We start from the raw sequence: 144,179 nt of genomic DNA on the forward strand, positions 1-144,179 counted from the left end.
ACATATTCTTATCTGGAGAGCAAGCCCAATAAATAACATCGGCGTAGACTGGAATAACCAGACGCTAGAGATTGAAATTGGATTGAGAATACTGGCGTATTTCGCCGAACCTAACTGATTAGAAATTACAGTAAAAACAGAAACGATTAAATGTAAATCAATTTATATATATTCATATTACATTATTGTATACGTTGCGACCCGTTTGTGTCAATTTCTAGGTCCCAAATATTAGCGACTTAGCTCCTTTAAAGTAGCTAAGTCTCTAACTCAATATCATTCAGAGTCAAGTACCGACTCATGCAAACAGGACTTAATTGTCATCGACTCATGAAAACAGGACTTATTTGTCCATTTAAATCAACATTGATGTTGTGGTCTTACCGGTAAAAGATGGACTACTGATATCTAATATTTAAGACAAAATAAACATTTTACCACTGGTACACGAATCGTGTACCATAATGCGTTTCAGCTCCATTTGTAACAAGGGACTCGAAGACCGAGGCTAGACATATTCCACAACAGTCGGCCAACCTCGGTAAATTCCGGTACTCTCCATCCAGATGAGTAGATTCTGTCGAGGTTTGCCGAATGATTCCACAAGTCACGTCAAACTGTTAAACTGGATAACCTGCTCTAATACGTCAGACTCGCCCCTACGTCTCTCCGTTTCTGATTTGCATATTGAATTCAGAATCAAAGCCGTATATACAGGGCTTTGGTCAGAATAGCGCATGCAGTGACCTAGGAACAAACCGGACGTCATTTAGAGCAGGTTGTCCAGTCTAGTCAAACTGTGACCTCATATTCTTTTCTGGAGAGCATACGCAATAAATACTATCGATGTAGACTGGAATAACCAGGCGCCGAACATAGCTGATTTGAAATTAGAGTAAAACGGAAACGATTGAATGTAAATCAGTTTATATACATTTATGTTACATTATTTTATGCGTTGCCATCCATTTGTGTCAACTTCTAGGTCCCAAACATTAGCGATTTAGCTCCTTTATTCTGACACTGAGCGCGCCGAAGGCGCACGTGCGTCCGAGGGGGGTCGGGGGAGGGGTCCCCCTGGAAAATTTTGAAAATTGACAACCGCAAACCCATTTTCCAAGCATTTCAGATAGAATTAGATAACAGAATGGCATAAGAGCACTATCATTAGATGAATTTGAGAATTCTCTTTAGTGTCAAAAACAAAAGATGAATTACACGGTTCTCGGTATAATGAGGTAACAGAATGGCATAAGAGCACTATCATTAGATGAATTTGAGAATTCTCTTTAGTGTCAAAAACAAAAGATGAATTACACGGTTCTCAGTATAATGAGGTCAAATTCTTCCTTTGTAGTACACTTCTTTTTTTGCGTTGTTTGTCAATCATTTTTTCCTATCTTTTCTTTCTCCTGTCCTGTGTCCTGTCCTCCCTTTCCTTCTTTCTTTTCTTTCCTCCCCCTCTCCTTTCTTTCTCTTTTTTCTTTATAAGCTTAGGCCCACCTGTCCACGGACAGGTGGGCCCAGTCCGGCACTGCCCCTCGTCAGTGATGCAGGGCGAAGGGCCTGGCAAGGACAACTGTCTAATCGTTCGGATGGTACGAAAAACGAGGTCCCGTATACACATTATCATGCATGTAAAAGAGTAGACCGTATAATAGCGCCGTTGTCATGGCAAATCTTCCCTCATAGCACACAGCATGGCGTATGCCCGTTTTCATTAGCCCAGTTGGAGCAGAACAGTATACGTTAAATCCCATTTCATTTCATTTTATTTCATTTGTTTTCCAATGTCTGTAGGGGGATGTGGGATGGCCGAATGGTTAGCATGTGCGCGCTGTATCATAAGGTCTGTCACTGAGTCAACTGGAGGGGTTTCGGTTCCCCGGTTGTACGTGACAAGGAGTATGGTCGCCTGTCCAACCTCGTGGGGTTTCTCCGGGTCTTCCCACTGCTAAGACCCCTACGCGCAAGCGAATTATTGAAAAAAAATTAAACCATGTGTTAGTCTCGAAATGACCTAGTTTGTGTCCAGTGGACGTTAAACCCCATTTCTCTCTCTCTCTATCTCTCTCTTGAATATTAATAATTTTCGTCTTAGTCCTAGAATGGAGAAGTGTAATGTGCAAAATAACTATTGTACTGTATTTTGTATTATTGAAAAGTGTATTCTGTATTTTAACCCTGTCATTGAGTCAACTGGAGGGGTTTCGGTTCCCCGGTTGTACGTGACAAGGAGTATGGTCGCCTGTCCAACCTCGTGGGGTTTCTCCGGGTCCTCCCACTGCTAAGACCCCTACGCGCAAGCGAATTATTGAAAAAAAAAATTAAACCATGTGTTAGTCTCGAAATGACCTAGTTTGTGTCGAGTGTACGTTAAACCCCATTTCTCTCTCTCTCTCTCTTGAATATTAATAATTTTCGTCTTAGTCCTAGAATGGAGAAGTGTAATGTGCAAAATAACTATTGTACTGTATTTTGTATTTTTGAAAAGTGTATTCTGTATTTTAACACTGTGACATTGGTATTGTGGAGCAATGAAAATTGCAATATTGTAAAACTAAAATACGTATTTTGAACTCCTGACATATGCAGTTTGCACCGTGAACATTGAAATAATATTGGAAACGTTATCCTTCCATATATATCAGCTTTATATTGAAATCACGCGGTGGTATATCTTTAAAACACCTTGACAAGTCCTAAGTGAACTGGCTCCTACGGATCTATATAAATATTATGTCTGTGCTGATGAGATGATGTACGTCTACATAGGCCTACTATAAAATCCATGCTCAAAAACGCCCGACTCCTCCTCACAGACAAAAGTTCATACACTACAGCTTATTATTGTAAATTTGTGTCAAATAAAGAATCACGGTGAAAAATAGAAGGTTAGGGTTCTAAAACAGCCTGAAAACAGAGGTGGGGAAGAGCGGTATTTTACCGTATATTTATGGCAGTTATATAGGGCCCGATAGGAATTGTCAGTGTACATCGTCCGCTTAGAGACAGTTCCTAAAAAAAAACTAGGTCTTTAGACGAGATTTGAATTGCCTTTAAGTCGAAATGGATCAAAGTTCATCTATTAAAGAAAGTACACGTAGTTTTAAAATATGCTCATCAATTTTATACTATGGTAGCAGATTGTATACTTGATCACCGAACATCATAGATCATTAACAATCCTATATCTGCCTGGAATTCACAAAAGAGGTTAGACGTTTCAAGATGATTAAACATACATTATGCAAGAGCTAAATCTGCCTATTGCAGGTCTTTCTTTAGGCCTGAAATTTTATGTAGGCCTTAACTATTAATTAGACATTTATTAACATGAAAAGATCTATTATTATTATAAATCAACTCTCGATGCTATCTTATGTGTCGGATGTTCACTAGATTTGAATCCGATCTGCTGCTCAACGCTCGTTGGTGATCAAATCCAAAAATGGATAATCGAGACTATGTTTTGCATCGTACCGACTTTAGTAATGATGATAATCGAGGCTAGGCCTAAAATTCAATCGCTAATATCTCGGTTCAGAGTAGAACAAATTGACTGAAATTTTCAGCATATTCCCTTTACATTATCTAGTTTGTAACTATTATAGTGAGAATTGTCAGCTCTTTGTATAATCTTCCATAATGCCGCTTTAAATAGTCCTATCTTAACAGCTTTCTCAAACATTTTTTGACAGGAACTAAGGAAGGGCAAGTTCGATACACAGGACGGTTATTTCTTAAGAAGTTTTTTTTATCAAGACTTGTCTTTTTAAGTCACACGTTACAAATATCCCTTTATTTCGACTTTTCAAAGATTTTGAAAATGTCACCCCATGTCCAGAAGGGCAGGACCCCCACAGGAACAATTTTTGTGGAGTAGGCTACCAATCCCATAAATCGTTAATTGCTAAGGAAGTTGTTAAAGGGAAGTAACTCTCATCGGGTAAAGTAAGCAAAACGTAAAGGTTTCCCTCCAAGTTAGTTAAAGAGACAGGTTAGGAATAAGCCAGAAGGTAGCCTAAATGCGAGAAGTCCAAATTATACTAAATGCGTATTTATTAACAAATTACAATTATTATATAATATATTAATAAAGACCGGACAGGTGTTTTTATAATAATATATGTAGGTTCGGGAGTTTTATTGAGAATCAAATTGTCAAGTATAAGTTCAGTAATAATAAACACTAGCAGAATGCCCGGCTTCGCTCGGGGGTCATAACCCCGAAACCGGAAGTGGTAGACTAACGCCACCTGGCCTATGTTACTCCCCGGTCCGAACTACCCCTATACCCCAAATTTCAGACTCGGGGCAGACCTAGTGTAGCCGCCAACCCCGAACAGATAGACAAACAGACAGACAGACAAACGACAGTCACAAATATTAGTATAGAATGAAACATTTCAGACAAAGAACGAATAGTAATAATAATAAGAAAAGTCAAACATAAGTTATATATATTTGAAATCAGCAAAACATACTACAGATTTTGATAATACAAATAAATATAAATGAATTAGATATATAATATACATTATTTACATAAATCATTCAGTAAATGGACATGAAATTTCATGAATATGGTTATCTACCCTTATAAAAACGACTGGTGTGTAAACTCTAGCTACGATCAAGGCCAGGGCCCTGTTTCTTGAAATCTTAACTAAAGATAAAATCCAAATTTTAGTAGATACTTCAGTTTTGATTGGCTAAGCACTAAAATCAATCTAATATTATCCAATCAAATTACTAAAATTAGGATTTTATCTTAGTTATTAAAATTTTGTGAAACAGGCCCCTGGGCAGATAATTTGAAATCGTGGAAATCCTATGGATTAACCCAGGGTATAGTGGAGTAGAACGTAATGAGAACACTGGGGATACCGAGGATTACTGTTTTGGCGTACGCCCGCCTTCATTAGCCCCGTCGAAGCAGAACAGTAGGACGTTAAACCCCATTTCATTTCATTTTTCCCACCAAGGGGTAACTTGAAAGTCACTCTTTATATGATTTAGATTGAAAATAAAGTGTTGAATTGAATTGATCTGGTGCGTTATTCCGATGGCAAGGCAGAAACTAGCAATACAATCGCCATGAACTCGGCGTGTGAGTATTCCTTAGTGGTCGCATGTTTGGTGCATGCTGACGTCAACATTCCCTACACTGTAAAACTTTTTCCGTAAAATTTACGGACAAATGGCTGGCAGCTAGGTTGCCAACCAATGTACGTAAAAATTACGACACACCGTAAATATATTTTTACGAACATGTCGTAAAAATTACGTCCAAAGATTGGCAACCTAGCTGCCAGCCATTTGTTCGTAAATTTTACGGAAAATGTTTTACAGCTGTAAAAAACTTATGGTATGATAAGCATCAAAAAGACATTTACTTAAGATTTAAAACAGAATTTAATTATTCAAAACAATATAAGATACAATTAATTCCTCAAAAATGCTTTTACATGATAGTTTAAGATATAATAAAAGACCTGAAAATACTGGAAATTGGAGATTACTGTCAGTAAGTAAAGCTAACAACTGCCTTAAAAAAAAAAAAACCTGTCAACCACAAATTCATATTTTTAACACATTTGATCAAGAGCAGATTTGATATTACAATATGGAGAATGTTTAGAGATCTAACATATTCTTTGGCTGTCAAGCAGTTTGGTGGTATATTTCAACAAAAACAAAGCTCCTTTCATAATTCTTCATTAATAATAATGAACATTTGTACATGGAATAGTGACGACTTTAAAAAAAAAAAGAGAATTTGTTGCCCTATTAACAAGGGAAATAACTCTCCAAAATATTTATCAAGTTCTCACAAGACAAGCAAACAAAAATTCCCAGCAATTAAAAAATGTATGTGAAAATTTCCATGGATGTATCAAATAATGGGTAGCAACAAAATATAAATTTAACAATAATGAAATTATCCATTCAAATTCTTGTACATGTAACATTTACATTATAATATTAATATTCAAATGAATTTTTTTTATAGTAGAACAACAACATTCTGAATCTATTCTACAAATATATAATCAGTGTGTTACAATAGAATAATCTTTTTCTAAAATCTTAACCAAGGTGTTGTAATATTTACCTCAAATCTATTATTTAAAACATCAACAACATGATAGTAAATTATAACAGTAAAACATGATCTAATGAAATAATGAAATCATTCAAATTTTTGGAATTAACAAGCCAACAGTGAGGCTGATGTCCCCCGCCGAAATAGGAAAATAATTAGAGGACACATATAAATTTATCACAAATTATCTTTTACAAAGTATTGAACAATCAAACAGTTCAACCAATCAAATTGCTTATCTCTGCTTACCCTAAGCGGAAAATGCTCATCTTCGAACTCCATCAAGGCATTGACCTAATCAACACATACACCAAGTTTGAACATTCTAGCTCAATTAGGAAGAGAGTTATCGTGCCCCAAAGTATCAACCAATCAAATTGCTTATCTCTGCTTACCCTAAGCGGAAAATGCTCATCTTCGAACTCCATCAAGGCATTGACCTAATAAACACATACACCAAGTTTGAACATTCTAGCTCAATTAAAAGTTATCGTGTCCCAAAGCATCAACCAATCAAATTGCTTATCTCTGCTTACCCTAAGCGGAAAATGCTCATCTTCGAACTCCATCAAGGCATTGACCTAATCAACACATACACCAAGTTTGAACATTCTAGCCCAATTAGGAAGAGAGTTATCGTGTCCCAAAGCATCAACCAATCAAATTGCTTATCTCTGCTTACCCTAAGCGGAAAATGCTCATCTTCGAACTCCATCAAGGCATTGACCTAATAAACACATACACCAAGTTTGAACATTCTAGCTCAATTAGGAAGAGAGTTATTGTGTCCCAAAAAGTGTGACGGACAGACAGACGGACGGACAGACGGACAGACAGACGGACAGACAGACAGACGGACGAACCCATTTTAATAGTCCCCTGCTTTCTTCGAAAGGCGGGGGACAATGAATTTGCATTCTAAATGTTTAAATGAACAATTTAAAATCTAACAATTATTGAACCCCAAAAGTATCATGACTTTAAAACAAGAACAGCATCAATGCAGAATTCCTATTATTCCACCTTAAATGTACAGCTTGTTTCAATGATTAGCTTAATCTCTGTTTGAAAATGTATATCATTAAATTTTCCACAATAACTCTGCCTAAGCATGTACATTCCTTAGTGAGAATGGCATAAATTGATTCAGTCTCGTAGATAAAAATTTAGATGGAACTCAACTACTGACAAAGTTAATGAACCAGTCCCAAAATGAAATGTGTAGATGAGAGTTACACAATTTTAATGTTTATGCAACACGGCCGCATATTTAGAGACAAAATGAACGGAGGATAATTTTACAAATGTACCAAATTGTTGATGGACAAATTAAATGACCAAAAGATTTTTCCATTAAAGTAAACGGACATCTTATCAAAAGTACAATAAGAAGATCAAGTTTAATTAAGAAGATTCATTAAAAAGATTTCTTGCAGTGCGTTTAAAGTCTCATTTACGAAGTATCACTCATAAAAGGGTTGTGGCTCGGTCCCTTATCACCTATTTTATACACACTATGTGCTGGTGTATAAAAACTAACCATAAACTCAATAGGCCTATCCCTAAAGTTTGCATGCATGAACATTATTGCATCATAGGTTGCAACGATACATATCACAGTATTTCTTCTTGGACGTGTTTCCAGCTCCCTAGCCACTGCTTTTCCATCTGACGTTTTTGATTCAAAATGTTCCTATATCCGTGATTTGTGGTTCGCCGGAGGGGAATGTACTTTCAGCGGGACACATGTTTCATTGCCGAAAGCCATCTTTTCTCCTTCTTGTCACATGAACTACAGGGGAGTATTCTGCATCGGATGAAAATGGACAGTTAAAATATCTGTACCATGTTAACCAAACCGTGGTCCAGAATTAAAAGCACCTTGAACCAAAATGTGGCATCTATACCGTCGTATACCTTCTCACAGTACCGGTATATTGTTGCTATTGTTGTAACTGTACTTCATCCATTTAAAGTTTGACAGTTTAGTGATTAGTTATACCACTTTTTGGCACACTCGAGTCTTCCTCTTTTTCATGTTTTCTGTGCGTTATCTGGGTTAATTTCAAAAATGCACCTGCAAAACAAATATTCTCAATCAGGTTGTTTCTTAGGACATCCATTTCAAAAGAACACATTTTAATTAAGGAAAAGGGAGCTAAATGTGCGAGAAAATGAAGTTTCATGTCCACAAACAGGAGACTAAAGAGAGAGAGAGAGAAATGGGGTTTAACGTCCACTCGACACAAACTAGGTCATTTCAGGACTAACATATGGTTTTAATTTTATTTCAATAATTCGCTTGCGCGTAGGGGTCTTTAGCAGTGGGAGGAAACCGGAGGACCCGGAGAAAAACCCACGAGGTTGGACAGGCGACCCTACTCCTTGCCACGTACAACCGGGGATTCGAAACCACGCCAGTTGACTCAATGACAGACATTATGGTACCGCGCGCACGTGCTAACCATTCAGCCATCCAACCCCCCCAGGAGACTAAACATATCACAAATACTATCAGTGTATACTGGAATAACCAGACTGCCATTCAATTTGGACATATTTCGCCGAGCATAACTGATTACAAATTACACTAAAAACAGAAACGACTGAATGTAAATCAGTTTATAGACATTCATAATAGATTATTATCGTTGCGACCCATTGTGTTCATTTCTCGGGGCCAAAGAATACAGATTTAGCTCCTTTAAGTTAGGCTGAACTTTTCTGATCATGATTCATATTGGTAGTAGCTGTAACTAACGTAACACCCATTGCTTTCCGGGTTAAAACCCATGCTTTCTTCTATCGTTACCGCATCTTGGGTTTCTGATCAGATTTTTGGACTAACCAGTGGCGACTCTGCACCTATGACAGGTAAATCTAAAAGCAGACTAAAATAGGATTCACCTATTGCTAATAAGACCTACCCCAAGGTTCAAGCTGGGAGAGAGAAATGGGATTTAACATCCACACACAACACGAACTAGGTCATTTTTGGATTAATAGACATAGAATTTTATTTCAATAATCGCTTTAACCGTAGGTCTTTTATAAACAGTGGGAGGAAAACGAACGACCCAGAAAAAATGAACACGGTTAGTCAGGCAATCTTACTCCTTTCAACGCCACTTGACTCAAAGACATAGGCTTCATTCTGACCTAACTAAGGCCCATGTTAGACCATGGATCTTATATAAGCTCCATGGTTAGACCATTCGTCCAACCACCCCTCAAATTTCAAGGTCCAAGCAGAGGGCAGGAAGTGTTGGTTTTCATTAACAATGCGCTCAACTCCCAAAATTATTATCTTCAGTAAGTTCAATCTTATAATTTTTCTTTACCGGTAGGGCCTACGTTTGAAAAAATTTTACTAACCCAGAGAAAGGCTGGGTAGCCCACTCTATAGATGACAGGAATGGCACTCAAGGATGCAATAAGCTGTGCCTAAAAAAATTAGTAAAATAAAAAATTAAAGATCATTATCCAGACAATGCTTTGACAATTCAATAAATTCTTAATAATGGTTTTCAGTGGTAGGCCTAGCCTACAGACCTGAGACTATGAACTTAATGAAGCCCAGAAATGTTAGCCCTTCATAGTTCATATATTTTTTTTCTATATCAATGTTATTATTATGTCATCCGAGTAGCCTCAACTAGAACTGAAGCCTCCAAAAACAATGCGAAAAAATATTAGGCCTAGCACTAACACCAGAGTGTATTTTTACTCTGTGCTAACACTAACACTGTGACAGTGTATGTGAGTATCATGTATGTCCATTTGTCTAGAAGTAGAAGAGTCTATTCCTACTATTTCATAAATCAGTTACCGTACATTTTTACGAATGCTAAGAATCAATCTATGTCAAACAAAGATGTGTCCCTACTGTATACTTACCTAAAACTGCAATGTTTGGTATTGACTGTAGTGTTCAACTATTGTGCTCGATGTTGAGGGATTCCTCTTTGCCGCTAACTAACGGTCTTCGCAGTAATGGCGCCCAGGAAGACCGATGACGTCACTTTAATTTAAACACCCGTATGTCATATTTACGGACGAAATTCTGTATTTCTTAAATATTAACAGACTCGTGTCTGTAATCAGGATAACAGACCTGCGCTGTAGGCGTTTTACAGAAACAAGTCTGTAAAAATTACAGAAAAGGCTTACAGTGTAGAGTATACTGTTCTCAGAATTTAATTATAACGAATCACCTGCGTTACACTGTGGGCCAACAGCGCTCGACTTTCAGTGTATAGATTATTGTTTTTGGACGGCATTGATCCCAAGGCAGTCATCAACATCTTTGGTAGTCAGAAAGCTCGAAATAAACATATGTAAAATATCTTTCACAAGTTCATATCCCATAATGCGGTAATTTTTTTGGCGACTTTGTTTCCAAGTAGTGGGTGATTAAAATTCACTCTCTCTATTGAAGAACAACTGTCAAATTAGAATCCTCGCTTTCTATTGAAACGACCCTTTTCACGCAAAAATCCGTAATACCCGGAAACCATGATGAGTTCAGGAAAGCCTTGGCAGAAGGAATTGTAACGTTTGAATAACCTTCCCGCAGACATTTTATCATGCGAGTTCCATCGCTATATACACTTTTCATGTCGACCTGAGCAACAAAATCATCGGTCCCTCCAAATTTGACGAGAGCCCCCCCCCCCAGTCGACAGGACCTTATCTCTTAATCCACCCCTTTAAAAGGGTGTCAATTCTATAAACTGAAGGTTGGATAATGCCAAGGTCAGAAGCTAACATTTTGAGAACATACGACAAAATGGATTTATAACTAATTCAGATAGTTAAAAACGACTAACATTACAATAAGCGTATATTTTTTTATTAATTTGATATAATATTGTATAGAAGCCTTATGAAATGGGGGTTAACGCCCTAGTTTGCCGCAACAACTGGGCAAACACGGGGATATGAGTTTCTGCCAAAAGTAATTGGATTTATAAAAAACTGTTTATGTTATATTGAAGGCATATTGAACGATTAGTATTTTATTAAAAAAAAATACAATCTACATAAACAATCACAATTAAGCATAAAAACAATATCGGAGTAGTGGAGTAGTAAACAGTGCGTGAGGCATAATATGGATAAATAATTCGTAAAATAACAATAGCATCATTTTCAAATAAATGATTGTTATAACAGGTAAGTAAGTAAGTAAGTAAATAAGTAAGTAAATTTTAATGCATAAAAACGCCACGGGCAGCAGCATACAATTACAGAAATTACATTAATCCAGTACAACAAATATAGATGTAACAGGAGAACAGAATAATGTAGCAATAGATATTAAAGTGAAAGTAAGAGTTAAGTGCCTAGTGTTTTTTATTCGTGGTTCAAAATATAGAAAATAACTTCACTAACCAATAATTAGTGATGGATGATTGACCTATCCACGATGTATATATTTTTTAGTGTGAAAGAATAGCGATCTTTTGTTAGTCTGTGTTTAATGTAAACAAAACCGGATCTTCTGTGAGTATTTCTCGCAAGCCCCTTAGCGGACACGTACCGTACGATGTCTAGAATACAACAAACTAAAAGGTAAGATCTCGTTTTTACACCCCCCTCCTCTTACGGATTTGATTTCTTAGTTATGCAAGAAAATAGTAGCCATCTGCCCCCTCTCTCAATCTTTCACTGCAAAATGCCTTGTTCAGATATTGTTGAATGAAGTCCGGAGGTTTGGCCTGGTATATTTTTTGTACACTGACTTGAGATGATATAGAAACACTCATACCCCGGTAGAACAAAAGATAAAACGAATTTCTGTAGCATTATTCCCCGGAAAATGTTCAAGACAGTGGGAATAAAGCAACGGCTTAAAATTAGAAAAGGGGTGGGGTGGGGCACAGGCACTTGAAGGGATTAAAATAAAACTTCTTACTACTGCTTGACTATATATCTCGAAATTTGGTCGGTAAATGATCGAGTCTACGAAGCGAGGCCGCAGGTGCAGTCTGGATCACCCAGTTCCTAGGAAAATTTCGAGTAACGGATAGGTTTATGAGGGACTGGGTGATACAGACTGCTACAAACACAACTTATTTCCGGGCTGTTCGAGTTACATTTCGGAAAGTGATAGCGCTTCAAGTTTGATTTGTAATTAATAACGCCGTGAAATGACCAATTTAATTACATCAGAAGCTGAATAATGATCAAATAGGGTCTCGTTGGCAATAAAAACGACGGGTAGTGTTAGAACTATAGTGAGTATTGTGAGGTGATAGCAGAAGAAATGTCTTGAAGACGTGTAAACAAAGATGGCGTCTGAAATACCTTTTATATACTATAACATATAGTCAAGCAGTAGTAAAAAGTTTTATTTTAATCCCTTCAATTGCCTGTGGGGTGGGGGTATGTAAGTCATACAAAACCAACGAATGCCAAAATTTTGATTGGGGGGGGGGGGCTACTTTCTTCGGACTTTAGACGAGGGTCCAGGGTCCGCCTAGAACCCTGAAGCTCCTGGGGGTCTAGATCTTCAGAGATGTTAGTGAGCGCTCCTGGGGGTTTAGATCGTCGATGCTTTCTGAGCGATTTCTGGCTAATGAAATTATTCAGCAGGGAAGTTTTAATTATTTTCTAAATCCCTTACCCCAAAAATGCTGTCGATGGTGGTTTAGTGTGATGTTGAACTGAACAAATATAAGCATAACGGTTGTGGACCACTAAAGGTCACAATTTTTTATCCGATTTTGATGTATATTTATAACACAAAGATCTCGGTTCCTGTCGATATTCCTGGATTATGGCCCCTGATTGTACAAAAATTAAATTTTGAGCTTCTGGACTCTCTAGAGGTCACAATGTTCATTTGATTGTAAAAACCGTTCAAATATCACCGTTACATCATAATTACGGCTGAGTTTAAATTTCGTGATATTCCTGGATTATGGCCCCTGATTGTACGAAAAGTCACATTTTGAGCTTCTCGACTCCCTAGAGGCCACACGTTTCAATTGATTGTAAAAAACCGTTCAAATATCACCGTTATATAATAATTACAGTTGAGATTAAATTTCGTGAAAATCGGACCGAAACTGCCCGACAAAAGGGCCGCTCCCCTTTACGCAAATAGTGTAAAAGCATGTAATACCAAGGTTGTGGACCATCTACAGGTCAGATTTTCATCCGATTTTACAGATCTGGGTTCCTTTCGATATTGGAGCGTATTGGATCGTAACTTTCTGATTATGGCCCCTGATTGTACCCTCTAGATGTCACATTATTTTTTTTTGTTCAAATATATCACCGTTACACCATAATGAGTCCAAATTTCCTAGCCTCCCCCACCCGGCCCCTACTCCACCGGGCCTGTTATGGCCTACTGAGTATAAATGAGATGAAATGAAATGGTGTTTAACGTCCTACTGAGTATACAAAGTCAAGATTATTATTTTCAATCATAGTTCATTATTCAATAATACACACACTTCCCTTTAGTGTCCAGAAAGTTAATTACTGAGATATTTATGTAAACGGTAAACTACGGTATCGTATATGCCTTTCATTGCGAAAAGATTCATTCGATAAAATGAGTGCCCAAGGGAATTTGTGAAAAGAAGAAGGGAAATGCCAGCTGTAATTAGATTTCATTCAAAAAATCCCAATCGATCAAACTTAATCAGCTAACTTTCACTAAAATTTCTTTATGCAGATTTATAAAGGAACTCATTTTAATATTGATTTCAATTCCATAACACAGTAGGCTAGCTGGCTTTCTCGATTCTGATACCCGAACTTAACCTTCTTCATTTTGATCTTTAGTGGATATATCTCTGTCATCTGGAGTTGATTTCTATAGATCCTTTCAAATAATGATGGACAAGATATATTGGAACTGTGTATACCAGACGCACACGAATTTTGATCGGTTAAATTTTGACAGTATACCAATAACAGACCAATAGCACAGTATGCGGTTGAATAATAGTTTATGCTTTATAAACCTAACTATGCAGAAACTCGATGTTCTCTGCGATACAAGTATATAAGGCAAGCAGAAAAAACATTCTCTCACAAATTAATACAGTGATAAAATAACTCTTTCGCTACAAGGTAACGTACACATAAGCTATATTCAGATTTCAAAAACAATTATATTCAATAATTTTATTGTGAGTCTGTACTTGTTTTATCAAACAAATGCGTAAAAACCAGAACAATAATTTGCAATAAGGCGGCTGTATTTAGATTATATAATAATACACTTGAGAGTAAATAACGCAAAACATTCTAAAGCAATCTTGATAGATCGACGTAAAAATCAAATGAGGTTATCTCAGTTCTATGTACGTACATTAATTGGAATCAATCATCAAATTAAGTATACATGCTACATAAATACAAAGGTTACAATAAAACTACTATATACGAATGCACAGGGTGGGTATTTTTCTAGCAGCAGATTTGAAAAAGCGTAGTGCGATATTAGCGATAAAAATATTCATTAAAAATCTATACAAATAACAATTTTTCATATTTTTCTACGCAATTTAAAGAGATAATTTCAGATATTACAGCCGTTTTAAACTAAATTTGCCATGACGGAGAAAACAATTGACGTCATGAGATGTCAATGTCCGAATAATAGCACTGCACCAAAGCATGATAGTTAAATTTGTTTCACTTTTATTCCGACTCAGTCCATTTACTGTGTGTAAGTCCTAGCATCTGGATACAAAGCTTACTTTGATGTTTAATAATGGTCTATATGACGCATGTACATGTAGCCCCAATTATTCTTGCAATGAAAATTTTCAAACTGTCAAAATTAGTGGAAATTAATTCTATAGCCGATAACCTTTTCAAAGGTAATATTTTGAAACCAATTGTACAGGACATATTATAATTATTGGTGTATTGTCATATCGTACAAAATTCGCAAAAGGGCGTAGGGTGAAATCCGTCGGCTTTCTTTGAAGAACGTCTATAAAAGGTCAATTAATAGTATTAATAAACTTTTACATAAAAAGTGTTCGCGAATAGGTAGAATGTATTTGGCTGTCGCCTACAATTTGAAATGTGTTCACCCAATAACCAATATATCATAATGAAACCAATAAAACCAATGCCACCCCTATATGGTGAAGAAATTGCCAGGTGAAGGTGAATGGTCTAATGAGAAAAAAAACTCAATTTCATCAATGCCATTATTAATTTATGTCGCAGACCAAGCATCCAGAAGAGTTGTGTTTGATGGAATAAATATGCGGGTGCCGCGTCTTAGTGTGTTTAGAAACTATTTTTTCAATTTTAACGTAAATTCGGTACGAAACACGTATTGTTTTCGTAAGAGTTATTTTTATTATTATTTTTTTTTTTTTGCAGATTTTAGTCAGAGTTTGGGTCAATTTTGACAAACAGGAAGTGTTTACGGATGGGGCAAAAAATAATCTCAGATTGCCCATATCTCGGTTATTTTTCAACGGATCTTCGTTGGATTTTGAGTTTTGGATTCTTTGGACGAATCCCATAGGGGCTCTGACTGACGGTTTTTCGAAATTCGGTAGTTCGTTCGATTAGTTTTAGCATCAAAGATTTGCGAAAGTTTTCTTCAGCATTTTTTCGACATTCTAGATGGCGTATATCTATTAGTAATTGAGGTATCAAGTTGAAACTTGGTAGGAATAAGGAACACATTGGTGCCTTTAAAATAGCATATTAAAACTTTTTGTGACATTTTCAACCGTTTGGCCGCCATATTGGATTTTACAAAAAACCTTCAAATCGATATTCAGCCCCCATTTTGATTCCGATTTGTTTTGACCTTACTCCAAATGGCAACAATTCTATAAAGGAGCCGATGTTTGAATGTGCATGTGCAATATATATTGTAAATATTCATTATGATATAAGTACAACAAATAAATATATATCCCTTTAAACTAGAGGCAAAAAATAATTGGGTATAATCGTACTGAAGTACCCGTAAGCACACATACTAATTTCGAGAGAATAAGTAAGGCGTGTTTAGATTTTAGATCGTTACGGTCACAAAAAACGATTTGATAAGAAGTAACCATATAATTAGCCCACTATTATTGTTTTCATTGTAGTATAGAGCTCATAATGAACAGTGAAATAGCTCCTTAAATCTTACAGGATAAACAGTTTGTTATCGCCATTTACAGACAATTGTGAGTTAATATTCACCAATTTCTTATTTGTATAGACACCCTTGAGTGATTTTATAGTACATAGCACATCCAATATAAAATGACGAATAAAACAAAGGCAAATGGGAAAAATAATCTAGATATTTGGTCTACTTTGGTGGCCTTCTGGCGTCCTAGAGGATCTGTCATCCATTTATCTCTAGCATTCATCACAGAGTTTTCATTCTGAAATTTTAAAAGAGAAAAAAACTCGGTAAAGAATATTATCCTTCCTATACAACGCAATTAGCGCCCCCAGTGTTCATAACAGAAACCTATTACATACTTGTATTGTTTAGCACCTTAAATTCGTTAACTAAATTGAAGTTAAAACAAAATTATTGGCTCATAAATGCAAGGTTTCAATTGATGGACTTGGATCAAACATTAACCTTGTATTTGGATGATATTATACTCGTACCTTTAGCTGATCGGTTTCCTCGCCATTGGCTGATACACTATACAAGGATGTCCGTTCTATCTGTCGACGATCCAACACGTTCACTAGAGCAAATTCTAGAAGCACAACAAACACAAAGCACAAGCAGGCTGCCATCCAAACATCTATAGCTTTTATGTAGGAGACTTTTGGCAAAGATGATACGGCCATTGATTTTTGGGTTGTCATTGTCAAAACAGTTAAAATACCCAATGATATTCTGGCCGGTACAGCGTCCACATTTAACCAGAAAGACACCCAGGATAGCAATACAATTAACATACTAGGTACATAGATTTGGATCATATAAAATCCTATATTCCGTTGAAGATAAAAGTCCACAGCTATACAGGTAAAGTTTTCTGTAAGAAAAGAAGAATAGATAATTGAATAATAATAAAATAAAAATATAATTTATAGCTCTGGCAAGGACTAATGACAAGTATTGATTTAATGGTTTGTGGGCGAAATTATATAGCTACTAAAAGAATACTCGTTGATATTCGAAATTGAAGAGGAACTTGCTACTAACATAATATATACACCAATGTGTGATTGGTACCACAAAATGTGTTCGCAAGACCTTAGTCATTACGTAAGTCCAGCGACTACAGACAATTTTCATTCATTCTTGAAAACATTACGGTTTGACATGGTGAAAGAACTATATTATTATGGTCATTATTACTTTTAATATATTTTTACTTTTATGCTACATTTTAAAGTCACATTTTATCTTTACGTTTTATTATAGCCAGCCACTTTTTTATGTTCCAGTAAGTGGCAATTCTTACACTTTATAGTGATATTACATTTAATGGCTGTACAATGTCGGAAGTAGCAGCCCAACGAATTCTAGTAATAGATTTAGTCTAGTAGAATGATTTACACAGTAACCAATCAAATGAGTTGTTGATGTTCTAAGTGTTTTAACGCCCGCTTCCACCGAAGGTGATATCGCAGACAAGTTGTCTTATTTTCATTTTTATTATCTGAGAGCACGCGCAGTGGTCTTTCCTGTGGGATGAAACCGGAGTACCCGGAGTAAACCCACCCTATTTCCAAGCCACTTACGCTCACAGCAGTGATCGAAACCACAACCGCACGCCAGAGATGACCGGCCAGCTACAGGTCGAAGCCCGACACTCTAGACCCCCCCCCCCCCGGTTCTACTTACATGTATAGTGAAGATAGATAATGACGAAAGCGATTCGGATCTACTTATGGATTGAACGAGGAAGCTAAATCTAAATTCGTTAGCTATTACAATGTACCATATGTACCACAAATGACTTATCATGTTTTCCTTTCGGATAAGCCATCTTTTTTTTTTGCGACAAACTGCTGTATGGGCGTGACTATCTTTTTGTAAATGGCAACGTTGGACTGTTAAAGGAGCTAAACCTCTAACTCAATATATTCCATAATAGTTGAAATTAAAACACGAATTAGAAATCAATATTGGTCCATTTCAATCAATACTCATGACGTTATCTTACCGTGAAAATATGGGCTTCTGATATTCAATATTTAAGATACAATGAACATTTTAAAATCAGTTCCCGACGCCCGGTTCTCTACGGTCTTGAGTGACATTTGTAATTACACACTTCTAAACAATTTGCGTACAACGAGCAACCATTTTGTCGGGCAGTTTCATTTCGATTTTCCCGAAATACGAATTCAACCTTCATTATGGTGGAGTGGTGATGTCTTTAAACGGTTTTAAAAAAAGGAAAAAAATTGTGACCTCTAAGAGAATCCGCAAGCTAAAAATGCGAGTTTTCGAACAATCAGGGGCCATAATACAGGGAGTTAAGTTCTGGTATCCGCGATTAGCAAAAGGAACCAAGATCTTGGTGTGTAATGGTGATATATTCGAACGTTTTTTTTAAAATCGAATAATAGTTGTGACCTCTAGAGGGACCACAAGCTGAAAACGCGATTTTTCGTACAATCAGGGGCCTTAATTCAGGAAGTTAATATGATTCGATATATACAAAAATAGAAAGGAACCAAGACATTTGGGTTATAAACATGGATTTCAAGTGTCATCAAAATCAGATGAAAATTGTGATCTCTACAGTGTTCACAAGCTAAAAACGTGATTTTTCGTACAATCAAGGGCCACAATCCATGAAGTTTCATTGAAATCGGATAAAAATTATGACCTGTAGAGTGTTCACAAACAATTGTGGACGGACGGGGGCGTATAAAAGGAACAGGCGGAAACGACTGCCATTCAATTTGGGCTGTTAACCTATTTCACCTAACATAACTGATTAGAAATACAATAAACGTTAAAATAAAATGACTATACATCAGTTTACATAGATTCATATTACATGTCTATGCGCTTTTGACACATTTTGCCCTTTAATTTTCTGTATTTTTTGTACACATCGAACATTGAATAATCAACTTTACAATGATGTTACGTTGTCAGAATAAAACATTTCTATGAAGAGAGGTAATATTTAAATTTAATAAATTGCACGCGTTTCTCTACTTTTCGCAAAATCCTTTGTAGAAAAACAACCTTAACCAGACAGGGAGACGAGTTTGACGGGGCTAAATTAGATGAGCTGTGACAAATCACCCATGATCTCGCCTCCGACAGAAATCGTTAACAATTTAGAGCAGACTGTAATGCACCATATATTAAACCCACATTAACCTGGTTGGTGTAGAAAAGCAGGACGTTAAAACACGTATTTCTTTTATGCTGCATATTTTAGCGGATGCTTTGCAAGCGTCAGCATCCGATCCACACAAAAATACGTAACCAAATTAATATATATATATATATATATATATATATATATATATATATATATATTACACGCAGAATCCGGCGAGAAAACGTTACATGCCCCCATCCCCCAGTGTCCGAGGAAAAGACCAATGGATTCAATGCAAGGACACTTGTGTCCAGTACTAAGACGAGCAACACCATCCCACCAGTCATCATTGCTGTTATGCACGAGCCAATTATATTCGACAAAATCCAAATGTCATGATTAGAGTTCTCATTTTTCTTCTTCTTTCTTGAGCGGACGGTATTGAATGCACGTGTCAGGTGTCGGCAATGAAATCAGATGTTCCAATTTGTTTCTGATCTTACAAGAAAAAGTCCTAAATCTCATCTACGTTGATGTAATATTCAAAATTCAGATCAAGAGAGCGATTTAGGTTTTAGTGACAGGGACAAGTTTGATCGGTGGAGCATTTATTGCAGGGTTAACGACAATATACGTTTTATAATAGTAGAGTCGAAATTAATGAAATTACAATTATAAACTAGCTGGGGACAGTAATTACCACCTAATCAGTTTGACATGGGATCCCAAATTGCTCTAACATGACTCTGTATTCCCATGATACCATATGTTGCCATATAGGTTAATAGCATATCTCAAATTCTAAGTGCCATTGGATTATTCAATCTGAAAACTTGACCAAAGCTAAAAGCAATCCAAGATTTCCTTTTGATACGCTGCTATATATCGCGGTATTTTTTCGAGACAAAGCTGCTATGTAGGCGTATACATGCTTTACGTGGCTATCGTTTTTCAAATTTGGTGTGAAGCATTAATCCGCAGCCTGCTGTTCCAAAGCCGCACCCCAACTCCCCTCGAGTAGGTCTGTGTTAAACTACATTCATTCCACAAGAGTTTTTAATAATTTTTGACGAATAGTATGATGTTATATTCTATCATGTTGTTATTGTTTGTTTCATATTTTTGTTACGAATTTTCCACCAACGGATTCTAAATTATGAAACTTGAATGACAAATCGCCTTTATTTATAAAATGCTTTTGATCCTAGAGGGAATTTTGGGATGGGGTGAATTGAAAGATAGTTGTTTGATCTTCTTGTCTTAAACAATCCTGGCCATCTTGTGGCCTATGCACCCCGATGCCACATGGTGGAGATTCCAAACTCCCATTTCCAATATCTAGAATCTACTACAGAACTAATTTTCAGGTGATATTTTTGATTTGCTGCCGATAATGTTTTAGATTCAGAATCTGAAGTTTGTGGAGCACATTCTCTCATCATTCATCAGACTTTGGGGAACCTGCTACATTTTGAGGAATACAAATAATTTAGTATTTGTGTAAAATTAACACCCAGCCTACATCGATTACAGAGACATCATTGAATAATATAAGTCTCAGTACACTATGTTAAAGGCCTAATAGAAAATTTGCTCATGTTAAAGTGTGGATCCCTAGAACTCTAAACAACTAGACTAGGTCCAGTTCAAAGTGACATAACTACACAGTGTAGCCAGATTAATCTGAACTCTAACTAGCCTAGATCCAATTCATAGTGACTTAATGTAGCCTACAGTGCTGAACAACATTCTTTCATATCAAGTTTGCTGTGTACTTTTACTGAAGCCTGATTTAAATCAATGATTTTTATCCCCAAAAGAAGTAGCGTACAGTGCTGTACAAGTGACATTCTTTGAAATCAAGTTTGTTGTGTTATTGTTAATTTTCACTAAAGCCTGATTTAAATCAAGAGACGACAAAAAAAAAAAAAAAAAAAAAATTGTAAAAGAATGCTTTAACAATCTATTATTTTTGGCCTTTAGCAGTATTCTAGCCAATTATAAACGTTATCTGATACCATATATTTTTGTGAATTATGTTATGTTGAATGGTTGTGTGTATATGTTATTGTATCATGATCTTAAATATGTAGATAATTTGTTAATATTTTGCTAATTGATGTTTTTCCATGTTTGCTAGATGCATTATTTATTTCATTGTTGTTTAAACTTGTAATCGTCCCGATTTGGTTTGCTCACAATGACTTTTATAATCAGTTGCTCATACAGTAGTAGAACGAACTAATCGGGGTCAATCATATTCAATGTTTAGACAAAATTGTAAACATTTTTAAAAACTATTTTGCAAATAGTGTATACAATTATGGTCGCTGAACGTAAGAAACCCCTGTAATTTGATAGATTTGATGGGTCTGTTTTAAATAGGGATCTGGCTAAGGCCCATTTTGTATCTTTCGAAGATAACCTTGTGTACTCCGACTAGGAGAGTAATCCTCACACAGTTCCCGCTTTTTAATCATTATTTAAAGGGAACCGCGAGATTGTAGATACTGGAGACAATATTCCGAAGTCGTGTATATTTACGTACAAAATTCATTAATAATAGATTTTCCGAAAATAAGTCTTCATTTGGTTTACACCAAGACTATTCCTCATTTACCAGTGGCGGATCTAACTGTGAATAGTGTGTGGGTGGGTGTGTGGGTGTGTGTGTGTGTGTGAGGTGGTGGGGGGCAAATCTTGGGCGCCACCCACAATCACATCCCAGAATAATTGTCAACAAAATACGTAATACTCTGCATTAAATAACACTGAGCATCCAGCTAATACATAGATCTTATTGTTTCAGTCCTCCCTACAGACTGTCAACAAGTCCTTGCCATGTCAAAGAATGACACAACTTTGATATAAATAACCCTGACAAAACTTTGCAACCATAATTCCTATCAAGAAGGTATCCTGATACACATCTGATAAAGATGATCTTTCCTCATTAAGCAAAGAAAGAACGGACGAACTAGAGTTGCATGTAGCATCAGATAATCATGCCAGAAACCGATACAAACATCCAAAGTCTAGTCAGTTATTTATTCAAGATAGCAAGATCAATGTTTGTATATTATCCTAATCCCTAAGGGGCAGATAAATTGTAAATATTATAATTATTAAATTTAATCCAAACTATAATGAAGCTTTAATATATAGAAAAGATAGTCTAACACAAACCACACGTCCCTTTCAGTGATCGGTGTATAGATAGATCTAGGATCTAGATCCCATAGCACCACGAACGGAGAAGTTTTGGAAAGATAGTCTCTTGTAGGAATTTTTACTGTTTTGTCGACATATTTGTAAGAACAGGATGTAAATACTAACATTATTTTTGCAATTACATTCTAAACTTAAGTTTTCAAATTTCTCTGATATATTATTTCGATATATCGAACTCTAAACTCATCTTCATGGGGACAAGGCATTATAACCGTTGCCAGTCATTTGATTTGTTTGTCCAACTGGGGGCATATTATAATATACTAGACATTTTAAGAGACAAATTTTTGTCCTAAATTTTAATTGTATATAATATGATGTAACATATTTGGTTTTTTTTTCTATTTAAAAGGTAGTTAGTTTTATTTCTTTTATACATTATCTTTGATAATATGTATGTCTGTGTATATATATTAAAGATTATAAAGGACAAGTTCTTTTATGTTTACGGTAGATAAACATACATGTATCAATAAATAAAAAATACGTCCAGGTAAAAAAATTAACCACCAAAACATAATCTAGCTGTCTACCCTATATAGGCGTTTTCAGATGTATAAATGTATATATATTTATATGGATGTGATATTGTTTAGTTTGCCTCACTAAGATCACCATGTGTTTGGCGTGCCATAAAAAACCCAAGGCTCCGCCAATTCAAGTATGATCGGCATGAAACAAGACATGATTGTTCCTTCGACATTTACACATTGGTGATCGGACTCGATAGAGTAATGTTCCTTCCGTATTTTATGAGAACATAGATTGTCCTTCAATTATTTTTAAATGTGATATTACTTAGACTAAGTTTACAATATCCCGGCTAACCTGATCCCTGCAAACATTAACTTAATTATTGATTTCCGAAACATATCTTTTCAGAAAAGTGCATAAAAATGACAAGTCTTAGTGGTTTTACTGGGAAGAGAGCCACGGTGGCTAAGTGAGTAAGACGTTGGCGTGCTAGCTTGGAAGTCGCGGGTTCTCTCCCGGTGTTGGCCGAGAAAGTTTCCCCTTGTCAGGGGTACAGAGCGGAGGACCTGGCAAGGACAGCTGCCTAGTAGTCCGGGTGGTACGATTAACTGAGGTTCCGTGTACACATTGGTGTGCACGTAAAAGATCCCATGGCAGTTGAAATTCGGTATAAGAGTAGGCCGTAACGCCGCTGTCCGGGCAACATTTCCCTTATCGCACACTGCATGGCGTATGCCCGTCTTCATTAGCCAAGCCGGAGCAGAACAGTGGGACGTTAAATTTCATTTCATTTCATTTTTTACTGGGAAATTCTATGACACGAAACATCACTAACTAGATTTGTTATTTGAATGGGAGAGAGAACAAATCAATTCAGAAAGCAATGGAATGGAATGAAACCGTGTAAAAGGAACACAGCTGACATTAAAATCAACTCCTATTGTGAACAAAAGTCAAGTTGCAATACTGCAGATACAATGTTCGGTATTCGCGACTCTTTTAAAATACATTTTCAGGTTTAAGATTTAAATTCAATTTAAATAGGCTTTAGAACTCCCCATATCTTTGACATTAGGTCAAATATGAATTTCTGATTGGACGTGATTTGACTACTGGTTCATTATTCGCACAATGTGAGATAAATCTACTAATTCAAATCTGAGACACAGACGTTTTACGAGTAATTATTACAGGACACAGCGGTATTCATAGAGGTAACCGGAGCTTGTAAAATATGCTTTAAGTAGGTCAACTGATTGTTGCCCACGGTTATTTCGAATATGATATTCATGTTCTTGTCGAGACACACAGTGCTTCTTGAAGTGCAGTGCGAGAATTTAGCACGATTGATCGTGTATCTAGTTCTTAAAATATCACGTAAATAAGTTTGAACGTAAAAGGGCATGCGATCGAGGTTATTTAAAAGCCCCTCTTCCAATCGTAATTAAGATCCTAAATTTGGAAGTTTCATTAGTTAAACCATAACGTCAAAATTGAATGTTCATTAATTGCGCTGACACACTTATGTTACAGATTCATTGTATCTATGTATCTTACTTATTTTTATATGGGGACAATTTTTTTTATCTCTAATAAAGGACTAGTTTCAGATTTCACAAGGTATCCCTTGTGGAAGTGACTTCAAGTATACTAATTGAACGCAACAATGTCAAGAAATAGCCCAAATAGATTGTCTTCAAGTTTTTAACTCAAAATATTGAGACTTCCTTTAATGATCGTAAGATTTCCTGAATGAGGTTAGGTAAAAAAAATGAACAAACCGTTATTTGAAGTATATTAAGTTAAAATTAGCAGCCATTGTAGCGTGTAATGAGAGAGAGAGAGAGAGAGAGAGAGAGAGAGAGAGAGAGAGAGGGAGGTGGGGTTTAACGTCCACTCGACACAAACTAGGTCATTTCGGGACTAACATATGGTTTAATTTTATTTCAATAATTCGCTTGCGCGTAGGGGTCTTTAGCAGTGGGAGGAAACCGGAGGACCCGGAGAAAACCCACGAGGATGGACAGGCGACCCTACTCCTTGTCACGTACAACCGGGGATTCGAGCGTGTAATGTGAAGCTTGAGTCAGTGAATAAGCAGATGCGGTGACAAAACAGAAACAGATAGTAGCTTAAACAAAATGTTACAATTGACTTAATTTTATATGGCAACCCCGATCTTTCGAGATGATAACATATTTGAAATAGTGCAAGGTAGTTTAACACTTTAACATTTAAAACTACATTTACAATATACAATATTTTTAAAAATTATTTTCATAATCTAAAATTAAACTGTAATATATATTTTACCATTACACTCCAAGAAAAGTATATGTTTGTAACTCACTGTCTATACAGATGTTCACCATTGTAAACATAAGATTCAACTATTTTATGTCTGGAGAGAAATTATATAGGCCTTTGCCCGTTGTTCAACTAAACATTCTTTAAGTTTGAGATAACGCGTCATCACACCCGCATTTGAATATAGCCAACGTTGGGCTCCAGTTTGTCCCACCTATACGGCATCGAAGTCGTAGCCGATGGACCAGGACATTATTGGAAATTTAAAAAAAAAACATTATCGAAAAAAAAAACCCAATTAAGATACGTGATCACCAAAATTGTAAAAGACAAGACCCCCACAAACATAGAGATTTTAAAAAGTTTGGATATTCTTACAGTAATCAACTGGATTAGTGCTTCATGAAATAACGTTTTAGAAACAACAATAACAATGTGATGGTTACAATACTAGAAAGTCATTAGGGGAATATGACGTTATTGATACTAAATGATATTAATACATATAATATTAATCACACAATAATTTATTTTTTCACATTTAGTTTGGGTTTGTGATGTGACCCTTTTTGTTCTAAAAGTTCATTATTAAAACCATTTAGTTTATACATCTGGATAACTTCGAATTTACTCCACCACATTTAACCAAATGCGTACTCAATGGTATCATCATTCTGTTATCCAAATTGGCTATTTGGGATCTGTGGAGATTCATTCGATGGTTTAATTGTTTTATAGATTTTCCGATATATTTTTCACGACACCCAGGACAAATCACGCAATATATTTGGATTTGCAGTTCATTATTAGTTATTTGAAATGGGGACCCTTTAATAATATCAATTCATGTAAAACAATCATTGCATTTTGTAACAGTGGGTGTTTGTAGATGAGAAGAGAATGTAATGGTTGACCGACTGTTTATGATTCTTGAATTTATCATAATATTTCTCATCTTGTCACTTTTTAGTAATATGGGAAGATGTTTTTGCACAATAAAAATTAAAATTTACACCCTCTTGAGTAGTGTTATGTGTGCTGTGGTGACTTAGGAATCTTGGGTTTTGGCTCTCATACAGGATGTCGTAAGACTAAGAAACACCGCAGAAAGTACAATATGTCTTGTGGACCACGAGGTTTTCAAAATTCAGACTTATTGTCGGTGGTTCAAATAGTGTCACACACAGACATGTTACTCTTTTCAATAGTAAAGCAAATATTTTCATCTAGCTCGTTAAGCGATCTATGCAATTTATCAATTACTTCCTGGGCTACTTGATCACCATTTTAAGAACCATTTAAACATTATCTACGATTATGTCTGATTATTTTAAATCTTAATTAGGGAAATAAATCCATTGGAGAATACAGCCTAATAAATGAATAATTTCTCCGAGGAAATACAAATGAGTAGTTTAATAATTCCGCTGAGGGAATACTATTTAATAAATTAAACGATAATTAGTCTGATAAGATATATGACCAAAGGAATTTACTATAGAACGATGACATAATTTGAATCAGCAATATTATTAATAATTCAAAAAAAAAAAAACAACAGAAAATGTCAACTCTTTTAATATGGATTAAAAACATTATACATATTATGACCTTCTTTTCCCAAATGCAGTGTTTGAAAACCTATCTAAAAAGTCAGAATGTCTTATTAATATATTAATTGCGGACTAAATAATAATTATAATAAACATCAACAATAAACATAATTAGGTGACATATGAATAAAAGTACTGTTTTATAACGTTCTTTTATTTACATTACTCGGTTTATCACCCCAAACATATATTAACAATCTTCCTTTTAACAGAGCTCTAAGAATATCTGGCATATCGAGCCCCGAAAAGATTTGAACAGCCTAATGTCTTTACTTAAAATAAGATTACATTACAGAGGATAACCTGAAACATATACCAAAGGTTTATCTTTTATCGACTATATTTAAAATCTAAGAATCAATAAAAAAAAAACCCACACAGAAACACAATTTCTACATAAATGCATAAATCTACGAAAGAAAAGCCGGGACCTGTAGGTACCATTAGTGCCCATCCATATATGACCACCATCTTCCGATATTATAAGAAACCTGCAGAGAAGGAAATATACTGCCCCTTCAAAGCATGAATTAGACATCCCTCAAAAAGAAAGAAATGGGGTTTTGTCCCGACTGGGCTAATGAGTAGGGGCATATGCACACCATACAGAGTGCTATAAGGGAAATTTTTCCCAGATCGCGGCGCTACGGCCTACTCTTATATCGAATTTCAACTGTCAAGGGTTCTTTTACGTGCATCAAAATAAAAATATTTTATTTATATTTTAATAATCCCAACAATAATTTTTACAGTGCATATAAATTTTAAAATCAGGTGACGTCATCGCCATTGCATAAAGGCGGCGCGGAAGTCTTTAAAATTTTAAACTTTAACTGTATTCTGCACTCATTAAGAAAAGCTTAGGACCACCGACATATATTCTGTCTTATTCTCGTTATATTGCCATAATATTCATACAAGTGCCAATGGGTGGGATACCAGAAGGTCACGCGGTCATTTTCGGTGACATAATGACAATTATGACGTCATAATATGCCAAATCATCGTCCGATCACTTTTATCAACTCGTCGAAAGCATACGAAGAGGATAGGTTTCCATTATGAAAATAGCTTGGCTTTGTTTCTAAGAAATGTTGAGTGCCTCCTCTTAGTCTCGGTCACCCGAGACCATTGGCACCATTGGCGATTGGCAATATTTGACGAAAAGTTCCATGGCCCATGCGTAACCGGGAGTTTGTTTTTTTAAGTGGTCGATTATCCAGTAAGAGTTTCGCCCCTTCCAGCAATAAATCCCACAATTCTTGCATTATTATAAACAAACATAAATCTTGACGAGGAATTTGGATTAATTAAAAAAAAAAACAACCCAATGAATATGACCCATGAAGAGAGAAATTTTACAATATTGTGTTGGATATTGAACTGGCAATGCAATCAAATGGATTTTCTGTAATGGAATTCTTAAAGGAGTTACCTCTCCTAGACTTTGTTCATGATAATGTAAAAGACCAGATAATCTAGGTAATGACCTATTATTCTCAAATGTTGACAACGCATCCAGACAAATATTCGTAGAATATTTTTCTGGATGATAGAGATTATGCCTCCTTGAGCTTTTTTTGTTGATTAAAATTATATTGACACATTTCAACGTACAAAGTACTAATCTAGACGGAAGGTTAAAAAAAAAGGACGGAATGTTCCTTATCCTCATTTTTCAGTAATTGTACCGCCGGTACGAGCCTTAATCACCGCCTCAAGTCTTCGCGGCCAGATTCTGACAGTACTGCACGGAGATTTCGTTCACACAGACACTTTTTATAGCTTTAATCAGTTTCTATCTACTGGACGTTTGCTTTTCAGCAAATTTGACTTGTACCAGAAGAACCAAAATATATTCGATGGATGACGTCACAATGGCAGATTATGGCCCCCGGATTCAATCACTTGATTTGATATTTGTTTATTTGGTATAATGTCTATTTTCTATCTTGTCCGTAGGTTTATCTTGTAGATTTTTGTTTCACGTGTAGTGCGGTCATCCTGCACTTACTAATAGGTTTAAGTGATGACGTCACCGAAAATGACGTCGTAACTGATTATCACCACTAGACCTTCCGGTATCCCACCAATTGGCACTAGTATGAATATTAGGCCAATATAACGAGAATAAAACGAGAATATCAGCAATATTGGTGTCCAGCAGCCCTACTTTAGCGGGTGGTCTTAAACTTCTGTTAATGACTGTATAGAGGGCTGTTTTATTTTTGTTGAGCGGGGACTGTTTTTTGCACTTTAGTTTTCTATCAACTTCAACTAATTTCTCGATAGTTCTTTTCATTCCCGTAACATGAATATGCATGTAGTCTGGCAGTATAATTTAAACAAATTGTTTTGGTCTGAAACATTTATCAGTGCCAACTGATCTTGCTTGTAAAAATCAAACTGGCTATGATAATAATTAAACATGTAATTAATCCCATAATTTCTGTGTAGTACAAGCTCCGCATGACTTCAAAGGAATACGCACTGGTCAGTAATCATACCATGACGTGACGTGATAAAAAGATCATTCCATATATGATCATGAGCCTTATCTATTGTAGGACGGAATAGTTGTCTTATCAAAACCAGCTGGGGCCAAAAGGTTCACAGAATCTAATAGTTCGCATTTTATAAAAAAAATAATTAAGCACTTTGTTACAGATTAGCTTGTTACTTATAATGATTAGGCTGCTACTTGTGGTATTTAGCTTTGTACTTGCAATGATTAGCTTGTTACTCACTAAAAATATTAAAAGGCTTTGTTGTAGTAATGGCATATTATGCTGCATGAATACCATGTTACTGTGTGTAAGTATGGTGATGCACTCAGTGGAAACTTGAAATGTCGGCAAATCTATTTTACCATGAGATAAACAGGTAATTTTAAAATAAAGCCGTCTCGTCCCTCAATCTTTACCAAGTGTATGTATAAGTATTCACCTTATTAAGATGATTAGTTTTATGGGAATAAAGATAACTAGCCAAAATAAAGCAATTATCTCTTATATCACCATTTACATTCTTTGTGCTACATGCTAAGTTCCGTCATAGTTATTTTTGACTAAAGTTTACATAACAACGCTTTTCTTTAAAACAGTTTTCACCTTCTCATAGTGCAATGAAATTAATCATCCATTGATGACATAAGAGTATTTTTATCCCGTTTATAGGAAATAGCACACGAAGTCTAACAAACATCAAATGCGTTTAGAGATTGTTATATATTTATCTCCCTTAAAAAATAAATGATATATTAGGCTAAATAACTGGAATTAATACTGCTTCTGATTCTAGAAAGCTCTTACATAGTCACAATAGCATTCTAAAATATCAGCCTGCAACTAACAGGATATTGGCTGCTGTGAGATGGGCCTTAACAAGAAAGCATGTTAGGAAACACACAACGATATTAACATATAGGATTGCTGTATTGAATTACATAATTTGGTAATGTGTTATTCCATACTAGTGCAATAAAAGTATAAATGGAAACTTTACAAGGGAGATTAAGACAACTGACCAAACCACGGATAGCACATAATGAAGAGTTGACGACCCCATTCGTTTCACTAACATTCATGAATTAATGAATTCTTTTTGCACAGTTTAAATCATTCTCAAGAAAGAATTGGCGTTCCAACTCAAATCCTAACCAAACGCCATGCTTAATGACTGGCTTTATTCGTCATGTTTCTTTCAATGTTATTTGTAGTCTAATCAGAGGTCCATTCATAGAGCATTAACCCATCTTCTCGTGTCTCCTTTAAAATAAGATAACATTTACAATAAAAGCCCTTTTCGATCTGATCCAATTAGGACACATCTAAACTACATAAGCAACACTTTTTTGTAACTAGCTTTCAACACAGTCATATGCGACTGACATCCTTTAATGGAACTGTTCAGTTTATTTTATGTCACCAGCATGCAGTGAAGTCTTTGGTCATACATTAATTCAAGACAAAATGTATAATTACATTAGATTTTTTCTCTCTTGTCAAAATCAGAGAATAATAGAAACTTCAATCTTATGCAAGAATCTGTTCAAGTCGGGTGTATGGGTTCCACAATTTTCTGTAGACTGGTGTTTTGGCCAACCCTTTGAATTTAAACTGCCAATGGTAATATATGCAAGTTGACACCCCTTTCTTAATATATGAAAAGCCAATACAAATTATTGCCTACTCTACTACAATTTGTTACCTTGAATTAATATAATGCGAGTTGATAACGTAATATGGATGAAACTGGTTTAGGTTTTTTTAAATATCCATTCTACTTCACTCTATTAATAATTCTCAATTGAATTTTTGTCCACAATATTCCGCTTATGGGTTGCTTTTTCTTGTTTGTCAAACCTAGAACTATAGTTCACGCAACCAGCGGTTGCACAAGCTAAAAAAAGCTATAATCCAGGAAGTTACAGTCCGATGTGTGAATATCTACAGGAACCTAGATCTTCGGGATATAAACATATTTTGAGTTTCATCAAAATCGGATAAAAATTGTAACCTCCGTAAAAAGAGCGGCCATTTTGTCAGGCAGTTTCCATCCGATTTTCATGAAATTCAAACTTAACCGTCATTAGGGTGTAAGGGTGATACATTTAAACGTTTTTTTTAATCGGATAAAAATTGTGACCATTAGAGAGAGTCCACCAGCTATATTTCAAGTTTCGACAAAACGGGATAAAAATTGTGACCTGTAGAGTATCCACAAACAAATTGTGGACGGGAGGGTCGACCGCATAATGCGTCCACATGTGGGCTTATAAATAGAAGACGTTTGAACACGACAATGGTATATTTATATAACATCATATGTATTGTTATATTTTTGATATGAAAGTAGATTGTACTCTGTGTAGTTTCATTTTGACATTTCACAAATGTTACAAATGGTAACAGATGACCCAGTTTACACTAGAGGTCTGAATTACACAGTGGCTGATAGTAGCCACTTAAAATCTCACCATTCATATCAAGACAAAACGATATCGCGACAATATCGGGGAGAAGCGAGAGAGAGAGAGAGAGAGAGAGAGAGAGAGGGATGGTTCAGTGTAGTACTATGGACTTCTTTATTTGTTGTGTTTCCTTGTGATCGTAAATAATACTACAGCAATAATAGTTTCCTAGTTTTATTGGTAAACTGGAATAACTTTGCAGGTTCCTCGTTTTCAAATATATAATGGCTTCTTGGAATAATCTGGTGAGAGTCTAGTTAAAACTCACTTTAACCCTTCAATTTATACCTGTCTCATTTCGGCAGGTCCTTGGTACTTTTCCATCGAAAATACGTAATAAACTTGTTTATTTCCCACCACTAACAGAGATCGATATTACTTTATTTGGTCTAACAACCATAGGTCAATAAACAGCCAGAATTTGATGACTATTTTGACAATGGTTATAATTTGACCAAAATATCACTGTTTTTTTACGAATAACTATACCCACGTTCATTAAGTACGTGTGATTTGACTTTATAGACAAAATTGAAGAGACAATTTTATAAAGACCCAAAATTGTCTCAAGGGCCAATTAAAGTGTTACATCAGTTTTACTTTAAAAAAAAATCGCTTGCATGCAGGGTTCTTTAGCTGTGGGAGGAAACCGGACGACCCGGAGAAACCCAATAGGGTGGACAGATGACCCGGGGAATCGAAACCACGCTACTTGTCTGAATGGTAGACCTTCTGATCCAACCCCCTATCATGGCGATGATGACAGAGTAAACTTACGATATTATCATATAATTGTTGTAGCCTGTCCAGCCTGTGGGTTTTCTCCGGGTTCTCCCACTGCTAAAGACCCCAACGCGCAAGCGAATTATTGAAATAAAATTAAAACCATATGTTAATCCCGAAATGACCCAGTTTGTGTCGAGTGGACGTTAAACCCCATTTCTCTCTCTCTCTTTATAATTGTTGTAAGGTTGTGTTATCCACTTAGTTTCTATCTACACTGTAAAAATTATCCATTTTTTATGTGGCCGAATTCCGTAGTGTGAGTAACCAAATAATATGTTATTATATGTAAAATGTCTCTGAGGTCTCTCTGCTGTAAATTCTTGTGATTGCTAATCTTATTTTGTATATTTGATTATCGAGGCGCTATTTAGGGTGTGTCCAGTAAATTAATAGTTTGCTTTGTCTAATTTAGCATAATTATAATGATGTCATTTTCATTAGTGTAGTAGTCACATTCCATTATGTTGGTCTTGATTATCTAGTATGCTGTTTGTTAGCAAAAAATGTTGAAGGGCAAGATAAAGTGACAAAAATTGTCACAACACCGGAAATGGAGGGTCCTCAAAAAAGAGCTGTATTTTGGTATCTCAATGTGTCTGAGATGATACTGAACACTAACAAATTGGATGAAAATAATGGAATTTGTAACTTTGGAACACATGAAGCAAGTGTATCATTAAGCACTGTGCATATTCAGGGTAAACAACACAACATGAGAAATTACAAAGCCTCACACAGATCTCTGAATATAAACACAACCACCATGAATACTTTAAATTTTGAAACCTTTTTTTTTCAAATACCCTGCATTTTTTTTTTCAAGAGACTACTTTCCCACTTTTTGTATGGAGTACCATTATAAATATCATTTGGATTAAATATTTCTGGTCTATATGGAAAATAGTAAATACTGCATCAAAATTGCCATGTAACAACTTTGTTTTTCGGCTATTTTTATTATGAATACACATTGTTAACATTTTTATGACTTAATTTACCTTCAAAACTTTGTGTCTGGAAGCATAACGATACACTGACAGTTAAACAGTGCACATATTTTCTAAGTTTTACAGTAAAATAATTTGGAATACATTTTATTCAATATTTATTCACACTTATCACAGTGTTTAATAATGTTAAATTGTACACTAATAGCCCACTATTGAATGTGCAAATCTCAAGCTGGATGATAGATTGGAAAATATGATGTGGTGCAAATAGTACTCCATAGAAAAGAATTTGCCCCACAAAAATTATATTGTGGTAACAAATTCTATATCAAACCCTCAGAATGCTTATTATTCTAACATAAATAATTAATAATGTATCCAAAATTTACCAACACTTTACAACGGCATCCATGATGGCTTAGATTTTGACAGTTCTGTTTTCATCAATTTATAGAACGCCCCAGATGAATAATATTGATTTTAAAAGATGTGACGGTTCTTGCAAATGAAGGCTAATAGTCTATAATATTACGTTTTACCACCTGATTTATCGATAATCGTGAAAGTATAAGTGAAAAAGTATTTACTGTATCTTTACCTTTCTGTTTCGGTTTACACTCTATCGGAAGTGTTGCTCGCATCAATGAGTTTATGCATGACTTATTTTTATTTTTTAATATTATTGAATTCCGTAAATGACACCTCATTTGTATTGTGATATGAATTTATCTTATTCCACAATTGTTTAAATTAAAAATTTGTGTTTAAAATGCAGACTTTGCTCATTGATATTAGCATAAGGTCTAGGACGTTAGACATTCGGAGACGAAAAGGTACCTTATCAGAGACAATGCTTACATTTATAAAACGGTGAAGCGTTTTATTACTAAACGGAATAGGGAATTAATTGTGTGTATGGCGGTGTAAATGAAACCTTTACATATCGATATAATGTTCCGCTTGTCTAAACATATGAGGGGTCATTTTCAAGATTGAAATAAAAAAATGGCGGAACTCAACCGTGTGGTAGCAAGGACGCGGAATTCTCACATTACACGGAAACAGGAAAGCAAGCCGAAAATCTAAGACTCGACTACTGTACTACATAGATCAGAGTATCAATAGAGAGATAATAGCTGTCCCCAACTTTTATTGTTTTGTTTGTAGGTGTAACCGCGATTGGGCAAGAAAGTGATGAAATTGAAATTTCCATTTACATAATAACACACGGGTGTACGAGTTAAAGGGGTATGGCAGTGGAATAATGTATTGTGTGTAATATAGTTTATTTTGGACTTTTTTTTATCCAAGGGCCACTATTCTGTGGTGGAAAATAATATGTTCAGCCTTGTTCGTATCAAGACTAGTTTGCAACACGATGGTGTCACTTTATATGGTCTCCAAGTAGTAAGTCACGTGACCCCAATGAGCCCCAGAAAGTATAATTGTATATTATATGCCTTTTCAGTCAATCTAAATCTCTGATGAGGAACTCAACTTCAGCTTTGTGATTAAATCTACATAGCTTCAACTTTGAATTGTTACAAATCTATGTTACAACTGTAATATTCTGACGTCATCTGCTTTAATAAATAGTTATAATAGAGTCTTGTAATTATTCGAAATTGTCCCATGTTACCCCAGAGTTGTGGAATCGGTGTGTTATCCTGCTGCTTCCACCCTGCTGTTAATCGATGGGTTTGGGGGTCACGGTGGCTAAGTGTGTATTATTTTTTTGGCACATGCGCAGTTCACTCGGAGAATCTTCCATTTTGAATTGAACTTCAGATGTTGCACACAAGTTACAATGTAAGCCTTTGATTTTGTGTTTTTGAAAATCTCATGATCTGTCCCCATCGACGAAATAGGTCCACTGACAAGTAGTGGAGACAGCTGTGGTGAACCCGATTTGAACTCTTTATTTTATTTTATTATTTTATAGCAACGATAAGTAATCGTATACATATATAATCATTCCTAATAAATGTCATGTTATAATATTCATTTCAATTTATTAACTATAATTTAAAGAAACACATTTTGTAAATTTTGGTATATTAAATTTCTATTCTATTAATACAGTTGGCTTATAGACGGTTAGTATTGTCGATTGACCAGTGTAAGCTGAACTGATTTGTCTCTAGAGTAGAGTTCCCATGCCTGCCAATTAATAGTACCGCAAGTTTACATCTGAAAGCCTGGAAACGGACTAATCACTGACGAGTAGTGTTATCTCTTTGCTTACGCCTTGCCTTCGTCTACCGATTAGGATATAATATCCCGTAATCTTATGTTAGCGGAAAGGATTTGCGGATTAAATCAATGGTAAGCCATTGGGCACGCTACAAAAGTCAATTCGATAATTTGTGGTTTATGGTTTCTGAAATATGTTTTAAAAATGTTCTGAAAACAAAAATTACCAGGATTTTTATTCTGTATCTGAAAATGGAATTTATGTTAATTGAAGGAATTTCAGTAAACTACAGGAAAATCAAATACGGATAAAATTTTCCTGGTAATTTCTTTTTCCACTACTTTTTACGTTTTTCACGGATTGTTTTTTTTTACAATGTACAAGACTCAAAAATACATAACGTTAACGGCACTAAAGTAGAAATTCATCACATTATGAAGCTAAAAAATCAATAGAAATAGAGTTGGTACAAAAGACATAGAGGAACAGTATTGATAAATTTAGCTTTTTTTTTTTTCTTTCAAAATTAAATATTTTGCGTATAAAAGTAAATTATTCTAGATATTATACCAGTAATCTAGTAACAACCCGATGGTGTAGCACAAAACAACAACGAAGGCAACAATTCGACAACACCGCGTTACAACAACAATCACGCAATAAAATCGATGGTTTACCTTGTCGCGTCACACTGTCCCGAAATGAAATGAAATAAAATGGGGTTTAACTTTCTCGGCCAATGCAGGAATCGAACATCGGACCCCCGGATTAGTGAGCCAGCGTCTTATCCACCTAGTCTCCGTGGCTCCGAAATGAAATGGGGTTTAACCCTACTGTTCTGTTCCGACTGGATTAATGAAGACGGGCATACGCCATACAGTGTGCTATATGAGGGAAATTTTGCCCGGACAGCGGCGCTACGGCCTACTCTTATATCGAATTTCAACTGCCAAGGGATCTTTAACGTACATGCCAATGTATACACTGGACCTCAGGTTTTCGTCCCATTCTGCACCACTGACAAGGGGAAATCACTCCTGAAAATCCCGATAAACTTTCTCGACCAACATCCGTGACCCCAAGACCAGCGTCTTACTGATATAACCGTGCAGGTTATAGTATAATTTAAATCTTGAATATTTAAGATAATGCATTATTAATTTTAAAAGTGAAAGCCTTCAAATTGAATTTATTTAAATTCTCGGGACAATAAATATTCTATTCCTTTAAAACATTAATTTTATTGTATGTGAGCTATTAAAAGGTAACTAGCCAATGATGAAATGTTATGTTATGCTAATGACATGTTAATTTATTATAATCCCTTATTGTTTATAAAACTGTTATAGATAGAAAGTAACTGCTTATAGCCTGTCTCGTGAACATGCCAATCGTATGATTAATCTATTAATTGTTTTATTTACCATTGTTTTATTTCTTATATTGTACATTATTACATCAATGCTTATTTATGTCAACACTTGATATAGCCAAGTGATTAGAAGTAATTCCATATAAATATGTGATTGTACTTGATACGTCAGTCATTTAGGTCTATCCGACTTAGTAGCAAAAGGTACTAGTCGGTTATCCGCGGTCCTGTAAGTGTATGAAGATAATTGTTATTATAAGTTTCCAGTATTAAAGATTTGAAGAACCATTCCAGACTCTTGAAATATCTGACGGACCTCACGGTCACAATTGGTGCAGAAGCCTTGTGTGGTAAGATTCCAGTCTCTTACAAGCCAAAGCGAGTACCCCAAAAATTAAGAAGATGGAACAAATTATACCACGAAAATAAGAAGAAATAATCAAAGCGATGGATTTGAATACAGAGGCACATCAATGGAAAATCGAAAATGGAGGTAACAACATTTCTATAATTCTGACTTGGCGAAATGTCTCTGGTCAAAATAGAGTAAAGAAATCGGCCAGCAGAAGAGCACGAGATTTCGTGCGATCCCACAAATTTAAAGAAAGATGTGCCGTTAACGAAAGCACTAAAATTCCGTATGTTGACTCTGTATCTCCTGCACTTAGGGAATTTGCCAAGACAGTTACCAAGCCATCAACATTAGACAGTGAATGTCAAACCACCAAAGTCTGCTCTCTTGACAAAAGCGTTGTAGCTTTTCCGACAGTATATACTAAAAGTTGTCAGACAGTCGAACTGTTAAATTCCTTAACGAAAAACGAATATGCGCCTTCCAAATCCAACGCGGATTCTCAACGTATCAAGAAAGTTGTGCAGAAACGACTAAACAAGGGGCAGCTAGAATACCAAGTGAAACAAAGGGAATGGATTCATGAAAGCAATTGGGATGAAACGGATATTTCGTATATAGATATCCATAAAAATAAAATTCCTGGACCCGTACCCGAAGTGGTTAGAAAGGTAGTTCGCCAAAGCTACCTATTATTACCAGAGGAACGAGATCAAATGGCATGGAACAGACTAAGTAATTTTGAAGATCATCGAGATGGAAGACGATGGAAATTGTGCGCACGCTACCATGACCCAAAAACAGATATAGAATATTATCTGTCAGAAAGACGTGTTTTTCTGGACGATTTTACCCTCCAGTATACGTACCAGCGGGAGTGGGTTGATAAAATATACAAGGAAGACTCAGAATTCTACGACGATTTTATACCATATCTGGAGGATGTACCCTACAAAAATATGTGGTAATTAACACTGTACAATTTTAGTTTAATGTTCAATGATCCAAGTTTCAGTTTATAAAATTTATTTGTTGATCAATATAATACGAGGACGTATTAGAAATTAGCGAGCGAGGAGAATATATAACCGTGCAGGTTATAGTATAATTTAAATCTTAAATATTTAAGATAATGCATTATTAATTTTAAAAGTGAAAGCCTTCAAATTGAATTTATTTAAACTCTCAGGACAATAAAAGGTCCTGTAAGTGTATGTAGATAATTGTTATTATAAGTTTCCAGTATTAAAGATTTAAAGAACCATTCCAGACTATTGTAATATCTGACGGACCTCACGTCCACACTGACCTCCGTCACCCCCCCCCCCCCGAAATTCACAATGTCCCACCACATGGTCACACGATAAAGTAACGGTTCAAATTCGTATGGAAATCTTAAGCTATCGTGTGGCCGCCTGTGGAGTTTCTCAGGCTCCGGCAGCAACTTCGTAAGCGCTGGCAAAATCTTTGGCGTGCCAAAAAATTTCTGAAAGGCCTTGCGAAGGTTCATTTTGCCCTTCATAAGGCCATCCTGAGGACATATTGTCAAGTCATAAAGTTTTATAAAGATATTTTGAATGGTTTCTGAGATGTGCTCCGTAATAATGTAATATACCAAAAACTACATCCAAATGTGTTACATGGAAAGACAAAAGTTATTTTAATATTTAAGAATTATTCAGACGTTTATACCGATTTTTTAAAACATAAGAATTGGGCACGGTTGTTATATATGACAACATAGTATACCATATTAACTGCGTGACAACATTTTGTATTCTATTTAGAATTAATCATAAATATACCAAGACCAATAGTGTCCCTTTTAACAGAATAAGTTCGAAGTTGAGTAAACCTGCAATAATAACCTTTAGATTAGAACAACAATATGGGTGTGAAATTGTCATCAATGTCGCTAAAAGGAATACCAATGAAGCCATTATGAATAATTAATTATGTTGGTTTATACAATGCGAATCTTAGTTTAAGTATTTTATGCGATAAAATGCGAATACTCCAAGTCTACGAGCGTAGTCATCATTTTAATTAGACCGTGGTGTGAACCACTATAGACCAGATGTTTATGCTAGCATATAACCAAAATGCACAGACAACTTTTATGTGCTAGTTTAATGTGCTATTGGAGGTACTTTATCATTAATACATCTAACTGTGCAGAATAATGTCCACGATGCCATTTTGACAATATGATTTATTAATAATCGCTTACGACTTGGGCTTGATAAACATCCACGTAATCCAAAGTGTAATCCCTCCTTTCCGTAACAATCTATGAAATGACTGCACATTAGGTTCCTTTTTGTGCTGCAACTTTCACAACACTCAAATTTTCAGTTACATGTTTTTAATTTATAACAATTCATGAAGCGAAAGGTCACAGAATTTCAAAACTTAGCGATTGATTGTTTACTATTAGATAGTTTTACAATCTTCGAGGCCTGTAACGGGTTAAACAAGCCAACAGGGAGGCTGATGTCCCCCGCCGAAGTCCCAAAATAAGTAGATGACACATTTTAATTAATAGCACATTTATTTGTTTCAATAGTATCAAACAATCAAACTAATAATCAAATATACACTAAGTTTCATCACTCTCTACCAGATAGAATCAAAGTTATCTTGTCCCAAAGCATCGACCAATGAAATTGCTTAGGTCTGCTTAGCTTTAGCTCAAAATTAAAAGCAGTTATGTTCCAAAGTCTTGACAATTCAAATTGCTTATCGCTCCTTAGCCTAAGCCGAAAATTCTCATCATCGAACTTAGTCAAGGTAATGATATAATGAATCTATACTCGGATTTTCATCACTCTCACTTAATTAAAACCAAAGTTATGGTATCCCAAAGCATCAACAAATCAGATTGCTTATCTCTGCTTACCGTTAGCAGACAATGTTTATTATCGAAGTCCATCAAGGCATTGCTTATCTCTGCTTACCCTAAGCAGAAAATACTCATCTTCGAACTCCATCAAGGCATTGACCCAATAAAAACCTACGACATGTGTGAACATTCTTGCTCAATTAGAATGAGGGTTATTGTGTTCCAAAGTCTCGACCAATCAAATTGCTTATCGCTCTACTTACCCTGAGCAGAAAATGCTCATTATGGAACTTCGTAAAGGTATTGATGTAATAAAACTATACACCAAGTTTCATAACTCTCACTTAATTAGAACTAAAGTTATCGTGTCCCAAAGTATCATCCAATCAAATTGCTTATCTCTGCTTACCCCGAGCAGAAAATGCTCATCTTCGAATTCCGTCAAGGCATTGACCCAATAAACACCTACACCAAGTTTGAAAATTCTAGCTCAATTAAAAGGAGAGTTATTGTGCCCCAAAAAGTGTGACGGACAGACGACGGACCAACCCATTTTAATAGTCCCCTGCTTTCTTCGAAATGCGGGGGAAAATAATGCTGATGATTTATGCGGAATCTGCGGCTTTATAATTACATAAAACGGAAGGACGTTTTTTTATTATCCTCAGACAAATTTTCCTAATAAAATTCACAGGTGGTTCACACTTCCGTCTTATTTACATTGACAATTGCTTATATAGTAGGCAATATAAACTTAACGACATTTTTTCTTTTTTTTTAAAATACTTTTTTCACCCAATAAAGATAATATTATAATCGTGTCTATTGATAACAATTTATCGAGGTTTTAGAGTAAATCGGGGTAATTCAGTTCGGTAGATTCAGATAACAAGCCGTCGCCATGCAAGATACGCCTACATTTTGCAATAGACAGACGAAGAACCGTTTCAGTGCTTTACATCGGATTAGAAATTAATCTGTTAAAAACTGTAGCCTCTTATCACGTTCAGAAGGTTTTCGGAAAAGGGGTAACATAATGTCACGGATCACTGAATATCGATAGGGTTCGTCCTCTCATGACCCTAATGCTTAACACGCTATGAAATAAATCCGTTAAAAATCAAAGCCTCTATCACGCTCATAAGGTTTTCGTTAAAGAGGGGTAACTCTGTAATAGAAGGCTGTGGAGTGCTGAATATCAATAGGGTTCGACCTCTCATGAACCCAATGCTTTACACCAAATCTGGAAAAGATTTATTAAAAACTGCGGCTTAGGGGCATAACTCTGGGACGAAAGGTTACATAACAATAGAGACGACCATTGCTTCAAATTAAATTTAAAAAAAAATCTGTTTTTGGAACAGCGGGAATAACTCTGTATCGGAAGGTCCGATGCACACCAAAAGTTATCCGAGATTAAGTTTCATCTGCATGAAACAAACATATGTGGCCTCTGGCACCAAAATCAAACCCATCCAAGATCTTTTGATCCTTAACATATATGTTAAGTTTCATCTGAACGGAAAAATGGAACCTACCTTAGCACAGAATTACTTAACATTTAGCTTAAAAAGCAGGGGCTATAACTCATCGATGATCATTTGATCCATAACACATATTCTATGTTCTGGCCGGGGTGGGGGGGGGGGGGTCTACAAACTTTGTACATATTTCACATTGTGCGTAAGATGTAGATGGCGTAAAATGAACGAATCTGCCTCGACAAAATGCCCACCGCCCTTTGCGCATATAGTGTAATTTCTATCCGATTTTGATGAAACTTAAACTATATGTTTATATCCCAAAGATCGAGCTCCTTTCGATATTGGTGCACAACTTCCGGGATTATGGCCCCTGACTGTACGATAAATCGCATTTTTAGTGTGTGGATAAAAAAAACCGTTCATATATCACCGTAATACGAAAATTACGGTTGATTTCGAATTTCGTGAAAATCGCACCAAAACTTACTTTTAAATGGCTGCTCCACACTGTAAATAATATTTGTGTATTTTTATCGTAAATTGACTGGCAGAAAGTTGTCAGTAAAATGACTGTATTTTAACACCGACTTGTAAATTTACATCTAAGTGGTAGATTTAGATTTACAAACAGCATGTAAATTTACAGAGAGTGTACACTGTGGTTGTAAATTCACCTCAAAGTTATCGTACATTCACTGTAAATTTACACTGTGTTGTAAATTTACCTCAAGTTATTTCACACTCACTGTAAATTTATGTGGTGTTTGTAAATCTAAACCTACCATTTAGGGGTACATTTACAAGTCAGTGTTAAAATACAGTGATTTTATTAGCAACTTTCTGCCAGTCATTTTACGCCAAATCTGTGTTAGGATCAAAAATTCTTTGATGAGTTCGATTATGGTACGCGTCCTTGACTTCCTGTGGCACTGCGATGGCAGTAGCACGCGTTTGAAGCGTTTTCAGACACACTGGCGAAAACTGAAGGGGTTTTCACCAAGAATAGCATAAAAGAAGGATTTGTAAAGAGTAAAATGGTGAACACATGTACTACTTCTCCGATGAATAAATAGGTTAAAATAGAAAAAAACCTAGCCTTTGCGGCGAAATGGTGAATGAAGAATTTCCCACGTGCACTGGCAGACGAAAGACGCAATCTTGGGCCGGAAGAAATACTGGCCAGCGGGACTTTGAGAGAAAAAAAACCTACCAAAAATTATTCATGCCTCCTCGTTTAAAAAAAAATCCGTGCGCGCTGTATCATAAGGTCTATCATTGAGTCAACTGGTGTGGTTTCGATTCCCCGGTTGTACGTGACAAATAATATCGCCTGTCCAACCTCGTGGGTTTTCTCTGGGTCCTCCGCCCCCCCCCCCCCCACTGCATAAGACCCCTACGCAGAAGCGAATTATTGAAATAAAATTGAACCATGTGTTAGTCCCGAAATGACCTAGTGTGTGTCGAGTGGGCGTTAATCACCATTTCTTTCCTCTCTCTTTTAAAAAAAATCAATGCAGAATCAATTAAATCGTGCATGACAAGAGACTATGCGACGAAAAAGGACATTGTTTAAAAGAGCAGACAGACAAAAGAAGACCATATGTCGGAAAATAGCGAAAGTAAAAGCGACTGTAAATCTACATATGTAACCTCAACAGAGCTGGAACAAATCACGGAAAAATTCTAAGCAAGTTAAAAAGACCTCACAGAAAAAAGTTTGTACGAAAATTGAGGAATTCAGAATGAAGTTTTATGCTCATCTTTAATGATGAAAATAAAATTAAGTGCAGCTCATAGATTGAAAAAACCTGTATATCAAAAACCCAAAACAGAAAATGCCCCAAGGGGAATCATCATTGTTTTAGTAGAACAATGTCAGAGACCGTATATTCAATCAGGAGAAAGTGAATAATCGAAGTAAAATGTCAGTTCAAAGTGACCTACCAGCCACCCTGACACAGACAAGAGCAGAGTTAGTACAGAAGGCACCTGAGATCAAATGAACATTTGAAAACCAGAATAAGAGTGGTTAAAGCGAAGGCAAATCAGATAAAGACTGGAACAGACGACATAATTAGAATTAAAATCCGACGTGACTGGCTTTATCTATTCGAAATGTGTGTTTTCAATAAACTTTGAAACCCCAAAAGAAAAGCCCTACAAAGACTTTTGAAGATGAAAAGATTATAACAGCAATTCTACTGACCCAAGAGCAGTTTCAGCCACAAAACATTCTTTTGTCACAAAAAATCAAAAAAATAACTGTTGTTGTAATGTCCATTAACGTCTACATCTCTACAATGTCACTTGATGGTATCATACCAGTTCGTGAATTTTTAGTCCCATTAAGCCTTTTTGAGAGACAAGGTTGTCTGTGAGATTCAATAGGTTTATGGTTAGTTTTTTACAAATTGATAAGAATATAGCAAATAATGGTGCTCCCGGCAGCACATTGGGTACAAAGCATTGCTTTAAACAAAATCAAACAATACTTCGCACTGCACATGTAGTCGTGTCATAGATAAATCTTTTTTCAAAAATCGTGTTCAGCTAGCAATTTTGCATCTGGAAATTGCTGGCCTGAAATGATTTGTTTAAAAAATGTCTTATTGTGACACCCCTTGTTATATGTATATCAATGAATAGGCGGCCATTTTGGAAAAGATGGCCGTAACGACCACCAGGGGGAGCTGCTGAGGTGGATCCACATCCCAAAATAATCAGTAGGGTTGATACCATCTATGTGCCAAGTTTCATGCTTTTAACCCAAAATGCACGATTCTACCAAAAATTCTTCCTTAACCGCCCCACTAATATGTATGGGCCTAACTCGGATATTCCTGGCTTTTATCAAAAACTTAATATGAATCTAAAACAGTTTGACAATGATAGATACATCCTCTTAGTCCGGGAGCCCAGTGAGATTTAATCAAAATATTGAATCCAAAAGGTTTGAGGTCTACAACACATATTTTACCCCTAGATCATTTTGGAAAGCTAAGTCTTAAGTTTTGTAACCTGTGCATATACCTGGAAGCGCTCCCCTAACCCTCCCATATTTAATGGGAGTTAAAATTCAATGTCCATCCACAATTTTCTTGCAAACGTTTCATACTTAACACTAAGAAACAGAATGCATGAGTTAAGAGCATACAATGTGGTGCTAATGCTACTTAAGAGCTTAATTAATTAGCACTAATTAGTGACCGTAATTAAAATTTAGAATCCATTACTAAAACAAAGTCTAAAAGCTAGCTAACCAAGTCATAAAACCAAAAATATCACTTAAGAGCGACAAAAGTTGAACAAAGCTTGCTTAAGACTCGCTCAAAGGTGACAAAGGTCACTAATGAATGACCGTAATCAAAATGTATAGTCCATAACTGAATCAAAGCCTAAAAGCTAGCTAACCAAGTCAGGAAACCAAAAATATCACTTAAGAGCTGGTTCAAAGGTGTCAAAGGTCAAATTAAAATTTAGAGTCAATAGCTGAAACAAAGCCTAAAAGCTAGCTAACTAAGTCAGGAAACCAAAAATATCACTTAAGAGCTACACAAGTTGAACAAACCTTGCTTAAGAGTGGTTGAAAGGTGACAATGGTCAAAGGTCAAATTTTGGGTCACATAATGACGTTTGAGTGGATTTGATTAAATTCTCCTGTCCGGGATTATCCTTCTTCCTAACACCATTTCTATGAGTTTCAACGCACAAAATGACGGGGGGGGGATGGCCGAATGGTAAGCACGTACGTGCTGTATCATAAGGCCTGTCATTGAGTCAACTGGCGTGGTTTCGATTCCCCGGTTGTACGTGACAAGGAGTAGAGTCGCCTGTCCAATCTCGTGGGTTTTCTCCGGATCCTCCGGTTTCCTCCCATTGCTAAAGACCACTACGCGCAAGCGAATTATTGAAATAAAAAATTAAACCATATGTTAGTCCCGAAATGACCTAGTTTGTGTCGAGTGGACGTTAAACCCCATTTCTCTCTCTCTCACACACACAAAATGACTGCTTAAAAGCATGAAATGAGGTACTAATGCTACTTAAGAGCTAATTAATTAGCACTAATTTGTGACCATAATTAAAATTTCGAGTCCATAGCTGAAACAAAGCCTAAAAGCTAGCTAACGAAGTCAGGAAACCAAAAATATCACGTAAGACCGACAAACGTTGAACAAACTTGGCTTAAGACTGGTGACAAAGGTCACTTTTTGGGCCCCATTATGACCAATCAACCAATCAAATTGCTTATCTCTTTTGCCCTAAAGACACGTGGAAAAACTATGCGATGAATCACGCATTCCTTATAGGAAATAAAATGCAAAAACTGTTAAGTTTTTCCAATTATTCTAAATATTAAGAAAGGAAGTATAGAACTGGATAACTCGCAGACAACGCAGACAATTAAATAATAAATTAGTCCATATATGATTCGAAACATTTACATGTATGTGTTGTCCTTTAAGACTAATGCCACGTTCGTGAAAAAAAGGTCGAAATCGGAAGGTTATTTTCAGTATAATGCTATCAAGACTGGCTTATACTTACAAGATGTTTGTGCTAGATAAGATAAGATAAGATGTTAAATGCATCAAAATGTCCATTTAGGACAACATGCATACATATATATTTAGACATAGTCGTAACCATTTAATAATATATAGAACATAGAAAAAACATAAGTACAGACATGCGATACTCTTGTTGACTAATAGTCTGGTTTCATCAATTTTCATTCTATTATGGTTTATCACTACTAAATATTTCCAATTGTAAATTAGATTTACTGTGGAGTAAGATACGGATTCGGAATGTGATGTTGTTTTGGGCGATTTCAACACCAGATATGCTTCTTAAAGGAGGCATACAATCCCTGCGGCCGACCCGTGACATAGAGCTGTCTATGTGATTAATTACAAAAGCCCAGTTATGTATTCCACCAATGCTACTTCTATAAGTATATAATATTTGAAGTGGATATTTTTGATATATCTGTATTTTCATCATTGTGTTCCATACATTTCTGTCACCTCATTAACTATATGCTATTTATCTGTTCGTAATAATATTATATTGTTAACGATTGTAAATATGGATCTGGTACTGTCAAGCTTGATGCAGGCTATAGTAACCTGTGATTGTTTCTCGTGAAAGGGTGTTCGCAAACTAATTGATAACTCCACAATAAATAAGTACTTTAATTTTAACAAGCACACACCTGAGACATTATCGACAATGCGAAAGTAATGGCTGTTTCACACACCCCACCACCGTCAAAAACAGAACAAAACAAACCGTGTATAATATACTGTCACAGGCGCAAATGGCTGCCGTTCAATTTGGATTGTTCGTGTATTTCACCAAACATAATAAACATGCATTATGCAGGAGCTAATTAAGTCTGTCAGTTGCGGGTATTTCGTTAGTTGTATGTTATATAATCTATTAAATAGACATGTATTAAAATGCCTACTGATGGGTCCGAATTTAGACAAATTTAAATCTGATCTGCTGTTCTACAATGCTTGGTGATTAAACGTAAAAAATGGAAAGCGAGACTTGTCTATTATCGTTACAGCAGTAACTGAAGCTACAGTGTTATTGAACTGAGTTTTTTCTTGGCTCAGAGTTAAGCAACTTTACTGAATTTTTAGCATTTTCTCTTTACATTATCTATTTTAACTATTATAGCAAGAAGTGTCAGCTCTTTATACAATCTTTAACAATGACGCTTAATAACTGATTAGAATATACAATAAAACAGTTCACTCATTGAACTATATCTGGAATTACTCCTTTAAATTGAATAATGCCTAAAAGGAAGGTTAGTCCTTGGGACACAATAACTCTTCTTCTAATTGAGGTAGAATTGATGGAGTTCGAAGATGAGCATTTTCTGCTTAGAGCAAGCAGAGATAAGCAATTTGATTAGTTGATTGGTCATAATGTGGCCCAAAATATGACCTTTGTCCCCTGTCTCAAGCCAAGTTTGTTCAACTTTTATGCTCTTAAGTGAAAATTTGGTTCCCTGACTTGGTTAGCTAGCATTTAGGCTTTGTTTCGCCTCTGGACTAAGTTTTAAATATGATCACAAATTAGTGCTAATTAATAAGCTCTTAATAAGCATCGGTACAACATTTTATGCTTTTAAGCAGTCATTTTGTGCACTGAAACTCATAGAAAAGGTGTGAGAAAGAAAAATAACCCCGGACAAGACAATTTAATCAAATCCACTCAAATGTCATTATGTGACCCAAAATTTGACCTTTGACACCTTTGAACCACTCTTAAGCAAGGGTTGTTCAACTTTTGTTGCTCTTAATTGATATTCTTGGTTTCCTGACATGGTTAGCTAGCTTTTAGGCTTTGTTTCAGTTATGGACTCTGAATTTTAATTACGGTCACTAATTAATGACCTTTGACCTCTGTCACCTTTGAACGAGTCTTAAGCAAGGTGTGTTCAACTTTTGTTGCCCTTAAGTGATATTTTTGGTTTCATGACTTGGTTAGTTAGCTTTTAGGCGTTGTTTCAGTTATGAACTTTAAGTTTTAATTACGGGCACTAATTAGTGCTAATTAATTAAGCTCTTAAGTAGCATTAGCACAACATTGTATGCTCTTGAGTCATGCATTCTGTTTCTTAGTGTTAAGTATGAAATGTTTGCAAGAAAATTGTGGATGGACATTGAATTTTAACTCCCATTAAATATGGTTAGGGGGAGCCCTCCCAGGTATATGCACAGGTTACAAAACTTAAGACTTGGCTTTCCAAAATGAACTAGGGGTAACATATGTGTTGTAGACTTTAAACCTTTTGGACTCAATATTTTGATTAAATCTCACTGGTCTCACGGGTTATCTGTGGGGATTGGAATTTAACCTTGAATCAATGTATGGATACATATAACTATTGTAGTAGGACAGGGTACGGATACTGGATGCAGCAGCAGCTAATGTCATGGAACAAACAATAAACAAGATATACATGTAATTTGATTTTTTATTATAAATTAAACAACAATGGATTCCGGAAATGTGACGTGTGTCCTTAATTTCTCAAATGATTGATTTGCCCGAAATACTAACCCACTGTGGTGAATGGATCCTGTACAGCACCTTAACCTACAATTAAAAACGAAATCGCCGAATTCTTTCTCACGAATCAAGTGAAAAGGACGCAATGTCTATATCTCCAGTATCTGGCAGTAGAACGCAATGTATAAACTACTAGAACACCATTAAAACGAAATCACCGAAATCTTCCCCACGCATCGAGTGAAAAAGCCGCAATGTCTATATCTCCAGTGACTGACAGTAGAAGGCAAGGGGGCTACGGTGGGTAAGACGCTGGCTCGCTATCCTGGAGGTCGGTGTTCGATCCCTGCATTGTCCGAGAAAGTTCATCCGTGGTTCCCCCTTGTCTATGACGGAGGGCCTGACAAGGACAGCTGTCTAGTCGTTCGGATGGTACGAAAAACCGAGGTCCCGTGTACACATTGGCGTGCACGTAAAAGATCCCTTGGCAGTTGGAAGTCGATGTAAGAGTAGGCCGTAGTGCCGCTGTGCGGGCAAAATTTCCCTCATAATACACTGTATGGCGTATGCCCTTCTTCATTAGCCTAGTTTGGAGCAGAACAGTAGGACGTTAAACTCCATTTCATTTCATTTCATGTAGAACGCAATGTCTAAACTGCTAGAACGCCATTAAAAACGAAAACACCGAACTCTTCCTCACGAATCATGTGAAAAAGTCGCAATGCCTATATCTCCAGTGTCTAACAGTAGAAAGCAATGTCCAAAAATTACCAGAACACTATTATAAACGAAATCACTGAATTCTTCTTCACGAATCAAGTGACCAAATTCCGATATGGTAAAATACGCGGATCGATTCAGCGCTCCCCACAGCGAAGCGACAAGTAGATATTTATTATACAAATTTCCCCATAATCCAATTCAGAACTATTATCTAAGAGTAAGAAATGCGCTTAATCAATCAAGCCCAAATATGAAAGAAAATGAAAATCAACACAATCTGGTTCATATGAGTCGATTATCGACTCTGACAACCAGCCTGTGTCTTGCACATGATAAGGTTATCTTGGCTAGGGAGTTGATAACTGCCCCCCCCCCCCCCCGCCACGATGAATAATACGCGCATAGTTTTATAGTAGAAGTATGCAAGTGCACGATAGTTGATTGGCTCGTATACACCAAGCAAGTAGACCAATTCATGAATTTGGGTGACTGGTTTGAAATTCTTTATGTACATAGGGCGACACTACCACACTATAAACATGTAAATAATTCAATGGCAAAATGGACATGACAGATATGTGTCAGAAATATGAATTAATTGACGTCTGGCTTTCGTTCCACAAACACGAAAACAAAATTACATGGAGTTGATGTAATCCAATTAAAAGAGCGAGCCTTGACTTTTTCTTGACTTCGGAAAATCTCCTGACACATATTACGAAGGCTGGTGTCCAACATTGGTATAGAACTGACCTTTCTGCCATCTCCATTGTCTTGATTATTAGTAACCATGAAAGAGCAAAAGGTTACTGGAAATTCAACAATTCCTTACTGTATGGCGAGCTGTTTGTTACAATGGTCAAAGAAAATATCAACTATATCAAAGAGTTCTATGCAGCTTCAACTTAAAATCTTGGATTTGTTGAAGCTTCCACAATTAATGACCTTGAATATACGATTGATAACCAATTGCTCTTTGAAATGTTGCTTTTACATTTAAGAGGGAAATCATATCATTTGCCTCATATAGAAAATGGAAGAATTCTGAGCTTGAACAACAATTGATAGGAGAAATACAAGAAACTGAAAACAAAACCGACTTGCATCCCAATAATATCGAACTTTATGAACAATTGCAAAAATCGAGTACAAAATTAGTAAATCACTTGAAGTTCCAATTTCTATAAGCGAATTATCTACTATCGTAAAAAATCAAAAACGAAACAAAATTCCGGGCATAGATGGCTACACCTCTCATAATGTTTCCAGTTCTTTTGGTTTGATTTATCTAAGATTATGCTGAGATCTATTTACTCTGCACTATATATGGGGGAATTATCACGGACTCAAAAACAAGGCGTGATCACATGTATTCCAAAACCAGAGAAAAATCGAACACTTCTAAAAAAAACCCCCCAAAACTGGAGGCCCATAACGTTGTTGAACTCTAAGATTTATCTAAGATTATGCTGAGATCTGACTCAAAAACAAGGCGTGATTACATGTATTCCAAAACCAGAGAAAAATCGAACACTTCTAACCCCCCCCCCAAAAAAAACTGGAGGCCCATAACGTTGTTGAACTCTAAGATTTATCTAAGATTATGCTGAGATCTGACTCAAAAACAAGGCGTGATCACATGTATTCCAAAACCAGAAAAAAATCGAACACTTCTACCGCCCCCCCCCCCCCAAACTGGAGGCCCATAACGTTGTTGAACTCTAAGATTTATCTAAGATTATGCTGAGATCTATTTACTCTGCACTATACACGGGGGAATTATCACTGACTCAAAAACAAGGCGTGATCACAGGTATTCCAAAACCAGAGAAAAATCGAACACTTCTAAAAAAAACCCACCCCAAAACTGGAGGCCCATAACGTTGTTGAACTCTTGCTACAAAGCCTTATCAGACTGCATTGCCAACTGGCAGATATATCGGAGAATGTACCAGGTTGGATTATGATATTCTGTTTGAAACTGAGACAGGATATCCCAGCCATGCTACTACTAATACACTTCGAAAAAGTGTTTGGCAGTGTGTCATGGAAATTCCTTGAAAAAGTTGTCTGCGCATTTAATTTCGGGCCTTCCATGCAAAACTGGATAAAAGATACTTTATAAAAAACCGCAGTCACGTGTAATACAAAATGGCCATCTATCTAAATTCTTTAAATGGCGGAGCTAATGAACACAGGCATACTATGTGCTATGAGGGAAATTTTGCGCGGGCAGCGGCACTATGTCCTACGCTTATATTGAATTCCAGCTGCCAAGGGATCTTTTACGTGCATGCCAATGTATACACGGGGCCACGGTTTTTCGTCTCATCCGAACGACTGACAGCTGTCCTTGTCAGGCCCTCCGTCCTGCACCACTGATAAGGGGAAACCACGCCGGAAAATCCGGATGAACTTTCTCGGCCAATGCAAGCTGATAAGGGGATACCACGCCGGAAAATCCGGATGAACTTTCTCGGCCAATGCAAGCTAGCGAGTCAGCGTCTTACTCACTTCGTCACGAAGCTTTATTGAAGTTTATTCATTTATATTACAGAATTGAAAAATACAAATCTTTAATATAAAATGAAATATGATTGCTAAGCTGTTTAATAATATGTAAAGGATACACTATTTTGAAAACTGTAGCTTGTAGAGAATGGGATATTTGTGATAAATATATAACATTTTGTATGGAATAATAATAAAAAAAAAATGAAACTTAATAAAATTAACAGATCTTGAATGTGTTCGATTTTGGTGCGCATCAAAACCCAACCTCTTGTTTAAAGGGACTATCCCGATTTCAAAAGAGTCTCAAAAATAAAAGTCGGACTACGTACGAAATTTAAGCGCCAAAATATAGAGGAATGGTGTATTTACCTTCTCTCAAAATTCCAGCTCAAAATATTGAGTCGTTTGGACATGAACGTCAAAACTGTTTATCCGGACACGTAACCCTTTTAAGATTTCGGGTCAGTTTTTTCGTTGATGACCTGATAATCGATTCCCGTTCCTTGAGAGGTCTATATAGTGAATGACCCATGTGCTCTACTTGATAAGGAAAGGCAAATTTCACATACACATTATTTTTTATAAAATAAAAGTCTAGTTTTATCCAGACACCGCATAATACAGCTTGGGACACCGGTCTCCGTTTCCAGATGAAGACTGACGGGTTTAAGTTGTTTGAAAACTTATCAAAAATATTGAGTTAGTTGCTCTGCCTTTAGCTAGAGATTTTAACACAAAATTAGGCAGTTTTATTATCCCCAAAATATCGGGATTAGCCCTTTAATACATTGAATTATTACAGAACAAACAAATTTATATTTCTGACTATAATGAACACCATTGAAACACGGTATCTTACAACATGAGAAAAAAATAATGTACATGTGTATTCACTGTTAGTTATTTTTTTAAATACACAATAGACTGGAGAATAACTCACTTCAGTTAGGAGGAATCCAATCGCAAGCACATGTTACTAGAGTAATGATATATTTAATGAATGGGACCGTCCAAATTTAATTCGTGAGACATATCACATACGCGCCCCGCCCCCACTTCACGTTACCTCAAATGTTCCACTACTTTTAAATTATGGATCATAGACAGCTTTATTACAAAATTATAGAAACACATGGAGTGACAAATTAACCTTTCTCATTATGGTTATTTCTTAGCCCTAGCTAAAATACTATAATGACATTGTAAGACAAAATATATGATAAAGATTTCTTTTAACAGAACCACGTTTAGTAGGAAGAATAATGGTCGCCATGGGCATCCAAATTGTACAGATGTTGAATGCGAGTATTTCATAAGAATAATGAACAAGACATATTTGGCTCTACTGTTTGACAAAAAGCGCTCTTAACTTTTATAATTAAATTAAAATGACACGCAGATTACACATTTCTTTACAACGCTGGTCTTACATGTTTTCTCATGCAGATGATGTTCTATCAAGATCTAATATACTAGATTTAATTAGCTCCGGAGGAAAAAGGAAAGGAACTGCCATTAAATTCACAAACGGTCGTAATTGATCACCAAGGCACGCGTTCTTAAACCCACATTAATCACACAATAAAATTTGAATATAACCCAAGTGAATTCTCGTATTCAAATGTGGCTGGAAGTTAAATTGAGAACGTATATCATTGACATTCTCCTCTTCGTTAACTTAATGCCATGGCAAATACAATTTGTCTTTTTTTTAAACTAGCTCCTAAATTACGTGTTCAGAAGTTGCTCTACACACCATTCAAGAGGTATCGTCATTAATTATTAGAAGCAGGGTGTTATTATGTACCAGTTCTAGGTGCACCGACGGCCTTTAAACCTTTTATTTCATCTATCGTATTTATCTCCTACAAAACCAAATCGGCTAGATGGCTACTAACCACTATTAGAAGCAGGGTGTTATTATGTACCAGTTCTAGGTGCACCGGCGGCCCTCGGAAACCTTTTATTTCATCTGTCGTAGTTATCTTCTACAAAACCAAATGGACTAGATGGCTACTAACCATTTTCCTTATATAAATTTAACAAAAAATAGTAAAATAAATAATTAAAACAGAAAACGCAAGTTACATGACATCTTCAGCACGAAACTAACTATCTTCCAACCAAGATCTTGCGATCTTAGAGAAAATAAAAAGACTTCGTTTTCGTTTGCTAATGTAACTGAAAAATAGATGTGTTCTTCCTTTCAATGAACCTCATCCCGGCCATTACACAATTTAAAATCTATGAGCAAAACGATTCTTTAAAATTAAATTTTCTTTCAAACATACGTAGAAATCAAACACACGCCAACAACTAGCTTTGAGATCCCATCTGTGTATAAAATTAATACAAATTTGAATCCTACTGCATACATTCTCGGGGATCACGGTGGCTAATTGGGTAAGACGCTGGCTCGCTAGCCTGGAGGTCGGGTGTTCGATCCCTGCATTGGCCGAGAAAGTTCATCTAGATTTTCCGGCGTGATTCTCCCTTGTCAGTGATGCAGGACGGAGGGCCTGACAAGGACAGTTGTCTAGTCGTTCGGATATGACGAAAAGCCGAGGTCCCGAGTACACATTGACGTGCACGTAGAAGTTCCCTTGACAGTTGGAATTCGATATACGAGTAGGCCGTAGAGCCGCTGTCCGGTGTATGCCCGTCTTCATTAGCCCAGTTCGGAGCAGAACAGTAAGACGTTAAACCTCATTTCATTTCATTTGCATACATTCTCCAATTATATTGCGCAATAAAAGTAGCCTATCCCTAATTTTTGGAGTTTGCCGTTTTGGGAGAATCACAGACACCGCGGGTGCTAGGCATAGATGGACGGAGAACTGGGAAATCAGACTCATCCTTTCATTGTTCAAATGCCTTACATAATTGCGAAGTGTTTTAGTTAGAATAAGACGACCTTGAAAGTGATTTAATGTAGATCAAATGATGATAAAAACTCTATCATTGACAACAAAATTGGACTACTGTTTGGAGGGTCGTTTACGAGCTGCTGCTGATTCATTGTACTTTCCACAGAATGGTATTATATGTGTCCCTGTATAGGCTTTTAACAATCAGAACAAAACTAAATCAAAAGATTTAAATACAGTATTAAAGTAGCTATGCTAAGTCTCTAACGCAATATCATCTGACGTCTTTCCCATTGAAAACACGAATTATTTGTCAATTTAAATCAACATTGATGTTGGGATCTTGACGGGAAAAGATGGATTTCTGATATCCAATATTAACATTTTACCATTGGTACACGAATCGTGTACCAGCGCCATTTGTAACAAGCGACAAGAAAGAACGAGGCTGGACATTCCGCCAATCATGTCAAACGGTGACGCAATATTCTTATCTTGAGAGCAGGCGCAATAGACAGGAATAACCAGACGCTAGAGATTGCCACTCAATTGGAACTTCTGGTGTATCTCGCCGAACATAACTGATTTGAAATTAGAGTAAAAACGGAAACGATTAAATGTAAATCAGTTTATATACATTCAGATTACATTATTATATATGCGTTGCGACCCATTTCTTGCCAATATGTAGGTCCCAAATATTAGCGATTTAGCTCCTTTAAATAATAAAGAACAAAATGAGCCTCTACGATTGAAACACCCCCAACATCGATATCTTTTCACATGCATTTCATATTTAAATTCTTATTTCTTTTCTGTCAATTTTACGGTGATATTATTTCCAATATATTTCACTTTACATATTGGGCACTGTCAAAATAATATGATAATTATGCATAATATGTTAACCTAGGATTTGTAAAACATTGCGGCAATATTTTATATTTTTAGTTTTTATCGTTTGATTATATTATTTAGTACTTTTATTTAAACAATATTTTATTCATTTAAATTTGCAGAATATTAGGATAACAAGTTTTATCAGCTTATATAAAATCGCTTCCTTAAAATGGAGCTTTAACAGATATGCAACTGGCAGTCATAATATGAACACAAATATACAATATAAACTATGTACAATTTAGCTGATAATTTAAGATTTCTGAAATGGACATTCTCGTGGTTGGAATACTGAAGTTTATATTTTATTTGTTAACGTCGAGGTTTTGTTTCTTAGGTGCTCTATTCCAACATGTTATATTTATGCCTTGATTGCTTTTGTTCAGTAAGATTATTTTTAGATCAGAAACGTACGAATTTCCCTTTAAAAGCACAAAAAAATAAATAAATAAATAGATAAAAGGCTAGGGGGGGGGGGGGGGGGTCGGAATGTTATTTCAGTTGGCTTTATTCTATTCTATATGTAACCGTATAGCATTCACAAAACCTGGAACAGAATGGGGTTTAATGCATTGAGAAACTTAACATTTAAATTCAATCGATGACATGCAGTGCCGGATTTAGGAGAAATTAAATGAGGCTTTCTGCTAGTTAAGTTATGAAGCTCGTTACTTGGACCCTGAAGGAGGAAGGTCGTTTGCTATGGGGTTACGAAAACGGAACAGCTTTTAAATTCGTTATATCTGAAAAGTGTAAGTAGATCAACCTGCTTTTAGGTTATTAATATGTGCAAAATCTTATCCTGAATCGACGGAAGTATATTTTTGGAAGGAGGATAAAGCCAACGAGGGACCGGTGCTTAAGAATACCTAAGTACAACGGTAAATCCGGCACTGGTTACATGTGTTATCGGCCTATTTATCATCAAGCAATGAACAAACAGTACAGGAATACAACAAGAGTAATTAAAAATGTAAAATAAGTAAAGCTGATATCTACATTTTCTGGCATTTTTTGTTCAATATCCAAGTTTGGTCATGTACGTGTTATGTAATCCGAGAAGGTGAAATAATATATAAAAACGAAGGAAATATTGATAATAAATTGAGAGGATCGAAAGGACAGTGATTTTAATGAGATAAAACAGTATATGCCTCGAGATTGTTTTGTTAAGTCATGATGAACTACATATTTCTATAAGGAATTGTATTGCATGCTTTTATCAATTATCACATTTACCATGTCTTTATTCTTTGTGATGACAAAATATTAATATTAAAAATTTTATACAAGTGACATAACGACGACCTATTACTAAAACCAAGGAACAATAACATTTCCATTTAAAATAATGTATATGTTGGCAATGCTGACAATACATATTAGTTTTGTATAATTCTGATATACCCACAAGAGAATTTGTTGTTATTTTTGCTGTTTTGTAGTCTTAGGAAATGGAAAATGACCCCATTTCTCTATTACCAAGGCCGATGAACACTGTCATATTTATAAGAAAGATATTTTGCTTTATGGGTTACTTACATAATCAATGGGAGTTTAAATTTGTTGTTTAAAAAAAAAAAAAAAATCAGGCTGATTTGTCTCCAACCCAATATTGTATCACTCAATTTGGTTTCACATAATAACGATAGAGTTACGGAGAATGCATGCGATTGTTGCATGGTTGGCGCATATGCTTCAATGTTGGGATTTAAAATTATTGTATTTATCAAGGCCAAAATTATTGTGTTCCAAGCAGTTAGACATTGAAGATTGAAATGGACCAACTAAATGGGCGATGAGAGCATTGGTGTGGTAACTAATAATATATGTTCCTCTTTTTTATGAAAATCTTTTGAACAGAAGTAAAGTTACTGTGTGTTATATAATCGATCAATAAAAAAACATTATGACGTTACTTTTACGTAAACTTTACATCAAAATAGTCGGTCGGTTTACCATTATTTTGCTCATCTTTTTAATGTAAATGTAACGTCAGAATGACTAATCTAACATGTGAGTGCACACAAAACCGGTATCATTATATTTTTTGTTGTATTTTGCTGTATAAGCCGTCAGTGGCACCAATTATTCTAATTATGTCATTTGTCACAGTGTAATTTGTATGTAATTCGTTCGTGAAGCTGGCGTGGTTATTTGTGCATAAAACCCGCTCGCCGTTAAGTAGTAAGTCACGTGACCCCAATCAGCTGTTTTGTTTACATCCTTAATAGAATGAACAGTCACTGTCAAAACTAATATGATAATTATGCATAATATGTAATCTATGTAAATCCCGTCCATCGTACAATTTTTAGAGTTTTAATCTTATGTAAAAAGTCTACCCAGTATTTTTAGTGGTATTTTAACGATTATTTTAAGGATTAGTGCTTCTTTTAGACTCAAACAATTGCATTATTGAAGCCCACCGATTTTGTGAGATTATAAACAATGGAAGACAGTGGTCAATTTGTCGACGAAGTGATGTCCCAAACGCGACCAGAGTCTAAAGATCTTAGAGATCCCTGCCGACCGTCAGCTGCTAAGAAGTCGAAAACAAGTGTTTCTGAAAACTTTGATGGTTTAATTTATCACAGTGAAGATAGGAATGATGAAATGGTAACTGAAAACAGTATTACCAACCTGGAAATTCTCACAGCTATCCATAGTTTGAAAGAATCATTTGGGTGTCAACTGAAAGAGATGGAATCTAGAGTTACCAGAAAAATAACAGAGACACTGAAAGTTGAGACAGAGGGAATCAGAAAAGATTTTAATCAACAGATATACATTATTACGGAGAAAGTAAGACATTTAGAGAACAGCCAGTCAACTACAAATGAAGAGACTGTAAGTAGATTATCAAATGTTAAAAAACACATGGACGAAATTGAAAAAAGGTTGTCTAAACCCATAAGCAGTTCAGATCATGAGCCACATTTGGAATGTACTGTTGTTGTTAAAAATGTTCTTACAACGCCTGACGAATCAGATAATCCTGAGATTACATGTGAAATAGTGAACAAAGTTATACGTGATGGTTTAAAACTAACAGATATCCATGTTGTGAAAGCCGTAAGGAAAAAATCGCGCGATGATAACAGCCCAGGTTTGATTATTGCTACATTGGGAAACAGTCTACAAAAAACAAAATTAATGTCAGTTAAAAATGAACTGCGTAATACTGCTGATTTTAAAAATGTATATTTTAACAATGCTCTGTCTCGACAAGAATTGTCATATCGTTCAAATATACAGACCCTTATACATGGCCTGGGTTCTGAACAGAAATTTCAATTCCATGGTAAACGGCTAGTTTTAAAAAAAGAATAGGATTCGGTGCGGCTAGGATTTTGGAACGTGGGTGGTTGGTCAAACCGGCAACAAAATAATAAACGATTTAGGGAAGATGTTTTAAGAAATGTCGACTGTGATATATTTGGGGTTTGCGAGACATTCCTCAGATATAATGATAATCTTGATGTGGATGGATTTAAATGGTTCATTAACAATAGACGCGTTATTGACAAAAGAGCGAAACGTGGATCTGGAGGTGTTGGCGCCTTTATTAAAAACTCGTTTTTATTACAATATAACATTGATATTTTAGATAACAAAACAGACGATATAATCTGGTTTAGGCTCACATCTATTGCAGACCCCACTTTTAAAATTATATTATGCGTGTGTTACCTCCCCCCTGCTGGTTCGAGTAGAATCATTGATGGTGAACAATTCTATGATACCCTTTTAGAAAACCTCTATATTTATCAAAACGAAGGTTTATTGTGTATTTGTGGAGACCTGAACTCGCAGATTGGATCTGAGTGTGATTTCATTCAAGGAGTTGACCACATATCAGAACGGGAGGTAAATTGATTACACGGAGAACTCGTATGGAGGGCTACTCATAAATTTCTTAGTTAACAGTAATCTCTGTATCCTTAATGGACGCCTTGGTGAACAAGACTTCACATATGTTAAAAATGGGAAGTCAGTGGTTGATTACGTCATCACTACTCACGAATCTTTGTGTAATTACGAAAACTTTAAAACGATTAAGATGTCTAATCTGGTGAATGGACAAAATATGCCTGATGTTATACCAGATCATTCGATTTTAACATGGAATATTACAGCTCCAACAAATACTTTACATGAGGATCTACTGGAACATGATAGTGACACAAACTCTGTTCTAAAACGGTATAAACGAGAAAATATAACTGGTGAATTTCTTTCAAACAGTGAAAATCTACTTAAAGTCGAGGATACAATTAGAAATATTGAACACAAACTTGAAATAGATAAAAATGTTACTTGTGCTTACGAGGATTTTGTCGTGTTTATACATCAGGAACTTGAAAAAATTGCATGTCAGAAAAAGTCCAATAACTCCAAGAATTATAAGTCAAAGTCGAGATACAAACCCTATTGGTGTGATGAGTTGCAACGTCAATGGGATATCGTCGTGTGTAGCGAAAAAGCGTGGTTAAAATGTAAACTGCCTGGCCTGAAGAAAACCCTGAAACAAACTTTTATTACAGAAAGAAAGTCATTTGATAAATTGTTAAGGCATTTAAAGAGAGCATACCAATTAAGTGAACAACAAAAATTGTTAGAAAAATGTAAAAACATTGACTCACGTGACTTCTGAAAGGTGATAGGTAAAATAGGCATATCGAATAATAGACAAGGCTCAATCCCATGGGAATGTGTTACAGATGAAGGCGTTATTCGTGATAAATTAAATGTTTTAGAGAAATGGAAAACCGACTATGAATTATTATATAACTGTAGAAATGATATGTTATTTGATGATAACCACTTAGCATTTATTCAAAATGATTTATCTGTTTCCAATAATAATAATGTGTCACAATATGATATAGACTGCAGTGATCTAAAGGCACCAATTCGACGGGATGAGATAATCTCCGCAGTCAATAAAGCAAAATGTGGTAAGGCCACAGGCATTGATAGTCTCCCTGCTGAAGCTCTTAAAAATAGTCATTGTATTGATATTTTGTTTAATCTTTTCAAGTTTTGTTTTGAAAATCATGTTGTCCCCGACTTATGGAAAAAGAGTATAATTAAACCCATCAGTAAACCAGATACTGACCCCCGCAACCCCCTTGGATATCGAGGCATATCCCTAATCTCCATCCCGTGTAAGTTATATGCCGAAATCTTAAACTCTCGTTTCTCCAAATGGCTAGAAGCAAACAACCTTCTTGCTGATGAGCAGAATGGGTTCCGCAAAGAGAGGAGCACATTAGAGCATATCTATACTCTGTACACTATTGTAAATAACAGAAAGGTATCAAAAAAGAGTACATTTATATGTTATATTGATGCCTTGAAGGCTTTTGATCGAATTCAGAGAGACTGTCCATGGTACAAATTAATGAAGCTGGGTGTGAAAGGAAAGTTCTATAAAAATATAATATCTCTGTATGAAAATAATCGATCTGTTATCAACGTAAACGGGTATCTAACTGATGAATTTGAAGTTCACAGTGGTGTAAAACAAGGCTGCGTCCTATCCCCTACTTTATTTTCTGTTTTTATTAACGATTTAGTTGAAGAGATTAATAACCTTAAATGTGGTATTGAAATTGATAACAGTATAGTTAGTCTATTATTATATGCAGATGACATAGCTCTTTTAGCCCCAGACGAGGACTCGCTGCAGTGTATGCTGGACTGTGTTGCTAATTGGTGCGGTAAATGGCGAATCCAAATCAATATCTCAAAAACGAAAATCGTTCACTACCGCCCTAATTCAACCAGCAGGTCATGTAGAAAATTTACTTGTGGTAGTAACACCATTGATTACTCACATGCCTATAAGTACTTGGGGTTATGGTTACACGAATCAGTTGACCTTATTTACACTGCAAAAGAGATAGCTAAATCTGCTAACAGAGCTCTGTGTACTATAATTAGTAAATTTAAATGTGTCGGGGGCATGTCATATGATGTTTTTAATACTCTGTATACTAATTTAGTCCAACCCATCTTATCCTACGGATCGGCAATTTGGGGCACTACAGAATTTAGATGCGTTAATAACGTCCAGAATAGAGCCTGTCGTTTTTTCTTAGGCGTGGGAAGTAAAACACCAAATTTGGCAGTCTGTGGTGATATGGGTTGGACATCAAACTTTACAAAACAGAAAGTAGAAATTATTAGATTTTTGAGAAGATTATCATGTGTAGAATCAACACGCCTTGTTAGTAAGGTTAAGGTGTGGTCTTTTAAATTCAGAAAGTCCTGGAACAACACTTTAATAAAGTTAATGGTTGAATTGCAAATCCCAATTCCTGATTTATTCAATATTCGCAAAACTGATTTTTTATCTCTAAAAGAAGCACTAAATGCGTTAGATTGTAGGCTCTGGTATCAGGGCCTATGGAATGATAAGGGGTTAATTAATGGTAACAAATTAAGAACATATAGGCTATTTAAGCACTCATTGTATGTCGAACCTTATGTAAAATGTATACTCGACAGATCGCAACGTAGTGTTTTAGCAAAATTACGTTGTGGGTCATTGCCCTTAGCAATAGAAACTGGACGTTTTGTAAGACCAGTGACATTATTAACAGACAGAAAATGTAATTATTGCCACACGTCAAATATAGAGGATGAGACTCACTTCTTGTGTACATGTGATTGCTACTTTGACCTGAGACGAAAGCTATGGAACGCCGCAGCCACCATAAACCCACATTTCCCAACACTGACACCAACTCACCAGCTATGTTCCCTAATGACCAATTCGCACCTGGTAAAAATCCTAGCTGCCACTGTTAAAAAAATGTTTTATCGCAGAAAATATTTTAACATATGATGACACTTTGATTACTTTTATTTTATATGCCTATTTGTTTTTAGTTACTTAATGTGTTCTTATTCTAATCGATTTATATTGTGATTGCTAAAATACTAAAGAACATGTAATAGGAAAATATTATTGTTAGTACGATTCAAATTTTCATTTTATTTTTATCTTTGTTACTACATGTATTTATTTTTTTTTTATCTTCGAATGTAGATGATTAAAATCATGCTTGTTGTGTCTCGTAGGCCTTAAAGGCCGGACATTGTACACTTATAATTTTTGTTTTTTCGCAAATTGTGTTTTTATTGCTATTGTACAATGTGTGACACATTAATAAAACAATTCTTCTTCTTCTTCTTCTTCTCTATGTTAACCTAGGATTTGTAGTAGTTATATGTCAAGATATTTTCTGTTTATCTGTCAGACTTGTGTCATATTCCTTTTGTTATACTGACATGATACATGGAATTTATCTGTGGCACTCTGTTATAATAGTATGATTAGCCTCAGAAAGTATATTGTATATTATATGTCTATTCAGTCAATCTGTATCTTTTGTATCACTCCGATGCTGCTACATAACGTAAAGTTTACATCATTGTCTGACGTAAATCTAAAGTAAAGGGGTCGTTCGGATTACCGTCATTATGAAAGTTACCAATACGACAGCAAGACCTTTTCGCTAAACAATAATATATCGATACAGACGTCATGGCTATACACCATACTTAATTAGATTAATCTTTAATTCGCAAAGGGTTTTAGGGTCAAAGTGTCCATTTAAGTTAAAGATTTGATTTTGGACTATCAAATCCATATATTTTTTTCTATGAATCTTTTTCCAATAGGCTTATGGAAAAAGAAAATAAATATATATAAAAGTTTTAATTTTATGTTTTCAGATGTTTAGAAATCTAAAGCAATCGATATGAAATTTAAAATCCACAAGAATTATTCTGACTTTTTAGGCATTTTCACTTAGTTTGCTCCAGCTTTCACCTCTTCCATACCATCAATATGAAAAATTAAATTCTTCCATATTAGTTATGATCCTATTCTTGTTCTTGTTTTAATTTACTGTTATAAATGTGTCTACAATGGCCGTTGAATTGTAGTGACCGCTGGCCGCGTTAGAGGAGTGACCGTTGAAACAGTAGAATTTTTACGGGGGGGGAATTAATCGTGATGCCCGTTGCACGCGTTGAACAGGTGCGTGTTTAGTAGGGGTTAAATTACTTAAAAATCGCTCGGGGGGATTTTTTGGTGCTCGTTGAAGCAAGTGTTCGCTGATTAGGAGTGCACGCCCGAGCAAGTTCTACTGTATTTTATTCAAACACCCAGAGAAACAGAGTAGAACCGCCATAATTAAATAAACTATCTTTAGAATATCACTTTCTACGATTGACGTCAGATGTTTTACGTAATTCCTATAAGGGATTTATTTCAGAAAATAACAAACACTGGCCATGGAAGATATAATCTTAGACGAAGAAGATGTTCGCAAATATCAAGTCGAATATTTTATAGTAGAGTTTAAACGATGGCTTGAATGTCACAGTGTTAAACGATCAGGCAAAGACAAGACGAGCGTAAACGACGGTAACTGTGAAAAATGCAGTTTTTCAGAATGGCTTGAATTCTTTAATTAAAATATGTGACCCCCCACAGCATACTGAGTCACAATGAGGATATTTTGAAAATTGAGTTATTGTTATTATCACATTCTCCAACTCATTACCTTCAATTTGATGTATAGTTTGTCTGAATTGGGCAAAATTTGACTGAGCTGTGTCCATTAGAAGCTACCCAACTCACAAAAGTAAGTTTTGAGAAAAAGCAAGTCAAAGATTTGGTATGTTCAAAAACAAAATCCCATAGCAACCAGGCCATTTATCTGCTGTTTTGTCGTTGAATATATCTTTCCATGGGTTTTCAGGGGTGCTGAAGACGAAAATCGTAGTAAAAATTTGATCCGACTGTTTCTACAATTTATTTGCTATATTTTGTCGTTTTATATGTTTTTTATTTAGGATTTCAAGGGTGCTGACGAGACGGCTAAGCCCTCCCCAGGAACTGCTCTGTCAACACCAGAGTCTCCTGGTTAGCGTGCAATTAAACATGCACAGATAGGGCTGATCAAAGTCCATTCACTAGAATTAAACTGATTGTGTAAGAATCTTTCAATGAGTTTGAACGGGTGTCGTCGATTTTCGAACTTTGGCAAGTGACGGCGGTATAGACGTAAAATTATAGATTTCAAAAGATCCATCAACCAGATTGAAGTCAGCTAATTAAATATGTACGGTTAGCATGTATGTTCGAACCTGTTATACTAGGTATAGTCAAAGTTTCTCAAAAGCCATTCAAAATCGAAGTTACCGCATGTCAAAAAATGGGTCAATCTGATCAATGGATCAATTATTCAAATAACAAAACTATGTTCCTGGGGGTGGGGACGTTAGCATCCAAGTGAACCACCGAAGCTCGCCTATTTGATTCAGTGTTTGATGAGCACTCGTTACAGGTTCATTAATCGGGCAACACGCTCGACCTCGTACTGTCATAGGATGACTCTAAAGTTGTTTGTAAGGTAAGAGTCGAAGACCTTCAGATGTCAGACCACTATCTGTTGGTGAAGTATGCACTGTCCAGATCCAGCCATCAAGTACATCAATATTTGTGATTTCAAGCATGCACCATCAACCACGAAAATTGTTAAAGTTAGGCGAAAAAATGCCTGGTATAGTGAAGACGTTCATATGTCAAAAATCATTCGTCGTAAAGCAGAGCGAACACGGCAGAAATCAGGCCTTGGGATTCACAGGCAGATCTATAGCGAAAAACAAACCGAAACTGTCAATGCGATATCTGATGCTTAACGCACATATTGATTCACGAAAAACGCACACTTCTTGGGAAAAACAAAAGTTCCCATTTTACCAAAAGGACAAGATGATGAATGCTTAGCGTCCCCCTTCAATGAGAAGATATTATAAAAACATTTTGGCTTGCTAACATCACAGTCTGGTAATAATAATGAGCATTCTGAGTCTTATAATCAACTGTCCGCCTCTCCAGTGAGTTTGTTATCAAAGACGTTGCACTCAGTTGGCTAAAATCATATTTACAAAATCGATCGCAGAAAGTGTTAATAGGTAAGACAGTATCACCACCAGGCACCAGTACTGTTAAAACATGATGTGTCACAAGGTTGTTTTGGGCCCAGTGATGTTTGTGCTCTATACTGAATTTGTATCTAATATTATTGACCGTCATTCACTGAATCATCACGCATATGCAGACAGCACTCAGATAACTGGGAGTTTTGAGCCATCAGCATCTTTGCAGGAATTAGAAAAAAATAATTGCATGTGCCAAGTCAATTAAATCATGGATGACTAGTAATATGCTGAAACTTAATGATGACAAAACTGAGGCGGTTTAATACGCACTAAACATCAGCGGTCTAACATACATGAACAAACCATAACGATTGGAGACTCGAGCAGATAGAGATTTCTCCTTTTCAGCCGAAAAAGCTATGAGTTTTCTTAGATAGCGATCTGTCGATGGGAAAACAAGTTAGCCATCTATGCAAATTTTGCTATCTCCATTTCGTGCTAAAGTTCGACACTTTCAGACTTGATTATTGCAATAGTTTACTGTGGAGTATTCCACAAAATTTATTAAATATAATTTATTATTTACTATATCTCACCTATTCTGAAAGGATTGCACTGACTCCCAGTCAAATTGCACACTGTATATAAGTTACTATTAAATAAGGTACTATGTGTCAACGATTCGCCCCCTTCATACCTTTAAGAACTGGTATACATTTACATTCCTACACGCGGCCACAGATTAAGAAAAAAACCGTGAGAGTTTACAATGCAGGCTACAATATGAAGACCTTCGGGTACAGGTCATTTTCCCATGCTGCACCATTACTCTGGAACGCAGTTGATATTCATGTAAGGCGATGTGATAATCTCAAAACTAAAAACCTTTCGTTTTAACTCGTACTACAACTTGATCATTTTTATGAATAAGCTGCGCTATACAAAAAGTCATTATTATTATTATTATTAGTAGTAGTAGTAGTAGAAGTCCAATTAAACGTAAGAATGGCTTTTATGATCCAATCTAGTTTAATGACTATATTAGAAGTGGATAAAGTTGATGTTCGAACTTAAGCGATTGACTTTGATGTATTCTAAGTTTTAGCAAAATCCATTTACAAGAAGTAAAATTGTTGTCTTTCTTACATTCTGTTTTTTAAATCATTTATCGTCTCTCATGTTGAAGTTTGTAAAGTGATGAAGAACCTGTTTCTTGAAACTGTTGACCCTTCAACGACCGTCTTAACACAACGTAGGAGATTGTAGCCTGTGGTGGGCAATACCAGTGACGGGAGTGGTTGACGTATTCTGGTGACAATAGTTCAGAGTTCTCATACTAACCAAAAGTAGGTTTCGAAGTTTGCATTTTGCTGATGTCCCCATTCCCATGTTTAGCAATATTTTAGGCTTTTTTAAAATTATAAATGAATCTAGTAAAAGATTTTAAAAAAAAATATACATATTCTGAAACTGGCATTTTCTAGCTTGCGTTTTAATAACGTGCAACAATCCAAAATTAAATTAACGTGTCTTACCTTGATCTCGATCTTCTGAACAATTTCTAGATACAACTCCATGTAAATCAAACTGTGGTAATTGTAACATACTATTAGTTTTAACAGGATCAGACACTCGCCAGTTGAACTGAAGACTCTTTTTAGAGTAAGCAACTGAAAAATATTTTTTTGTCGTTTTAAGAACATCTATTTATTGCATTGCAACAGAGACATTTAGTTGAAAAAGGTAGAAATCACAGACAATTATCGCATATGCAGTAGCCCGCGTGTCACATCCAGATCCGGGTTATATGTTACAATTAAGGATGTAACGAGTCAAAAACCCGACGGTACCGTACAAAACAGGATTTTAAAATCTTTACTTTTCACACTGTTTAATTTCATTTTAAATATAAACTGTTAGACCCAAAGTCCTAAGAGTTTATTTATTGCAGCTTATTTTGTTTTTCATTCAAATGGGTCATGATGTACAGGTAATACAATGGTATGCTACAACGTGGTCATCACTCGCCCAGGTATCACGTGCCGTTGTGTGAAAGATCGGAAAAATGCTTAAATATTATTGTTCGACCCGTTATAAATATAGGAATATTCTAAGGCCCCAACCGGCCTCTATCTTAATGTGCAATGTTATAATGTAATCCAATAATAAATTTAGTTCAGCGTATTTATTGGCGCGCAGGACATTACGTTCATTTTTAAATGCAGTTAGTAATAAACCTGTAGTCAAGATTACCCAGCTTGAAGATGCAACGCAATAAGTCGCTCATTTCTGGACAGTCTTAGAGACGTAATGAGATCTTTCAACAAGAAAATAAATGATAATAATGGCACATATTCAAAATAACATTAGTCGGTCAATTACCGAAAAATCATGAACTGATATACTTAGGTCACGGACACCTTATAGTCCGTGGCCTTAACGCGTACAAATGGTGGTTAATCTTATAAAATGATTAATGGCTGGCCTGTGAGAAATATTTCCTGTACTCTAATTTATTAACTGTATAGAAAAATCACACCAAATCGAAACTGTTTATAGCATGGTAGACTCGCTTGTAATGAATCTTTGAATATAAAAAAAATAAATCACCCACGCACTTTCCACAATAATCGTAGTTGAAAAAAAACAAAAACAAAGTGAACTACAGTAACCAAGATAAATGTATTTAAGTCGTAACACGAAAACAACATTTTATCAAACGTTTTATAAACGATTAGTTATGGCCATCAGATGAAACTCATAGCACATAAAAAAAACAAATTATAGGCCTACATCATTTAACAGCTTAGCCTGTTAATAAGATGATCGCCTAGATTTTATGTCCACATTCTCTGGTAACAAATTAGATCTGTGTTTAGTCACGGTTCTGCCTGCGGCACTAACCGTACGTTCGTTAGGGACGGATACTCTAAAGGGTCAGAAATTCGCACTAAGGCATTTTTAAATTCTTTTTGTTCTGATGCTATATTGTCAACGGAAGGGCCTACATAGCCCGTCAAATAATAAAAATTCGACTTTTTTTCGCCACCGGTGCTAGGAGATCTTAATTCACTGCATTGTGTAATTGGGGGTCGGCGGTAGTATTGTCGGATTTATTTAGTTAAGCTGAATTAAAGTTCTCTGTGGTTTTCTGCCAAAAAATTGTACCGTGGAGCTGTCGAGAGCATTAATGGTGAAATTAGGCCAACATCATTGGGAAGTCCATCCGTATTAATATCCAGTCATTTCTAATGACACTTTTCAACTCTAATATGAGATTTGAGTCACAATCGAAACCAGGTAAATCGCTTTCAAAAAGACCAGCCAACAAGACATGTACACCGCTAGATGATGGTACTTTTTCTGTTGTTAAGATCTCCGTGGTGTCGACTAATGGCTCCAATACTGGGCAATACCGGTACCAAATCCCCAATTACTTTCCAAAACGAGCCCTTTAAATCGAGGGCAATACGATCTGATATTTTTGTAACAGAGTTGTCAAAAATAACTGAATCCTGAATTATATGTCGAATTCCAGCGCGTAGCAACGTCCTTAATTAGTTTAAGGGGATGATCACCTTGGGCATTACGTAACGCCTCTGTGAGGTGAATTCTCTTGCCACCACCTTCATATTAGCGGCATTATCCGTAACTAAAGAAACAACGCTTTTCATATTAAATTCATTTATCAGATCTTTGATAACTTTTGAAATGTTCATTCCTGTGTGATGGACTTCTATAGCCCCTGTGTGATGGTCTTCCATAGCACGTGTAGCCAATAAAACATTTTCCACAAGTTTTCCAAAATAAAATCTGACGTTAAACTGATGTAACTAGTGTTAGTTAAGCTGGTCCATATGTTGGACGCAAAGGGAAACATCAACATCTTTAATTTTATTTACAACCCCTTTCTTCGTGTCTTCATATATAGATTCGATATGTTTGCTTATTATAGCCCTGCAGGGCATTTGAAAATCTGGATTCATGGCAGCCGAATACTCTCGGAACCCCACCCCTTCTACAATGCTAACATGACGTATATCCCTAGCGCACATCCGTGCAAGCTTTTTATTTTTATAATTATTTATTATGAGTAAGAGTTTTTTACTTGTGAAACAAGAAATGCTAGGTGGTGTCGAACTATTAATCTTACCGCCATCCGTAATATTATTAGGACCGATATTTACTGATTTGTAGATATTTTTCAAATAATAATAATACTAATACAAACTTTATTTAACGAGGCAACTTATTTAGTCTGTAAAAAACTAATCTTTCCAAAGTCCCTCCTAAGCTACAAAGACATATATATACATGTTATATCAGGATAAATTCAAAATCATTTGAAATGCAATAGCATTTTAAAGAGAGAAGTTTGGCAAGTCATTCCTAAACTACAATACATATATACTCATCAAAAGAAAGGTAGGGGATATTGAAATGCAAATACCTATGCAGGTTGCGATATGATAAATAGTCATGGGCATTTGACATGCTTTGAGTGTATGTTCACAGATGAAGAAATTATCGCCCTAACAGAACCACTAAGCTGCACATGCGACACGCAATAGCGCCATACACCTGGGAAGGGTTCATTGTCAAATTTGACACTTCAAGGAAGGGTTGATGAAAACAGCCGCGTGCTGGTTTATCTATCCATGTTTGTTTTCCTATCGGTTATTGCATAGATTTACTGTTTAGCATATCTCTGCTTTAGTGTGTTGCGTTTAATTTGATCGGGAGAGGTGTTCGTCGATGTCAACCGACAACACTGCAAGAATAATTGGCCGTGGCAAAGCAAGAGGAGTGGGTCAGATTGCCCATAATCTTGATTGGACGGTTGATTGGTAGCATGCCACGACGAATTGCTGAATGTCTAAGGATTGGTGGAGCATTTACTCATTATTTAAGACAAAAATCAAAACCGTCCATTTTCACTTTTGACGGCGTATCTCTTTGCGAGTGAAATGGGGCCGTCAGATAAGCCGCCCATATGAACTGTTTATGTTCACGTGTAGGCAATTGGCCCGTTATTAACATACACTGGTTACCTCTAATAAAAACAGCAGTGCATTTCCGCAGTTTTGTATTGTTTCTGAATATCCCCTACGTATTTGAAGAGTATATATTATACAAGTAAATATAGGAAGAACACTATAATTACACACAAAATAAGATAGAATGCAGTTGCAAGTTAAATATACACGAAAAATAATAAGTATATCATCAGTTGAATATCATGGTTTCTTCAGTGCTCAATATAAATGAGTTTTCAGTTTAATCTTAAAATTTTCAACATTTTTACACGTCTTTATATCAAAAGGCAGGTTGTTCCATAAAAGACATACAGAATAATGAAAAGTACGTTTCATGGATTCCGTTTTTGAAGGAAAAAAAAGAGATTTGCATGTCTGTGAACGGAGCAAGATATCAGTTTTGGAAACAAGAGGTTTTTCAATAAAATAGGAGTTTAGATAAAGTGGAGTATTAAATGTAATAATTTTGAATGATAAGATAATTTTATTATAAAGAATCCTCTGTTTAATAAAGTTTGAACATATTCAAATATCGTTGTGTTTTCCCTCCCGTTACGTTACAGCACCAACCTCCGTGTCCCCCAGTTGGCCACACTTTGAAATCGCTAGTGCTACTCCTCGTATGAACATGATTACACCAGTACAAGTTTGTAGTTTTCTGCTCCAATAATGGAATAGCTTTTAATTAAAATATCATCAATACAACAACGCAGTTGAAAATAAGTGGAAATCTACAAAAATAGGGAAATGATATCCGGCGTGGTGGGAGATAACGTCTTACAATGCCCCTAAGGTTCTTATAGCGGCGCAGTGACCGCACTGCACCTACTCACAGATATGTTCCCTGTGCAGCTATAGTCACCCATGCTACACACGTCGATAAATTTCAGGTCGTATAAACGACGAAGGAATGTACAGAGACGGCAACTAAGGTGACAAAGTTAAGCAAACAAGAACGGGTTGTAGTTCGCGAAGAGATACTTTCTTTCGGGATAGTGCCCATGAAAGGGCAGAACAAATTTTGGACACCTTATCAGAAGGTAAACGATAGAGCATGTTATTTGAATCCACCTCAATGTAATATATTGTTATAACTGTCGTGGGACTAACGGTTTTGGCATTTTATATCGGGATCCCAAGAGATAAGGCGCTTCATGGAATTTGCAGGACCAATGAAGGAAAAGACGTCGATAATGTGACTAACCGAGCATTGGTACTTATTTCGAAGACCCAATGAGGAGCTGTACTGAATCGTTCGAATATTTTGCAGCTGGTGCTGAGACCAAAAGGTAGACACATGTTTGCGAAATACAATCGTTTCTTACCAAGGCAAACCAAAAAACCCAGCAACTCATAGTCTGTAGGGTGGATGGAAATAAACCGGAAAGCACTATTCATGACTCGGCCTGTATGTAGCTCATCCTTAATTTTATTAAGTAAAACATTCATATGTTGTACACAAGATGGGTGATTATTGGAGATAGAGGCAATCCGAAAAGGGGATGCGAAAACCGAAGGAGAAACCGTCCGTGATTAAATATTTGACTTCCGTTGGATCGTAATCTTGTAGAATGTCTTCAAGTCGATCTACCCATATTGGGGCTGGGACCTTTAATGGAAGGTGTACTTGGCTGGCGAAAGGAATTTCAGTGTTGTGGGATGTTGTTAGTATTATAAACATGTTTATAAACATAAAACCACATCTTCACCAACTCGATTATTTCTTAATTGTTCATGCACTTCCGGGAAACATTACTTGTGCCCCCTCAAACTTTGTCATATTTACAAGATATACCACACTCCTCGGTCCATTATTTCACTTTGCAGATGGATCCCTGCTAAATTACAACTTGATCAATTCCAGTTTACACAAACTGGCGATATTCCTTGGTTAAAATCCGGATCAATGCAAGCTTCACTCCTTTCGTAGTGGAGCTGCTACAACAGCATTTATGGCCGGTCTCTCCGAAAACCAAATTACATTCTTTATCCCCTTGACTTCTGGCAAACTTATCCGGGCTGGTCAGTGTCGGTTGTTCCATTTGACTTAACTTTCTATTTAATTCAACCTGGTGTCATGGGCAGTTGTTTAGTTGGTCCTTTGGGTTAAATTCTGGTTCCACTTATGTTACTTCTTTCTTATTTGTGTTGGGTTCGACATCTCAACACACGATTCTTGTTTGGTTATTTCATGATTGTTTTGTTAAGCTCAACACCCATTCAGTATTATTTTCCATAATGTTTTGCAGAAGTTTCATTAAATTTGGAATTTCACTCATGACGTCATATCATTCTAATTGTGTTATTAAATAAACGACCGTCATTTTATCAAATGACATTTTCACAATATCAGTGTTTTGTTACGTTTCTGATTTGGATAAAAGACACAAATATATTATGATATATAATATTATTTGTGTCGATGACGTTATTTGTTCGATCATCCAGTACTATAGCCCGTAATAGGATACTTTTATTGCCAATCTTTCGGTTATCCTTTCTGACTAGCGGTGGTCATGTTTTGCTAATGCCACTTTGAAGTAATAATCAGTTTGCTAAAAAAAAAACCAAAAAAAACAAAACAAAAAAAAAAACCCCACCACCTCCCCTACACCGCCCTAATTAATAGTATGATCCTTATATGCCATATATATATATACTGCCATACTTTATGTAATATGATATTTAGTCATCAGTGCATGTTTGTTTAGTTTTACTATGACTTATAGGGTTTTGCTAATGCCACTTTTGAAGTAATAATCAGTTTGCTAAAAAAAAACCTACACCGCCCAATTTAATAGTACGATCCTTATATGCCATATATATACTGTCATATATACTTTATGTTATATGATATTTAGTCATCAGTGCATGTTTGTTTAGTTTTACTATAACTTATAGGGTTTTATAGGCTCCTTGCTTAAATTTTAATCCACTCCCATTTGGCCATTTTCTTTTTATAGCTATTTTTGTATTACCATGTATAATCTTATTCATCATTATTATATTGGGCCATTTTATGATGTTTTGTTAAGCCAAACACTCACTCAGTATTATTTTCTATAATGTTTTGCATATGTTTCATTAAATTTGGAATTACACGTATAACGTCATAATATTCTAGTTTTGTTATTAAATAAATGACCGTCATTTTATCAAACGACATTTTCACAACATCAGTGTTTTGTTGCTTTTCTGATTTAGATAAAAGACAATAAAACTAATCATGGTTCATGAAGACGAATATATTGACACTTCTACGTTAACGCGTGGCGACGAGTCATGAGTAAAATAACGTTACTTCGTTTAACCTGTGTTCCACTAATAATATGGACAGACAGTTTCCATTTTATGGATTTATCTGTTACAATGAATAACGGATCTATGCTAATTCATAAGTAGGAATGGGCATCATTTCGATCAAAGTAAGTAATTATTGTTTCTATTCGCGTAATAGTGTACTGTAACATCGACATCACACTGTACGTCGTTGACTTCGCTGCTAGGCTTCTGCTGCCGCTGTACTATAGATAATTCTTCCACTGCACGGCCAACTAGAGAAGGCCAGGAACATCATCAAGTTAATCTTTACCAAAAGGCTAACAATATTAATAACATCCACCAACTTAGTCAATACACTATGGGACTTAACACGGAACCTTGAATGAAGAAGGCCTATAATAATAACATCCAACGATCAAGTACACACGGCTCACATACGTTGGCTGGTTCTGGGGCCTGAAAAGGACAGCTGTCTAGTCGTTCGGATGGGACGAAAAACCGAGGTCTCGGGTACACATTGGCGCGCACGTAAAAGATCCTTTGACGGTTGGAATTCGATATAAGAGTAGGCCGTAGTGCAGCTGTCCGGGCAAAATTTCCCTCATAGCACACTGTATGGCGTATGCCCGTCTTATTTAGCCCAGTTCGGAGTAGGACGTTAAACTCCATTTCATTTCATTTTGGCTGGTTCTGGTGACGCTTTTAGTATTAAACTTCTAAAATAATTAGTAGCCTCACTCCAATCCCTATGATTTATTGTCAGTGATAGGTCCACGAGTCTGATATTTGTAATGACAATCTGTGGTACAATTTCTCATTGAAAAGGTTTTAACATGTAAATAACAAGTTTAAAAAATACTAAGCAAATTATCCATTAAAAGATTTATGTTAGACATACATACAAGATTGATGAATATTGATTAGCAAAATACCGAGCCATTTCGTTTACTTAGTTTATTCCCTGCCTCACTGGGAAATGTATTTTGACTCATGATGAAGGAGACGGTAAATGATATAGATCCCAATAATCTTCTCAATTTTACACATTGATCGAGTTCTGGGGTCTGAAGATAGAAATATATACCGACGGCATCTCATCATTTTGTTGTTGTGAATGTTGGCTCGCTTAAGATTTATTTACACGTAACATGGGTCTATATTTCATGGTGTAAATCAATTTCCAACCATGGCACAATAATTTGGTATTGCTTTGGCACTGCAAAAATGATTATTACTAGGATACAGGTAAACCACAATACACACCTTTACCCTCCGACAAGACATTTAATTTTTATTACGGCAAATTGTTCATGCGAACATCCTGACAACTTTGATATCATTTATAGTTTTATTTGTATTTCTGCACGGATGACCGCTAAAATTAAGGAAATGAAAGGGACATTAAGTAGAAGCTAGCCAAGTGGTATGTAATAAAGTTATGGATGGTTAGCTTCTTTAGTTATGCATGATTAGGTTATTAACTCTTGAGTGTAATCTGTTTTTCACAGTATTAACCAAAACCAGATTATATCCCTGTATGATTGATTTGACACATGTATATACTATAATATGTGGTTGAATTCATTATTGATCATTAACGATACCCGTAAGAGTATTGGAACGATTCGTGTTATTAAGAAATTCAAAATTAGTACTTGTGACCATTCCCGCTTTTGAAACCCACCCCCAAGATAGCCAATTCGTTATTGCAGAAACTGTTGATATCAAGAAAACGCCTGAATTGGTTCATCTAAATATTTTACAAAATCATCGTTCGCGGACATCATAATTTAGTGGACTGAGCTGTGGGATTTTTCTCAGAAAATTCGTTACCTCCGCTCGCCAAGCCTTCGATTTGTACCATCATTATCAAAAGGGATCATTCATCAATATTTCTGAAGGTATCACTGAGAAAATATTTAATTCAAATAAGATGTATATTAGAACATTTTACAGGTTCATACTTGAATGGAAAGAACCCTATCATCGCTTAGAATTCATATTAAATGCATGTGTTATTTATTACGTCGGTAGTTATTGAACTCGGTGTATAAATGATGAAGGTAGACGCTTTCATCAGTATTTATCAGTTCCACCCTTTGGTCTCTAAACTGTATATCGTCGGGTTGGACACTTAAGAGTTGTATTCATATGCTAAATAAATTTAACATGAGAAAAACATTTATACAATTATGACTGAAGGCAGCAGAAAACCCATCTTAAGATACAAACTAGGGTTTAAAATAGCGCATTGTCTGATATAGTCATTATAAAGAACAGGATTATGAGATTTGCATCAGCCGACCCAAAAAGGCTTGGCACAAAACTAAAATTCTAAAGCCGATATGAGCTTATGTCATTAAAACCAGGACCCAATCTTACTATTTAACCTAAGCAGAAAATAGAGAGAGAAATGGGGTTTAACGTCCACTCGACACAGACTAGGCCATTTCGGAACACGTACAACCGGGGATTCGAAACCACGCCAGTTAACTCAATGACAGGCCTCATGATACAGCGTGCACGTGCGAACCATTCGCCCCCAAGCAGAAAATGTGTCATCACGTCCATTCAATTACAATCAGACATATTGTGTTCCAAAGGATCGACAAATAAAATTTGGAATGTCATCTTATTATCTTGAAATTTCGACTTAGTAATTTGAAATTTCGACTTAATAGTTTGAAATTTCGAGATACATAGTATCTGGAAATTTCCAATTGCACGTTTTCGTTGTAATTTTATCTTATATTGTTGTCCTGCAGCCACGTGTCTTCTTAAAAGGGCTATGCCGTCTAGACGTATCCCTCGATCATTTTAAATTAATATCCTTCCTTGTGCTTGGCACAATTTCGACTTGGTAATTTGAAATTTCGACTTAGTAATTCGAAATTTCGACTTAGTAATTCGAAATTTCGAGATACATAGTATCTGGACATTTCAAATTGTACGTTTGCGTTGTAATTTTATCTTATATATACTACTGTCCTGCAGTCACATGTCTTCTTAAAAGGGCTATGCCGTCTATTTTAAATTAGTACCCTCCTTTGTCCGCGGCACACGTCACTACTTAAAAAGCTAACTAGTTCGAATTTTCTAATTGCCTTTCGATAAGTATTTAAGGGACCCTTTATTTTTAAGAAAACCTTACGTTCTCTGAACGGCATTTGAGGGATTGTTAATGCCTTGAAAACTGCAATTTTGTGAAAGAACCTCTAAACCTCCGGCTTCCCCCTACAGGTAACGCCTCTACGCACGCGCTGGATATGATAACATAAGAACGAACCTTGAACTTTGCAACTCGATTATCACAGCTAGACATTTCAGTTGGAAAGCGCGATGATATTTTCTATCGAGGAATCTGATACGTCCCCAGCTGGGCCACGAACCAATCGAAATTAGTGCCGAAAAAATCAAATGGGGTTTAACGTCCTACTGTTCTCCTATACTGGGATAATAAAGACGGAAAATGTAGGCTATTAGTGAAGGCTTTGATAAGATTTACCGGGTTATGCTATTGAAATCATGGTTTTAATCGTGGGGTAATCGTTGTGATCCTATCAGGTCTTATCATATATTGAGGTCAGTTGTAACAATCCTATCGTAACGCATCGCACGACAGTGTGAACCTGGCATTAAATCGAGATCAAGCCTTGTATTGAAGAGTGCGATTCCTATTATTTGTGATTGGACTCTTTTAAATGCTATTGGATCCAAGCTGGGAGATTATCTTTTTGTTTTCTTAATAAAATGTTATATACTAAGCGGGTATGTTGCTCTGAATAAACACATTGCATAAAACTTGCCAAATGTTTTATTGTATATTTGTGACTACATCTCCAATTTTACCTGAGCAATAAGGCTCCTTCCCAAACACAGAATTGAACCCAGGAAATGTTCTCAAAAAAGCAACCTGACTTCTGGTCCCAAGTTCACAAAGCATTCTCAGACTTAAGTTAAGAATTTACTCAACTTTCAATCACTGTTTATAAGAAATATCTGTGATCCAGAAACACAAAACTTTGCACATAGTTTCTTATTGATGTATTTGATACATTAAAACAACAAAAGTTTTATAAAGGGCTATAGTTTAGTTAAAATTAGGACAACAATTTTGAGTAAATTCTTAACTTAAGTCCGAGAATGCTTTGTGAACTCGGGGCCTGAGATGGTAATGTTTTCTCCATGATTTTCATGTTTCTCATGCTGCACGTGCTGTTCACCTGGACCAGCCCTATAAAATGAACACCCATACCTGGCTGAATCATTCACACTTCAACGTCATTAGCATCCCACGACTCCAGGCGCTTGGAAGACTCGACGCTGACCATACTGCCCAAGCCGTTGCCAACCACTTCCAGGTCAATGTTCGGACCATCTACAGTCTCCAGCAACGCTTTCGGGCCATCAACACCACGGATGATCGCCCCCGAACTGGTAGACCAAGGGTTACCGCAAAGCGACAAGACCGCCATGTTGTGCGTCAAAACGTCGGACTCCCTTCACATAGGCATCTGAAACGGCACGTCAGCCGTAGACCTTACCGTGGATCGATCCTCACCCCCTCGCCATCGACGTGAACGTCTACAGTTTGCCCAACAACACCAGAACCGGCGACACAGGCAATGGAGATCTGTTCTATTCATTGATGAGAGTCAGTATTGCGTATCAACTGCAGATGGCAGGACCAGTGTCATTGAACGAGACTCATGGGGCGGTCAAAGCTTTATGGTTTGGGGTGGATTCGGCCTGAACCAGAGAGTGGGTCCTGAGGTGTTCCAAAATCTTGGTCCAGGGAGAGGAGGCGGTATCACAGCAGTGCGCTACATCGATGAAGCTCTCAGACTCCACGTCATACCACATTTCGCACGTCATCGAAACAACGTTTTCCAGCATGACAACGCCCGTGCCCACACCGCCAGAGTTACTCGGGACTTTGTACAGCATAACGGTGTCAACGTTATGTACTGGCCATCCGGTAGTCCGGACTTAAACCCGATTGAACATCTTTTGGATGAAATTCAGAGGAGACTTAATAACGTCGTACCGAGACTAAACACAGCCGATGGATTGCGCAAGGCTTTTCCGAGAGTGTGGTTCGTCTGGTCCACTCCATGGACATACACTGCACAGCTGTTATCGATACTCGCGGTGGACACACCAGATACTGATGTATAGACTGTGTACAGACTCTAAACCTTCTCGTAATGTCTTGGGATTGTGATGAATTAATCACTAATGTGTCAACATACTGTTCACAAAAAATTGCTTTGATGCATTTAGTAAGTCGTTTTCTAGAATGATTTGATTAAAGTGCCTCTCCTTTTTTTTAAATCGTACTGGCGTTGTTTTTGCTGTTTAGTGTATAATCAATTTAAGTACATCTTATTCTGGATTAATGGAAATGTACTTATTGCACAGTGATTAATTAAGGCAATGTAAACTGCAAAGATTTTCTCAGCATGCTGAGCATCTCAACCATTCAAGAGAGGACAAACTAGTTTGCTTGACGGTTTTAGTCTAAATTAATTTTAAGAATAGTTGCCTGCAATTGTCTATCACCGACGAATATCCAGTTCCTGCACAATAATAACATCTATTTTAATATAACGGGTAACCAGAAAAATCAAACCATCTAAAACTGCATTAGGTGTAGTCAATGACTCTGCAGACAATCTGGCTCGCAAAGGACCGAAGATCTAGCGTTCAGGAATTTAATAGCTTTGTTAAAACTAAAATTAAATCAGAATAGAAAACTGAGTTGGCCAAAGCAAACACTATTAAATTCAAATGAAATAACGATTCGGTTATAAAGAAGTAGGTCAACCATCCATCGCGCAAAATTTGTGGGTTAATCAAAAGAGCACTAAAGATTTAATTACCGACCATAAATATAAACCAGTGAAGTGCGAAGGCGGCCACATTTTGACCGTTAATAATGTCGTCATTGGCTACAATCAACTGGAAGAGAAAAAATCGCTTGTAAGAAGTTTAATGGCCCTCCAAAATGCACCCTCCCCACCCCCGGAATATGTCACATAAAATTTATGAAGCGATCTCAAAATTCATAGCAGAATTGACTGTTAGTTAGTTGCGTAAAAGAGCTCTAGTCATGGAAAGATAACTTGTTGTGTAGACCAGGTTGGCGGCTAAGCCAGCTGGATGCTTTAATAATATCAAAATAAATTGACATTAAGATAAGGAACTACTAATCTAGTTACAACGGAAGGAACTATTGTTGTAGGACAGTATGGCGGTTCAGTCTACTGTATGATTTAATATATTAGAGAAAAATGATGACAAAAGGAATAGGGACCTTCACAACCATTGTTAACAATGTCAGTGCATATCAATCAATTTAATTTATGTCTAAAAATTTAAAGCCATGTATTATTTCTATAAATGTTTTAATTTTTTCTAATAGCTTTATTTTGTGTTGCTGCTGGTTCGTCTTTTTCTTTTCAGGTAACTTTTATCTGGGGAGAGGCATGAAAACCCCTAATGGAATGCCTTTAACTTTTAAACGCTGAAGTTGTGAACCGCATTAAAGGACTTTTAATTAACTTTTAACCATATGGAACATATTGGACAAACCCTTTTTGATATGTAAATAATCCACTTGTTCAGCTATGTGTTTTTTTACCGCTTTTCCACATAAAGCAAGCTGATTCTTTTTCCCCACGGTTTTTTTTTCTATCAGCGCTGATGACGCCTAATATCAGTCAGCTGGACCTCCTGTTTTAACTTGTTTTTATTATGACAAAGGGAGCAGATGACCCGTCCTCTCTTTTCACGACAGCGATTTTATAACTGTGTTTTAAGGTGACTTTTTATATACAAGGACCTTTTTGTTATTTTATGTTTTTACCAATTTTCAACACTTTAAGTATAAATAATTTAATTAAATCAACCTGTCCATAATATATTTATTGTATTGGATGTTAAATCTGTAATAAACAACAACAAGCCAAAGAGACTTCAGCGATGTCTTTCGTGAAAACCCATTTTATCACTGGCACTTTCTTCATTCTCACACTAATTACAAACCAACTAATTAGTTCATAAATCGATATATAAGTATTCAAAGTTTAGCAAAACAAGGTGTTGTGCGATTGGAACAAAAAAAAAAAAAAAAAAAAAACGAGGTCCCGTGTACATATCAGTTTAAATTCGAAATAAGTTTATGCCGTAGAACCGCAAATGTTTCCTCATAGCACAGTGGTGGTGTATGCCAGTCTTCATTAGCCCAGTCTGTGCGGACAAGTAGGACGTTAAACCCGATTTGATTCCATTTCAGAGAGCTTGAACTATATCATAACATCCAAATTTATATAGCATAATAAATACCCGTATCATGAGTTCCAATGCTTAGAAAGTTATACATTTTGGTTCCATTTCATGCATATTGTTGGAAAATGCAGATGGTTTGTTGGGGACTGATAGTCGGCCAGTAGCACACTTGTACATGCGAAACGGCTGGAGACATTCTGTCGGACTGTATAATTTACCACAGAGCAATTTCAAGATACTATGTTGAAATTCCAATGCTAAGTCGAAATTTCAACTTACTAAGTCGAAATTTCGACTTACTATTTCAACTTACTAAGTCGAAATTTTAACTTACTAAGTCGAAATTTTAACTTCTTTGATAGGCATTTAGTGATTGGACTTATTAACACAGGTTACAATTTTAGGATACGCACTGAGTTTAATACTATGCGACGTTTTGACGAGGCGGAGGATACACAAACCCTTGCAGTAAATCCAGAAGAAAACCAGGAAACTTCTTGAGGTCATGAATATAAAGCGTATGGATTTAAACGTAAATAGTATGTTTTTTTAATTTTTGTTTTTAGTTTATTGAATTGATATATTTACGGTTTCCCTTGCATGATCGATTACTCGTGTCCACTCATACCGCCCCCTTCCCCCAACACACACATTCACTTTTAATTATTGATTATCTATGGCTTAGGTTAATCGGTTTGCTATTAATAGCGTTAAGTATGATCTTAATAAATTAATAGGATTTCCCTCTTTTTATTACCCCTCAGTCAATTTTAAAAACAGTAACATGGGCATATCCGTAATACAAATTGTGTAAATAAATGCAAATTTTTGTACTTCTAGAAATTCAGCATAAGGACAGCCTAAAGATTCGGGCGTATATGGCAAGGAGAATCATGTAAATATTGGCAAAAGACGATAACTTCATTCTTATGATAAAATTAAATACAAAACACAAATAAACCGTAAATAGCTCTTCTATGAAACTATTCATTTCGATCTGGTTTCATTTGGCGGCTTTCCTTTCAGTTCAAATCTATGGCCACACAACGCAGTGTGACCAGGAATCCACCAGTATCTGAATATATTAGGGAAAATAAATAGTGTTCCTGTACCCGGAGAATGGTACCTTGTTCTGTCGACCAAATGATCTAAAGATCCTTGTTACGGATGATCTTTAGGCGAAGTTCACAGTTGTGGCAATCAGTAATGATGCTTTGAGTCTATGAGAGGATATCATTTCGAATCTGAATATCCACAACAAGACGATATGTGAAAATAAAGCAGTGCAAATCTACAGATTTGGAATCTGGTTATCTTATTTTACCAGACAACGAAACAACGCCACCACCCCACCCCTATCCGCTAAACCTGATGAAATTATATAATCTTCCCTGTTTCACTGATTTTTTCTTTTCTATAGGAATCTTCGAAGAAGGCATATATTTAAATTTCAAACATATCAAACAGCTTGGGCGATGCCTTTTCCGTTCGATTGCTTGCAAAATTCTACAAAATGAAACAATGGTCATAAGCATAGAAGTAATTAACCAAAAGCGTCTTCGTTTGGACGATGTGCATAATGTTCAATCAGATCCGATGATCACTAGTGCTATTAGTGCGTTCACAAGATTCTACAAAGTGAAACCATGGCCATAAGCCTAGTAATTAACCATAAGCCTAGTAATTAACCAAAAGCGCCTTTGGTTCACTAATTTGGACGATGTGTATAATAGACTTTCACTAATTTGAACGATGTGTATAATAGACTTTCACTAATTTGAACAATGAATATTCACATTCACATTTCTAACAAATCACACAATAAATGTTTCTGTGAAGTGTTCACAAGACATTGTGGGCGACGGCAATATACGACCACATTTCATATTGTCCATATAAAAATCGTAATATACTGTGATAAAGCAGATATCGGCCTGCGTTTATTTAACATTAAACTTTGATGTGAGCTGATACCTTGCCCTTTTATAGATGTAATCAGAATTTAGTAAGTTTATTTATATATATATTATTATTCAAAAATTGAAAGTGATTGAAATGAAATGGAAATTAACGTCCGACTTTTCTGCTCCGACTGGACTAAGAAAGACAAGCATAAGCCATACATTGTGCTCTGTGATACATTTGTCTCGGACAGCGGCGCTATGATCTACTCTTATATCGAATTCCAACTGCCAAGGGCTGTCTTACGTGCACGGCAATGTGTACATGGGAAAGCGGGGGTTTCGACCTACTGACAAGGGGGAAACCACGCCGGAAAATCCAGATGAAAATTCGCGGCCAGCGCATTGATCGAACACCGGAACTCGTGGGTAGCGAACCAACGTCTGACTCACTGAGCCACAGTGGCTCTATGAAAGGCATCGAGGAACCAGCATGGCCTATATGACCTCTATCCTAAATACGGGTATATAAAAGGAATAGGTGAATAAACAACGAAACATTGCTGCAGTGAATACTTAACACCATTAATATATTATTCCCATAACTACAGATCTTCCTAATAAATGAATGAATATATCTACCGCTATCTGTCACGCGCCATGATATATCAGTAAATGTCTGTAACACAATTTTCGCTTTTACATTTTTATCGGAAGTTCAAAATATATATAAATAACATAACTCAATATACTCACAACTCTGTATATATAATGAACACATCTGGCTATCCATTGGATATTTTTGTAGCTGCATTGGACACGTAGCTGTTATAGAAACTCTGAAGAGAGAAATGTGTAAAAAATTCGACTTAAAATGAAGTCAGAAAAACAGTTAAATTTTTGACAATAAACCATAAACAATACTCTTACGAAAACTATAATTCGTTTTATAAGATCATTGCTAATGCCTAGGTCCCACTAGGAAAAAATCATCGACAATGTGGAAATAAACAAATTTTTTTCTCGCGATGACGGCCGAGAAATGGTACTAATAAGGCATCGGGATGGTCCGTGAACGTTCACTGATGCTTCGTCTATGGTCACAAAGCTTCTGAGAATTTCCCCGAACAATTGCCGTGAATTATCGGGCATGGTACCCAATAATCGGGAAAGCTCCAGTGTACCTTCGCCAATAATCAACACCATCGGGTGAATATTCTTGCTGGGAGATCTGTCTCTTGCGTGGTGGTATATCGGCGGCACTTATTCCTAAGGCCCACTTGGCATTTTTTTGCCTGGGCGATGTACTACGATGCAAATTGACGAGCTTCAGGAGGCACCTGGAACAGGTTCCCCAGGGCGTCGCGAGCCATATGGAACCATCGGGAGAACTGCGAAAAAATGCAATGCTTTTCCGATGTGTTCCCGACGTTTTGTCGGGAAAACTGACCGGGAAGGCATTGTCGGTTAACTCCCGATTGTTACACATAGCTTATATCAGCCTCTAGCGCCATGCGGCTAGTGGAAAACCCAATTCTAAGATATCCCAATGCTGGCGAAATGATGTTTAATCACGCGGTTGTACGCCTTCCTATGAACATCAATCTAGGTATGTAACCCCAAACCCATTAGATCCACATTTATACACTTGCGTTTCCAAATTTCCATAAATTGACATACAAGTCCATATGTTATCTCAAAGTCGTCCTTAGAGAAAACATGTCAGATGTGTATGTTGAACAGCTTAATAATATTAACTAAAGAGTGTTTGTAATGCAACCATATCATTCTACTGAGAATTCCTGCAATTCAGTGGTTTATTCTTTTAATGATTAACCATTGCAATAAAAGTTGACACGGAGATGTCAACGAAATGGACTACGCTGACCACATAATACACCTCAATTACTGAAAAATATCATCTAACGTTCCCCAACATGCCGGAATAAAGATTTAACCATGCATAATGATAAGAAGTTTTATTAATATTATGTTGGTACAATGTTAAATTTCCTTCCTATTTTGTACCATGATACAATTGAATAATACAATATTTTTCACCAATCGGTATATTTTAAAGATCGGATGGTTTCGATTTTGGCACATATACGACGGCCCTTGATTGTATGAAAATCACCTACATATCTTGTGAACCTTCCTTTGCTAATAACCTTGTGAAATCAACCGTTTTTTTTAACAATTTGGGATGTCGTAAAATGACCAACCTATCGACTTTTAGCGTCCATTCCGCTCAGGAGTTACCCCACCCGCCTTTTACCCTGTGAACACGATATAGGCTTACGCCCCATTACCGAACACTTTAACGCGATAGAGACTACAGTTCTTACCGGATATATTTCAAATTTGGTGTGACAATAAGAGGATAATCCCCTTCCGTCCGTCTCTTTGAAAATGTTGGCGTATCTCTCATAAAAACCGTTTGTTATTTCGAGATTGAGATTGCCTCCCTCTTGGGTTTGTTTTCATTTAAGTCAAGCCTGTATCACACACTGTAGATCGCACTGGACTCTTCTGGTAGTGCTTTCAGTTATTACCTACAATAGCCATGTGTGGTGCCCGTATGTTTTTTGGGTTTCTATTTGGCTGTTAAGTATGATCCGGTTCTTCTGCACTTACCAGCTTAAAGTAATGGCCATGTAAAGTTCATTAAAATTGTTCTATAACCACCTTTATGTGTCTTAGTTAAGAAAGTAACAATACTTCTGTCATCATTTTCGTACCTACCAGCTGATTCTCCATACAAACATTTGGCACTCAGATGATATAATAACAACTGTCTTTACATCATCAAAATACATTATTCTGGTTCACTGCGTCTATAATATCTATACTGTATATATTGGCTTGGTGTCAAGTTTTGTTGCCTTTGCAGATAAATGTTTCCTTACCAGTAAACATATCAATTTTAGAAACACATATAGTCTGAACTGTGCCATTTAAGGTTCAAGTTTGATTAATTTATTCTATTCTGTAGTTTAACTTTACAAATATGTATCATTTTTACTGTCAGGCCCTTACCTTAATCGATACACAACTTTTCCATTGCTGTAGAGATGTAACATTTTGTTTGGCACGGTAACGGTATGGAATGCTGCCGTTTTCTCGTTGGAAAAATATAGATCGGGAACCCAAACATCATCAATTAACTTGGAATCTAGTTCTAGATATGGTGCATCTATTAGACCGTGAAACTGAATTCTTGGATCTGTCCATTCCTGAACGACGAAAGCATTCAAGCTAAAATCCTGTAATAAAGAAGATAGACGTTTCATACTTATGAATGCAGGGAACACTCGTAGCTAAATTTTGTGACATCGACAATTTTTATATTTTGCCAAAACATTCATAAAAACTTCCGAAACATCGATTCAAAATTGAAGTCTGTAATAAGTTTTGATAAATGTCAATAGGGCTATTCCTTTGAATAGAACAGACAACTAATACAAATTTCAAAAAGCAACCTCCGCGTATCACTAAATAAATTCACGTCAACTACTGAGCACCCTCAAAATTTACATGGCATGCATTGATAAGGCTGGTGCTATGAATACATTTCTGTGAATGTATAATCCAAATATGTAGAATACATTCTGTAAAACTGGATTTTTATTAAATTGGTCTGTAACCTATGTTATATACAGCAGCGTACCTAACCCGAAAATCATCTTCCGTTACCTTAATGACGGAATGCCACAAAATGCAAACTCCATCTGTAACTCTGTTATATATAGCAGTGTACCAAACCCTTCATCAAATACCTCAAAGTTTAAATTAAAATAATTCCGGAGAACATATTTATTTCCATTGACTTTAAAGTCAACAAAGGGTTATTAGTCAATAAAAACGTTAATGGAATCCACCGGAACGCGAACTATATCTGTAACACTGCAAAATACAACAGTGTGTCAACTTTCAATCAAACAGCTCAAAGGTTAACCTAAAATAATTCCGGAAAACCGAACTTTCATTAGTTTTAAGTAAACAAATGCATAACTCAGTAAAAACTTTATTTTATCGGAATCCCACGGAATGGCAACTTAAGCTGTAACTCTGTTGTATCTAAATTAAAAACGATTCCAAAATGAATATATCTTTATGTTTTTGTCCAGAAGGTCAATCGTGTGTTCTGTTTCTTTTCACAATATTCACTTAATCAGTGAATAATGTGAGCAACAATCTGCTGAGCATATCGACAGGAATGCACGCGTATTGATTATTATTGTTTAGTTCTACTTACCATGGTAGTTTCACTGATACTATCTATACTATTTATAAACAGAGCTACATCAACTTTTGTTGCTGTTCCTGTTTAATGAATAACAAACATTACTAAATATTTATTCGACACATCATTGATACCGGTATAATTAAAGTCATATTTTACAGGGTTTGAAGTCCCCTAAAGACCAACTAGTTTATTTTGGACCTAATATGCATGCAGGGTCTTTAGAAGAAGTGTGTGTGTGTGTGTGGCGCGGGGGGGGGGTGTTTAGGTACCAAGGTTAAGTAGGTTATGGTGCCACTTTACTTTGTTACGAAGAGACGTAAGAAGAAACAGGAATGACATCCATGGACGTCAAGCCACAAAGTATTTTGGAGAACTATAAGTCACTGCTTCTTAGCTTAAAGCTCAAGCATTTAACCAACTCTTACGTCTATAAACTACTCTATGTGAACTACACCCTGGTATGTCAATTACATTCAAGTATTAAACTGCTCCAAGTATCTTCATTACACTCAAGTATGTAAACTACTCTCAAGCAATTGAACTATATACACCCAATTGGCCCACAGGGTAACTGTGAATGTTTTAGCAGCGGCTGAGCGACAATTTACTGCGGATCCGCAGGTTACTCTATAAATGCTGTTGATAGAATAGATTATATTTTCCAAGGTCAAAAGTGGGGCCTGAGCGACAATTTACTGCGGATCAGCTGATAACTCAATAAATGCTTTTGATAGAATAGATTATATTTACCAAGGTCAAAAGTTGGAGTGACTTTATTATCATAGTCCATTAACATGGCCTTGACGAATTCTGTCCTGAAAAAAATAGTGTAAGTGGTTTGATTAATGAGCTTGTTAACAAAGATTCAAGTGAGTGAGACTAACGATTAATCTTCGATTTAATGAGATTCCGCGTTCAGTCAATTCTATATATTGTTAATGAAGGCACCTAATAAAGCAGTTCCATTGTTCCCACGGCCAACACAACTACTTTAAGCTGTACATGTAAACAAAGCTGTCTTAAAGGACATCATCAATTACCTTATTTTTATTGAACCAGCCCTGTCCATTTTAGATGAAATCTATTATACCCATGAAGCATAGCATAGAAAGTCTGAAAACCGTCAAACATTAAGAATAAATCCCACGAGTGAATTGCACATGTAAATGGAGATATCAAACACGTGACCATTTACATGTTAGGTTTTAGATGGAAATCATCGCTCCAGAACATAATCGTGATAATAAAATATGTTGGCAAAATTTTCAGGTAATACAAACTATACCGATAAAAATCAAACCAATTGGACAATTACCATATAATAATATATAATAATGTGCGAGACTAATGGCAAATTTAATAAAACTAATCAAATCATGGCTTCCACATATTTCCATATTAAAGAATCCAATGATCCCTAAATGTGCAGTGATTAACCCTAAATTTGCAGAAGCCACCCTTTCGTGCAGCAATGAAATAGCACTAACTAAAACATCGGCACTATCAAAAACAATGGAGTGTGAAGATGATTGGAGAATTTAGCGATAATATTTCCTTAAAAATTTTCTACTAAGCAACCTAAATCAGGAATTCGTTGAAACAGTAATTCGGTTTTTTTAATTTTTTTTTAAATGAAATGAAATTAAATGGGGTTTAACGTCCTACTGTTCTGCTCCGACTGGGCTAATGAAGACGGGCATACGCCATACAGTGTGCAATGACAGAAATTCCGATGAACTTTCTCGGCCAATGCAGAGATCGAACACGCGACCTCCAGGCTAACGAGCCATCGCCTTACCCACTTAGACACCCTGACTCCCTTGTACAAATAGAAGATGCACACATCTAAGACTAATGTGATCAAAGTAATCGTGGTTTTCTGTGGTAATCGTAATATACCTTAATTCAGTAATAGACAAATGGAAGCATGTGTGTTTCGTTAGAATAATCGTTAGAACTAGACCTTGTCAGAACACTGGATTAGCAAATTGTGCATATTTAAATTTATCTCAAATTATACTCTGATTCGAAACAAGTCAGTTTGCTCAACACAGCCTTTGTGCTTTTGATATGTTTGGTTGTATTACTATAACCATTATTTAAAGAATGTGTCGAGGAAGAGATAAAAACGCCTTTATAACCATTGTATTGTAAGCAGCGAAGAATGAAAGTTAATGCAAATAAAAAACGTCATCTTTTTAAAATAAAGCTGAAACAAAACATTTTCATCACTTGAAAATATAAATGAATAAAATATTTAGATATTTACAATCTTCTGGTTCCCTTAATAACAAAGTTGCCCATTTAATTGATAAATCATGTAAGGCGTATTTAAGATTGTTGTTGGAGCTAAACCTCTAACTCAATATTATCCATAATATTAGGAATTAAAAACAAGAATTAGAAATCAACATTTGTTATTTGTCCATATCAATAATATTGATTTTGTTATCGTTGAAAAAAATGAACATTTTAAAATCAGTACACGACGTCGTGTACTCTCGGGATATAATGAATAATATATTTAGGTATTTACAATCTTCTGGTTCCCTTAATAAAAATGTTGCCCATTTAATTGATAAATCATGTAAGATTGTTAATGGAGCTAAACCTCTAACTTAAAATTATCTATAATATTGGAAATTAAAAACAAGAATTAGAAATCAATATTTTTCCATATCAATTTTATTGATATTGATGTTGCTCCGTTGGTCTGTAGCGTGCACACTGACAGCTTTCACTAGTTTGTATGGCGGATAGAATACGTCAAAATTTTAATATCACATTCGCATTTATTTATTTGTGTAATGATTTTCTCTTGAGCGCATAAACATTCGGGTGTTGCGATACCTTTTGTTTAGAAATGGAAAGTAATAAAAATATTTCTTCCATTTATATATAATGGACAATATAATTTGATTACCTTGTAACTGTTAGATGATTCAACTGTCAGTAAATATGATAGTCATTTGAATGGTTATATGAACATAATTCTACACAATATAATTCATAAGTTAACCATAATGTTATGGTTGATCGATATCAGTAATTCAAATATGTATTCAGTTTGTCTAAAATTAATAACAGGTCAATAATGTACCTGTAAACAATTCTCATAAATTTATTGTCCCTAAAACAACCTCATTCTCTGTCAATAAATACGAAACCGCTTGACTAACGCATTACCACCAGCTCAATATATTGTTTATAAGGGCGTCATTTTTTTATTTATTTTTTTTATTATTAATTTCCTCAGTCATTTAATTTATGATATTCAATATTTATACATAATGAAGAACGACGCAAGAGAGTCAGATCAATTGCACATTGATTAAATAATTGCTCGATCTTGTGCTTGACTTTCACCGCATAAAATGTGTCAAACAGCCATAACTATAATCAGATTCCAATTTCAGTTCAATCAAAATATTCCACTCTCGAGAAAAATATTATATTATGTTAAAAAATGACTAAAACGAATAACTGACAAATGTCAACTGATAGGCGAAAGGGATAAACTGTTTATTGCAAACGAATGAATGCACATATTATAGCTTTGAATGGCATATGTGTGACCATTTCATATCACACGGATCACAAATACCCATTATGTACAACGATCCTTTGAATATCAAGATGTACGTTTTTATCGAACGAACAACTAAGATGCGATCTGTGATTCTGATTAGGCCTCTACTCTGCCCAGACAGTTGGCAATTCGAGTCTTGTCTCGTAAACTGCTTTGCAACAATCAATGCAATTATTCAAAGAGGATGATCACTAGACTTTTTTACTCATTGAAATAGCATATATTTAGTTAAATGAGTTTTAAATAATTTAAAATTATAAATACCGTGTTTGTTCCTTTAATACAAAAACAAAAAAGTAATTATCGTACTTTTTTTTTTGCGAATAAGATATTTAAAGAAAATACTGGTGATTTTTTCTTGGCCTTACTTTAACGGAGTTTTTTGGAGTATTGCTTAATGTCTTTTTTTTTCGCAGTTAAATTCGATTTGCCATGTAACATGTTTAGAAATTTTCAGACTATTTGTGCAGCAGGCTTACGAATCCACGAAAGAAAATTCTTAAATCTAAGAATATTAGTGACACTAGTTACAGCTTCTCACAGATAATTACAAACAAGAAATACATCCAAAAAGACCAGACACATTGAAATTACTTATAATCGGATTCCATTCGATTTACATCTGCTTCAATTTCAACAAATAAACAGTGCCACCTGGTGACTGGTCTTCAATTAAAACAAAGCATCATCAGTTTTATTGTGCTAATAGGAGGCCGAGACAGGCTTAACTCTAATGCTACCGTACTTACATTATAACATCACCAACACTATCATAAATAACATGACGATATTTCAGTGTCCCTTGTCTGGTTAGACCATGGCTGTAATTGGATTTTCCATCGAGGGCGCCAAAAGTTTATTGATTTGGTTCTTTAGGGGGCTTTGCGAAGGGCGCTAAAGGCGCAAAATATGGGTAGTGGATGGAAAATATAATTTAAGCTATTCTTAGAGCAAAATGCGTTGAAAACTGCAAAAGTTCCTCGGGTTTTTCTAGGGGTATAATTGTAACCCAGTTTAACAGCAAACTGGGTTAAAAAAGAAAACGGGGGATTGGATGGCCGAATGGTTAGCACATGCGCGCTGTATCATAAGGTCTGTCATTAAGTCAACTGGCGTGGTTTCGATTCCCTGGTTGTACGTGACAAGGAGAACGGTTGCCTGTCCAACCTCGTGGGTTTTCTCCGGGTCCTCCAGTTTCCTCCCACTGCTACAGACCCCTACGCGCAAGCGAATTATTGAAATAAAATTGAAATATTTTAACCTAATTTCTGTCGAGTGGACGTTAAACTCCATTGATCTTTCTCTCTCTCTCTGCTACGACCGTTCCACAACGACAATGGTCCCGTGGCATGTGGTATCAGGTGCTCCAGAAAGAGATAGCTTACCTTGTAACAGATGTCAAAACGGTTAGAGCATAGGGTGGGTGTGTGTGTGTGTGTTGGGGGGGGGGGGGCGTGCAACGATGCATTTGTGCTAAATCTACCATAATAAGAAAGTGTCCTTAGAAACTCAAGACCAAATCATCGAATTCAATTATCGTAGATTTAGTGATTTCGGTTTGTAAATATTAGGAAAGATAATCCAGGTATGACCAATCAAACAAATGATACGAGTGTCTAGTAATTCATTCACTTTATTACATATTATACGTTTTTTTGCTGTATCCTGAACAAATAATTAACTAGTCTCAAAATATTCGTCCAATTCTTTATTCGTGTATCAAAGTCTTGTGGTCGCAGTACAATTTTAGCATATAGAAGCGGAATTATATATATATTTTTTTCCAAATTAAGCATCTTCGGGTCTTACAGCACTGACTCCTACATTCTTGGTTTAAACTAAATTTATTTACAATTATATATTATAATATGTATGATACGAAAACAAACATAAATATACATCCTGAAAAACTCGTCATTAAAATTTATGTTTATTACATTAGCATAATGTTAGGTTATAAAAATAAATAAAATTGTGACAATAAAGATAATATTTAATAATACTATTAACAACATCTGGAATATAAATAAATAAATTTGTGACAAAACACACACATGATAATTTGCATATTTCTATTGAGCTATTTACAATAACTGTATAGTCAGCAGTTGACATTAGTTTATATTTTTGAATTATAATTGTTGTTGTTGGGGGGGGGGAGGGCAAACGTTTTAATGTGTGCGCTTTAGATCATTTTGTGCCGTTGTTCCATCATCCCCATCGATGGCGTTGGTATGGAATGTCAGTATTAGTACCTTGATCGTTTAACGTCTGCTTCTAGAATAGTGGTATTGCAGGCAATATCAAGAAACCGAAACCAGTTCCTGTATGATAGGTATTGATTCGTTTAATGAGATTTTCTTCTCTTTATTATTTAATAAAAAAAAAAACACAGTGTGAATGCAAAAATATGGTTTGTTGAACCATACATGAACTCTGACAGCCGGCGTATCTTCCTTACTTTTTATTCAAGATAAATTTATATTTGATACTATTTATATCACTTATCTATCTATTACAAACTTATTTTTCATTGTGTGTTATATGAATATTTAAATCCCACGAGTCGTTAATTTCAGATGCAAAAATCTTTGAAACCATTAGCCTAGACTCCTACATCTACTATTTGAAGTTTTGTGATACTTTTTCGAAGACATACAAAACTTCCAGTTTCCATTATGGATTGGTCATTCGTCCGAAATTCCAAGCTGTATTAATGCGTTAATAACCGAACTGAAAAAAACCTAACGAAATGTTACTAACACGTAAGGGTTTTATTACATAGTAACCCTATAGCAATATCAATAATCTTTATTTGATCAATAATGAAACGCGTTGTTATAATTGAGTTGCTATAATTCTGTTTTAGACACAGAACCCAATCAATAAATTCAGACGTAACATACGATTTTAATTAAAAACGTCACATTACAGTTCTTCAAAAAACGATTACCTCAGTAAAGAAATAAGTGGCTATGACCGAGGTGCATTTAAAAGAAACAGGTATGAAAGAAGTAAGGAGGTGGTTTTAACATATTTTGAGACTCTTAATTAGCACTTTAGAGCTTTAGCAACAGTTTCATAAGCGTTTCCGGACGGGCTGTCTGCGACAAATAATCCTTGGTGGACGAAATTAATAGCCAATTTATTTAATGTTTCATTATCACTATTCGGGAATATTTATGACTTCATCTGTATTGACCAGGCGTAGTATTTCAATTTGTTGATGCTTTTCTTGTATGCTAAGAATGAAATAGATTGCCAGGAAATGAAACAAACAATCATAAGTCAGGTGAGAATAAGATGTCACCAAAACTTTTAAATTTTCAGAAACATTTCTCAAAAATCTTATCTTTGACTTTGACTTGTTGTGTAGCACCATGGGTCTTTCTGTCAGACATGGTGAGCGTACCACGCCAAACCGTCGTATGACCCATCCATCTTTTCTTTCTACATATTTTAGTAGCCTTGTGATCGTCTAGTATTTTCACCTGTCGTTTTGCTTCCACTTCACATTGTGTATTTACTTCTTACTGTTTTCTCAGTTAGTTAAGACGTTTGTCTTACTAGGAATAACAATGCAACAGTTCGTTTTTACATTTTATATATCATAGCTGGATACATATAAGCATACTTTACAATAGATTGCAATAATAAAGTCATTCTCTCAAACCCTATCCAGCCAGACTCGCTTGGGCGAGTCTCCTGATAGAAATTGTAACATCTTTTCCCTTCTAAAATCAAGATGCTGTCTGACGATTTCTCACAAATATGATAGTTTTGTAGCTTTGGGTTTTGGACCTTCAATTATCTAATTGGTCAAATATGATGTAAATAATTATAGAGATTGGTTACTCAAGCCAAATTATGCAATAGGTAAATTTCCAATCACGTGTTAAACATGCTATTCTCATTCCCAGCTAATGTGTACCAAATTATAACTCTTTTTTATATACCAATCTGTCATTCATTCGCTCATTTTAATTTAAGTACATATATATATATGAATCTAAAAATTTGCCCAAGATATTAATTAATTTAATGCTACTAATTTAAACAGCAAAAATTCTACAATTTGCACAATTTATACTAATTGACTTGTTTTTTTCAAATTATGGTTGTCATCAACCGATGTCGTAAACTTGATTCCATTCAGGGTTGTTTTCTATATCGTACACTGTTTACCTGTTAAATAACGAATTGATTTTAAGATTGTATTACTTACTTTTAAATGTTTAAATAATTTAGCTCCTGTTTACCTCTCAGATCTTTTAGAACTTTATACACCTGGTCGAACATTACGTATATCAGATAAACTACTTTTAAATCCCAAACTGTTCTCTTATGGTCGGCGCTCTTTTAGTTTTCAATCCCCTGTTCTACGGAATTATCTACCATTTAGTTTAAAATGTTGCACATCTCTATATTCTTTTAAAAAAACAACTTAAAACACATTTGCTTAAACAAGCTTTTAACTGACTCTGTATCTACAACTGGCAAAGAACAGTGTCTAGTATTGTAGGTTGGACCCCCCCCCCCCCCCCAAAAAAAAAAACAAAACAAAAAAAACAAAAAAAACAAAAAAAAAACTAAAAACAAAAACAAAAAAAAACAAACAAGCTTCTGTGTACACATTGGCGTGCACATAAAAGAATCCTTCGGGTTGTCGTGGTGTCGGGTTAAAATGTCGCGATGTCTGGGTCTGGTTGTCGCCTTATGAAGGTCGACACCACGACATGATACCAATCAGTCACCATATTTTATCGGATTGATATTGACGGTTATTTATACATGTTATATGAAAAAAAAGAAAATCCGACAAGTCCTCTGACCTGTAGTGTGTTCACAAACACCGGAAGCATTTCATATTAAAATTTATGAAAGTTTTGATAATATTATGTTGATCAATAGCTTTATTGTTTCTATGACTTTTTATACGCCCACATTTTAGTGTGGGTGCATTATGTCGCCACCCTGTCCATCCGTCGCGCCCATTAACAATCTGATTGTAAACGCGATAGAGGGCTGCATTTTTTGATGGAATTTGTTTTTCAAATAGTTTTTAACAGATATTTCTCAAGTTTGGTGAGAAGCGTTGGTGTCATGGCAGGGTGAACGATATTGATATTCAGCGTTTATTGTCCTCCAAATTTTGTGCTAAGCATTGGAGTCACGAGAGGACGAACGCTGCCTTTTGAATCTATCGTCATAACAATTATTCTTTCCATTCATTTTACCATGCGTGATTCATTTTTTAGTCTTTATCATCTGAATGGATAATAAGGTGTTCGGAAAACCGATTCTTCTTTTTTTTTCTCTATTTGTCACCAGAACATTTCAGTATCGTTATTATATTTTAAAAACCAAATAGAATATTACGCAATGGAAAACGGTAATATGATAATGACCAGTTTTATTTATTTATATATAACAAGGCAATTATTAACAATTATCTATCATTAGATAATATTTTACAAAATTCGAAAACAGAGAATACTGGTTATTAGAAACAGCTTTTTCGAACTTAAATAATAAACTGGAACAAATCCGGTCATCTTTACAAAGGAATCAACTTTTTACACCATGATGACCGCCACATGCTAAATATTCACTTGGATAATATCAAGTGTTATTAGACTATTGATGATGAGAAGAGTTCCGTCTAATATGTATAATGGAACTAGCTACGCTCGTAATTTGATCTTAAATGAGACATCTGCATATATTTTAGAAAGCTATTTGATACACGCTATATACCCTTTAACACCCGAGAATAGACTGTTATTCCCTTTAAGTATATTATAACTAAGTGGATGAATTTTCAATTTAGTGTAAAACATAATCAGAAACTAATACAAGGGAATCAACTTTTTACACCATGATGACGACCACATGCTAAATATTCACTTGGTTGAATAACGAGAAAGGGACGTGATACACAACACTTTACTGATTATTCCACTCACTTGGATAATATCAAGTGTTATTAGAAACAATGTCTGCGTTCAGAATGCCTATAAACACAAGGTCAATTTGAAAATGTTAAGCGTGCAGCTTATGGTGTTTATCTCTTGTAACTTATATCTAGAATATATTTGATAATACTTTAATCATTTTAAAATGAAAACTTTAAATCGTTGAAGCATCATTTAGCAACTGACCCAGAATAACCTATGACCCAATTAAATGGAATACAAGTTACTTGTATGTTACGTCTGGCGACGTTTCGACATGGGTTCTCTTATCTAATCTTAATCAATCAAAGAATAACAAACATACACAAGATAAACGTTTATGTAGTAGTAAATATCGGTAGTAAAAAGCATCACCAATCATAGGTTGCCAGGCAACGAAACATATACCCATAAAAAGGTCAGTGTGATATTGTACAATCCTGGAATCTATGAGCTACGCCATCTCCATTAAGCGTTCGCCTTGACTTGCTACTTTATGACTTGCCATAGTCATTATTTTGCTTAACGACTTGTTTGGTTAATAAGTTAGTTGATGGTATTAATTAAAGGGGGGGGGGGGGGTAGAAATCAAATTGTACAAAACAAAACATAAAAAATACATTAGGTAACAGTCCCAAACCGCCAGGGAAGTGGAGTCTTAAACCCACGCAATAAAATGTCAACAACAGTATGTAATTGTTCTGAAGGGAAATCAGATGTAGACATTTATCTTAGTAGAAATTACTGGCTTTGCATTACCAATCTCCCTCGACGCGTCGCATATAAGACTTAATGCAATTAAGAAAAAATTTAAGTGTCATATTGATCAGTAGAAGCGACTAAAAATTGCTAGTGTGTAATGGAAACAATAGAATTTCGACTCTACATAGCCACATTTTGAAAATATGTCTGTACAGGTGTTATTATATTCTATAATATTTTTATAAACAAACCGAAACCACCAAGAGGAAATGCATTGAATAATTATCTTTTAATCAACAAAACGGTCGATTCCCCTAATACCAATAAGTATCCTATTCCAGCTAAAAACAACGGGTACTGTGTTCAAATTGTATAACTATCCATGTTAAATGATTTTCATTTATTAACCCGAAAGTTGCTTTAGTTTAGATTATAGTACATCAATAAATATCTTCGTAGTATACATGTGTTGTTAATTAAGGACGCCATGGACATTACAGTTATTCGAAGTGCTTATCTCATTATTAGACATAAATTTTAATTAAAATGGTTATGACCAAGGTGTCTTAAGTAAGACTCATATGAAGTCCGCTGAAGTCGAGATCTCAACTAGAATGTTCCGAGTTCGAATCCAATTTATTTGTCAAGTTTGGTGCCTTCGGGACTGACAGGGAACACATGCCATATCGTTCGTATGGTACTAACACCAGGGTTAGTAGCGCTATAGGTAGAGTTAAAGACACGTATTCTATCGTACCATATCGAAAGATCATATACATTAGAAAATGCATGGTTTAATAAAGAAGGAAACTTGGCACATCAGGAATACAGAATGACAATCAATTCAGTCTGCAGCAACAAATAACGGGAATTCGCGGAAATGACTGAATTACCCCCCAAGTATGATAGACACTTTTCTACGTTAAACTAAAATATGTCATATCTGTATGCCATTATAAAAGTAAAGTAACATCTTTTGTCAGATGAAATAAATTTATGGTCTTTATAGAAAATCCCGATGATTTTATTTTGCCAAACAAACACATACCAAAATAAACGATATAGAGATTGAAACACGAATATACACAAATATAGATCATAAAAGCGATGTGAAGATTAAAAGAAATTATAACGTGATATAATCGTATTAGGTTAAATTTTCAATCTTCTGGGAAATAATATGGATAGTGTTCATTGAATATACACTTACCAGTCTAGTATGATATTTTTTAAGAGTATCGGTGATAGGTTGATAAATAGATTAAAACGCTACAAATGGAATAAATATTTTTGTTGGTAATATGAATTCCAGATTTGATATGATTTATCGGATTGATATTGACGGTTATTTATACATGTTATATGAAAAACAAAGAAGAAAATCCGACAAGGACTCTGACCTGTAGTGTGTTAACAAAAACCGTAAGAATTTCATATTTTATGAAATTTTTTGATAATATTTATGTTGATCAATAGCTTTATTGTTTCTATGACATTTTAAGCCTGAAGGACTTCCCCGTTCACAGTTCTCACGCAACTCAGCGTGCCCTTGTTGTTTCGGCCTAGCATTTACAATTTCCAACATGCGGTGTTTGAAACCGACGTCACGACCGATAGCTAGTTTCCTCTTGTGTCAAACACGACCCGTGGAATGTACACAAGACCAATAATGATATACCCAAAAGCCTACGGATCCTCGAAATTTGAAATCTGCATTTCCCATTTGTAGAAAAACAATAAAAGCTAATTTAAACATTAAATAAAATGAAATGTGGTTTTATGGCACGTCAGCTCCAACCGGGATATATTGCGCCAAAACATTAAATAAACAATAGTCTTCAAATACGCTAGACTGTAGAGTGTGTATAGGGTTTGGTTTTTAAAAAATAATTTTCAAAACCCTGTCTTCTGTATTTCAATTGGGTTAATTCCTCAATTGTAGCGAAACAATCACCATAACCGTAATTTATAGTCTATAGAAAGACACGTTATTTCCTGAATACATAAAATTTCCAGAAAAAATAATTAAACGCGACATATTCACAGTTGAATAGCAGGGCAGGTGCAATGAAAAACATTGCATCACAGAAGCTATAATTTAATAAGCAGACTACTGTTTCGGAAAAAATAGTTTTCTTAAGGAAATTGCAATTGTGTGACAAGCTTGCATTTTACCGTTGAAATGTAACAAATACATAATTATAATTTAAAAACCTAAGCCATTAGCTTTCAAACTGACTACCTCTACAAAGTAAGAATACGATTTCTTTTTAATCATTTATGGCAAGGTTTGTGGGCTGTTGTGTGAAATTGTTCACTACAAGAGTTTCACAAGATATTGATAACTTGTAAAAATAAATACATTCCACAAGATTTTGGTTTGTGGTGTTATTTTACCACATGAGTTCCACAAGTTATTTTTTTAATATTTTTGATGTTCAAGAATGACTTGGAAATATTGCATAATATTTGTATTTTTTAAATGTATTTCCATGACAAACAAAATTGGGTGTTTTAAGCATTATTAACTTAACGTTCACAATTAATTACACATTTGGCACTAAAATAATATAGTTTTTATTTAGCTTACTACAAATAATAAGACATCTATACAGATTAACTGCACATTCATCTTTTTGAAAAGTATCGAACAATCAAACTGGTTATCTTTACTTAGCATAAGTAGAAAATGTTCATGATCGAACTCAGTCATCAAGGTTTTGAAATACCTGGTAGTGGAACTCTATAGCAAGTTTCATTACTCTCCATAAGTAAGAATCAAAGTTATCTTGTCTCAAAACATGGACCAATGAAACTACTCAGCTTTAGCCGAAAATATTAATCATTGTAAACATTATACCTCAATTAAAAGCAGAGTTGTTATATTCCAAAGTCTTTACCTATCAAGTTACCTATCGCTATTTAGCCTTAGCGGAAATTCCCATCATCAAACTTGGTCAAGGTATTGATATAATGAATCAATACTCTGAGTTTCATCATCACTCTCACCCAATTATAACCAAAGTTATCGTGTTCCAAAGTCTCAACCAATCAAATTGCTTATCTCTGCTTAGTGGGAAATGATCATGACCAAACACTGTCAAGGCATTCCCCTATTAGACACCTACACCACGCCTGAATATTCGACCTCAGAAAGAGAGTTATCACGTTCCAAAGCCTCGACCAATCAGATTGAAGTTTCTTCTTAGTCTAAGCAGATATGCTTATCATCGAACTTAGTCAAAGCATTCGCCTAATAAACACCTACACTAAGTTTGAATATTCTACCCGAATTAGATGGAGAGTTATTGTGTTCCAAAATCTCGACCAATCAAATTGTTTATCGCCCTTCGTACCCTGAGAAGAAAATGCTCATTATCAAACTTAGTCAAGGTATTTATGTAATGAAACTATACACCATGTTCCATCAGTCTCACTTAAATATAACCAAAGTTATCGTGTCCCACAGCACCAACCAATCAAATTGCTTATCTCTGCTTAGCCCAAGCAAAAAATGCTCATCTTCGAACTCCATCAAGACATTCACCAATTGACCACCTACACCAAGTTTGACATTCTAGCTGAATCTAGCTGAATTGGAAGGAAAGCTATTGTGTCCCAAAATGTGTGACAACAGACGGACAGACCCATTTTAACAGTCATCTGCTTTCTTCGAAAAGCGGGGGACCATAATTCCAGTGATGTGCAGTACTACATGGGGTATATCGGTATTATTTTGCGCTCTTGTTTGTACGTAGATGAGTATTGAAGTGTACGTAATGCCTTCAATGCCGAAATTCGAATAAGGGTACATGAAAACGCCACTGTCAGGATAAAATTCCTACTCTCGCGGTATACTGGAACATAACTTTCAAAGGAAACCAAACATACAGCTACCAGCAGATTAATCACCAGACAATTTAAAAAGGTTGTTTAGATATTTTGTACAGATTTACAGCCACAATGAAATGGTTTCATGCTAAAAAAAATCTCAGAAACTCTGAAGTGTGTGAGGGTTGTTCTATAGGTATATCTCGCCTGTATAAATAATAGGTCCTCTGTAAATGATTAACATGAAACAAACACACAAATTCTCTCAAATAAAATAAAGTAAGGCATTTTTTGCGTAAGTGCCCATAACATATTTAAATGTAGTAAGATAAGTAAGGGATTTATGCGATAAAGGAATAATAGCTGTAAAAACGTGTTTATTTGTATCGCAATTTAATTTGATAAAAACATTATATATAATAATATCATGGCCTAGACTAATTATAGTTTACAGAAATCTGTGATGATATGAAACACGAAATGATCTTTTAAGGTTAATAGACACATTTGTCATATGCATTGTTCATGGTCAAATATTAATAGTAATGGGATGTGTTGTTAACCAAATTAGGTAACGATCCCTGCTGGTAGCCACGGTATGAGGCATGGTCAACCACTTGATTAAATTACGTCATATTTGACCAATTAGAAAATGGGCAGAGAAAATCCAAGCATAAGAGTTCGGATAAGAGTGCAAGATAGACAGAATGACCATATATTTAATTTATGATTGTAACCTATGTATCCAGTGATTGACATTAAAATGTTGAAACGAGGTGTGGCATTGTTATTTCTGTGTGAAATATAAACTGACTAAGAGGAGAACAAATTAATAACGTGAAGATATCAGAGTGACATTTAAAGATACGTTCTAACCAGTAGTGAATTGCAAATATAGCCAGAGACAATACTAGACGATCGCAAGGCTAATAAAATATGTAGCAAGGAAGAGAGTATGCGGCGTCACACGTTGGATAGCGCTACATATAAATCCCCACGATTAAGTAAAAGAAATGAATTTCATATCGGTTCCCTCTAAACACTATCTGAGTTGGGCAAGAAAGCATAATTGTCCTCTGAATATCTCTAAAACATGTTAGTATTTTTTATAACTAAGTGGATCAGAACTACGCCTGTTGGAATATTACAGTCCTTTACCAATACCTAATATTGGGTCCTCGTACCAGGAAACGAAACATACGCTCACAAATCGTTCGATCAGTCAATAGAGATTGTCCAATATTTACGTTTTTACGTGTTTCTGAGCTATAAAGTCATTAAAAGACCGATACATCTCCCCTCGCCCGCTCCGAAATTGCCCCAACGAGGGACAGTAATTAGGTTTTAGGAGACTGTATAGATGTTTTATGAACGAACAAGATATAAAACAGAACACCATCCAACTAACATTTTTCTTCATACAGAGACAGTGGATATTAGTTTAAACTGAGTTAACACGACTATACTTGATAGAGAACCGAATAATGTTATTGATAACGTGACAACTAATTAAGGCCATTTTCAGACACAGAAAGCTAGTAGAACGGAAATTGGTTTTGCGAACAAGTTTAGAAAACCCCCAGATTTGATTGTTTATTGTACTTTCTTTTTTACAGGAATTGAACAAATGCTATTCAGAATCAGTTTTATGTGGGCGATTGCACACTGAAGATTATCATAATCATATTGTGTAAGCCATTAAATAAAAAACACATTTAAAATTTGGTTGAAATTGACATATGGATAGACAGTGGATTAGTGATGCCTTTGATGAGCCGCAAAGCTGGTTATTAAGTGCTGATTATAGCAACAGGGACCTTTGAGTAGGCTTGACTAACAACCATTCATATCTATACCTAATGTACTTACTCATGGAAGGGTATCGCTGCCAATATTAAATACACTGCTACAACGTCTTTTCCATTGATTTTATGTAAAAAGTACAATGTACAAAGTCCCAATACCGGTAATGATAAAGCCAAAATACCTCTAAGGCAAGAGTTAAATGTAAATCGTCAAATGTCAAGTGTTAAATGACAAATGTTTTGTGGGAAAATGCTTTTTTTTTGACGAATCTACATTTTACATTTCTCTCACTACATTTTACATTTGCTCTCTGCCACATCCCCTTTGTCCTTCACGCATTCAACATAGCATGCTTCACAAAGCATCAACTTTCATATGCAAATGTAGGATATCACGTGACTTATTAACATATACGGAAACCTGGCAAAATATAAGCCAGAACAAGGATATTCACGACACTATAACAGGAAATCAGCCTCGCACACAATAAAAATTTACTTATCTTGACACTTTCGATGGTACTTTACCATGATTCCAAATACGAAATTCCAGGTATCATGTTACATATTAGTGAAAAGCACGTTCATTTCTGTTTGTAAATATGTAAATAGTTTTCTGGTACAATCGCATTTTCATAATTCAAATCCACTAAATATCACACTATTAAAGGGGTATTCAAGTAAAAATACTAGCCAAAATACGAAATTTTAGATACCATGTTACGTATCACTGATTGCTCTTTTCAAATATGCAAACAATTTGCTGGCACACTCATATTTGCTTAACTTAAAGATTAAAGTTGAAGTGAAGGAAGAGTGGGTGGGTGTGGGGGGGGGGGGGCACTAAACGAAAATAAAGATACGGGACTCTCTATGTCCATACTAAAAACTGTATAGTCATTCCTCTCTTTAAATATATTATTTATTTGTTAGGCACAACGCTTATATATTGTTTTTTTTTAATGGATCAAAGTTAATTAGGCTGTACTCAACTCTTTTTATAGATAGACCGGAAAGAGCGTGTGTGGGGGGGGGGGGGGAGGGGGGTAAAATATCAAAATACGGGTATTAATACGAAATTCCAGTTATTGTGTTATGAATTACTGGAAAGTATGTTTGAATCTATCAATTATTTTCTGACACATTCATGATTACGCACGGTCTTCTAAATACGCGTAGTTTCTTATGGTGTGCCAGCTTGATTTGCTGTTATCGTGCGGTGAATATCCTTATAGTGTACTGGTTTATGGTGTGCCGGGTTTCCTTATATGTTAATAAGTCACGTGATATCCTAGATTTGCATATGAAAGTTAATGCTGTGCGAAAGTTGCTATGTAGAAAGCATGAAGGAAAAATGGGATGTGGCAGAGCGCAAATGTAAAATGTAATGAGAGAAATGTAAAATGTATTTTGACTTTATCATTATCGATATTAGGACTTTGTACATTGTAGTTTTTACATATAATCAATTAAAACCCACTCGACAACTTAATATACAAGGATTAAAACATGTATAAGTTATTGAAGAGCATCTTAAAATTAATTTAATTTAAACATTTCCGGCATTTTGGTTCTATTTCAGATAAAAGAAACCCAAGCACGATTGTTTTCGAGAAATTGAATGACCATGAAATGAATAATTCAGCAAGAAAACGTTTTGGCCGGTGAAACAAAGAAACTGTCTTATTAGTACTATTTGTTGTACTATTTCTACGACAAAAGCCCAATATATTGATTGAATTCGTCACTTTGCCGTGTACGACAGGTTTCTGAATAGAGGTTGTTAAAGGACAACATTGGTGTCAGTCATTATCACATATGTGATAGAACTCGTTAAACTCGTTTCAAATATAATTTTAACACAGAGATCATTGCTACGACAGATGCGTAATGAAGGTTTCTACAAAAGGTAAACACGAGTTATCCTTCTATATAACTGACTGAAGTGACGAGTGATAACAGATACACGGGCGAATTTCTGCTCACTAACAATTCCTTCGGAGACCAAAAGTTGTTATGTGAGACTGTGAGAGGATATCTGACAATTCAAAAAAGTAATTGAATGTCACTAGATAGGAGAACACGAGAAAAAAAATAGAAATAGTCCGTACATTCATTTGTTTTTATTCATTCTATACTTAATAAAAACATGGTAATGCACGGAATTTTCCTATATTTTTTCGTTTTCTCTTTTCTAGTGATAGTCAATTTCTGTTTTGAATTGTCAGATATCCTCTCACAGTCTCATATAGCATATAACTGTTTACCACTTAGTCACAAGACGCGTCAATGGGGGATAATAACTAGTTTTACGCCCATTAAAGGGACCATCCCTAACACCAATAAAGTAGAGGAATTGATTATGAATAACGTTATATTAAGAACAATTTGGCAAAATGTTTTCTAGAAACGACGAAAGATATTCTAAAAAGTTTATTTTCTTAAAACACTGAGATTACGTCCTGCACGAAATTTCGTACTAAAGAAACTATACCAAGAAAAATGTTACTTGTATGTTCAAACCTTTTATACTTTAGAGGGGGGTGGGGGCTTTGATGCTGCCATGGTCGCAGTTCATTGCATTTGTTAGACGTTACACATTAATATTCAATCTACGACAGAGTTAACTATGTACTATATAAAACCTGATTAATAAACTAGCCATAGCTTATATATTTATCATTTACGATAGATAATTTAGACTTACTAAGATCTGGTAATTTTGTCCAACATCATGTTCCATTATGTAGAGATTTATATTAGTATTCTACACAGACACCTTAGTGATTATCACCGAATACTCTTCAACGAGCAGACTAAAATAATGTACCTAAAGCATAATCCTTGCAATCCTAGCAATCATCTTGTATGGAGCTTAGATGAAAACCACATCATTGGAAAGGAATTGGACACGAATTACGAGACAGCATTAAAACAAGAGAGCACCGATGTAGTAAGATTTTAAAAAGATCCCCCAGCTTCCAATTTTACTAAATGACCCCTTGTTCCTCAAAAGACACCACCCAAAAGAGAGGGGGTAAATGGTGATATTATTTTAATACTTGCAATATAATCACGTGATTGTATTTTACTTGTTATTACCATTAGTTCATTATAGTCCTTTTGGGCTTTTCGACCAACGTATTAAAGTTCCAATAAGTCATTTTAATACTACAATTTAACCAACCCTTCAGACCGAGAAGTGTTCTTTAGATAGAAATCAAGATGTCATTATGACCTGGATGTTAATTGGATAGAAATGTTAATTCAGTAGTATTTTAATTGTTATTACCGTTAGTTCATTATAGTCCTTTTGGGCTTTTCGACAAAAGTATTAAAGCTCCAATAAGTCATTTTGATACTACAACTAAACCAGCCCCAAGACCGAAAATTGTTCTTTAGATAAAAATCAAGATGGCATTATGACCTGGATGTTAATTGGATAGAATTGAGTAATTCTTCAGTAGTTGAGCGGCGTTTAAAGACAGAAAATTGTGACGTAATGACATGAATAGAAAATAATGGGAAATTTAGATAAATTTGGTCAGGAATGATTAATTGTAATGGATTTTGAGACAACGTGCTTTTTTGATAAAACCGCTTTTTAGTTTATATAGACAAAAAAATTGGTTGAAATTGCCATATGGATAGACAGTGGATTAGTGATGCCTTTGATGATCCGCAAAGCTGGTTATTAAGTGTTGTATATCGTAACAGGACCCTTTCAGTAGGCTTGACAAACAACCATCATATCTATACCTAATGTACTTACTTGCCTACTCACATCGATTTTTAGCTCCGACTCGACAACTTAATATACTAGGATTAAATCATGTATAAGTTCTTGAAAAACATGTTAAAATTAATTTAACATGGATAGAGAACAAGCTAAAACAAAAACAAGTTTTTGTACAATCAGGGGTCAAAATCCAGAAAGTTATGGTCTGAAATGCGCAAATATCAAAAGGGACTGAGATTTTTGGAATATAAGGATATGTTTTAAGTTCCATCAAAATTGGATAAAAATTGTGACCTCTAGAGGGTCCATAACCTTTGAATTACATACTAATATACAATTTGCATACAAAGAGCGGCCATTTTGTCGGCAGTTTCATTTCGATTTTCCCAAAATTCCAATTCAACCTTCATTATGGTGGAAAAGAGATCTAAACGGATTTAAAAAAAAAAAAATTGTGACCTCTAGAGAATATCGAAAGGAACCAAGATCTTTGGGTTATAAACATGCATTTCAAGTTTGATCAAAATTGTAACCTCTAGAGTGTCCACAAGCTAAAAATGCGATTTTTCGTACAATCAGGGGCCCTAATTCACGAAGTTTCGATCCAATATGCGCGAATATCAAAAACAACCAAGATCTTTGGTTATAAACATGCATTTCAAGTTTTATCAAATCGGCACAAAATTGTGACCACCAGAGGGTCCACAACCTTGATATACCAGATATTTACACTATTTGCGTACGAGGGACGGCCATTTTGTCGGTCAGTTTTGGTCCGATTTTTACGAAATTCGAACTCAAACCTTCATTACGGTGTAACGGTGATATAATCAAACGTGTTTTGAAATCGAATAATAATTGTGACCTTCAGAGGGACCACAAGCGAAAAAAGGCGATTTTTCGTACAATCAGGAGCCATAATTCAGGAAGTTAGGGTCCGATATGCGCAAATATTGAAAGGAACCAAGATCTTTGGGTTATAAACATGCATTTCAAGTTTCATCAAATTGAATTAAAATTGTGACCTCTACAGGGTCCACAACCTTCATAACCATATTTTTACACTATTCGCGTACAAGCGGCGGCCATTTTGTCCGGCAGTTTTGGTCCGATTTTCATGACATTCGAACTCAACCTTCATTACGATGTAACGGTGATATAATCAAACGGTTTTTTAAATCGGATAATAATTGTAACCTCCAGAGGGGCCACAAGCTCAAAAAGGTGATTTTTCGTACAATCAGGGGCCATAATTCAGGAAGTTACGATTCGATATGCGCAAATATCAAAAGGTACCAAGATCTTTGGATTATAAACATGAATTGCAAGTTTCATCAAAATCGGATTAAAATTGTGACCTCTACAGGGTCCACAACCTTGATATGCCATATTTTTTTTTTATACTATTCGCGTAAAAGCTGCGGCCATTTTGTCCGTCAGTTTTGGTCCGATTTTCACGAAATTCGAACTCAACCTTCATTACGGTGTAACGGTGATATATGTGAACGTTTTTGTAAATTGGATAAAAATTGTGACCCCTGGACGAACCACAAGCAAAAAACGCGATTTTTCGTACAATCAGGGGTCATAATTCAGGAAGTTACCATCCGATATGCGCGAATATCGGAAGGAACCGAGATCTTTGGGTTATAAACATGCATTTCAGGTTTCATCAATATCGGATCAAAATTGTGACCTCTAGCGCGTCCACAAGCTAAAAACGTGATTTTTCGTACAATCAGGGACCATAATCCATGAAGTTATTTTCCGATACATGCCATTATTGACAGGAACTGAGATCTTAGGGAGATAAAGCCATATTTCAGGTTTCGTTGAAATCGGATATGATTTGTGACCTGTAGAGTGTCCACAAACAAATTGTGGACGGACGGACGGACAAACAGGGGCGACGACAATATACGTCCACATGAAAATGTGGGCGTATAGAAAACCCAAGCACGATTGTTTTCGAGAAAATGAATGACCATGAAATGAATAATCCAGCAAGAAAACGTTTCGGCCGGTGAAACAAAGAAACTGTCTTATTAGTACTATTTTTTATACTATTTCTACGACAAAGGCCCAATATATTGATTGAATTGGTCACATTGTCGTGTACGACAGGTTTCAGAATATAGGTTGATAAAAGATAATTTTCCTCCACGGCCATGTTCCATCGTTGTTCATTAAATGACGTGTGACCGTCTTGGTGCAGAACAACACGCCTTCGGATAGTTTCGTAGTCCGGTAGGCTATCTTTGGAAATTACGAATTGCCCCACTTGGAAGTCGTACACAATGACATATTTGCTGTGGTTTGAATGGTGGAAATTTGAAATTTAATATATATGTCTATTTGTTTACCGCTTAGTCACAAGACACGTCAAAGGGAGACAATAACTCGTTTTACGAACATTAAAGGGGCCATCCCTAACACCAAGAATGTAGAGTAATTGAATAACGTTACATTCAGAACAATCTTGCAAAATGTATTCTAGAAAATATGAAAGATATTCTGAAAAGTTTATTTTCTTAAAATACTCAGATTACGTGCACGACATTTCGTACTAAAGAAACTATACGAAGAAAATGTTACTTGTATGTTAAAACCTTTTATATTTTGGATAAAGAAACAGAAACGATGTTACATATATAATCCAAATACAACTAATGCCCAAATACATGTCCCAGATTGTATATCTGGTCAGCATATGAGTTTTCAGGAGTCTCTAAAAGTATTGGCAAGGTTTCTTTTTGACGTCAGTAAATATTTACAAAGTTGTGTATTTAATGTTGTAAAATACCCCCCCCTCCCAAAAAAAAAAAAAAAACAAAAAAAAAAACATCAACAACCCAAAACCGCCTCTTAAAACTAGAGTGCAAGTAGACATTGATTTTAACATTTTTTCTTGGTGCGTTCAAATGGATTGAAATTGGATGATAACATTAGAGTAAGTTTTACAGACAATTTATTACAACCGCCCTTTAGTTTACATCTCATAACATACGTCATCTATTCTTCTTCTCAACTTATCATGCAATATAACAGTTACTTTCTTTTAACAGCGCCAATATATCGTCTATAAACAGTAAACTTTGGCATGTAAAACACGTTTTGGTTACATTTGTGGTTTCAATTAAGTGGCCATAGAGTCAATAGAACTTGATTTTGATTATCACCAAAATGATTTGACAGGCTATACACAGAATTAAGCTGACCACTCCATTAGTCTTTAACGACGTGTTTAAGATGTGGTTAAGTGCCCAGACGACAGCATAACAATAACTTTGTTATTTTATGTTACAAAGTTGGAAGTCATCAGGAAGAACGTTTTCATATCTCTCTATTTACATGGAGACACAAATTCTTTGCGAACATGAAAGTACTGTTATGCCTCACAAGGGCTAATGAAGACGGACTACTCTTCTTTCGAATTCAAGAATTCTAACTTCTAAGGCTTCTTTTACCTGCAGGCCACAGTACAAAGGGAACCTCAGGTTTTGTCTGCATCCGAATGATCTGACGCCATTCCTGTGCCACTGACGATTGTGAGTGATGCCGCCATGGTCGCAGTTCATTGCACTGTTTATACATTGCACATTTATATTCAATCTACGACAGGGTTAACTATGTATTATATAAAACCTGATTAATAAACTAGCCATAGCTTATATATTTATCATTTACGATAGATAATTTAGACTTACTAAGATCTGGTAAGTCTATACGTGTGATATAGATAATAGACAGAAATCAGAAGAAAATAAATTATAATTTTTTCCAGCATTATGTTCCATTATGTAGAGATTTATATTATTATTCTACACAGACACCTTAGTGATTATCACCGAATACTCTTCAACGAGCAGACTAAAATAATGTACCTAAAGCATAATCCTTGCAATCCTAGCAATCTTGTATGGAGCTTAGATGAAAACCACATCATTGGAATGGTATTGGACACAATTTCCGAAACAGCATTAAAACAAGAGAGCACTGATGTAGTAAGAATTTAAATAAATCTCCCAGCTTCCATTTTTTCTAAATGACCACTTGTTCCTCAAAAGACACCGACCAAAAGATAGGGGGTAAATGGTGATATTATTTTAATACTTGCGATATAATCACGTGATTGCATTCTACTTGTTATTACCGTTAGTTCGTTATAGAATACAACCCATACATGTTTTTGTATGTCCATTAACTGAGATTACGGCGTACAAGTGTGCTCTTGGGCTTTTCGACAAACGTATTAAAGCCTCAATATGTCATTTTAATACTACAATTAAACCAACCCCAGGACCGAGAAGTGTTCTTCAGATAGAAATCAAGATGTCATTATGACCTGGATGCTAACTGGATATAATTGAGTAATTCTTCAGTAGTTGGGCGGCGTTTAAAGACAGAAAATTGTGACGTAATGAAATGAATAGAAAAAAAATGGGAATTTTAAATAACCTTGGTCAGGAATGATTAATTGTAATGGATTTTAAGACAACATGCTTTTTAATAAATCAGCTTTTCAATTTATATGTACACAAATTCTATATTCGCCTTTTTAGCATGGGATATTGTGTCTTTAATAAGGAAACATAATCAGCTTTTTTGATTAACAAATAAGCTGGTGCGTAAAAACGGATCGGTAGGTTAGTTGGTTAATTAGTTGCTAAAAACATTAATTACAGTAGAGACTAGAAGATTTTCACATTTTCCAATTCTTATTTCGTAAAATGATAGTATAGAAATCTTATCTGACAGCCTAAAATGATACATACATGCATCAGTATCAATCAATATCAATTTTTCAAACTTTTTTCTAGCAATTCTGTCTTATTTGACTTGGAGAATGTAGTTACAAAGTAAACACTGACTTCTAACATTGATGCTCATGTTTAGCGTTAGTGCAGTCATCGTGGTATTATGACAACACTGGTCCGTATCCAAATTTGCTGAAACTCCTTATTCGATGTGTTATTATCCCCCAACCATCTGATATCAAATTTCTAGATGGTATGGTTTATAGATTAACAAATAGAATGTTTTATATTGTATTGTTTGATTGACATATCGAGCGAGGTACCATAAGATTTTGAGAAAGGATCATCATGCTATCTTGAATTAACAAAATAATTACCATCAATAAACTTACCTTGTCTGTGCCTTCACAAGATCAAACGAAATCAACATCATATGAAATAAACCACATATTGCTCCGTGTAATTTCATTTCTATTCGATTTTTAACTCTCTGGTAAATCTAACGATGATACTGTAATATATACAGACACAATATATTGATTCCACCTTTAAAATGACAGACTACTAGCTGCCTATAGGTAATTTGTATAATAAGTCCACCCAAAGCCCGCATGCAGTAGTAATTTAACAATCGCCATTCCATTTAAAATAGAACAACTACTATATAATGGCTTGAATTAACATTAATAAAATATTTTGTTATTGATAAATTGCTTTGTGATAAGCTACTACAGAACTTGCTAACTGGCCTCAACATAACTTGAAAACTATTCTGAAACACGAAGGTCATAATCTTGACTATATATGGGAAGCAATTAGCGCCTTAATTTAATATATAGTTTAAACAGTAGTTGTTCGTATTTAGAATACTGAATTTGTTTTATAATGACAGACGAACAGTTAGTCCATAGGTATTTTAAAGTTCATCCAAAGCCCAATACAGTAATTTAACAGTCGCCATATTATTTTAAACAGAGCAACTATAACGGCTTTACTTAATGTTAATGGAGTATTTCCCATTGATAGATTACTTTTTGATAAGCTGCTACTGAACCATATAACTGTATTACGACTGATAATTTACTCCCTTTTTATTAATAACCTTAACATCCGTTCAATGTGGATACACTGAAAGTAATTGTAATTTTAAATTGTTGTGTTGCCTATTGGAGAAGTGTTTGAAGTCTTTATCCCTTATAGTGAAAGAGAGAACAGAAAGTGCCCGAGTTCACGGCAAAGAAGAAAATCATAACTTGTTGGGTGTATCATGCCATAAAATTTCGACAAGGATAACATACCAACTCCAAATATTTCTATGAGATTATATGCATGGTTCTCACAAACTTTCAGAATGATGAATAAGTCCTAAAAAGAGTGTTCTGAATAATTGTGAGATGGATTTGTCTTGTGACCCAATGAATAGACCCATTAAGTAGACTACACAAATTGTTTGTTAAAATTTCTACTCCGAAAAGTGATCTATAAGAAAGCGGGGCATAGAAACGGGTGGTTACAATATTAGTCCAAATTTAAAATATATATCAATACAAAAGCTAGCTACTTACCGGTTAGAGTAGTAAAGAGTTTGTCGAAAGACGACCGACAAGAGAAAATAAGCGAAGTATTCAAAGGAATAAATAATAAGGAAGGCAGGCTTTGAAATGTCAATCAGTGTCGGGTATAAAATGTACAGCCATTGATCGTCGAAGGCTTGTTGAAAACTTAGCCAAACAACCACAAGTTCCTTATTACTTCAACAGGAGACATATAGATTATATATAGCCAGAGTTGATTGATAGTCAAATATGATATATTCCAGTAGTTATAAATTGTTAAGGCATTGTGTCGACATTTAATAATACGACGCAGAGGCGTGCAGATGCTATAATTGATTTGACGTATATCGGAACAATGACATACGATACATTGACACTTTGTTGAGGTGTTATGATTAGGTCCTGAACATGAACATAGTTAGCAACAATCAAGAACCAAAGACCCCCGAGTAAAGAAAATCAAGCATAAAAAGGGACTGGTATTCCTTACAAGGGTATATCATGTCAAGTTTTATTCGATTCTGTTCGCTAATGAGGGAGAAATAGCGCTTAAAAAGTGACGCCACCCCAAGAACGAGATGACGATCAACATTTAGACACCGGCCGTGGCACCGGTTTAAAAAGTTTACTTTAAGTTACGGGTGAAAGAATAAATGGCAACAGGGTTCGGAGTAACGATTAGCGTATTGGCCTTGAGTATGCTAAAAGTTAAACACGTCCCCCGTGTTGTAATTTTGGATACATGATTTTTCATTTTCCTAAATTCATTTAGCGAAATAAATAAAACAAAGACAGATTGATTGATTCTAAATATTATGGAAATATTAATCCGGCTGCGAAATTTAATCTGGAAGTCATCAGTAGAAATCTGGGTCCTTGTCTGAAAATGGTCACCGGGGTCTTTGTATCAGAGGTGAAAAACGGGCATATTCTGATCATTGTCCATCACACAAATGTAATTTACATGTCAGGATGGCTGATAGATCAATTTATTTGGCACGAAATTATAATCACAACATAAATTTAGGTTCCCTTTAACATTGGAGCTCCTGGTTATAGGCCAGTCAGTACCTCGCTTAATCCGGGCCTGATGGAAATGAGTTGGATGTTGGATCCCGAAATAAAATAAAAAAATCTCTGAAAAAAATAAATATTAGCCCGCGTCGTTTTCTTCATAAATTTGTGCCAAACTCCCGACACATTTTTGGTCGAGAGCAAGTAGTTCTAATGATAAACAATTACAGTTACTACTCATCTGTTTTCAGGGGCGGACTCGACCCAGAAGCCCATCGGCAAAACATAATTTGACATATCTTTTTTACAAATAATTAAAATTTTAAATCCATATTCATCTTTGTATGCACTGAGAAATATAGTAGCTTCAATCCGAGGAAAATAAAATGATCTAGTTGGTCCAGCGATATAAGTTGGTCCGAGGGCCTAAAGCTAGTCAGTGCCGCCTCTGACAATTTTATTATAGGGCTAAATGTAGAATTGTGATCTTAAATGTTTGTAAACTGCAAACTTTTTAAAACCGAGACTGAAATCAGAGAAAATCAGATACCAATAACAACTAGAACTCAGGAGGAGTACTGACGTGTTTCGGTACATTGTTCCCAATTCCAGCTCTCATCAACTTTAAGGTCCCGTGCCTCACACACCAGTGTCTGTAAAATCTTGCACCCAGCTATTTATCAGAATATAAAGCTTTATCAACCAAATAGGTCCTTGAGATCTTATAAACAGAACACTCTTGTCGTTCCACAGTCAAAACTAAGACATTTTGGTGACGAAAATTTAAGTGTAGCTTCTCCTAAAAAGTGGAATTATTTACCTCTAAAAATCAGAAACAGTGAAACTTTGACTACTTTCGAATAACAGGTGAAGACTCACTTATTTCTTGAATGCCATGAGAATTAGACTTGCTGTTCACCGTGGATATAACTATTGTCTCATTGCGCCTTAAGCATGCTTTTGGATTTGGCGCTCTACAAATGTACATTATAATTATTATTATTATCTACGCTGGCAGAATGTTTTCACCACGCACAGTTTTGGTTGCAAAGTCAAACTACCCCCCCCCCCCACACACACACACACAAAAAGCTTTCCTGTCCCACTGAGGCTGATAGCCATCGAGCATGGGGGATTGATCGATGGCACACATATATGTACATTGACGCATATATTGTGTGATAAATTTAATCTATAACGTGTTCCCTAATTCTCCTGTTACTGACACATAAGTAGTTAATAAGTAGCATGCAGCTCCATGTTCGTAAATTATTGTATCTATATAACTACATAAATAAAAGACTCAAAAGATTGATCGAATTATACGAACTATTTTAACACTCCAGATGATAAAACCATTTTTTAAACACTTCATGCCCAGTTTCGTTTTATTGATGACAATACTTTTATAAGATCACAAATTAGGATATTACCTACTGTTTAAAAAAGCCCTTTAAACCCCTGTGATTTATTATAATTTGCAATCGATATAGGCCAGACCTATAGTCCAAAGGTTAGTTAGACCGAAGGCCGGTTGCAGGGGCGGATCCAGGAATTTTTGCAGGAGGATGTTTGCAAGGTTCCTGAGACAATATATCTCCCCCCCCCCCCCCGCTCCCGCATGGTCTATCGTCATTTTGGCGTATATACATACACACTGAGCTTTTTAAACAGAGAAATTCAACACCTCGTTTGACGTCAATTTTTATTATGAATTAATACAATTACATTGTGATTCAATTTCATGGATGCAAAGCATTAATTGTGATATCACATAATGTCTCTCGTGCTTTGAGTGCCCATCCTGTCCCACATCTGACGATAAAGCCGAGAAACTTTTCTCATAAAAATTGTTGATTTACAAAAAAAAAATATTGCTGGTAGGGGGGGGGGGTCGACCCCCCCCGCATATTGATCCGCCCCTGGGTTGGTCCGTTGATCCGAAATAACAATACTCTCAGCAGGGTTGATTAAATGCTTGAAATCGACATTAGAACAGTGGTTTATGTGTGTTGTATATCACACATACAATTAGATTAATGATGTATTTGTGAATCGGGCCATAACTTAGAAAGGGGTATGGTGATTAGCAATATTTTAACAATACCTAACGTGGAACGAGGTAATATATGTTTCAGTTGTGATGTGGATAAAAGGAACAATACCAGACAAAATCAAAGTTTAAACAACTGCAAGTGAATTTTTATTTACAGGAGTAAAATAAATATATTGTTTCAGGTAGTAATGATTTGATTTGTGTTTATAACAAATACAGTCTTAGGCTTACTTTCCATGTGCGCGTTTTTCATTTCTATGTGTAAAGAAAAATCGCTGAACAGTTTGGGGTCATAAGTGAGGATTTCTCATTACAGCATGGAGTCCGACATTGTTTACGTTTAGTCGCGGCCTGAACACCATGTCCACAAAATCTGTCATTTGCAGTAACAAGCGCGGTTGATTGACTTATTGGAAGAGAACCCGTGTTTGTACGCCAGAAAGTAAACACCAGGTTGGGCGCGCATGTGCAAACTCCACGCGAGAACAAAACGCCGAGAAAAAGTTGTTCATCGAGAAAACGTGCGCGGAAACGCTTACATGGAACCGGTTTCAGCAGTGAACATTCCCTAGACATGAGAGGATGACATCAGTGCGGGTTAATGAGCTCGCAATATTAATTTTTTTCCTTCTGCAAATTAAATTCTACAACATCTTTTTGAATTATTAGCAGAATAGATAAAGGTGTTTGATGTATATCCGGCTAAAAATATTCCTATATACATGTAGTGTAAATGGGTATATGCAATGACTAAAATGAACCATTCTGTCCGAACCAGTATACGCCACGACGTCTTATGTAAGCAATACACGCGGCATAGAATCAATGATGTGATGTCGGTATACTTGAACTTATAAAGGTCAGTCATCTAGATACAGAGGTATAAACTGGCTTTTGCAATACCTCTGTGAAATAGATTGGGAAAAGCGTACATGGAAAGCGGGTCTTACAATCTGCCAAAACGTTAAAAGGATGGCCACAAAAGAAAACAGAAGTTTTTCCAATTGCCCATATGTCTTTTAATATTAAGAATAAATTATCCACCCAAGATATCATTTTCACAGCTATTTATTTCCACAAAGTTAACACATGAAATCTTAAATGGTATTACATAAAACACACACCAGTATAGAATGTTGTCGAAGGAGCAGCCGGGAATGTGTCTATTGGACTGGAGTGGGCTCTCAAATATCAGATTACATTAGTACGCCAAATATGTGACAAAAATGGCAAAATTGTAGGGTGGATCTTGACAATATATGCTTAGATCATATATTGTAACTTTTCCTCCACTATTTTTGTTACAATTCCATGTACAAATACATAATCTTCTATCTTTGATTTTATTACATTCCATTTACTAATATTAACAAGTATTTCTATTCTATTTCAAATTTCTAGGGAAAAACTAGAGTATAATAAACTAATTCACTGATAATATTTGTCGTTTGTAGTTTACATTTTTCCAGTTCAGTGAGATCAGTATTATTTCACGCCATTTAATCGTGTTGCCGCTTGTTATTGCATCACGATACCAGAATTAAAACTTTGTTTTAATGGTTTTGAAAATTTCACATACAAACCGAAAGATAAACAGATTGTTATCTGTTCCATATACAGAATAAATATTTTAATAGGATTCTTTTTAACCCAGAAATAATCAATATTTTCAAAATAAAAAATACGTCACCAACGTATCAAAATTCAAAGCATACTGGAGCTACATGAACAGCTGTCATCTAACCAACAATGATAAAGTACACCCAAAATTTATTAACTATATCAATTTCCCAAACGATTGTTTATATTTCCTACAATACTGGCAATTGGTTGCGATTTAGACTATGGTATGAATTCAGTTTAAAGTTTAAGGTTAGGGATTAAGTAAAAAGTTTAATAAGAAAAAAAACCCCTAGAACTCCGAAGAAGTACTGACGTGTTTCGGTACGTCAGGTCACCTTGTCACATCAACAAACTAGTTACACCATGTACTATTGAGTATAGTAACATACAATACCTATTAAAGTGGAAACAACTGTTATTTGATATTAGTTGTTAGTAGACGTCCGGGTCACTATATGCAAAGGTCAAGGGTCATTAAACGATTAGGTGTCCAGATAGTAGGTCAAAAGTCGGGGTCATCTTATATGCAAAGGTTAAGGGTCATTGAAAGGTTAGGTCATCAGCTAGAAGGTGAAAAGTCGAACAAAATTCGAAGTTAAGCTGGAAGTTAAATCGAAATTCAAAAAAGATGCTCCCTAAGAATTGTTGCAGTTTGGAGTAGGTTCAAAACAAAAAAAAAAGGTTTGAAGGTTTTTTGTAAAATTCAATATGGCGGCCACACGATTGAAAATGTTATTGAACAAGGTCTCTAAAAATGAAAAATAATATCTTGGGCTAACACCACCATATGTCATTTTTAGTCAATTTTTAAAATGGAGAGAACCGAAATATGGGCAATCTGAGATTATTTTTTGTCCCATCCGTAAAAAACTTCCTGTTTGTCAAAAATGACCCAATTTATATTTAATAAATAGATCCATGGAGGCCAACCACATCTACGTTAGCAGAATGTTTGCACCATGCACAGTTTTGGTTGAAAACTGACTAAATCCCCAGCCCCCCCCCCCCCCGTCCCCCAAACAAACAAAATCCAAAAAATAATAATAATAAAACCACTTACAGAAACAATACTTGTTTCGAAGGTCCGAAATACGTTATAATTCAATCATCAACAGGAAAAGATTCCGTTGAATTATATTATAGTATAGAATAGTACATTATGAAAAGAAAAGGGCACTTTAGAAGTTTTAGTCACATATTTAGTGATTATGTAAACATTGTTGGCGACAGGTAACGCCAATTTTCAAATGTAATTCTGAGTGCATTTATATTGTATTTATAGCATGTGCCACCGTCTTCATTAGCCCAGTCTGTACAGGAAAGCAGGACGTTAAACTCCAATTCAATTCATTTAGCATGTGACGGTACCCTCTATTTGTAAAACGGCCAATGTGATAGCTAATTGGAAAAAAGGTGACCCAGCGGTGTATAGTTGCTAAGTTTTAACTTATTTTGGACACACTCCGTTATTACTAATATTATGCAAAGCGTTTTTTTTTGCACGGCCATCAACAACTTACCAACCAATTGAACTTACACACTTCTTTTGTTAAGCCATTGATGAAGGCCAGTAAAAGAGGGCAGTATTCTGTGATATTATGATACGTTGTCATAAGCTTGGGGCGGTGGGGATAAGGGGAGGTCTACTTGAATGGTTCAGGTATAAATTTTGATTGTGTGTGTGTGATATTTATTGAATTTTAAATACTCCAAATTTCGTGATATTTCTTTACATGTATTTCTAAATACTTAAAATTTTGATACTTTTTTTTTTTTTTAGCATAAATAGTATTTTTTGTGACAATATTTAGCGTGTCGCATATATTTCACCATATGGATGTAACTGGCGCGCCATAAAACTAGTCCACCCATTCATTCCGTTGGTCAAACAACCACTGGCTTGTGAACACGATAGATTCTACAGTTTTTGACGGATTTTTCTCAAATATTATGTAAAGCACTGTGGTTATTAAAGGACAAACACTGTCGATTTTAAGTGTTCTGCGAAATTCTGTTCCGGGGTTACCCCTTTGCCAAAAAACGTATCAGCCATGACAGTTTTGAGAATACTCCTTTCTTTAGGACACCATCTGGGCTATTATGTCCTCCCAGGATCGATTTCGATCTTTCCAACATACAAAAATGGAAGTGTCTTTGGAAGTCTTTCTAAAACGGCCACTTCTTTGAAGTAGCCTATCCTTAAAATGCTGTTGTATTCAGAAGTGTCAATGAAATGCTGTTGTAGATATCTTTTAGAGGTGTCAGTGAAATGATCAGCTATATCCACTGTCTCCGAGAAGTGTTAATTAAATGTTGAACACTTCGGTGAAGTGTCCATGAAATGCTGTTGTATTCAGAACTGTCTTTCACACACGCTTTTAGATAAGGTGTCAGTGAAATGATCAGCTATATGCACAGGCTTTCAGAAGTGTCGATGAAATGCTGTAGAAACAGACCATATTTTCGACGTGTTGATGAAATGAACACTTCGGTGGAGTTTTTGTAAACACTTAATGGAAGTGTGTTTCTAAAGTAAACATTTCAAGGGACGTGAACACTTCATATGTATAACTGGGTACCTAAACAATGGCCATATTTGGATTACCAGACATTCCGATGTCATTACCGAAAGTTCTAGGGCACCCAATTAGCTCAAAACTCCACCTGCATCCCATTTAAAAAAAACAACCGAAATACATGAAGACAACTATCCCAACGTTATACCTACATACACTGAATAGAACAGTATTAAAAGAACTTGAAAACCTTTATAGAGTTACAAAGTGGTTCAGGCGCTGACTGACTAAACAGGAGAAAATGTCAGGGAACTGTCTTATCGTTCGAATTGGACGGAAAATGAAATGAAATATAATTTAACGTCCTACCTTTCTGCACCGACGAAAACCCGAGGTATAGTGAATGCGTTGACGCGCATATAAAAGAATGACTGTTTATTACTGAGTGTCTGTTCGACTAGGCTTTATCAAGTAATGATTAACTGGAAAATGAAATGAAATGGGGTTTAACGTCCTACTGTTCTGCTCCTATACTGGGCTAATGAAGACGGGCATACGCCATACATGGGAATATGTTGAACATTTTAGTCAAATTACTTTAATCTGAGCGAAATTATTTGTGTTTAAAGACTATTTATTGTCACTGGAAATGATACTTGACAATTGAGACTAAGTCTAGATTATCCATTTTTAAATTGACTTTGTGTTTAAAGACCCTCATATCGAATTCCAACTGCCAGGGGATCTTTTACGTGCATCCCAATATATACACGGGACCTCGGATTTTCGTATCATCCGAAGGACTAGACAGCTGTCCTTGTCAGGCCCTCCGTCCTGCATCACTGACAAGGGGAAACCACGCCGGAAAATCTGGATGAACTTTCTCGGCCAATGCAGTGATCGAACACCCGACCTCCAGGCTAGCGAGCCAGCGTCTTACCCACTTAGCCACGCGACCCCCCCTGATTAACTGGGACACTCAGTTAATGATGACATTCTACTTATTATCTGGGAAACCTAACTTAATTAAATGAAGATTTGATGAAACCGGCTACTATACCGGCATCTCTGCATCGCATTAAGAAAGTAAGATTGATACACACATGTATATTTACCCTCTATTTTTCGTAAATGATCGATAAATTTAACTGCCACGCCATATCTCCATAAAGATGTCTGATAAATTGTTTCAATGGCAGTTGGTAATTGAACTGGAAATAAACAGGACACGATTATATGGAATACAATTACTGCTCATTACTGAGCGACGTTACGACCATATACTTTTAAAAACAATACTTATTTAATGATGACTAATCAGAGACATGCCACTGTTCACAATTACCCAAATTCACCTATATTCAAACTCACATCCCATTATTATCACATTTCCATTTTGTTATTTGTGCATTCCTGGTGATGTAACGAGTTTAGAAATAGGACTATATTCTTTCTTCTTTTATTAGTTTAGTCATATATATTCATATTATTAGTCCAAGTCATAATGCGTAGTACTAGTAAATCTAGTCGGAACAGTGATTCTGAAGTGGCATTGAGATGACGTCATAGGCAAGTGTGAGGTTTCTCTTAAATTGATTGGATATTTGACAGCGCCATTGTTTATTGCAAAATAAATATACTAATTGTCTCTCTTCATATTCATTTACAACTCTAACCAGTCTCAAATTGAGTAGAATGCTGTCCCGAGGGGGTTACATAATTTGGCGAGCTTTACAGGATGTAGATAAATTAGTATAAAATTTCGACGACAGGAATAAAGGACCAATTCAGTCTAAAGGGTGAAGTTCAACATTGTGATATTGGCAAAGATTAGTTCGAGATGGTTGAAGAAAGGAAGGAAGCGCTGGCAGACATGGAAGAAATAATGTTTGACATTAAGTCGACATGGTATACCTGTTGGACAGAAACTTTAGTAAAAATATGTGTTGATTTAGGACTCACTATCTCACCTGATGACAAGAAAGTTCTAAAATGGTCAATATGTTGGAAAAATTTCTTTTGGTTGTTGTCGAGGAAGAAGTTAAGGAGTATAAAGTGATGGAAAGGTATTTTGACAGTGATGAATAGACATTTTCAGACAATTAGAACACGTGAAAGCTGTAAAGGAAAGGGTACAGTTTATGATCATTGCTTTTCTGTGGCTCCATGAAACATTTTCAAGCTGGATGCAAATTTCGTTCGGAAAACGGAAGAGGGCTAGGGATGCGGGGAAATCCTTGATCGACTACCTTCCCCAACTAGACCAATACTGATACTGCGGAAAGAGGGATCAGAAACTGCGATCTTGCTTGGACTGTTTAGTTTCTACATATTGTTCGGTAACTTGTCACAAACGTCATTGGAACAAACATTCTCATGTTCATGAACTCAAAGGAATTTCTAGTTTATCCCCAAAGGACACAGATAATTTAGTAAAACTGATTGGAAAGGAATGTGGGGTTCGTTTCCTTCTTGATGATGTCGAGTATGAAGTACTGTGGGACACGGGTGCACAAATTTGTTTGCTTCCTCTGAAAAGGTTACACTGGAACCCGAAAAAGGGAATTTTACCTATTTTTGAAATGATTGATGAGAGAGAGAGAGAGAGGTGGGGTTTAACGTCCACTCAACACAAACTAGATCATTTCGGGACTAACACATGGTTCAATTTTATTTCAATAATTCGCTTGCGCGTAGGAGTCTTTAGCTGTGGGAGGAAACCGGAGGACCCAGAAAAAACCCACGAGGTTGGACAGGCGACCCGACTCCTTGTCACGTACAACCGGGGAATCAAAACTACGCCAAGTGACTCAATGACAGACCTTATGATACAGCGCGCACGTGCTAACCATTCGCCCCCCCACCAAAAAAAATGATTGATGAGAAACTCAATGTGAAAGCTGCAAATGGGTCAAAGATTCCATTCTTGGGTTGGATTCCACTGGCATTCAAGCTTTTCAAAGGGCCAGTTCATAAAAAAAACTGAGTATTCCCTTTCTTGTTACAAACTTGTCTAATGGGGTTAATAAGCCTATTGTTGGGTATAATTTAATCAAACAATATGTAAATAATAATCCAAACAAGTTTTGATTATGATGTAAATATTTTTAAATCTGGATTAAAGGATTTGAATTAGAAACTGTTTCAGTTTTATTCGTGACGAAAAGTCAGATGAAATTTGCGATGTTCAGCTGAATCGTTAGAATGTTAAAGTTAACAGAAGGGCGTCTGTCAGAATTAAGTGCATTGTCAAAACAAATCTTAGAGAAAATGCTATTTGCTGTATTTGAACCAAGTGACCATACTGGCATTCCGGAAGGTATTAGTTTATCAGGTATGGTGACAAGATTAGGTCAAAGGACTTCAGCTATCGTTTATGTTTATGAAACTGGAAATTACATTTCACTGAAAAGCAAAACGTTTGTGGGAAGTCTTCATGCTGTTAAATCCATATTCCCTATTGTTCAGAGTGAACAGACATGTGAGAAACCTAAAGTGAAAGTCAACTCTGTAATAAATAAGGATAAGGCAGAGGAAGAATACAGAAGACGGGTTATCTTCATCAGAGAAATGGTACCACCCTGTAGATCTATCGCATATTATGGTATCAGAAGAGGATGCTATTGCCAATGCAGAAGACTTGCGTCTTAGGATTCGTCTTAAACATATTGAGCAAATTAAGAAAACGGACATACTGATACCACTTTATGAAGAAGTCAAGCCTTATCTCGGCGATTTTCTAATGAAGAATTTTACCAAGAAGAGTTCATTACCCTATGCTAGTTCGACGATCAGTGAACGCAAGAAAGATCGGAGTTTGCGACTCTGCATGTACTATAGAAATCTCAACCGATACCGGATCGCCAGCTCATACCTAACACCAATGATGTTCTTGCAGGAAAATCTTGATTCTCGCTATGGGATCCAAGGCCGAGCATATCATATGGAAGAAGATTGTACACCATGAACATCATTCACAACGCCTTACGGGTTATATAGAATTCTAAACAGTGAATTTGATACTTTAAAGTAGTGTTGTGACAGACACTAATGTCCTTGTTTTGAACTCGGAATTATTTGTTTAGGTTGGCCACCTTTGAAAACTTTGTGCGAAGTCTTTAATCTTGCTGGAAACTACATGTATTAACTTAAGTATTGTTATCTTGACAATCATTCCTTAAATGTTAAGTATATCATTTTAGTTGTCGGGGGAGGGTGTAAGGGGTTTAGAAATAGGAGTATATTTATTATTTTTTTTTATAAATACACGTAGAATCAGTTTAGTCATAAATATTCATATTATTATCCCAATGGCATAGTAAATCCAGTCGGAACAGTGAGGCTGGAGTAGCATGTGAGTTTTCTCTTAATTCGGCGCCATTGTTTATTGCCAAATAAATATACTAATTGTCTCTCTTCTTGTTCTTCCAATTTAGCTACAATCCCAACCAGTCTCAGATTGACTAGAGAGGTTTACAACGAAAATTTAATTTGTAAACAAAAAAGGTCATACCTTCGCGTGCATTAGGAAGGGACATACCACGGTTATTCTTTACCAAGCAAGCTACATCTAATATTATAATCTGTATCCATTTCTGGCGTAAAATATACTTTTTAATTAGTTTGATAACAGAGAGTATGTTAGTTTAATTCAGTCTTTTCTTGTTGTTAAAAGGGATTATCGGGTTGAGAAAGAAAGGCGAAACAGACGCCTTGAACCCGGAACTACATCTTAGACGACGACATCTTGGGCGACCTTCGGTTGTACGGATTTTCGTACTATAGTCGAACCATCTGCATGCGAATGACATTTAGTTCAACCAGTGGTCGTGACCAGCCGTACCATGCGATAAAACATGGGATAGTTCAAAGATGGCTGACAAAACGGACACTTGAGAAGATTTTCTGAAAAATATAATAAAATTGCCGATTGCTGTTGCGTGCGTTATTTACACCTTGGTCGGTATTATAGGGCCCATATTAACGCCTGAAAGTTAGTGAATGGGCATTGTAGTATAGATGTTAAATATGATATTTTTCGTCTTTTTGGTGAATTTGACAGATTAGGATCTTAAAATATATATATATATATATATATAGAGAGAGAGAAATGGGGTTTAACGTCCACTCGACACAAACTAGGTCATTTCGGGACTAACATATGGTTTAATTTTATTTACATAATTCGCTTGCGCGTAGGGGTCTTCAACAGTGGGAGGAAACCGGAGGACCCGGAGAAAACCCACGAGGTTGGACAGGCGACCCTACTCCTTGCCACGTACAACCGGGGATTCGAAACCACGCCAGTCGACTCGATGACAGACTTTATGATACAGCGCGCGCACGCTAACCATTCAGCCATCCAACCCCCCAAATATATAGGCACACGACAAAAAACTGTACGTGTGAAATGATTTGGTTGGGTGACAATTCCAATGAAAAATATTCTGATATTGACTAATCCTATTTGGAATTCTATAGAAGAGTAGGCGATGGTGCCGCTGTCCGGGCAAAATTTCCCTCATAGCACACTGTATGGCGCATGCCCGTCTTCATTAGCCCAGTATAGGAGTAGGACGATAAACCCCATTTCATTTCCTTTCATTTTATTTCCTATTTTTGAGAATGGTTGATATATAACAAACACTTGTCGGTAAAAGTTAATTCGTAGTCATGTTGGTTAAAAAATGGGTGTAAATTTACAAAAATCTTATAATGCAACTTCCCACCTGTAGAACTCCCAGGTTGCTTCCGCATACTAGATAACGCTTTATGACCTGTTGACCATCGCATACATCTTCACCATGGAAAATGACAAGTATAGATAAACTCTCTATGTTATGCCGTCTTCTTTGTAATTATATTTTGTTACCAAATGCTGATATAATATATTATTTAAAGTATAAACTGAACGTACTGCCATCTGCTAATCATTCCGTCACCCGTTCCGTTTTTTTTATTCCATTTTATTTCACTCTAGCAGGTAAAAGAGGATCATACGGAAATTTGTTCGTCTAGTTATTCAATTATTAATTTACAGTTTAGGACACAAACTTAATGTCCCTTTACTGCATTTTTATTATATTAACTAAAAACAAAGAAATGGATTGAAAAGTTCAAGCAATTACGGCACATTTCACTTGTTATGTATGTTGAATACTAAAAGAAACTAATGCAACTAATGATGACGTGACGTTGCAAATCAAATTAGATGGTTTTGGTGTTGCAAAGGGATGTTTCAAGACTTGACATTTGACCAGATGAAATGAATCGAGTTTTAAATCTATTCAGATGCACGTTCTTTTATTTTAAAAGATTTTCTCTTAATAAGATATATTTATTGTGAACCGAACGCCAACTTGTCAACTGTTTATCGAAGTGTTTTGGTGTTTTAGCCTTTTCCATTATTATTTACGCATCAGCTTTAATTCATTTAACACGTAGTTATTTTCTCAACATGCTCTTTTATTGCTTTCATTGAATTTGTTATACCAGTAAAAGAATGGCTCGTATTGATATAATACCATTTCTGGGGTGCAATAATCCTAGTTTGTTTTGGGGTCACCCTATTGATCGTGATAGGTATATTTTAATTTTAGAAGGAAGTTATGAGTGAATCGCAGAAAAGGTGTAAAACAATCCAAGAGTTATACATAATGTCTCAAAATCTAAGGTGTAAAAAAGTGACACGTATATCCTTCGTATGTTTACCTAGTAGTGAACTGCAACCTATACTGAACTACAAAATATACACTGCATCAGTATCAGACCTGAATATAGTTTATTGTGAAATGTATTTCGAGTTTAATTACAAACTACCTAAATGAGAGTAAGGGTGGGGTGGGGTGGATTGGGGGTGCTGGTAGGTCTCCATCCTCCAATGAGTGGTTATTCGTCCATTCGCCTATTTGTTGGTGTTCTGCTCCGAACTGGGCTAATGAAGACGGGCATACGCCATACAGTGTGGTATGAGGGAAATTTTGCCCGGATAGCGGCACTACGGCCTCCCGTATATCGAATTCCAACTGTCAAGGGATCTTTTACGCGCACGCCAATGTGTACACTTGACCTCGGCCCTGTATCACTGACAAGGGAGAACCATGCCGGAAAATCTGGATGAACTTTCTCGGCCAATGCAGGGATCGAACACCCGACCTCCAGGCTAGCGAGCCAGCTTTTTACCCGCTTAGCCACCGTGATCGCCACAGTGCTGTAAGAAAGTCTTGTCTTCGTTGTATTCTATTATGTCGAAAGAAACATACTTTTCGACACCACAGATATCACGCTATTGTGAAGAAATGGGTGTGACCCGTTACGTCACGCAATTCCAATGGAAATACATTTCTAGGTTTCTGCGTTTGTTCGCGTTTCCTCGTTTATCTATTCAAACTGTCAAATGGGGTAAGCTAGTGTACATTACGCAGCTTCATGCCAATAATTTATGTTTAAATATCCTGTTTTATAGTAATACTTGTAACCAAGGTTACATTAGCTAGTTCATTTTATAGTCAAGTTTAATAAACCTGTCGAAGTATTTTAGCCGGCTGCTTAGTTACCAAGACTTGATCATCTCGAGCTTAATTGGCATTATCGGAAATTTATTCAGGTGGTTTTGACGAGTAGGCGATGTTGATTCCGGTTAGTATAATCTAGTAATTACAGTTAAATAAATCGATAAAAAGAAATATTTGAAGTGCCCGACGTGTTTAGAATTGAGGGTGTACGTTCATGTAAGTTGTCATTCCTTCATGACACGTTGCCGATTCGCCGAGGTGCGCTGGCGTCTGGGAAAATTTTGAGCGTGTGACAACGTAGTGTGAACGGGGCTTCCAGATCTTGGCCCCTAAACTGTTGGCATGTTAGTTTGCAGGGACCCCGAAGCCAATCGAATGTCCCTGCAGCACAGTGGTCAGAAACGTGAACTTAAGAGATGAAACCAATTTAATGTTGTAATCTTTGATGACATGGATTCCGCACACCCAATCTGAACTTCATGAGGAGGGGTACAGAGTTGCCCGGATGATGGTTTACCATTTCTAACCCTGTATTCTTAAAGAGTGGGATCATGTAGATTCGGGAGAGACCGCTAAGGATCAAGAGACACGATCTGGATTGAGTAGACCCAATTGATTTGTAGGAGAGCCATATGATGTAGTGTGTTCCGTCAGTAAACTCGATCTGCGAATTAGCGGGTGGAGAGAAAGACATGTTAAGTTTAAGTATTGTAATATAACCTAAGCTTGTAACCTATATATCCAGTGCTAGATATAAAATGTAGAAACGAACTGTTGCATTGTTATTCCTAGAAAAACGTTTATGTCACATAGAGAAGAGAATGTGCCAAACTTGCCTCAAATATATATACATATACGTGTCGCACACTTCTAAGAACGGTACGGCGTGCTTTGGGAATTTACATCCCGGGTACAGACAGTCAATGATTGTCAAACATATGCTGTGTATACGTCGGAAATGTATGCGATCAAAGAAGCCGTATTAAGTAGTCTTGAAACAATCACACATCAGAGATGGGACGTCCATTTCTAGTTGCTGACCCAGATCTACCTGGAGGGGTACGAAGAGGCCAATTGGCTCGCCCGAAAAGGGTTTAAAAGTGTGTGTTATCGGGCGCCACACATCAGTTCTGAATTTGAAAACTTCCTTGTTAAAACTCGATACCTACAGACTTAGATCCAACGAGTCCTTAAACTATAAGTTGATTGTAAACTATCCGCGCAGAAATATATGCCGTTTAATTTTCTTTTCATAAACTGTATTATTTTTATTTGACGGATTGGGGAACTGGCTAGGCCTATGTTGACCCCTCTACAGTATTTACAGAATAAAAATTAATTTTATGTACATACAGAAAATATACGAAACTACATGCAAAATATATAATTTATTTGAAACTAAAACAAAACATAATTTATGCATACATATGCAGTTGGTCGTTACGTTCTGTTAATTTAATTTTGTTTTATTTTATTTCATAATACAAATGTAATAATACAGCAAAGGGATTCCCATATCGCAGTGATCCTCAGCCAGTGATTCCCAACGATTGTAATTGGGCTAGGCAAAGCAATAAATGACTGAAGATTCAAAGATTCCAATTTTTCCCCCAGCTTACCACCTAAATTTCGTTTCGTCTTATATGGTCGAGTTACATAAATTTATGCGTTAGCATTGATTTAGATTTCAATGGCGTCTGCTAAGTCGTTTAGCAGTAGAGGACGTATTTGTAACAGCATGTAGTGTTGCACATACTGACTCTAACGAGGTAAGAAAAGTCTTATTTTCTCACTGAAATGTCCCTTTACATTGTTCAGAGACTGACACACGACCGTTTAGAAGTAAAATTGACTGGGGGCCATTCAATAGGACGGTTCCTAAACGTACAGGGTGAGTGTAATGAGACCTACATTCAGAGCTGAACTAGTACCATGAAAGCGGTAATGAAATCACAAGGGACTAGAGATATAATTTAAAAGATAAATAAAAACCTCATTTTGCGTCCCCGTCCTGTGTAACGGCTTTATAGGTGGTCCGAACCAATCCAGGTTCGTTTGGCAAAAATGCAGAAGCGGTTTTAAACGTTTTAAAATACAGTTCATCAAACGCAGACGCACTTTTATGAGGCAACCCAGTTATTAGATGAAGAGTGAAAAGAAATTATTTCTATTTAATCAAACTTTTCGCTCCGAATCTAATATGACTAGTTTGCCTCTGTATTATGTAAATAAAATGTTTAAAAGCTTTTCGGTGCTGGCTCTGTCTGAAATGGTATGTCTATAATTTCGAAAATTACGGATCTACCAATGGGTCCAGCTATGAAATCAAGAGAGAGAGAGAGAGATGCGATTCGACTTCCACTCGAACAAACTAGGTCATTTCGGGAGTAACACATGGTTCAATTTTATTTCAGTAATTCGTTGCACATAGGGGTCTTTAGAAGTGGGGGGACCGGAGAAAACCCACGAGGTTGGACAGGCGACCCTACTCCTTGTCACGTACAACCGGGAAATCGACTATGTCATCAAGATCTGCCAAAATTTCGGTTAAAGTTCTAAGAGTAGTTTGTGCAGATTTATCAGCCATATTTCGAATACCATAAATAATTGGCGTATGAGTAGAGTCAGTGGTTATTGCATATGCAACGAATTTGGAGACAAATTTTGTGGTTTCGTCCGAATATAAAGTGGTGTATTTCTCTAACTTAAAGTTTTCGAAACATATTATTTGAACTGTAGTGTAATTAGATTTGAGTCCCGTTGAGGTTTTTTAGTTGCATGACCAAATTATGTCATACTGCAGTGTATCTTTCATTTTTGACATCATACAAAATTACCCCCCACCCACAAGAATGGGACTTACAACAAGGATTCTTTTTAATAACCAAAGATTTCTTATTTTTAAAACCGTTCTACATATACGTATCAGAAGCGCCGTACGCTTGCATATTAAAACATTAAAAAAGGATGATGCATAAATATAAGTTAAATGGTAAAATATAGCACAAAAGGTAAAATATTAAAACTAAAATTATAAAATAAAACAACAGGATTAAATAGGTTATACATAAAAACATTAAAAGATTTAACTTCGCTAAAATTTAACTCCACTGGATTCAGGCGCAAGAATTTAAATGCATTTGAAATCAGTTGTTTTAAGTTACTTTTAAAAGGGGGGCAATAATGGGGAAAGCTGGATATCCGTATGTTTTATTGGTATGTCTGGTATCTTGTCTCTGTAGAAGACAAAGATATTGTATTTGATGACATAAGATTTGGTCTGCCTGGAATAAAATGTTGAATACTAATTAGCTTTTGCGCGAATCAATGCTTTTGAGGTCGATTTTTTAAACGGAAAATTGTTATTTTATGCCTATAGATCCTACTTGATATTTAGTTTGGTGACTGTCACATAGACAGATGTTTGTATCTATATTAATTAAATTTATTGTGCTAGTATCTGTCGATGGCGTCTCGTTTAATATCCCGCGGGGAAAGTGCTGTCGAGACAATCTTCATATAATTTTAAAGATTTATTAGATTTTTTTACAATTTTAGTCAGCTTTCTAATCTTTGTCTTCAGTCTGACCAGCCTACTTCGAATATCTTTGTCACGTGCAGTCACCATGTAAACCAGTACATATAATTATAGAATGGTCTGATATTAAATTTTGTTAAGTTGATAAAGTCTAGTACAAGGTTATTTGTAATTCTAGCAACGGGAAGTTTATTAATTATACCAAGATCATAGTGTTCGGTCACACCAATGATGGATAGCAATCCAAGGTTGGACGCCATCCATACTAACCGAATCAAATGATAACAAATTAAAAGACAATATTGGGTCAGTCATTATTACATAATATGTGATAGAACTGGTTAAATACATTCCAAATATAATTTTAACACAGAGATCTACGGGAGATGTCTAACAAACACTTGAATAAACGGGAAGTGACGACAAACATGACAAACACGAGTTACCCTTCTATATAACTGACTGACACCAATATTGTCCTTTAAAAGAAATAAATTGAAATATAAAAGCGACGATATGTTCTGTTTTATTGTGAGTTTGTTTTCTTTTTGGCGAATCCTGTAGATTGTTTTAACATGTATTAAAAACCATTTGGTGTTAAGACAACGTCACGCGCACAACAATATTTAGTGAATGTTTGCTCTGATAATTGCAAGCACGTGATGTGGGCCTGCTACATGATCATTCTTAAATTTGTCATTTAAGAGCGAACATCTGCTGAGGTAAGACATTTTATTAGAGCTTAAATTTAGGTGTGTGACGCGCCCTACCATAGCACACTTTATGACGCATGTCCGTCTTCATTGCTTCATCCATTCATTCATTCATGCATTCGTCGCCAAGCTTTTCTATTTTATTGTGAGTTTGTTTTAATTTTTGGCAAATCCTTTAGATTTTTTACAGGGCTTAAAACGATTTCATGTTGAGACAGTATCACGTGCATGACCATATTTAGTGAATGTTTGATGACATATTTGGACTATAAACATATTCAAACTAATTGATCTTATCAAAATTTTTCTTCGAATCCTCAAAACATTGTATGCGAGAGGAAATACCCAGACTATAATAATCTATGATAAGAAGTCATGTTTGTGTCACGTGACTTGGCTGTCGAGGTACCTAGCAACGGGTGCGAAGCCGAAGAAGAATTCATTGCATATAATAGACGATGTTGTCTTTAATCACTGTCCATTTACGATAAATATCAAAGCCACTCGGATTATCCACTTGATTTGATACGTTTGTTTATTGCTTGCCATGTTTGTGTAGTTTGTGTTTTATCCGGAGGTTTATCTAATGGGGTTTGGGTATGTTGTGCAGTCCTCCAATACTTTCTATTAAAAGTAAGTGACAAGTTAATTGGACCATATCTTTGCATTTGAGGTGGTTGATATTTTTTTTGACCAGTTGAACTAAACCTGTAAAACAGATCTCCCTTTTTTTAATTTAAACCCTAGCTTGCGTCAGAGTACACCTCCAGGGGACGAGGGGCGATTGTGGTATTTTAAACACCATAAACTACTGTCTTAGTGAAATTCACCCCGTGTTTGTTAGGCTTAAGCTAGGAATCATAAAACGTTTTTGATTCTCAAGACTCTACATTTCATAATGAGCTCCACAGTCGACCCCAAATACGTTAATGTGCCAACGGATACCCTGTAAAATCCAAGACAGTCCCTTTAGATATGAATGTATGTCTATCAGTAAATCATTCTGTAATTACTAAACAAGAAATCAGCCACTGGACTTCGGTCAGGTAATTCATTACCCATTACTGAAAAAAGCTGTGATAATTGTAAGTAAAAATAAATACAAAGAAATGTTATAGACTTGGGCGCACCATTTTGTTTCCCAAGAAATCTAATCTCTATTATGTTCTCAAGCTTTTTCAGACGTATAATATTATCTCTCGAACAGAAATTTTTGGAATTACCGAAAACGACAGGGTCCATCTTAACCGATTCCAACGCTTTTAAAGGCCCTTTTTCTCCTTTTTGGTTGAAGGCGGGGGGGGGGGGGGGCACTGGGAGAATGGAAGGTCGAGGATCACTGAATATTTACAAGGTTCGTTCTCTAATCTTCCCAATGTTTCACACCCATTTTGAAAATCATATGTTAAATACTGTTGGTGGGGGGATATTTTTGTTTGGGCAGACAGTTTTGGAATAGATTATATTGGGTTAGCAAGGACTACGAAGAAGGGGGAGTAACTCCGAAACGGAAACTCACGGTACGCTGAAATCGTGTTCCCAAGATTTTTGAACGGTGGTGTGTGTGTTGGAGGGGTATTAATATTAGACATACATTTTTGAATAAATTCTATCGGATTAACAAGTATTTCGGAGAAGGAGAACAAGGATTTCGGAGAAAGGGGAGTAACTCAGGAACAGAAACTCACGGGACGCCGAATATCAATAGGTGTTTTCCTCATGGGCCTAATCCTTCATACCAAATTTGAAAGAAATCTGGTACAAAGTGAAGCCTTTATTACGTTAACAAGGTTTTTGGAGAGGAGAAGTGAGCGTTACTCGGGAACTGAAGGTCACAGAGCACTGAATATACACGTATATCACATGAGTTAATCCTCTCGTGACCCCAAGGCCATACGAAAATTGTGTACAAAGTATAGCATTAACAAGGTTTGTCAGAGAAGAGGGAAAGGGGGGTCTCTAGAACTGAAGATTGTGGAGCGGTGACAATCAATAACGCTCGTCAACTCATCAGCCGAACTCTTTATGCCAAAATTTAAAACTGTAGACTAACAAGGATTTCGAAAAAAAAGGACGGAAATGAAGGTTACCTATGCTTTACATCAAGTCTGAACGCAGTCCGTTGAAGGGAAATGGAATGAAATGAAATGGAATGGGGTTTAACGTCCTACTGTTTTGCTCCGAACTGGGCTAATGGAGACGGGCATATGCCATACAGTGTGCTATGAGGGAAATTTTGCCCGGACAGCGGCACTACCGCCTACTCTTATATCGAATTCCAACTGTCAAGATATCTTTTACGTGCACGACAATGTGTACACGGGACCTCGGTTTTTCGTCCCATCCGAACGACTAGACAGCTTTCCTTGTCAGCCCCTCCGTCCTGCATCACTGACAAGGGGGAACCACGCAGGAAAATCTGGATGAACTTTCTCGCCCAATGCAGGGATCGAACACCCGACCTCCAGGCTAGCGAGCCAGCGTCTTACCCACTTAGCCACGTGATCCCCTCCGTTAAAGGGACTGTCCCGATTTGAACAGAGTCTCAAAAATAAAAGACTGAGTACGTATGAAATTTAAGCGCCAAAATATAGAGGAATGGTGCATTTACCGTGTCTCAAAATTTCAGCTCAAAATATTGAGTTGTTTTGACGTGAACGTCAAAACTGCTTATCCGGACACGTAACCCTTTTAAGATTTCGGGTCAATTTTTTCGTTGGGTGACCTGATAATCGATTTTCGTTCCTTAGAGGTCTATACAATGAATGATCCAGGTGCTGTACTTCATAACGAAATGTAAGTTTCACCCACACATTATTTTTATAAAATAAAGGTCTGGTTTTATCCAGACACCGCATAATACAGCTTGGGACACCGGTCTCCATTTCCAGATGAAGACTGGAAAGTTGTTTGAAAACGTATGGTATCACATATATTTATCACATATATTTCGTTAGTTGCTCGGCCCTAAGGTAGAGGGTTTTAAGGGATTTAACATGAATTTAAGCAGTTTTATTCTCCAAAATATTATCGGGATTGACCCTTTAACAATTCCAGCCTCTATAGAGATAAAAATATTAGGAAAAATGGGGGAAAATATGGACGGTGTTCATCCCCTCGCGACCACAATGCTTTACACTAAATTTAAACAAAAAATCAATAGGGATTCGTCCTCTTATCAACCCAACTCTTTAAGCCAAATTCAAATCGAAATCTCTTAAAAACTGTATCTGGTTAAAACGGTTTTCTGAAAAAGGGGAATAATTTGGGAACGACAGGGCCCCTCCTCTTCTCACCCAAACTCTTGAAACGAAATTTGAAAAAAAATATATTAAATACTGTGGCGTCTATCGTCGCGGAAAAAGGAGGGCGTAACTCCGGAACGACAAGTCGTTGAGCGTTGAAAATCGATAGGGTTCACCCTCTCATGACCTGTTATTTCTTTCACTGCCTGATTCTATGTTTTGTACATCTATATTCCCATTCCCAGTCTATGTTTCTGCACTGCTACGTTTGCTACGTGTACCTTGAAATGTATTTCGTAGCAATTTCTTGTTCGTTAATGAATGTATCTATGCGACTTGCTGCCACTTATGTCCCTGTTTAATATCATATTATGCTGTCACCATTTCCTCTTTTATTTCGTCTACGTCAGATAATGCGAAGATTTGTTCATCTAATGTATATAATTTCCTTCCTACACTGTTCCGCGGACCACTACCAGTCAGCAAACTTCTGTCAGAACGCGCACATGCGTAAATGTGTCGCCTATGAACGATTTGATTATCCCGTCTGCATCATGTATAAACCTTGTTACCACGACCCGATGGCCTCTTATCTGTGCTATCATTCCATCTTACTGCTCCGTTGTCTTTCCTATGTCTGATGAATAATTGTTTTGTCACTGTCGACTGATAAATGTATTTAGGGCGACAATACACGAATTCGTGCCCGACGTTGGATGCCATGTCAGAAACAATGCTAGGCATGGGAAGTGTCTCTCGTTTTATTACACGCCCACATTTTCATGTGGACGTATATTGTCGTCGCCCCTGTCGCAATTGTTTGTGAACAGTCTACAGGTCACAATTTTTATCCGATTTCAATGAAACTTGAAATATAGGTTTATCACCCTAAGATCTCGGTTCCTTTCGATATTGGCATGTATCGGACCGTAACTTCATGGATTATGGCCCCTGATTGTACGAAAAATCACGTTTTTAGCTTGTGAACACTGTAGAGGTCACAATGTTAATCCGATTTGGTTTAAACTTGAAATGTATGCTTATAACCCAGAGATCTCGGTTCCTTTCGATATTCGTGCATATCGAAACGTAACTTCCTGAATTATGGCCCATGAATGTACGAAAAATCGCGTTTTTAGCTTGTGGACCCTAGCTTGTGTGAGTTCGAATTTCATGAAAATGGGCCCAAAACTGACAGACAAAATGGCCGCCGTTCGTTCTCAAATAGCGTAAAAATATGGTATATCAAGGTTGTGGACCCTATAGAGGTCACAATTTTTATCCGATTTTAATGAAACTTGAAATGTAAGTTTATAACCCAAAGATCTCGGTTCCTGTCGATATTCGCGCATATCGGACCGTAACTTCCTGAATTGTACGAAAAATCGCGTTTTTAGCTTGTGAACCCTATAGAGGTCATAATTTTTATCCGATTTAAAAAAAAAAAACGTATATATCACCTTTACACCCCAAGGACGTCTGAGTTCGTATTTCGTGAAAATCGGCCCAAAACAGACAGATAAATTGGCCGCCCTTCGTTCTCAAATAGCGTAAAAATATGGTATATCAAGGTTGTGGACCCTATAGAGGTCACAATTTCTATCCGATGTTGTTGAAACTTGTAATGTAAGTTTATACCCAAAGATCTCGGTTCCTTTCGATGTTCGCGCATATCAGACTGTAACTTCCTGAATTATGGCCCATGATTGTTCGAAAAATCGCGTTTTTAGCTTGTGGACCCTATAGAGGTCATAATTTTTATCCGATTTTAAAAAAAACCGTATTATTATATCACCGTTACACGCTAAGGACGGCTGAGTTCGAATTTCGTGAAAATCGGCCCAAAACTGACAGACAAAATGGCCGCCCCTCGTTCTCAAATTGCGTAAAAGTATGGTATATCAAGGTTGTGGACCCTATAGAGGTCACAACTTTTATCCGATTTTGTTGAAACTTGAAATGTAAGTTTATAACCCAAAGATCTCGGTTCCATTCGATATTTTCGCATATCGAATTGTAATTTCCTGAATTGTGGCCCTTGATTGTAGGAAAAATCACTTTCGTTTTAGCTTGTTTTCTATCCATCTCTCGAAAATGTGGGCGTATCCTGCCTGGCAGCCGCTGGTTTTCAGTTGAACTATACATATTTATGGCCGATGAAATTGATATGATATGAAGTATTAAAAGATATGTAAAGTGAATAAAACTATAATTATTAGGACTTCATGTTTTGTATTATATTTCTACTGTTCATGACATATAGTGAGCAGGATGTGCGAATTATTTACACAACTTCATGGATTATTGCCCCTAATTTTACGAAAAATCGCATTTTTAGTTTGTGAAACATCCAGGGGTCACAATTTCTTAGACGTATTATTATTTCTGTGGACACTGCATTCCCGTATCGTTTCCAAGTAAAGTATAGCAAATTTGATATGTCAGACAACAGTGATTGTGCGTAATTTTGAAATAATTGATAGATTCAAGCAGCCAAAGAAACATACTTTCCAGTAATTTATAACACAATATTTCGTATTAATACCCGTATTTTTATATTTTAAACACGCCCACTCTCTCCGGTCTCTCTATAAACAGAGTTGAGTAGCCTACTTTGATCCATTAAAAAACAACAATATATAAGCATTGTGCCCAACAAATAAATAATATATTTAAAGAGAGGAATGCCTATACATCTTTTAGTATGGACATAGAGATTTTTTGATTAAGCCCCGTATCTTTATTTTAGTTTAGTTTAGTCCCCCCCCCCTCCTTCACTTCAACTTTAATCTTATTTTGTAAAGTTAAGCAAATATGAATGTGCCAAAAAATTATTTGCATATTTGAAAAGAGCAATCAGTGATACTTAACATGGTATCTGGAAATTCGTATTTAGACTAGTATTTTTACTTGAATGGCCCTTTAATAGTGTGATATTTATTGGATTTAAATTATGAAAATACGATTGTACCTGAAAACTATTTACATATTTACAAACAGAAATGAATGTGATTATCACTAATATGTAACACGATACCTGAAATTTCGTATTTGGACATTGCACAGCCCCCCCCCCCCCCGTAATCATCATAAAGTGCCATCCAAAGTGTCAAGGTGAGTAAATTTTTATTGTGTGCTAGGCTGATTTCCTGTTATAGCGTCGTGAATATCCTTGTTCTGGCTTAAGGTGTGCCAGGTTTCCGTATATGTTAATAAGTCACGTGATATCCTACATTTGCATATGCAAGTTGATGCTGTGCGAAACATGCTATGTAGAATACGTGAAGGAGAAATGTAAAATGTAATGAGAGAAATGTAAAATGTAGACACGTCAATAAAAGCATTTTCCCACAAAACATTTGTCATTTAACACTTAACATTTGACGTTTTACATTTAACTCTGGCCTTAGAGGTATTTTGACATTATCATTACCGGTATTATGACTTTGTACATTGTACTTTTTACATATAATCAATAGAAAAGACATTGTAGCAGAGCATTTAATATTGGCAGCGATACCCTTCCATACGAAGTGAGAATGCTTTAGAAGTATGAAATATCTTGTGGTATTTCGGTACTTTTATGAGTTAACAATAGTAATGGTGGTACTATTTATGTAATAAAACTGAAACAAATATCATTAAAATACTAACCTTGGGACACGTTTTCCGATAACAGAAATTTAGGGTATCCTATTTGAGTTAAATTTAGCTTTATTCGGACCTATTTAAAGCCCTTTATCACACTTAAACGTCATAATTTAAATCTTTATCATCTTTACACACTTTAAGATCTTTCTAAGATATTATGTTTTCAGTCATCAATGAGCATAACATTTTGAATGGTATCTTATTTCGTCTCCAATGGTACACCTCTATCTTGTTTTCTTAGCTTGTGTGGGTATTTTCAAATCGGCATCTTTCTTAGGGAAATCTAACTGTGAATACTTGAATACCATGGTCGAGTTTATAGTAGCCAATAACTTCTTCGAATTTCGAGCAATCGCGCTTGTATTTTCCACTACACAAGCGATTGTTTCGATCAATCTTTGTTTCATAGCAGAATTGGCGCGAAAGGTTTCCTTCCTGAACTTCCACAATGGCTGCTGCTTTTAATCTGAGATATTTAAAGGTAAGATTGGTTGACATTTTACTGCTACGCAGACGTCAAATTCGACTGCAGAAGTACAGAAAAAGTTTTTGGATTCGGAAGGTGTAAAATGGACGTGAAAGAGTATCATCTGTTGGTGAAGGAGCTCAGGCTGCAAGATGCAGAATATTTTTTTCTATGCTTCAGAATGTCCCCAGAAATATTCGAGGAACTGCTCTGTTTGGTTGGCATGCACCTCAAGAAGAACGACACAAAAATGAAAAAGTCTCAGTGCAGCTGAAAGACCGTCGGTTTGTTTAAGGTACTTAGTTACCGGAGATGCTTAAGTAACAATTGCTGCCAGTTATCGAATGAGTCCTGCAGTAGTTGGAAGGATGATAAATGAAACGTGTCATGTTTTATGGACAGTCCATCCACAGAGCACGAGTGGAAGAAGATTTCCGAAGAAGTTTTGAAATTTCCCAAATTGTGTAGGTGCCATAGATGGTAAACATATTGTCATGCAAGCACCGGGGAACTCTGGATCAGCTTATTTTAACTACAAAAAAACATTTAGCATAGTTCTAATGGCAGTCTGTGATGCTAAATATCAATTTATTCTAGTGGACATTGGAGACAGTGGTCGTCAAAACGATGGTAGTGTTTACAATTGCAGTCATATTATGGGGTATGCTATTGAAAACAACCAAAAGCTCCCAAATTCAGAAAAAAAGCTTCCTTTTGTATTTGTTGGAGATGATGCCTTTGGCCTAAAAAAAGCAATGATGAAGCCTTTTCCACTGCAAAATTTACCTCTGGATCAGCGTGTTTTCAATTACAGATTGTCCAGGGCCAGGCGAGTAATTGAAAATACTTTTGGAATAGCTGCTAGTAGGTTTAGAGTGCTCAGGAGGCCAATAATTGCCAAGGTAGAAAAGGTGTCACTGGTCACAAAAGCAGTTGTTGGTCTACATATTTTTTTAATGATAAAGAATTCAGAGAACAACAATAGCTACTGCCCAAGGAATTTTATTGCCCAAAATGGTTTAAACAACTATTCTAAGGATGCCGCTGCAGTTAGACAAGGGTACAAGGATTTTTTCAATAATGAAGGAGCCATAGATTGGCAATGGGAACTTATTATTCGCACTGCAAATCCATATGATGTCTTCCTGGATGGCATTTGATGCATTAGTAACAATAGAACTAAATTTTTTGCAATATGATTTAAAAACTGAACAGAATGTATATAAAAACACAATATGATTCAAACACAACAAAAACACGCAATAAATGTACAAGGTATCTCAAGAAAAGTACCATCTTTTGACTAGTAAAGGTAAAGAAATGATATCCGGACTTTATGGGGTCTTGACTGGATGTACCAAACTTGCACTAATCATCAAATTCAATATCAAACAGCAATTGACTGACTTTAATCATAGCAAGTCTTTTCTTTTTTAAAGGAAGTGAAGATATTATTGGAACAAGGCTTTTACAATAGTGTGTAACTTCATTGTCATCATTGTCTCCCTTTAATAAGATTTCCTCAGCCAGACGTAATTTTACGTCCAGCACTTGGCCTAGATCAACCATTCTCATTTCCTGTTCATCATTAAGGGTTGCTATGCTAGCCAGATCAGAAAGATTCGAATTTCCATTCTTCATCATTTGGTTTAGGAGAAAAATGTTCAGTTCAGCCATTTTGTTTGCGGGGAGAAACGAGAATGGGGTGGCCTTGGCCTTGTGAGTTGTATTACCACGTGAGAGTTTACGGAATTCTGATTGGCTTGCTCCTTTTTTTGCGGTGCTTGAGCAAAGCTCTTTTCCGGTAACACAGGAGCGTAACTGAAATTGTCACCCACAGACTGTTGATTAAAAAAAAATTCATACCGGAACCGGATACACTGGGCAAAACAGGCAACGCGCATGTCAACTTACCAAATCTCGCCCAAGCGAGATTACGTGCCTCATAGAACTATTTCTATGACGCGTCTAATAAATGACGTCACATATTTTTGACGTCAATGAAAATAATTCTCACACTTTTTTGTTCTTTTTTTAAAAACAAAATTAATGTATACAATTTAGATTTAAATAAAAATCAATTTGGAAAAATAAAATTTTTTAACATTTTTTGTATCACTTGATAAAATTAATTATGAATTATCGCTCTACTCAGGCAATGCCTGTTACATATTAGGGGACCCCTGTAGGATCATTTTTCGATTAGGACCAACTCTGAAACGCCCCCTGGTGGCCGCCATATTTGACATACTTTTGCCTATAACTTCGAAACTAAGGCACATAGAAATGTGATTTCAGTGTCTACCCCCACATTTTCGGGGTCAAGGAATCCAGTAAATTCATTAGTTTGAACTTTCGATGTCGGCCATATTGGATTCCAAGATGGCCGCCATATTTGACATACTTTTGCCTATAAATTTGAAATGAAATGAAATGAAATGGGGTTTAACGTCCTACTCTTCTGCACCTAACCTGGGCTAATTGAAGACGGTATAAATTTGAAACTAAGGCAGATAGAAATGTAATTTCAGTGTCTACCCCCACATTTTCGGGTCAAGGAATCCAGTAAATTCATTAGTTTGAACTTCCGATGTTGACTAAGTCGGCTCACGTCAATCCGATTTACTTGACTGTTGACAGTTATGACGTCATAAGGCTAATGACGTCATAAGTCGTCACATAGCAACGGGAATGAACGCGATCGGCCATTTTGTGACAAAGTTTGGAGAAGCGGCTAATTCAAATTTCTCATTCAAGGTGGGTTTCTTCATATAGGTACCTTCTGTAATTAGTGAAGATTCAAAAAAATGTCCACAAAATTATATTATTTGACTTTGATAATCTATGATTATGGTGATCAACGTAAGATGCCACCATTATTGTAATTTCCCGAATCCAAAACCTTGAATCTTGAAGGAATAACCCCGGGCAGTGACGACTATATACACAGGCGCTTAACTAGGCCGGAGAGCGTGTCCCCTTGATTTGATGGCGTCCCCTTGATGGGAGGCCGCACTGACTGGGATTTACTCGCCAGTTGTAGAATTTCTTTCGGGCGAGGCTTCAGCAGCCAAGCTGGGGTCGAAAAACACAGAAAACTTCAACAACTGACTTCCATTATTCAAAACTCATACACATTATTACAGCCGCAATGCGTATCTGTACAATGACTTTCGATTATCAGGTCTCTAAATGTAACCCGACCCGAATATCTCACACTCCCCCCTGTTGACTTATACTAGTCAAAACAAAACATATCTATAGTCCAGGGTTACTAGACATCTTTACTTTGGATGTCCTTTGAAAATTTCAAATAAACAGTTTATATGATTATTAAACAAACATGTTCACATTTACTAATTTAAAATGTCTATTTTAACTAGAAACTAATCAGTGAATAAATGAAAATTTTTAAGAGTCCAATGGCGACGGATATTCTCCCCAACTATTGCTGCTGAACGTTTTGGTCTCTGAACTAACTCCTGAGTATCCATCATCGAAACATCTTATGCATCCAGTGAAGTAGTTGACTCGCCATTACTTGAACAACTTTCATTAATTTCCATGGGATATAACAACTGAACCGGACGCCTCAAAGTATGAATTTGACCTGTCTTAGTCCTGATTTTGACTAAAGCTCCACGAATCTGACCGTCATGGCTATCGACAAACTGAATGACTCGACCCAATTTCCAAAAACATCTTGGTAACTGCTCATCGTGTACCAATACAACATCTCCAATAGAGATTGTAATGTTGCTGGTTGTCTTCTTTAAGAATCTGTGTGCATTACGTAATTCCAACAGATACTTTTTTCTCCATCTTCGCCAAAAATGAGACAGGACAGTTTGGACATGTTTCATTCGACGAGTTAAATCTGACTGTTTGATTTCAGAATAATTTTCATCCAGTTGGACTGAGGAAGTTCTATCTGGTAAGGTAAGTATCCTATGTCCGCAAACCAAATGTGATGGGGTAAGTGGTTTATCAGTGTCGTCTGATAATGTATAAGAGAGCGGACGTGAATTCATAACAGCTTCAACTTCTGTAACGACTGTGAGAATTTCATCAAAATTCAAATTGGATTGAAAGATTGATTTCTTCAAACATTCCTTAATTATCTTGACCAATCGCTCATAGAAACCTCCCCACCATGGTGCCTTGGCGAGATTATAAATCCATCGAATTTGTTGATTTGACATAAACTT

The 144,179-nt window shown here is 35.9% G+C and overlaps 1 protein-coding gene and 1 long non-coding RNA gene across 2 annotated transcripts; both read right to left on the bottom strand.

Moving 5' to 3' along the window:
• Window positions 1–7,020: 7,020 nt before the first annotated feature.
• On the bottom strand, window positions 7,021–10,289 carry LOC126830929 (uncharacterized). Its single transcript, XR_007684042.2, has 3 exons — window positions 10,007–10,289; window positions 9,485–9,553; window positions 7,021–8,186 (listed from the first exon to the last, which is right to left on the bottom strand). It is a non-coding gene; the product is annotated as an uncharacterized LOC126830929 (long non-coding RNA).
• On the bottom strand, window positions 10,290–113,781 carry LOC126830927 (glycine receptor subunit alpha-1). The gene is made up of 9 exons (XM_050561442.1): window positions 113,645–113,781; window positions 112,472–112,590; window positions 88,453–88,517; window positions 87,712–87,779; window positions 86,493–86,719; window positions 84,210–84,292; window positions 67,480–67,614; window positions 16,721–17,100; window positions 10,290–16,485 (listed from the first exon to the last, which is right to left on the bottom strand). The coding sequence occupies exons 2-9, from the start codon at window positions 112,546–112,548 to the stop codon at window positions 16,333–16,335; spliced, it is 1,188 nt and encodes a 395-aa protein (XP_050417399.1). The 5' UTR covers window positions 112,549–112,590; window positions 113,645–113,781; the 3' UTR covers window positions 10,290–16,332.
• Window positions 113,782–144,179: the final 30,398 nt, after the last annotated feature.

The sequence above is a fragment of the Patella vulgata genome, chromosome 8, assembly GCF_932274485.2.
Source record: "Patella vulgata chromosome 8, xgPatVulg1.2, whole genome shotgun sequence".
NCBI classification, from domain to species: domain Eukaryota; kingdom Metazoa; phylum Mollusca; class Gastropoda; family Patellidae; genus Patella; species Patella vulgata.

Coding starts and splice junctions, on each gene's coding strand:
- LOC126830927 (XM_050561442.1), bottom strand. CDS start 112,548: ATGAAATTACACGGAGCAATATGTGGTTTATTTCATATGATGTTGATT. Junction 87,780..88,452: donor CACTCCAACTTTTGACCTTG/GTAAATATAATC, acceptor TTCATTAAACAG/GAACAGCAACAAAAGTTGAT. Junction 67,615..84,209: donor TTCATTATATATACAGAGTT/GTGAGTATATTG, acceptor AATATTTTTCAG/TTGCTTACTCTAAAAAGAGT.